Source organism: Xiphophorus couchianus, chromosome 16, assembly GCF_001444195.1.
Source record: "Xiphophorus couchianus chromosome 16, X_couchianus-1.0, whole genome shotgun sequence".
Lineage (NCBI taxonomy): Eukaryota > Metazoa > Chordata > Actinopteri > Cyprinodontiformes > Poeciliidae > Xiphophorus > Xiphophorus couchianus.
The window spans coordinates 9,411,944-9,527,535 of record NC_040243.1 but is presented as its reverse complement, the minus strand read 5'-3'; the positions used below and the strand labels follow the sequence as shown (position 1 = coordinate 9,527,535).

The 115,592-nt window shown below is 38.4% G+C and overlaps 8 protein-coding genes across 15 annotated transcripts; 3 read left to right on the top strand and 5 right to left on the bottom strand.

Moving 5' to 3' along the window:
- Window positions 1-2,998: 2,998 nt before the first annotated feature.
- LOC114160520 (myosin heavy chain, fast skeletal muscle) lies at window positions 2,999-27,306 on the bottom strand. Of its 2 annotated transcripts, none has more exons than XM_028043148.1 (39): window positions 27,103-27,306; window positions 26,861-27,004; window positions 26,607-26,763; window positions 26,504-26,531; window positions 26,302-26,413; window positions 26,059-26,151; window positions 25,908-25,971; window positions 25,651-25,749; window positions 25,462-25,565; window positions 25,239-25,377; window positions 25,039-25,157; window positions 24,789-24,938; window positions 24,075-24,245; window positions 23,525-23,831; window positions 23,251-23,321; window positions 23,091-23,178; window positions 22,892-23,009; window positions 22,683-22,806; window positions 22,000-22,136; window positions 21,640-21,895; window positions 21,182-21,424; window positions 20,885-21,061; window positions 20,641-20,786; window positions 20,461-20,551; window positions 19,981-20,370; window positions 19,767-19,893; window positions 19,571-19,689; window positions 19,285-19,481; window positions 19,019-19,202; window positions 18,710-18,875; window positions 18,412-18,536; window positions 17,998-18,306; window positions 17,717-17,920; window positions 17,504-17,629; window positions 17,251-17,421; window positions 17,014-17,118; window positions 16,838-16,933; window positions 16,566-16,697; window positions 2,999-3,131 (listed from the first exon to the last, which is right to left on the bottom strand). In XM_028043148.1, exons 1-39 carry the CDS (start codon window positions 27,304-27,306, stop codon window positions 3,114-3,116), a joined length of 5,811 nt encoding a protein of 1,936 aa, XP_027898949.1. In that variant the 3' UTR covers window positions 2,999-3,113. The 2 variants fall into 2 exon arrangements, with proteins under 2 accessions (XP_027898949.1, XP_027898948.1); XM_028043147.1 differs by lacking the exon at window positions 2,999-3,131 and adding an exon at window positions 16,329-16,452.
- On the bottom strand, window positions 3,114-12,962 carry LOC114160519 (myosin heavy chain, fast skeletal muscle-like). The gene is made up of 39 exons (XM_028043146.1): window positions 12,759-12,962; window positions 12,517-12,660; window positions 12,265-12,421; window positions 12,130-12,157; window positions 11,923-12,040; window positions 11,743-11,835; window positions 11,597-11,660; window positions 11,395-11,493; window positions 11,203-11,306; window positions 10,982-11,120; window positions 10,774-10,892; window positions 10,549-10,698; window positions 10,297-10,467; window positions 9,883-10,189; window positions 9,500-9,570; window positions 9,331-9,418; window positions 9,105-9,222; window positions 8,896-9,019; window positions 8,672-8,808; window positions 8,318-8,573; window positions 7,858-8,100; window positions 7,593-7,769; window positions 7,356-7,501; window positions 7,184-7,274; window positions 6,704-7,093; window positions 6,490-6,616; window positions 6,294-6,412; window positions 6,008-6,204; window positions 5,741-5,924; window positions 5,497-5,662; window positions 5,171-5,295; window positions 4,749-5,057; window positions 4,469-4,672; window positions 4,255-4,380; window positions 3,996-4,166; window positions 3,805-3,909; window positions 3,578-3,673; window positions 3,328-3,459; window positions 3,114-3,131 (listed from the first exon to the last, which is right to left on the bottom strand). The coding sequence occupies exons 1-39, from the start codon at window positions 12,960-12,962 to the stop codon at window positions 3,114-3,116; spliced, it is 5,817 nt and encodes a 1,938-aa protein (XP_027898947.1).
- Window positions 27,307-30,571: 3,265 nt separating the features above from the next.
- Window positions 30,572-39,222, top strand: xab2 (XPA binding protein 2). 2 transcript variants are annotated; one of them, XM_028043166.1, is made up of 19 exons: window positions 30,572-30,732; window positions 31,027-31,175; window positions 31,269-31,392; window positions 31,512-31,709; window positions 32,106-32,240; window positions 32,346-32,510; window positions 32,684-32,828; window positions 32,909-33,060; window positions 33,166-33,285; window positions 33,390-33,521; window positions 34,824-34,955; window positions 35,063-35,176; window positions 35,282-35,444; window positions 35,561-35,751; window positions 36,261-36,383; window positions 36,471-36,642; window positions 38,167-38,293; window positions 38,394-38,497; window positions 38,606-39,222. In XM_028043166.1, exons 1-19 carry the CDS (start codon window positions 30,697-30,699, stop codon window positions 38,665-38,667), a joined length of 2,544 nt encoding a protein of 847 aa, XP_027898967.1. In that variant the 5' UTR covers window positions 30,572-30,696; the 3' UTR covers window positions 38,668-39,222. The 2 variants fall into 2 exon arrangements, with proteins under 2 accessions (XP_027898967.1, XP_027898968.1); XM_028043167.1 differs by lacking the exons at window positions 38,167-38,293; window positions 38,394-38,497 and having other exon boundaries at window positions 36,471-36,544; window positions 38,620-39,222.
- Window positions 39,223-40,488: 1,266 nt separating this feature from the next.
- On the top strand, window positions 40,489-63,439 carry camsap3 (calmodulin regulated spectrin-associated protein family, member 3). Of its 3 annotated transcripts, none has more exons than XM_028043161.1 (18): window positions 40,489-40,995; window positions 47,465-47,727; window positions 53,678-53,818; window positions 54,014-54,100; window positions 54,652-54,684; window positions 55,386-55,524; window positions 56,510-56,649; window positions 56,735-56,810; window positions 56,917-56,959; window positions 57,083-57,138; window positions 57,344-57,380; window positions 57,462-59,499; window positions 59,596-59,720; window positions 59,950-60,230; window positions 60,337-60,430; window positions 60,703-60,827; window positions 60,920-61,038; window positions 61,137-63,439. In XM_028043161.1, the coding sequence occupies exons 1-18, from the start codon at window positions 40,863-40,865 to the stop codon at window positions 61,434-61,436; spliced, it is 4,230 nt and encodes a 1,409-aa protein (XP_027898962.1). In that variant the 5' UTR covers window positions 40,489-40,862; the 3' UTR covers window positions 61,437-63,439. The 3 variants fall into 3 exon arrangements, with proteins under 3 accessions (XP_027898962.1, XP_027898960.1, XP_027898961.1); XM_028043159.1 differs by having other exon boundaries at window positions 57,308-57,380; XM_028043160.1 differs by lacking the exon at window positions 54,652-54,684 and having other exon boundaries at window positions 57,308-57,380.
- Window positions 63,440-63,624: 185 nt separating this feature from the next.
- nr5a5 (nuclear receptor subfamily 5, group A, member 5) lies at window positions 63,625-67,243 on the bottom strand. 3 transcript variants are annotated; one of them, XM_028043181.1, is made up of 7 exons: window positions 66,921-67,232; window positions 66,378-66,493; window positions 66,121-66,262; window positions 64,641-65,362; window positions 64,412-64,531; window positions 64,170-64,317; window positions 63,625-64,049 (listed from the first exon to the last, which is right to left on the bottom strand). In XM_028043181.1, exons 1-7 carry the CDS (start codon window positions 67,018-67,020, stop codon window positions 63,802-63,804), a joined length of 1,596 nt encoding a protein of 531 aa, XP_027898982.1. In that variant the 5' UTR covers window positions 67,021-67,232; the 3' UTR covers window positions 63,625-63,801. The 3 variants fall into 3 exon arrangements, with proteins under 3 accessions (XP_027898982.1, XP_027898983.1, XP_027898984.1); XM_028043182.1 differs by having other exon boundaries at window positions 66,378-66,488; window positions 66,921-67,229; XM_028043183.1 differs by lacking the exon at window positions 63,625-64,049 and having other exon boundaries at window positions 64,189-64,317; window positions 64,441-64,531; window positions 66,921-67,243.
- Window positions 67,244-68,682: 1,439 nt separating this feature from the next.
- On the bottom strand, window positions 68,683-70,656 carry soul5 (heme-binding protein soul5). Its single transcript, XM_028043200.1, has 7 exons — window positions 70,530-70,656; window positions 70,370-70,429; window positions 70,172-70,253; window positions 69,848-69,968; window positions 69,285-69,421; window positions 69,037-69,200; window positions 68,683-68,943 (listed from the first exon to the last, which is right to left on the bottom strand). Coding segments are annotated over exons 1-7 (657 nt in total). The 5' UTR covers window positions 70,532-70,656; the 3' UTR covers window positions 68,683-68,852.
- A 3,277-nt stretch (window positions 70,657-73,933) lies between these two features.
- On the top strand, window positions 73,934-80,587 carry LOC114160544 (retinol dehydrogenase 8). 2 transcript variants are annotated; one of them, XM_028043198.1, is made up of 8 exons: window positions 73,934-74,088; window positions 75,427-75,505; window positions 76,860-76,984; window positions 77,087-77,248; window positions 77,334-77,513; window positions 77,599-77,692; window positions 77,840-78,023; window positions 78,144-80,587. In XM_028043198.1, exons 3-8 carry the CDS (start codon window positions 76,888-76,890, stop codon window positions 78,351-78,353), a joined length of 927 nt encoding a protein of 308 aa, XP_027898999.1. In that variant the 5' UTR covers window positions 73,934-74,088; window positions 75,427-75,505; window positions 76,860-76,887; the 3' UTR covers window positions 78,354-80,587. The 2 variants fall into 2 exon arrangements, with proteins under 2 accessions (XP_027898999.1, XP_027898998.1); XM_028043197.1 differs by lacking the exon at window positions 73,934-74,088 and having other exon boundaries at window positions 75,037-75,505.
- Window positions 79,993-108,425, bottom strand: notch3 (notch receptor 3). Its single transcript, XM_028043142.1, has 33 exons — window positions 108,158-108,425; window positions 107,267-107,339; window positions 96,797-96,939; window positions 96,388-96,723; window positions 95,626-95,748; window positions 95,308-95,541; window positions 95,067-95,222; window positions 94,786-94,971; window positions 93,031-93,144; window positions 91,950-92,063; window positions 90,274-90,507; window positions 90,036-90,146; window positions 89,748-89,940; window positions 89,069-89,214; window positions 88,627-88,860; window positions 88,366-88,518; window positions 88,020-88,248; window positions 87,738-87,939; window positions 87,456-87,612; window positions 87,188-87,372; window positions 86,905-87,037; window positions 86,534-86,791; window positions 86,336-86,448; window positions 85,700-86,223; window positions 85,282-85,608; window positions 85,043-85,191; window positions 84,716-84,956; window positions 84,508-84,598; window positions 84,241-84,409; window positions 83,806-84,110; window positions 83,537-83,684; window positions 83,344-83,441; window positions 79,993-83,247 (listed from the first exon to the last, which is right to left on the bottom strand). Exons 1-33 carry the CDS (start codon window positions 108,216-108,218, stop codon window positions 81,772-81,774), a joined length of 7,416 nt encoding a protein of 2,471 aa, XP_027898943.1. The 5' UTR covers window positions 108,219-108,425; the 3' UTR covers window positions 79,993-81,771.
- Between the last annotated feature and the right edge of the window lie 7,167 nt (window positions 108,426-115,592).

Here is a 115,592-nt window from a genome sequence, read left to right as displayed (position 1 = left end):
TCAGGCTTTTTTCAGTGCACTTTAGTCTGTATTTTAGTTAATGCATATTAATTATTAGTTAGATTTGACATTCGTCATTTATCTGTCAGTTTAAATGTATGTGTTGATATTTTGTAAAATATAACACTTTGCGCTGTTGTCTTGGCCAGCACACTGTTGTAAAAGATGCATTAAAAAATAATATCAGTGGACAGATACAGCTCCACTGACGCAGAAAACTGCCAGCACAGATGGCTCATCTAAATTGTGAGGAAGAGAGAGGCAGCTTCGCACACGGAGAAGCAGTGTGCCGTACTAATTACTGCCCCTGTGCAACAAGTAGTGTCATGAAACCTTTGATTTAGTAACAGAAAATAGGAAATGTATGTAAAAATAGTAAAAGTGAAAATAAAATACTTTGCAGAACATGTATGATAACTAAATGGCTTGATCTTCTTGAAGGGTCCATAGGTCTCGTTGGCAAGGCGAGGTACCCTCCTTGAATAATGGTAGGGGAAACACTGGTGTTTGTCCCAGCGCATGTCATCATAAGACATTGACTTAGCATTTTCTCTTTGGCACTAGGACAATAGCAGGTGGCTTTGGGATTAAGAATTTAGTTTCTTGTGGGTGTTACCTACATACTCAGTTCTGCAGCTGAACTGACAAATCAAATTACTTACAGATATGACACAATTGAACAAAATCCTAACAGACTCTTAAATAATAAAGGAGTTATTATTTTTTTAAGAGACATTGTTACATCAAAGACATAAATGGCCAAACCCTAATTTTCTTATTGGTGCTATGTTTAAAAAGTTTGGTTTTAAAATGAGCTTGAAGGGTCTCTCTGTAATGTGATGCAAATGAAATGACACCCATTGTTAAATCCTTTTTAGTCACAGAAGTGCAGGTGGTCGTGAATGTGCCCTTCTCAGCAGGTTTCTAAAAATAGCAGTGGGTTCTGTTTTAATGACTGGTTACAGCTGATCCCTATGCAGGGACTGCCTGGTCAAGGGTTAATGGCTCCATTTGCTTTCACTTTTTTGCTGATGAGCACACTAAGTCCACTGGTTGAGTCCATACAGATTATAATGGAACCATCAAGCTCTTTAAAGTCAATAAAAAATTATATAAATTCCTGTGTTTAAAATTTAGACCTCCCTTGAAGAAAACATGTGGACAAGTACAGTAAAATTTAAATAATAAAAAATAGGCCAAAAGAATATTCTCCAGTTGTTGAATCCTATACTGAAATGTGCAATCTTTGTCAAACACTCTTTCCCTTTATGAGATTTTTTTTAATGTACACAAATATTTTCTTTTACTTTGTGATTGTGATATACATTTTCACAAGTTAATAGGATAAAAAAAATTAAAACAAAAACTACTACCTATAAATAAAGTTTAGGACATTCTAAAATTTTTGTTATTTAAGGAATTACCACATATTTTAGCAAAGAATACAAGTCAACTTTGTATGTTACATTTACAATATTTGTTACATTTAAGGTTGTCTTACTATTATTAACATTAGCAATGCAAAGTTACAGGTCTTAAATCTTTGTAAGCTAAGTAGTACATATAGGAATTTTTATCTTAATTACTTTCTTCAAATCAGTTTATGGTTAGCTATTCACAAAAATAGAAACACATCCATCACTAAATCTCTGCCCAGCATGGGAAAGAGGTGATGTGGGGGAGATATCATATTTTATAGGCTGCCTGTCTAATTTATTTGATGACTGCTCACATTTTCAGACGGGGGTATAAGCTAGAGCAGCACAATCCAAAATAGGACAGCATCTGCTAGTGTTGCCTCGTGTGTCAGGATGCAAAACAGATGACAGAGGCATTTTGAGTACTTATAAGGCGGACCATGTGAACGTTGACTGATTTACTCACTCATTCGAGGTGTCTGTTTTAACCACAGCTACATGTTCAGTTTTACTGTGTGGTAGATGAAGGGATACAGTGTAGCAAGTGAATATAAAATATCTTCCTGATACAGTAAGTGTTTGAAGAAACCTTTACATATTTAAAATTTGGATTTGCTCTTGCTTTGATGTAAATTCTTCTTGGAAGAGCATTGCTTCACAATAGATGTAAAACTGCACACATAACTTAATGAAACAGTGTTGAATGTCTTTTCTGCTAAGATGTAGAATGTCAAAGAGAACTAAACTTTTTAAATAAAAAAAAAATTGAGGATGATCCCATTCACATTAAAGAAAAAATGTTCCTTTAAAAAGTTGATATACTCCTTGTTACAGTCCGTGCAGTGTACATAATGAGTACACAGAACTACTTTTAAATGTGTCCCTAAAGATATTCTAGCTCCAGTTTAATCTTGTGCATGGCAGTTTCAGAGTATGTATATATCTTTATCATGTTTATATTCCTCTTGAAATGATAATTTTCTAGCTTGCCAGAAAATCAAGGTTGCCATAATGCATGACTTAAGAAATTCCTTTAGTGTTGTAATGAAACTTGGTTTATGAATGTATTAAAATACTGTAACAGAAAATGCTTCACTTGTCATTTTATTTAAAACACAGATGTCGCTTTGCTTGTGTTATTTTATAATTTTTGACCAAATACAAAGTTATAAAGCTGGCTTTGTGCTTTCTACTTTGTAGTGTGAAGTATAATGCATTTTTCCATCAAGTCTTTTAGCCTCTGGTTTTGCACTGGGGTTTACATAAGAGTATTGTTTGCAATTGTTAAGGTAATTTAGCCAAAAATACCTTTTGAAAATAACCCTTGGTGGACATTGTTTTTACAATTGGTGGGTAAATTGAGACCACTCCAACGTTCTTCAAAGTTTGTGTTCGATCAAAATCTAACTTTTGTCTTTCTCTGGTGATAAAATCATACTTACTTTAGAAAAAAAGAAAGCTAGTTTTAAAAGAACTCTTCTCTGTTTAGTAAACATAATGAGGAAAAATCTGTCCTTTACGGATAAGTGACTAACTCGTTCTAAAGTTATATTTCAAGAAAGTGAAACAAAACCATCGAATGGTATTACATTTTAAAGATATTATTTATTGAAATAGTACAGTATATGATGACATTTTATAGCTAGTTCATATTATATGAACCGCATTGTAATGTTCCAAAATAGAGGGTGTCTCTTATTCAGCGCTGTCAGACTAGAAAAAAAGAAGGAAGAAAATGAATCAGTATAAGATGCAAACATTAAGGTAGACAGGTTTCTCTGAGAAAGCAAGATAAAATATCAAATAAAAATAGTTCTGCAAATATTCATTCAATTACAACGTGTATTATAAAACGATACAGTCAAAGAGCTTGTGCTCATGGTATCATTTGTTTGACATGTGATCTCACCTTTCCAACATCACGGCTCTTGGCTCTGAGCTTGTTGACCTGAGACTCAGCGATGTCAGCACGCTCCTGAGCTTCCTCCATTTCATGCTGGACCTTCCTGAGCCTAGACATGTGGCTGTTGGCTTGTTCCTCCTGAAAGTTTTGAGATACCAATTATTTTAGTTTACACAAAATGCCAAATAAAAACTTGGTAATGTGTTAACTTAAAGTGGGCATTGTTTGGTGGCAGACAATCAGTCATTTCACATACCGCCTCCTCAGCCTGTCTCTTGTAGGCCTTCACTTTGAGCTGCAACTTGTCCACCAAATCCTGAAGTCTTGCAAGATTCTTTTTGTCCTCCTCGGTCTACATAGATGAACAAAAGGTTTGTTAAGACTTATTCTAAATAACACAACAAATAATAGAGAGTGAAATAATAATATTATTTGGTTTTAGAGGTACTTAAGTGCTTAGAAAACACAGAATAGAGTAGTCACCTGGTAAGTCAGCTCCTTAACTCTCCTCTCATATTTGCGGACTCCTTTTACAGCATCGGCTCCACGTCTCTGCTCCCCTTCAACTTCAGTCTCTAGTTCTCGGACCTGTTTAAAGATGTTGAATAAGGAAACAATTTAATATTACTACAAATTATTTACACTGTGAATTTACAGCAAAAAAATGTTTGTACCCTCTGCTCCAGTTTCTGGAGCTGCTTCTTGCCACCCTTCATGGCGAGGTTCTCAGCCTCATCCAGGCGGTGCTGCAGGTCCTTCACTGTAACCTCGAGGTTCTTCTTCATCCTCTCCAGGTGAGCACTGGTGTCCTGCTCCTTCTTCAACTCCTCAGCCATCATGGCAGCCTAAAGAAATGGTTTGTCACCGGTTTTGGGTTAGAACCAGTTAATAAAAAGGGGTTGCAATTAGATTATTTTTGATATTTAGACTGACATCAGTGATAGCCTTTTTGGCCTTCTCTTCAGCATTCCTAGCTTCCTGAACTGCATCATCCACCTCACCCTGAACCTGGACCAGATCACTTTCCAACTTCTTCTTGGTGTTCAGAAGGCTAGTGTTCTGAAAGTTAATCAGAATGTTACATTATAGATGTGGGGATCTCATGACATGGAAAGTCTTGGTTTCTTGTGAATAACTAAAACCCAACCTGAGAGTGCAGCAGACCAACACGCTCACTGGCATCAACCAACTCCTGCTCGGCCACTTTACGTGCTCTCTCTGTTTGCTCCAGAGCGGCTCTCAGCTCCTCAATCTCAGCCACCATCAGACCGTTCCTGCGCTCCACCATGGCCACCTGCTCCTTCATGTCCTCCTGTCCCCTGACAGCATCATCAAGGTGCAGTTGGGCATCCTAACAGCAATAAAAATGTGGATGTTAGAAAGGTTTCATTCGAAGAGTCTTAATTTGTGTTTAATATCAAACTCACCTTGAGTTGTCCCTGGACATTCCTCAATTGTTTCTGGGCCTCGGCAGCCTGCCTGTTGGCGTGGCTCAGCTGGATCTCCATCTCGTTCAGGTCTCCCTCCATCTTCTTCTTGACTCTCAGGGCATCATTCCTGCTCCTGACCTCAGAATCCAGAGTGCTCTGCATGGAGTCAATCACCCTCTGGCTGTTTCTCTTGATCTGCTCCATTTCTTCATCCTTCTCTGCCAGCTTCCTGTCAATCTCGCTCTTGACCTGGTTGAGCTCCAGCTGGACGCGGAGAATCTTAGACTCTTCATGCTCTAGGGTGCCCTTGAAAGGTCAAGCATATAACAAGGTTATATGGCAGAAATATAAAGGTATGAGAGTATGCATATGTAGATGTATTTTATAAATTGCTATTCATTTGAGGAGGAAAATGTTACCTCGGCTTCTTCCAGTGCAGCCTGAATTTCAGACTTCTCAGTCTCCACAGTCTTTTTAGCCTTCTCCAGCTCATGGATGCTCTTACCAGTCTCACCGATCTGTTCAGTCAGATCTGAGATCTCCTCTGCAATGAAAAGTAAATACATAAATGAAGCTATAACATAAATCTGCCAAATATAAACTTGGAAGAAATTTCGGAATTAATCATTCTCTATTAGCTTAATCAATAGAGAATTGATTAAGTTAATGGAGGCTGAAGCAAAAAAGGATGTGTCTCTGTAATTTTGGAGTTGCTCAACTCCTTGAGTAATCAAGTATTACGTACGCTGCAGGTTCTTGTTCTCTCTCTTCATGGTCTCCAGTTGGTCCAGAGCCTCTTCATAGGAGTTCTTCATCTTGAACAGCTCAGTGCTCAGGGAACGGGCCTCCTTTTGGGCTCCTTCCAGCTCAGCCTGGCTCTCTTCATACTTCTGCTTCCATTCTGCCAGGACCTGGAAATATGAGGACTAATTAAGAATATGTTTTTATCTGAATTAATCAGCCTTTTATTTGTTGTAAAATTACTGTACCTTGTCAAAGTTTCTCTGCTTCTTGTCAAGGTTGGCAGCCAGAGAATTAGCTCTCTCCACATCTGTCATGAGGTCCTCCACCTCACCTTGGAGCCTCTGCTTGGTCTTCTCCAAAGAGGCACACTTGGAGTTCACAGCCTCAATGGATTCCTCAGCCTCCTGCAAGCGCTGGGCAAGCTTTTTCCTATAGTGCATAGATGTTTCAATTGGTAGAAATGCATAATAAAAATTACACATAATTAAATTGAGACATTCATTATGACTCACTTGGCCTCCTCCAGCTCCTCAGTGCGCTGGATGGCATCAGTCTCATATTTGGACCTCCACTGAGCCACCTCACTGTTGGCCTTAGACATGCCTCTCTGCAGCTCAGCCTTGGCCTCCTGCTCCTCCTCAAACTGCTCTCTGAGCAGATCACAGTCATGGCGGGCTGATTGAACAGCATGGGCCAGGGCATTCTTGGCCTGGAAAGCACAAAGTTGATAGTAGAATGATTTGTCTAGTTCTGACCTCATAATTTATGACAAAAGGAAATGTAAACAGATTTTCATACCTTCACTTCCTCCTCAATGTGTCTCTTGAGCTCCTCAATCTGCTGAGTGAAAGCCTGCTTGCCTCTTGTCAGCTGAGAAACAAGAGCTTCTTTTTCCTCAAGCTGGCGAGCAAACTCACCTGTAAAAGTCAAAAATATATTATTTCTGAAAATTGTGAATCAATGTAAAACAGTGGTTTAAGGTCAGGTGAATTACCATTCTCTGTCTGGAGTCTTGCTTTCTGTGCATTAATGTCATTCAGCTGGCGGACATTCTCATCATTTTTAGATTTGATTTCACTAAGTTGGTCCTCAAGAGTTCTGCACATTTTCTCCAAGTTGCCCTGAAACCATCACAAATGTATTTAAACTGTGCTTCTGAGCCACAATGCATATTGCTGAGCAATTCAAAACATGAAGTATCCACACACCTTGGATTTGGCAACAGCCTCCATGTTGCTGGACAGGTCATCAATCTCCATCTTGTACTCACTCTTCTCCTTCTCCAACTTCTGCTTGACACGCTGCAGATTGTCGATCTGCTCTCCCAGCTCAGCAACGCTGTCGGCCTGCTTCTTGCGGAGAGCTGCAGCGGTAGATTCATGCTGCAGGGTGGACTCTTCAAGGTCACGACGCAGCTTCTGGAACTCAGCCTCACGCTTCTTGTTCATCTCAATCTGAGCAGCTGTGGCTCCACCAGCCTCCTCAAGCCTCTCGCTGATCTCCTCAAGCTCCCTCGAAAGGTCAGCTCTCTGCTTCTCTACCTTAGCCCTAGCAGCCCTTTCAGCCTCAATCTCCTCTTCCAGCTCCTCAATGCGAGCCTAGAATTCAAATGCATTGAAGTAATCTCTCAAGATCGATTTGGAAGATAAGAAAATCTGCCAAATGTTATTAAGGTTAATGTGTTGTACCTGGAGTTCCTTGATCTTCTTCTGAAGCTGAGCTCCAAGGGACTGTTCATCCTCAATCTTGCTGAGAAGCTGGCTGATTTCAAAGTCCTTCCTGGATTTCAAGAAAAATAAAAGATATAATATTTTGGACACTTCGAGGTACAGTGGCCAAAAAAAGAAAATTTGAAATTACTTCTTGATTTTTTCATCAGATTGCTGCTTGTCATTCTCCAGATCCATGATGGACTCCTGAGCCAATTTCAGATCTCCTTCAAGCTTTCTCTTGGCTCTCTCAAGGTCCATTCGAAGTTTCTTCTCTTGCTCCAATGAGCCCTCAAGCTGTAGAACAGTAGGTAGAAGTTCAGCTATCAGTACAAAGACTAGATAATGCCTAAATTCAAAATATAAAGGCCAATAAGAATTTTTTTACATCATCCACTTGCTGTTCCAGTTTTGTCTTGGCCTTGGTCAGAGTGTTGACTTTGTCTTCCTCTGCCTGGAGATCATCCAGTGTTTGCTGATGGGCCTCTTGGAGGGCTTTCTTCTCCTTGGTCAGCTTGGCAATGGCCTCATCCTGAGTTGCCATCTCCTCTGTCAGGTTTTTCACCTAAAGGTGTTGAAATACCAATTTGTAATTGAAGTATAGGCTTGTAGATTTCACAAATTCTGTGGATTTATGTCTCAGTGATGTGAACCTTGTTTTCAGTGGCATGTTTCTCCTTCTCCACTTTAGCCAAGGTGAGCTCTAAGTCATCAATGTCCTTCTTCAGCTCAGAGCATTCATCCTCCAGCTTCCTCTTCTTGGCAGTCAGCTCAGCATTGATTTCCTCTTCATCCTCCAGTCTCTCACTTGTCTCCTTGAGTTTGGCCTCAAGCTGGATCTTGCTCTTAATCAGCCCTTCACACCTTTCCTCAGAATCTGAGAGATTCTCAACTTCCTATGATTGAGGGGGAAGAAACATGTGTTAATGTTTTTTTTTACATACATATCCATCTAATAAGGACGATTCAAAAACATGTACTTTTTACACAGACCAGGTGTTCACCAAATACATAACACCACTATTATTTTTAGTTTATGAGCATAGGAACTACATGGTTAATTACTCTAGTATGAATATAAATAAATCACATTCAAGAAATCTTCCTACTCACAGCTGCTACTTGGAGCTGCAAGTCATTCTTCTCCTGGAGCATAGAGACCATTTTCTCCTCCAATTCCTTCTTTTTGGCCAAAGCAGTAGCCAAGTCTGTCTTCATCTTTTCGTAGTTCTCCTTCATATTCTGCAACTCCTTCTCAGTCTCAGCACTCTTCAGCAGAGGCTTGATCTTGAAATACAGGGTCATCCATGGCCAGTTCTTCACATTCATGAAGGAACGAATGTTGTATTGGATGGTGTAGATAGACTCTCTGAGATGAAAGCCCAACAATTAACGATAAATGTTTTCTTCACCTTAGAGACATAAGTATGTCAAGCTAATTTCTAGCATAATTAGAAGTAATCCCACCTCCTCTCCATCATCTTCACAAACACCTTCCTCATGACATATCCTCTGCAGAGAGCCTGAGTCATGGTAACAAGTGAAGCCAGTTTCTCATCTCTCATCTCCTCAAGAGAACCCAGAAGACCAGCTTTGAAGAACACCTATAATAGCAAAATGTTTGCAAGTTAAAACACATGGATACAAAGAATTTTTTACCAGCAATGTCATTAATGTTTTTCCCAACATACCTTAGTGTGTCCAAACTTGTACTGAGTGTGGTCCACATCAATGGAGCCCAGCAGCTTCTCTGAAGCCTTCTTGTTGTCAATAAACTGCCCCTCAGGGATAACACTGGCATTCAGCACTTTGTATCTATGAGAGAAGATTTGGATGTTGCCTTTTTCCATCTTCACATCTGAAGACATGTGTTTACATGCAGAAAGATAACAGCAGCCACCTCTGCTTGAAGTCACCATAGAGGATTCTGCTGGGGAAGCCCTTTCTGCAGATTCTGATGCCCTCCAGCACACCATTACACCTCAGCTGGTGGATGACCAAGAAGTTCTCCATAAGACCTGATGGTTGGTAATATATTTAGTGAAAAATAATTCAACAGTCTCCAAACAATATCATGTAAAATTTCTTAATGTCAACTTATTGTCAAATTTCTAAGAGCTTCTTGCCTGGGGTCTTTGACTCATTGGGAATCAGGCAACGCACGAAGTGAGGATGAGTGCTCCTCAGGTTGGTCATCAGTTTGCCCAAATTCTCCTGTAGACCAGCATCATAAAATTAATTCATGGGTAATTTTAGACTTTTAGCTTCTAATAGTTCTTCAAAAAATGCCCATACCCTGAAAAGAGCTGACACAGTCTGGAAAGAACCACCCTTCTTCTTGCCACCCTTCTTGCCACCAGATTCAGCTGAAATTATGACATTAAAAACAGTGATATTAAACATTACTTGTGCTAAGTTCTCTTTACCACAACTGTATGATTGTGGTTACCATACAGTTTTATGTATATCTAGAATGAACATATTCAAGAACATATTCATTCTAGATATGTTTAAAAGTAATTTTAGTGGCACAATTTAGGTATCACTGAACAGAAAAACTAATAAGATGAAGGTTCAAACTGTTCTGGACCGATCTTTGTTTATTCAGGCTGTTTCTCACATAATAGATTAAGCTACTCAATTTAAGGCTATCTGTTTATTTTGCTGGTACTACTTACCCTCAGCTGCACCATGAGCTGCATACAGGAAGCACAGCAACTTGTTTGCAGACTTCTGGTAGAGCTGGACCACAGAATCGTTCAGTGGGTCCTTATTCTTGTCCAGCCAGCCAGTGATGTTGTAGTCCACTGTACCAGCATAGTGAACCAGGGAGAAGTGAGCCTCAGCTTTGCCCTTTCCAGGCTTGGGTTTCTCAAAGGCCCTGTTCTTGCCAAGATGCTGATCAATCAGCTTGTTCTTGAAAGTTGTGTCAGAGGCTTTGGGGAACATGCACTCCTCTTCAAGGATGGAGAAGATGCCCAATGGCTGTGAATAATTACCAATTTAAATTACATCTCAAATTTAAAATGAAGTATTATATACATAAAAAAAATTTATATTACTAGTTTAAGCTGAGTAATACAGCAACTTACCTTCTCAATAAGCTCAATGCAAGCAGCCAAGTCCATACCGAAGTCAATGAACTCCCAATCAATGCCTTCCTTCTTGTACTCCTCTTGTTCCAGGACAAACATGTGGTGGTTGAAAAACTGTTGCAGTTTCTCATTGGTGAAGTTGATGCAGAGCTGCTCCAAGCTGTTGAACTGTAATTATTGAGAGTTGTTTTAACCTTATTGGAAATCAACGCTGTTTCATAAGACATTTTTAAGTTTTTCTTTACTCACATCGAAGATCTCAAAGCCAGCAATGTCCAAGACTCCAATGAAGAAGGCTCTTGACTGTTTTGTGTCTAGCATTTCATTGATACGGATGACCATCCACAAGAACATTTTCTCATAGACAGACTTGCACAGAGCGCTGACAGCGTTGTTGACCTAGAAGAATAATTTGTCAGTTTTATGTAATAAACAAATAAACATCTGCTTAACATCACAACCGGTATAAATTACCTGTGGGACAGTCTGACCTTTGGTGACCATCTCATTTCCGACTTTGACTCTTGGGTAGCACAGAGCCTTTAGCATATCAGCTGAGTTCAGACCCAGAAGGTAGGCGATTTTATCAGCCACTTTTGGAAAGAAACAAAACACATTTAAATCTATTTTATACAATTTTTGTGTCTCTACAGAATAAGATTGGAGATATTTTATAAATTACCCTCAGTGCCATCTGGTTCAGCCTGCTCCTCACGCTGCTTCTGCTTGAACTTCATGTTGCCATGATGCATCACAGCACCAGTGAGCTTGTAGATGTTAAACTTCTCATCAGCATTGAAGCCCAATATGTCAATAGCAGTCTATGTAGAGAAAGAAGTTTTAAGTACACTAAATACATGTTTTAAGAAAATTCTTTTTAAAATCAATTAAATATTCTTTTACATCTGTAGCGATGAACTCCTCCACATCATCGATACTCTTGACAGTGATTTCACCCTGGCTGATCATTGGGAAGTCATAGGGGTTGGTGGTGATCAGCAGAGCATCTGAAACAATAGAAACAAATCATTGTAGCTTCTTTGTATTATAAGTTGCACTTTTCTACATTCAAATTTCAAGTATTTGATTATTTACCAATGAGCTCAGGCTTGTGGGCTGTCATAAGCTGATAGAAAATATGGTAGCTCCTCTCAGCAGACAGCTGGAAGGTGACACGGGACTTCTCCAGCAGATCTAAAAATTACATGAATATAAGTAAGTACTTTGATAAGGAAATCATGGTACAGATTATAAATTAATAATAGATAATACTGATTACATCATATGTTTTACTTACATGTTTCAATATCAGCTGAGGCCAGCTTTGCACTTGTACCAAAGTGGATCCTGATGAATTTACCCTAAGCAAAATTAATATTATGTGTTATACTCTAAAATCAAGCATTAACTATCAGTGAACATTTAAGCATTGTCTTAACTTACAAAACGGGAAGAGTTGTCATTCCTCACAGTCTTGGCATTACCATAAGCCTCTAACAGAGGGTTAGCAGCAACAATTTGGTCCTCAAGGGAGCCCTGCACATTGACAGTTGTGAATATTTTTGCAGTATGCACCTAAGTATACACTGTGGAAACCTGTTTTTTCTTAAAACTTATAATCACCTGGATTTTTCCCGCAGTTTGCGGCGCTTGGTCCTTTTTGCTACCCAATGCTGCAATTGTTGCAAAGTACTGGATGACACGCTTGGTGTTCACAGTCTTGCCAGCACCGGATTCTCCGCTGAGATACCAGAGACACATTATGACTTATCAACTTCATTTTTGTACATTTTGTAAAAGAATGACCAATTGAGTTTGTGCAATACTCACGTAATCAGGACAGACTGGTTCTCACGATCTGCAACGTACACCATTATACTTTAGTTGCTGCATTAAGTTCATGTCAATGTGGATATGTTCTTTCTTTCCATTTCTTTTGGGAAAACACTTTAGTCTTTGATTTACCTGTGAGCATGTACTGATAGGCATTGTCAGAGATGGAGAAGATGTGAGGTGGAGCCTCAATCCTCTTCTTGCCTCTGTATCCTGCTACAACAACAGCATCATACACAGGGAGCCACTTGTAGGGATTCACGACCACACAGAACAACCCTGAGTAGGTCTGTTACAGAAGAAGGGATAATCTATGTTTAGCCATTTAAATGAATACACAGATATGGTTTCTCCTTTTAATTTGAAATGCAGCTGAGAACTCACATAGATCATCCAGGATGCATAACGCTCTTTGAGGTTATACAACACACAAGGCTCGTTGAGGTGGGTCATCATGACCATGTCCTCAATTTTGTCGAACTTTGGAGGATTCCTGGGATGAATATCATCCTCTTTGACTGTTACAGTCTAAAACAAACATGGACTGTCACAAAGTGTCTAAAATTTAACATTCGGGAGGAATTAGAAAAGAACAAAATTTAAAAACTTAACAAAGCTTTACCCACCTTGCCTCCATCTGTCTCAACAGTGGCTTTGCCACCTTCTTTCTTCACAAGTTTACCCTTGAGATACATCTCATCAGGATCCACCACAAAGACAGCTGATTTAGCATCAAATGGAGCGGCCTGAGCCTCAATCCTCTCCCTTTCTGACTTCCGGAGGTAAATGGCTGCCGGGCCATAGGCCTCCATCTCTGCGTCCGTGCTCATGGTGGCACTTTAGTTGAGACTGAAAATGACAATCCAAATGAGTTTATGGTAGTCTTAGCATATTCACATTCATTGGTTATTATTAATTGTTACTTTGTTGAAACATCTACTTCAAGTTTAAATGTGCAATGCTATTTTTCTTCAGTTTCCTGCTTATTATTACCTCAAACCGATTGGAAACAAGAATGATGTCTTTGGTTTCGGCTGACCTGTGAAGATGCTGAAAAGGAAAAGACAAATGATTTTTGTGTTAGTATCCTGTCAGGTTGGTAGACAAATGATGAAAACGCAAATATCAGATATGGCAAAATCTTTTTTCATTTCATTTGTAAAATTCTATGCCCCCTTATATTTAACTTCCTTACAGCTAATTAAATAAAACTTTTCTGAAAGAGAAGAGGTTAATGTTTAACCACAAGATATATATAGGAATCCAATATTTTTAAAGGCCTTAACTGGGATTTTTCTGGGCTACACTAGAGGAGAATAGAATTCTGAGGAAATGTAATTGGGCTGATGTACGTATGTTTAAAGGTAACTTGACCGTTAAATTGTGGGGAAAATGCAACATGACAATCTTTTATAAAATGAAGACTAGAAAATATTGTTATTATGAATGCACTCACCTGTGACAGCAGCCTATCAGTTCAAGCAGAAGTCTGGAGCTCCCTCATTTATAGAGGGTGGGAGTGTCTGGTCAGCAGTTGCCACTCACCCAGTTTGGTCATGATCTCTAATCATCCTGTGGCTTATTTTGTGGTGGATATGTTTACAGAAATTATACGTGCCTTCCTCTTAACTTCAGCTTTAAAACTAGTTATCTGTCTTATCATATACTTAAAATGATTTTATGGGATGACAAAAATTAATGGAAGGGAAAAAAACTAAAATAATTTCAAGAAATAAAATTCAAATAACTGTAAGATAAACCTCCAATATTCAATAAATGGATTTCAGCATACCAAAGTCTTGAGGGATTTCTTGCAGCATGTTGTATAAATATTGTGAGAAAATTATGCAGATGCTCATGCATCAATGACTAAAATTAAGAGCCACAAATGTTTTAATGCAAAATATTGTCCACTACTGCCTCCACATGAGGAAACAGAAGTGCTGACTAAATAAAATAAATCTCTGAGTAGTCCAGAAGAACGTTTATATATATATTATTATTCAGAAAACATATATGAACATTAAAATACATTTTTTTGTACGGTTGTGAACTGCTTTGGATCTGATTTTGGAAAGATATCCAAGTTCGACTGGTATTTAGTATCACATTAACATATGAAATGTTTGGCTGGCTGAAAAACTCTCTTTTTAATTTAAGGAAAAATAGTGCTTTTTTTTTATATACATGTGTAAGTTATTATATTTAAACGTGTTTTATAGATGCAATTGTATGAGCAGGCTTTGCACTAAGTGCAGAGCAACATAATCTGTTACTGGATTAAATATTAATTAAAGCTGTGACGTTAGTGCTACTGCCATTTTAAGTACAAGCTGTCACCAAAATATTTTAAAGACGAATAAAATGTGTGTATGTGGAAGGTAATTCACCTAGAGAAATTTTCTAAAAATATATTCTACCTTAGAGATACAAACAAGATGAAATATCAAATTGAAATAAAATCACTTTATTAATAGGCATGACTTCACATCAATGTTTTTTATGGCTCATTTCAGATATGTACATGGCACTTAGGCTTGGAAATGTTGCCAAAAGGCTTGTAGTATCCAGTTACTGAATACTGGGGCATCTTAAATTCCTGTAATAAATCTATATATGAGGTCTTAACCGTAAAAGTTTAGCTGTTGCCAATTATTGCCCTACAAGGAAATGAAAAGAGATGGCCTTTTGCCCAGGATCTTGCTCAAAATAAGTTCCACCCTAGGGAAAATGAATGTTCTCCAGCTGCCTTATTTAAACAAGACTGGGACCTGCTGAAGAAGCATCATTAAAGGGTTGTAACTTAGGTCCCCAGCTAAAAACTACTTTTGAGCTTCCCTTTCCAACCTCAAAAACAATTCACATATTAATGGAGAACATGGAAATGCTGTACTTCCTCTACAAGTAATTGATAAAACAAATATAATATTGTTTTTTTTTTTTTTAGCTGGATAAAAAAATTCAAAGTCCAACTGGTGATTGTGTTTTCATATCATTTGAGTGACCCGCTATTGAAACTAAATTATACTACTCATGAGTCCATATGGATTTTTGTAGGCTAAAACTTTGGTTAGTGTCTTGTTTAAAACTAGTAACAATTGTGATAATAAAGTTTGATGAATTAGTTTTGTAAATACAATGCTCCCATAAAGTCAGTCTTGAAACAGTCAGTGGTGATCTGAGAACTCATAATAAATCAAATAGATGATGGGACAATTCAAACTGTAGGCAGAAAAGCTCTGGCCAAGATTATAACCTAGGGCAGAGCTAAACACTATTCCACTATGCTCCTCCACTTCTCCAAAGCTTTGTGTGATGGTATCTAAAACTAATCAGACCGCTTATTATTGTTGATTATTGTTTTGCCTCAAGAAGTCAGCTCCTCTGCCCACATTAAGACATTTTGGATGTTGTTTGGGTAAAAAAAAAACAATACACTTATATAGGTTTGTGGTGTGGATTTCTTTTTCTGCTTGCATTACATGGACATGTCTTTCTGTCACCATACACTCCCTTCAGAGGCATACAAAAGCAGTGCGGCATCAAGTATTCCCCCTTCATTAAAGCCCACCAAGGCGAGAAGGTGAAAGTTCATTGAAAGCATGCATGGAGATTTTATTCTGTTCCAAGATTCCAGGCCAAGCCTTGGGTTTTTTCCATGGGGCATAGTCTTGGGTTGGCACCACCATGTTTGTTTCTTGTGACATCTCAAATAGGACATTGCTTGGATGCAGGGAAGGACTGAGCAGTTTGTGTGCACTAAGCAGAATTTGATTCGCCTTATGTATTCATGGGAAGGAAGATAAATAGCATTATATATACATGTTTTGTTTTCCTGTTCTTTATTTTAAGTGAATGCCTTTTGAAGTCCTCCATAATTGTTTTATGACGTCTATTTTGGTCATCTGCTGGAGCATACAAATGTAATTTAGCTCATAAACTGACAATCAAAAGACATCTGTTAAATGTTATAGATGGGTAGCATGCAATAGGCACTTCCATGTCAGACAATACTATATGGTAGGATTGGTGTTATTATTTAGGGAATCTACATTGAAAATCTAAAGCACAAATAAAGAAAATGATTTATTTGGCACTGTGTGCAACACTGCCGCTGCTTAATCTACAAAAGCCTAAATTGCTGAGGGCTACATTTTGATTTGAACAAGACATTCAAAAATAAAGTGACAAGATTATGAAAGCCAATGATAATTATCATCTTTATTATTACAAGAAAGATACCCAAACAACTGGTTCATATTTTATGAACGCCGTTGAAAGGACTTGAGTATATGATGACTCTTACTCTGCTGAATCCGACTGACAAAGGAAAGCACAGAAGACAATTAGTTATTATCAAAGTTCAAAATTAAGATTTCATTTACTGACTGACACAGTATCATCAAGGAATACCATTGTCAAAAAATAACTACCTTTCCAGCATCACGGCTCTTGGCTCTGAGCTTGTTGACCTGAGACTCAGCGATGTCAGCACGCTCCTGAGCTTCCTCCATCTCATGCTGGACCTTCCTGAGCCTAGACATGTGGGTGTTGGCTTGTTCCTCCTGGGAGGAAAAATTGTTAAATTGTTGTATTAAAGTAGATAAGACACTATTATATTTACCTATTGTTTATGAACATTGTAATTTATTTAGTTACTTTTTGGCTAAAATACAAGATATTTAAGATAAAATATCAAACTTACAGCTTCCTCAGCCTGTCTCTTGTAAGACTTGACCTTGAGCTGGAGCTTATCAACCAGGTCCTGAAGTCTGACCAAATTCTTCTTGTCCTCCTCAGTCTAGAAATATCACAGAAATACATACAGTACTAACAATAAGATAGAAAGTTACTGTAGTTTTACTAAAACCTAAAAATTACCTGGTAGGTCAACTCCTTAACTCTCCTTTCATATTTGCGGACTCCTTTAACAGCTTCGGCTCCACGTCTCTGCTCCCCTTCAACCTCAGACTCAAGTTCACGAACCTTTTAAGTGATTATAAAGCATTATCTTTCTAAAAGTATGTGCCTTTAGACTGGGATTTGTAGAAGTTGTATAAGAAATGTATTTTTGTTCATTTTTCAATTAAATCATTTGAATGACATTGGAACTCATACCCTCTGCTCCAGTTTCTGGAGCTGCTTCTTGCCACCCTTCATGGCGAGGTTCTCAGCCTCATCCAGGCGGTGCTGCAGGTCCTTGACTGTAATCTCGAGGTTCTTCTTCATCCTCTCCAGGTGAGCACTGGTGTCCTGCTCCTTCTTCAGCTCCTCAGCCATCATGGCAGCCTGAAAATACGTTGTTCTTTAAGTTTTGGCAAAAGGTTAAACAAATGGTTTAAATTGTGTGGTTTCCGAGATTTAAACTGACATCAGTGATAGCCTTTTTGGCCTTCTCCTCAGCGTTTCTGGCCTCCTGAACAGCATCCTCCACCTCACCCTGAACCTGGACCAGATCAGCTTCCAGCTTCTTCTTGGTGTTCAGAAGGCTGGTGTTCTGAAAATTAATGAGAATAAAAAAAATTGATGTGTTGGTTTAATGACTTTAAAAGCCCTGGTTTCTTGTGAATAACTAAATCCCAACCTGAGAGTGCAGCAGTCCAACACGCTCACTGGCATCAACCAACTCCTGCTCGGCCACTTTACGTGCTCTCTCTGTTTGCTCCAGAGCGGCTCTCAGCTCCTCAATCTCAGCTACCATCAGACCGTTCCTGCGCTCCACCATGGCCACCTGCTCCTTCATGTCTTCCTGTCCTCTGAGGGCATCATCAAGGTGCAGTTGGGCATCCTAACAGCAATAAAAATGTGGCTGTCAGAAATATAAAACGTATTTTATATTAAATCATTTATATATATCAAACTCACCTTGAGTTGTCCCTGGACATTCCTCAGTTGTTTCTGGGCCTCGGCAGCCTGCCTGTTGGCGTGGCTCAGCTGGATCTCCATCTCATTCAGGTCTCCTTCCATCTTCTTCTTGACTCTCAGAGCATCATTCCTGCTCCTGATCTCAGCATCAAGAGTGCTCTGCATTGAGTCAATCACCCTCTGGCTGTTTCTCTTGATCTGCTCCATTTCTTCATCCTTCTCTGCCAGCTTCCTGTCAATTTCACTCTTGACCTGGTTGAGCTCCAGCTGGACGCGGAGAATCTTGGCCTCTTCATGTTCCAGAGTGCCCTTGAGAGGTATGAGCATACAGCAAGGTAGCAAGGTGCCAAAATAAAGTGTCCTGAATATGCATTTTGTATGTATAATGTGGTTTAAATTATTAACTTGTTTTACCTCGGCTTCTTCTAATGCAGCTTGAATTTCAGACTTCTCAGAATCCAGAGTCTTTTTAGCCTTCTCCAACTCATGGATGGTCTTACCAGTCTCACCAATCTGTTCGGTCAAATCTGAGATCTCCTCTGCAATGAAAAGTAAATAAAACGCTGTTCAAGCAAAAACCTACTGAAAAAGAAATAGTTGTTGTTAGTTCTCTTTCAGTTTGATAAGGAATGTTACAGTAGCAAAACTACATGACTTGTATAGCTTCTGTGTTGTTTCTTTCTTTATGATGAATTTTTTTATAATGTCATACGCTGTAGGTTCTTGTTCTCTCTCTTCATGGTCTCCAATTGGTCCAGAGCCTCTTCATAGGAGTTCTTCATCTTGAACATCTCAGTGCTCAGGGAGCGGGCCTCCTTTTGGGCTCCTTCCAGCTCAGCCTGGCTCTCTTCATACTTCTGCTTCCATTCTGCCAAGACCTGCAAATGTAAGGATTAATTCAGCTTTTTTGGGGGAGGGGGCAGAGGGAACAGGGGAGGGGGTGAATAAAGTTAATCTACTTAATTTACTAAGTTAATCTACTTAATTAATCAACCTTTTATTTGTTGTAAAATTACTGTACCTTGTCAAAGTTCCTCTGCTTCTTGTCAAGGTTGGCAGCCAGAGAATTAGCTCTCTCCACATCTGTCATGAGGTCCTCCACCTCACCTTGGAGCCTCTGCTTGGTCTTCTCCAAAGAGGCACACTTGGAGTTCACAGCCTCAATGGATTCCTCAGCCTCCTGCAAGCGCTGGGCAAGCTTTTTCCTATAGTGCATAGATGTTTCAATTGGTAGAAATGCATAATAAAAATTCCCATAATTAAATTGAGACATTCATTATGACTCACTTGGCCTCCTCCAGCTCCTCAGTGCGCTGGATGGCATCAGTCTCATATTTGGACCTCCACTGAGCCACCTCACTGTTCGCCTTAGACATGCCTCTCTGTAGCTCAGCCTTGGCCTCCTGCTCCTCCTCAAACTGCTCTCTGAGCAGATCACAGTCATGGCGGGCTGATTGAACAGCATGGGCCAGGGCATTCTTGGCCTGGAAAGCACAAAGTTGATAGTAGAATGATTTGTCTAGTTCTGACCTCATAATTTATGACAAAAGGAAATGTAACCAGATTTTCATACCTTCACTTCCTCCTCAATGTGTCTCTTGAGCTCCTCAATCTGCTGAGTGAAAGCCTGCTTGCCTCTTGTCAGCTGAGAAACAAGAGCTTCTTTTTCCTCAAGCTGGCGAGCAAACTCACCTGTAAAAGTCAAAAATATATTATTTCTGAAAATTTTGAATCAATGTAAAACAGTGGTTTAAGGTCAGGTGAATTACCATTCTCTGTCTGGAGTCTTGCTTTCTGTGCATTAATATCATTCAGCTGGCGGACATTCTCATCATTTTTAGATTTGATTTCACTAAGTTGGTCCTCAAGAGTTCTGCACATTTTCTCCAAGTTGCCCTGAAACCATCACAAATGTATTTAAACTGTGCTTCTGAGCCACAATGCATATTGCTGAGCAATTCAAAACATGAAGTATCCACACACCTTGGATTTGGCGACAGCCTCCATGTTGCTGGACAGGTCATCAATCTCCATCTTGTACTCACTCTTCTCCTTCTCCAACTTCTGCTTGACACGCTGCAGATTGTCGATCTGCTCTCCCAGCTCAGCAACGCTGTCGGCCTGCTTCTTGCGGAGAGCTGCAGCGGTAGATTCATGCTGCAGGGTGGACTCTTCAAGGTCACGACGCAGCTTCTGGAACTCAGCCTCACGCTTCTTGTTCATCTCAATCTGAGCAGCTGTGGCTCCACCAGCCTCCTCAAGCCTCTCGCTGATCTCCTCAAGCTCCCTGGAGAGGTCAGCTCTCTGCTTCTCTACTTTAGCACGTGCAGACCTCTCAGCCTCAATCTCCTCTTCCAGCTCCTCAATGCGAGCCTAGAATTCAAATGCATTGAAGTAATCATTCAAGATCAATATGGAAAATAAAAAAATCTGCCACATGTTATTAAGGTTATTGTTTTGTACCTGGAGTTCCTTGATCTTCTTCTGAAGCTGAGCTCCAAGGGACTGCTCATCCTCAATCTTGCTGAGAAGCTGGCTGATTTCAAAGTCCTTTCTATATGTCAAGTATTAATGAGTCATTATTTTGAGTTAAACTTTAAAACCTTTTCAGTTGTTCAAAAAAGGAGAGAAAAGATCATTTACTTCTTGATCTTTTCATCAGACTGCTGCTTGTCATTCTCCAGATCCATAATGGATTCCTGAGCCAATTTCAGATCTCCTTCAAGCTTTCTCTTGGCTCTTTCAAGGTCCATACGGAGTTTCTTCTCTTGCTCCAATGAGCCCTCAAGCTGTTGTATAGTCGGTACATTCAATCACAGCAATCAATACAAAGACTGCATCACTAGGTGAATGCCTAAAGAGGAAGACAAATAAACAGTTTTCTTACATCGTCCACTTGTTGTTCCAGCTTTGTCTTGGCCTTGGTCAGAGTGTTGACTTTGTCTTCCTCTGCCTGGAGATCATCCAGTGTTTGCTGATGGGCCTCTTGGAGGGCTTTCTTCTCCTTGGACAGCTTGGCAATGGCCTCATCCTGAGTTGCCATCTCCTCTGTCAGGTTTTTCACCTGACGTGAAAGAGTTATACATTAAATATTTAAGAGATATAAATTCAAATAATACCCTCAAATGTTATTTATTGCTGTCCAGTGTGTGTGAATGTCTGTGCGTTTTTAAGTGATGTGAACCTTGTTTTCAGTGGCATGTTTCTCCTTCTCCACTTTAGCCAAGGTGAGCTCTAAGTCATCAATGTCCTTCTTCAGCTCAGAGCATTCATCCTCCAGCTTCCTCTTCTTGGCAGTCAGCTCAGCATTGATTTCCTCTTCATCCTCCAGTCTCTCACTTGTCTCCTTGAGTTTGGCCTCAAGCTGGATCTTGCTCTTAATCAGCCCTTCACACCTTTCCTCTGCATCTGAGAGATTCTCAACTTCCTATGATTGAGGGGGAAGAAACATATTTTAATTTTTTTACATACTACATATCCATCTAATAAGGACGATTCAAAAACATGTACTTTTTACACAGACCAGGTGTTCACCAAATACATAACACCACTGTTATTTTAGTTTATGAACATAGGAACTACATGGTTAATTACTCTAGTATGAATATAAATAAATCACATTCAAGAAATCTTCCTACTCACAGCTGCTACTTGGAGCTGCAAGTCATTCTTCTCCTGGAGCATAGAGACCATTTTCTCCTCCAATTCCTTCTTTTTGGCCAAAGCAGTAGCCAAGTCTGTCTTCATCTTTTCATAGTTCTCCTTCATATTCTGCAACTCCTTCTCAGTCTCAGCACTCTTCAGCAGAGGCTTGATCTTGAAGTACAGGGTCATCCATGGCCAGTTCTTGACATTCATGAATGAACGGATGTTGTATTGGATGGAATAGATAGCCTCTCTGGTTGAAAAATCAGTTAATCAAAACAACATCAGTTTTACCAAAGAAGGATCTTGTTTTAAAAGGGAAGGGAAATTATTTAGCAGTCAAAATAATGCTCCCACCTTCTCTCCATCATTTTCACAAACTCCTTCCTCATGACATATCCTCTGCAGAGGGCCTGAGTCATGGTAACCAGCTCAGCCAGTTTCTCATCTCTCATCTCCTCAAGAGTACCCAGCAGACCAGCTTTGAAGAACACCTATGACAGCGTAAGTATTGCAAGTCAGAACCCATGGATACAAAGAAGTTGTTGTCTTTTGTCAAATTATTGTCCTCTTTTTCAAGATGAGAGGTGGATCAAAACGCAGACAGGAATATAGAAGTCGTAATCTGGGTTTATTAGATGTCCAATAACACTGTAAAGTCCTACCAAGGTAAGAATCCAGCAGTGAGTGAATGAAAAAGAAGAATGAATATTCAAAGGAGGTTGATTTCTAGATAGAGAATTGATGGCTGATTGCTAACTGACTGCAGGTGTGAGAGCAGAGAAAGCAGGCTGAGAAGAGTGAGAGAACATGGCACAGGGGAGAGGGAGAGCACACAAACAGGGAAACCAGAAAAATGAATCTAACTGAACTAGACATAAGGAATAAACACAAACTAGAATGATTAAGAAAGGAATGAACTAAAGCAAAACAGAAACAATGCTGATCTATTTAAAATAAGAAACTAAGGAGTACAGAATAACTATGAAGCTTGAATCAGAAATCAAAACCCCAAAACAACTGAAGATCCTGACAAATACCTTAGTGTGTCCAAACTTGTACTGAGTGTGGTCCACATCAATGGAGCCCAGCAGCTTCTCTGAAGCCTTCTTATTGTCAATAAACTGTCCCTCAGGGATAACACTGGCATTCAATACTTTGTATCTATGAGAGAAAATGTGGATTTTGCCTTTTTCCATCTTCACATCTGAAAACATTTCTTCATATTCAGAAAGACAACAGCAGCCACCTCTGCTTGAAGTCACCGTAGAGGATTCTGCTGGGGAAGCCCTTTCTGCAGATTCTGATGCCCTCCAGCACACCATTACACCTCAGCTGGTGGATGACCAAGAAGTTCTCCATAAGACCTGGTAATATATTTAGTGAAAAATAATTCAACAGTGTCCACAAATAATATAATGTAAAATATCTTAGACTGAGCTTCTTACCTGGAGTCTTTGACTCATTGGGAATCAGACAACGCACAAAGTGAGGATGAGTGCTCCTCAAGTTGGTCATCAGCTTGCCCAAGTTCTCCTGTGGATCATTGTCATAAAATTAATCTAAAACACATTAGGTTCTTATAGTCTTTCAAAATAGTTTCCATACCCTGAAAAGAGCAGACACAGTTTGGAAGGAACCACCCTTCTTCTTGCCACCCTTCTTGCCACCACCAGCCTCTGTTTGAAAAAAACAAATAGCAGTACAGCACATATTTGATCTGATCAATAAAATTGTAAATGTATGTATGTATGTATGTATGTATGTATGTATGTATGTATGTATGTATGTATGTATGTATGTATGTATGTATGTATGTATGTATGTATGTATGTATGTATGTATGAAGGAGTTTTGTCTGATTAGTTCATGGAAATCATACCATCTGATGAAGCATGAGTTACATAGAGAAGACAAAGCAGTTTGTTTGCAGACTTCTGGTAGAGCTGAACCACAGAATCGTTCAGTGGGTCCTTGTTCTTGTCCAGCCAGCCAGTGATGTTGTAGTCCACTGTACCAGCATAGTGAACCAGGGAGAAATGAGCCTCAGCTTTGCCCTTTCCAGGCTTGGGTTTCTCATAGGCTTTACTCTTGCCAAGATGCTGATCGTTCAGCTTGTTCTTGAAAGTTGTGTCAGACGCTTTGGGGAACATGCACTCCTCTTCAAGGATGGAGAAGATGCCCATTGGCTGTGAACAATTACCATATTAAATGAGAAATTTAACTTTAGTTAAAATTTAATTCAAACTCCTGTAAATATTTGCAAATGAACTTGCAGAATAAATTCAACAAACGTTTTATCACAGCTATTTAACAGAATATGATCAAATTTCAGTTCAAGTTGTTCTGCAAGTTTCTGTCAATCTGTTATGAAAGTTACATGAAAATCAAGTAAGTATTCAAACAAGAATATTTTTAAAACAGCTTCTCACCTTCTCAATAAGCTCAATGCAAGCAGCCAAGTCCATGCCAAAGTCAATGAACTCCCAATCAATGCCTTCCTTCTTGTACTCCTCTTGCTCCAGGACAAACATGTGGTGGTTGAAGAACTGTTGCAGTTTCTCATTGGTGAAGTTGATGCAGAGCTGCTCCAAGCTGTTGAACTGTAATTATTGAGAGTTTTTTTTAAATAATTGGAAATCACACTGTTTCATAAGACATTTTGGTAACACTTTATTTGACGGGTTGTGAATCATGACACTTTTAATACAAAGTTGACATTATTCAAAATGTCTTTTTTATGACAACTTGACATTAACCAAGAAATCATGATCTCACACAAATTTGTTATAAAAGTATTACTGATTACACTTTCAAAATTATGTAGCCTTATGTTATTAAAGCTAAAGTTTAATCAGTAATACTTTTATAACAAATTTATGTCAGATCATGATTCCTTGGTTAAAGTCAAGTTGTCATAACGAAGACATTTTTAATAATATCAACTTTGTATTAAAAGTGTCATGATTTACCGAATGACACTTCGGTAAATCATGTTGAATATTTATAACAGTCATAAATATTCATGAAGACTTACTCATGTTCATGACAGGTGTTATGTCATGTTTATGATGGTGTCATGATAGTCTAATTCACAACCTGTCAAATAACGTGTTACCGACATTTTTTAGTTTTTCTTCACTCACATCAAAGATCTCAAAGCCAGCAATGTCCAAGACTCCAATGAAGAAGGCTCTCGCCTGCTTTGTGTCCAACATCTCATTGATACGGATGACCATCCACAAGAACATTTTCTCATAGACAGACTTGCACAGAGCGCTGACAGCGTTGTTCACCTAGAAGAAGAAATTACATTTATGTAATGAACTGCCCTGCATAGTCCCAACAGTTAAGAAATGTTTTTGGTTGACCAAAAACAACCATTGCAGAATTTACCTGTGGGACGGTCTGACCTTTGGTGACCATCTCATTTCCGACTTTGACTCTTGGGTAGCACAGAGCCTTTAGCATATCAGCTGAGTTCAGACCCAGGAGGTAGGCGATTTTATCAGCCACTTTTAGAAAAAAGACAGATATTTAAATGTAGCCAGCTTGACAGCACAATGAAGCATTTCTAAAAATGTTATAATTTTTACCCTCAGTGCCATCTGGTTCAGCCTGCTCCTCACGCTGCTTCTGCTTGAACTTCATGTTGCCATGATGCATCACAGCACCAGTGAGCTTGTAGATGTTAAACTTCTCATCACCAGTGAAACCCAAGATATCAATTGCAGTCTACAATACATATCACGTTTGTAGTTAAACTTTCAAACATCCCATGAATAGTAAAATTTGTGTTACCCAAACATGTGAACTTACATCTGTTGCAATGAACTCCTCCACATCATTTATGCTCTTGACAGTCACCTCACCCTGACTGATCATATGATAGTCATAGGGATTGGTAGTGATCAATAGAGCCTCTGCAAAGAATTGGAAGAAATAGCTATAACATGCATGGTATGTTTTTTTATTGAAATGTTGTGAGCAAGTGATCTAATATTATACCTAGCAGCTCAGGCTTGTGGCCTGTCATCAGCTGATAGAAGATGTGGTAGCTCCTCTCAGCAGACAGCTGGAAGGTGACACGGGACTTCTCCAGCAGATCTAAATTTGAAAAATTAGTGTAGGAAAATAATATACTGCTAATATGTTTCACCACCCAAGAAGAGTGCATGCCTTTAAATGTTCTCCATACAACATTATACTGCATTTAAATCAAAATCCATTTTCAAGTCAAATAATAATTTGCAAAAATAACTTACATGTTTCAATATCTGCTGAGGCCAGCTTGCCACTGGTTCCGAAATGGATTCTGATGAATTTACCCTAAACATGTAATAATCTGGCTGTTAGGATTCTTCATATGCAACTCCAAAATCATGATACTCTTTCTTCCCTTCCCCTAATACTCACAAAGCGAGAGGAGTTGTCATTCCTCACAGTTTTGGCATTACCATAGGCCTCCAGCAGAGGGTTTGCTGCAATGATTTGATCCTCCAGTGAACCCTGCAAAAATATATTTTTAACATTTGATTTTACATTTCACATATACCTCTTATATGTGAAATGTAAGAGGTATATTTTACATGCCTCATAAATATGTACATTGTTTAAGAGGTCATTCTCTGACCTTTATACACAAAAAGAATTGTATACCTGCATTTTTCCTGAAGCTTGTTCTGCCTTCTTAGATCCAGTCATTGCAACTGTTGCAAAGTACTGGATGACACGCTTGGTGTTTACAGTCTTCCCAGCTCCGGATTCTCCACTAGAGGGAAGGAATAATTGATCATTCAAATTATTCAGCCTCATTGTTACAGTTTTGTAAATATGTATAAACATTTTTTTTGTTACTTACGTGATGAGGATGGACTGGTTCTCACGATCTGAAAGAAACATTTGTAAATATATATGGTTTGCAGTAAATATGCATCACCATCTCTCACTGTTCAACATCTTACCTGTGAGCATGAACTGATAGGCATTGTCAGAGACAGAGAAGATGTGAGGGGGTGCCTCAATCCTCTTCTTGCCTCTGTATCCTGCTACAACAACAGCATCGTACACTGGGAGCCACTTATAGGGGTTCACAACGACACAAAACAAGCCAGAGTAAGTCTGAAAAGACAGATATATTCTTATTTAGTATCCTAGCCTGCTTTTGAGTTGGTATTTTTTAGATTTTTATGGTAATGTATTCTTCCTAAATTCTCACATAGATCATCCAAGACGCAAACCGATCTTTGAGGTTATACAACACACAAGGCTCGTTGAGGTGGGTCATCATGGCCATATCCTCAATTTTGTCAAACTTTGGAGGATTCCTGGGATGAATATCATCCTCTTTGACTGTTACAGTCTAAAACAAACATGGACTGTCACAAAGTGTTTAAAATATAACATTCGGGAGGAATTAGAAAAGAACAAAATTTAAAAACTTAACAAAGCTTTACCCACCTTGCCTCCATCTGTCTCAACAGTGGCTTTGCCACCTTCTTTCTTCACAAGTTTACCCTTGACATACATGTCATCAGGATCCACCACAAAGTAAGCTGTTTTAGCATCAAATGGAGCAGTCTGAGCCTCAATCCTCTCCTTTTCCGGCTTGCGGAGATATATGGCCGCAGGGCCATAGGCCTCCATCTCTGCATCCGTGCTCATTTTGGCAGCTTTTCAGTTCTGTAAGAGTTATAACTTTTGAATTGGTTTAATCTTATTTGTTCTCATAAAATTTGTATGATATTCTGGAACACATTTCTAGAAAATCAAAATCTATTGTTGTATCTATTTTGCTTTTATTATTGCACATATAAATCCTACCTTCCTCCCAGCTGAGTTGATGTTTAATGACGTCTAAAGATGCTATTAAAAGAAAGATTTACATAATTAATCTCAAAATACTTTTCTGAAATATTTTAATTTTAAAGTCTCCTAGATTAATTAAGGAATTGTTAAATTTCAAATAACTCAAATCAGCAATACAAAAGAATCATTTGATATCACAGAAGTAACAGAAAGAGACACATGAAATTCATCACTTAAACCCAAGCAAGTGTAAGTTAATGTAAACAACAAAGGACTGACCTGTAAGGGATGCCCATCAGTTCTCAGCGGAGTCTGGGGCTGCTGCTTTTATACAGGCTGAAAATGCCTTGGTCAGCAGCAGTCTGCTTCTCCATTTGGTCAAGCATCCTTGTCATCTTAAGACCCATCGTGTGACATTTCAGGATCAGTCTGCTATTTTTTGATGTAACATTTACTAGCTATTAAGCTAAGAGCTTTTTCAAACAAAGAACTTGATTACTTTATTACTAAATCAAAATAATTCAGAACCATGTGTTAAAAACATATGAGACTGAAAACTTGTTAATTGGAATAAAAAGAAAATGCAACAACAAAACAATTAACACTGCATTTGAAACTGTTTTAATTCTATAATATGCATCAATAATTAAAGTAATGAATGATTAAAGTTCTCAATTGCTAAATTAAGGAACTCGTCAGTTGACCGCTCTTTCTTAAAACCGTATGCGCTGCCTTTAGTAAAATCTCAGTAAATGTCACAAGTATCAAGTCTGAAAGTATAGCCACATTTCAAATATTTGCAATAAAAAATAATGATTTTTTTTTCTCTTATGACACACTAGCGGTGCAGAAATGCATCAGTTAATTTTGAGAGTATGTTATTTAGTATGAGTCTTTTTCAATCACATCTTTCTCATATAAGCATGTCTTTTGATCATAAAACATAAGTCTGACAGTAACCTTTAAAGTATGTCCCAAAATAGATGCCATGACATACATGTGCTCTTATAAATAATTTATACAAATACATTTTAATTGTAACTCTCTAAAATATGAGTAAGTTTAAAGAACTGATAACTTTGTAGTGAGAAGCTGTGCCTTCTTAGCCCTGCAAATAAACAAGCCTGTTGCCAAGAACAGAAATTCATTTGGGGAAGCTCCCAAGTGGTGCTGGTATACGGTTGCAGGACACTGGCACAGGTCATATTCCTCTAATAAAACTGAATGTAAGGCCCTTTCCATAAAGTTCAAGCGGTGTTACACCTTGCCTTAAAAGGAAGGGAAGAACATTTGCCAACCAGGGTGAGAGAAGATCTATAATAAGTATCACTTGAATATCCAAGATCTTTGTCCTCATGCTTCACTTGATTCAAAGGATGTTGTTGCTGTTGTAGACAGTTGGTGACCTTGCAAAACTATTCAACTTTGATTTTGATCCTTCACTAGCCAATGCTTGAGAAATATTCATTACACAAGCAACTGGCTAATACTTTTTAAAATGGATTACATGGCATAATACATCTCTGATATTTATTAGTCTTTATAACAGTTTCTATTTTTAGGCAGTAAGAAAAGAATTTGTGTTTTATTTATTTGACTTAATAGTTGATTACACTTGTCATATAATTTTTAAATTTATCTTGTTTTGCACAATATTTCTTTGTATCCAGGAGCAGAACAAATGAGTTTTATTTGTTAGATTTTTTTTATAAGGTTAAGCTTATATATGATGGTTCAGAAGAGTGGACTCCAAATGGCACAAAGTTTACATCAAGTTTTTCAGGTTTCATTAGAGTCAGTATCAACAGGAATACTGAACATTTTATGTGACTCCCTTTTCTTAAGAGGTTGTTTGGTACAAATGCTCTTTATTCAGTATTAGTTGGACAGAAAGTAAATCTGAGAGAAAAAAGTAGACTTGCAGTAAATGGTCCCATGGCTAGTATTAAAACCAGGGACAGCTGCAACAAGGATCGCAGCCTCACTATGTGCTGCTTCTGCTCTACCACTCACCCACATGAAGGCCCCACAAAAGTCTTAATATAAATTTAAGTATTTATTTGCCTTTCAGCATCTACAAAGAACTGTGCAAGTGGACATATTGTCTGTCCTACAACTCTGCAAGAATAAAGTGGGTATACAATTTGATTCTTAACCCCTTAACTGTCACTCTCGAAACATTTACATGTTATCTATTGGGTCCATGAGGACAACAGGATCCTCATGACAGTTAAGAGATGTCGCCTTTGTTAGGAGGAAAAGTGTATTAAAATCAATAACTATTTTATACTTATATATTGCAAGTGAAAATATAGCAACTTTCAGACATTTATACACCCATTTTAAATTGCCATTTAAAAAAAAAAATATTTTGTTAAATCATTTCAAAACCTTTTATACATGTAATGTTTGTGGAAAAGTGTTCCTATTTTTTCCTACTTTAACAGCGCAGTGGAGGAATTTTGGCCCACTCATATTTGGGGAATTGTTGTAACACAGCCACATTGGATATTTTTTTAAGCAAGTTCTATAAAAGAAGATTCATTGCTTAAAAGGTGCATATCGTAACATAACATGTGTTTTTTTTTCTCAGTTCAGTTGTATAGGATGAAGGCAACAGTATATCTGTAAAAAATAATAATTTATCATATTAAATTTTTTTAAGTAACAAAATTTGGGGATTTTTGCAGGAGTGTGTAGAGTTTCCAGTGCCACTGTAAATAAAAAGTAAAAATACCATGTTCAATAATTGCTTAACAGCAGCTGAGAAATTGTAATAAAAATTTTAAACAATTAAGAAAATTGATTAAATGGTTGATCCTGAAGAAATATGTCAATATGAAAAGATGTTGGTTGTCTTAATTATATCTTACAGGATAAGAAAAACATGAACAATTTTGTCAAAGGAAAGAAACAGAAATAACATAGGTTTACCGTTGACTGGAACAAAAACTGACACAAAGATATATATTTTAAGATTTCAGTGGTATTATCTTGCTGATAATACTGGTGTCCTTTCCTTTAAACACCAGCTGGTGGCAGTAATAAACCCTGTTGTTCGTTGACCGCAGAAAAACTACAAACTTCCCCCAGGTTTGTAGTTCTTTTTGAATGCGCTTGCGTGCTTTGTAGCGGCACCACCGGAAGTTACATGGAGGGCTACACGCTTTGAGTTTGCAAGCTAGTTTAGCTTTTCAAAAGTTAGCACTGAGTTTTAACTCCAGAGTTGATACTGTCTTGAAAGAAATGCCTTCCCTAAATGGAAAAGCTGACGTTATATTTGTAAGTAATACAAATGAAAATACTATATAATGTATATCGCTATATCTAACATTAGTTGTTGCTAGCTAGCGTAAACCTAGCCTGGCTGGGTACATAAAATTGAAAGAGACAGTTGTATTTTGTGTGTTTTCAAGAAGTTATACTTCATTATCACTTTATATTGCTATCAAGACATCGTAGCAATATTAACCGTAGCACTTTATTTTGCTGTAATGAAATAAATTCAAACGTCACTCTTTCGTAGATTTTAGCTTACATCGTCTTTCGTGTTTGCTGTTTGTATTACTTTTTCAGGAGGATGATGATCTTCCTTATGAAGAGGAGATCATCAGGAATCCATACTCAGTCAAGTGTTGGATGCGCTACATTGAATTCAAACAGAATGGAGCCAAATCCACCCTGAACATGATATATGAACGGGCTCTGAAGGAATTGCCTGGAAGGTAACTTTTACTGAAAGATAAAATTGCACATTTTTGGTAAATGTGCAAATCTCTCTTTTTTTAAAAAATCAAAATTTCCCATCATTTTTACAGCTATAAATTGTGGTACAATTATCTGAGAGAAAGGAGGAAACAAGTCAAAGGAAAATGCATTACAGATCCAACATATGAAGAGGTCAATAACTGCCACGAAAGAGCACTTGTGTTTATGCACAAGGTAGTATTTACTCAAAATCCAGCAGTATAACAGTAAATGAAATAATGCATACATTGAAAACATTGTGTGCTCTTGGGTGTTTTTTTAAACTAACCAATATTTGTTTTCCATAAATGTAGATGCCCAGGATATGGATTGATTACTGTCAGTTCGTGGTGTCACAGTGTAAGATCACGAGAAGTCGGAGAATGTTTGACCGGGCTCTAAGAGCACTACCTGTAACCCAGCACCCACGAATCTGGCCTTTGTATCTGCGTTTCGTTCACAACCTGCCCCTGCCTGAAACAGCCCTGCGGGTATATCGAAGGTACCTTAAGGTGAGATCATGGTGCACAAAGCATTTCTGTACAGCACCTGTCATGTAAGAAGTCATGCTGTAATTGCATGTAGGGAAATTTTCTGTAATTTTACTGTACAGGCTGTATTTTTGCTTGTGTGGTAACATTTTACGTAAATTCCTGAAAGCTCTTTCCTAAGTAAAAGTATTTGATTGTTTTTTGTTTTGAGAATAGCTGTGTTATGTGTTTCAATCAACAAAATATATAGTTTTGATTCTGATTAAGAGAAGTTTAGCAGCACATCTTCTAACATTCTTCTGGTATTTGCATATTGCAACATCGTTTTAAAGGTAACAAAGATTATGCTCTAGAAATTTAAGTACAGTATTTCTCTACATTTTCCAAAGTATTCTGTCTTCTCTTTATACATTGTAGCTATCTCCAGAGAACGCAGAAGAGTACATAGACTACTTGCGGTCTGTTGGTCGCTTGGATGAAGCAGCTGTGCGATTAGCAGCAATTGTAAACGATGAAAGCTTTGTGTCCAAAGAGGGCAAGTCCAACTATCAGGTAAAATGTTATTTTAGGTCTAGCACCTTCAAGTATGTCCGTATTATTCTGATCATAATAGCATATGAATCCTTATTCTGCGTGTATTTTTACTTTTTTGTTTAGCTGTGGCACGAGCTGTGCGACCTGATCTCTCAGAATCCTGATAAAGTGACCTCTTTAAATGTTGGAGCCATCATACGAGGTGGCCTCACACGCTTTACAGACCAACTTGGAAAACTTTGGTGCTCTTTGGCTGATTATTACATCAGGAGTGGTCACTTTGAGAAAGTACGTTTCACTGAATTGCTTACATTTTTATGTATAAGTCAGTTTTAATTTATTATTTTAAACTTTTGCTCTCTATATGTGAATTATATGTGATTATATGTATATATGTGATTTTTTTTGGGTTGTTGAAAGGGGATGCATGATGTGTCATAATGGTTTCTTTGTTTTTTCAGGCACGGGATGTGTATGAGGAAGCCATACTTACTGTAGTAACTGTGAGGGATTTCACTCAAGTGTTTGATAGCTATGCTCAGTTTGAGGAGAGTATGATTGCTGCAAAGATGGAGACCACTGCTGAGATGGGACAAGAGGAGGAAGGTTTGTATGAGTTAGCATTAAGGCACCTTTCTTCCACAGTACCACTTATAAGTGGCAGTTTTTTTCCTCTCTCCAACCAGATGACATAGACCTGGAGCTTCGTCTGGCCCGCTTTGAGCAGCTAATTGCCCGGCGGCCACTTCTGCTCAACAGTGTATTGTTGAGGCAGAATCCCCATAATGTGCACGAGTGGCACAAGCGAGTAAAACTTTATGAAGGAAATCCACGACAGGTAAGTTTAAGGGCCTGTATATATTTTATTAAAAATATTTCTATATCTCTAAGTATCTATCACACAGTACTGATAAATGGATCAAATATAATATGTCCACTCCAGATCATCAATACATACACTGAGGCAGTACAGACAGTGGATCCAATGAAGGCCACTGGAAAACCTCATTCTCTCTGGGTTTCTTTTGCTAAATTCTATGAGGAAAATGAACAGCTGGATGACGTAAGTTACCAAAGTCTTCCCTTTGGAGCTGCATGGATTCTTTGAACTTAGGATGGATGATAGTTTTTCCTTTTAATTTATATGTCTCATATTTCCTGACTCAGGCCAGGACAATCTTTGAGAAGGCTACTAAAGTAAACTACAAACAAGTGGATGACCTTGCTGCAGTTTGGTGTGAATATGGAGAGATGGAACTTCGGCATGAGAATTATGATCAGGCACTACGCATACTGAGGGTAAAATTCTTCTAGTAGATATTTTTGTTGATTACAGATGCTGTATCAACATGATTTGTTATTTTTTTCTTCCTTTATTGCTGTTTGCTATTTTTTATCGGATGAGACAAGGAAAATACTAACACACCAAACAGCAAAGCGTTTGAAAAGCTATTTTCAAAAAAAAAAAACTTCAACGATAAGGTCCTACCAACATAAACTATTCTTTGGAAGTTATATCTGATTTTTATCATTTCAGCATATTATTAGCACATCATCCAATAAGTCTAATCTATTGTTTCAGTTCATAACACTCCAGTTATAAGTTTAGAAGAATATCCAGATTTACTATGTTATTTATTAAATCTTAGTGTGTGAAAGTTGTTTTTTCCAGCTCAGACCAACAATTTCTGCTGAGTCAGAGCTTTGCATCATTTCCACTTCATATGTATTCATTGGATAACAGTGGATAGCTAAGGCTGCCTTGTAATAGAAAACACTTCAACCAAGCCTGACTTAGGAAATCTGCCTTGACCCACTGGGGATTGATTAGATGAAAGGGAGAGGAACAAAAACACAAAAGCACCAAACAAGAGAGGAACAGTAAAGAATCTGGAGTGCAGAGAAACTGACATGTTGAATTTGTTTTTTTTAAAAATGATACATTTATCTTAATGTATCATTTTCTGTTCAAAGTGTGTCATAAAATACTATCCTTTATCAAAAGCTACAGAAAGACTGTTCAAATGATAACTGTTCACACTTACAAACAGGCTATTTGACAAACTTCCTTATCCTGCCTCCCAGATGTCTACTAATATGCTATGAAAATATATTTGGTCTCAAAACAAAGGACTAACCAATGCAGCATGATGCATTACAAGTAACAAGCACATTGCTTTTCTATAAACTAGGTGTTTAGGGACATCTATTGACAAATTCAGGAACTGCAACAATACAAACATATTGCAAATGAAGCATATGTTTGTGCTCTGTAACAAATGAAAGAAAAATTACAAAAGCATGTAATATTTTTAGTTGTTCTGAAAGCATTAAGAATGTAATGATATTTCATTGTGTTTGGTTTGCTTCATTGTATTCAAGGACTCACTGGTGACACAACATTCACATGAAAACAGATTGTTTAGAAGTCATTAAAAAGAAACTTATTGAACATGAATTTGTGAAAGATGAACATTTAAGGCAAATACTTCAAATGCATCACTGTAAAGCAAATGAAACTACTGTATTTTTCATTGCCATGTGACTTATTACTATTGTAGCTATAACACTAAGTTTATGTTTTTATGATTTTTGTATTAGAAAGCTACAGCAATCCCATCTAAGAAAGCAGAGTACTTTGATTCATCTGAGCCAGTCCAGAACAGAGTGTACAAGTCTCTGAAGGTCTGGTCTATGCTGGCAGACCTCGAGGAGAGTCTCGGGACTTTTCAGGTATGTATATAAATTTGTAGATGATGACAAAGCACATAATCAGATCTATATTTTTCTATTTCCGTTATTAATTTCTATTATCTCATTATTCTGGTTTTGATCATTAGTCTACAAAAGCAGTGTATGACCGCATTATTGATCTACGCATTGCCACTCCTCAAATTGTCATCAACTATGCCATGTTCCTTGAAGAACACAACTACTTTGAGGAAAGCTTTAAAGTAAGAACATTTGAACCAATTCAGGAAAGTGTATTTTGTCACTCATAGTTGTATTTATATTTGATCAGTTTAAAAATGTTTTCATCGTTTCCTTCCTTTCAAAAGGCATATGAACGAGGGATCGCTCTCTTCAAGTGGCCAAACGTTTATGACATCTGGAACACTTACCTTACCAAGTTCATTGACCGTTATGGCGGCAAAAAATTGGAGCGAGCCAGAGATTTATTTGAACAAGCCCTGGATGGCTGCCCTGCCAAGTTTGCCAAGAGTAAACAGCGTTTATAGCACAGCACAAACATTTTTCAGTATTACATTTTATGTTCTTATTCTATCTTGTAAATTGCTCTAAAACATTGTTGTTGTTTTCTTTTTATTTGTTTTTAGCCATTTATCTGTTGTATGCCAAACTGGAAGAGGAGTATGGATTGGCACGGCATGCCATGGCTGTCTATGAAAGAGCAACACAAGCAGTGGAAACTGAAGAGAGACACCATATGTTTAACATCTACATCAAGAGAGCAGCTGAAATTTATGGTGTTACGTACACCAGAGCTATTTACCAGAAGGCTATTGAGGTGAAGTTTTAGTTACATAAAACAATACTTGGAAGTGTTTCTTCTCATTCTTCTGCAGGTTATGCCTCATAGAGTTCCAAAGAAAGTTGTTTTTTCACAAAATCAGTCAAATAAAGATAGCTGAATTTCTGTTTTTCTTAGTACCTAAAAACATTCCTCAGCTAAACCAACAATGATTCTAAACCATTTTAGAATTATATGAAATAAAGAACATCACAATAGTCGCACATAAAGAGTAATGCGTTCAAGACTTGTAATTCTAATTGCAATATTTATTGTATGAATAGTAGTTTAAATTATTACATCTCAGTTATCAAGCTTCATACCCACAAAGAACTTGTATATTTATAGTTGACGAACTATTGTGCTGAGCTTGCCTAGAATGATAAAACACGTCTAAGATTGCAACATTTGTTTAATTTACAAAGCATATTTTTATCTTCTAAAAGTGTTGTTTTATAAATGCTGAATTGGCTGACATCTGAGGATTACCTTTTATACTCCACCAGGTTCTGCCTGATGAGCATGCGAGGGATATGTGTATGCGATTTGCTGACATGGAGTGTAAACTTGGGGAGATTGACCGTGCCAGAGCAATCTACTCCTACTGCTCTCAGATCTGTGACCCAAGGGTGAGAGAAACCACCTTATCTAAATGTTCTCTTAGTAAAGTGTTCAAAAATATGGTAAGTCATTTGGATATATTTATCGTCTTTTAGGTGACAGCAAATTTCTGGCAGACCTGGAAGGAATTTGAGATTCGCCATGGAAATGAGGATACAATTAGAGAGATGTTGAGAATCAAGCGCAGTGTCCAGGCTACATACAACACCCAGGTCAACTTTATGTCCTCGCAAATGCTGAAGGCTTCAACAAGCTCTACAGGCACTAGTAAGACACCATATTTGACAGTTGGGCCCATAGTTGTTTGTTTCCCTTGGTTTTAGTATCTGCTTAATTCCTTACTCATGAAGGTCTCTTATGCTATTACCGCAGTCTAAAGACTTGTCTTTCTGTTTTGTTTATTCCTATTGTAAGATTATTAGTTAGTTTATTTTATTGTAAGATTATTAGTTAGTTTATTCTGTTGTAAGATTATTAGTTACAGCTATAAAAACAGCTATAGAATTTGAATATTTTATAAATAAAACGGTGAAGGCCATGCAGAGACAAGCTAAGGACAATAGTTGCTATCAGAATTAGAAATATACGTTATATAACATAGTCGCATTTGATAAAAGCATTTGATTCATATCTTGACTTAATCTTTCAAAGTTGGAAAAGTATGCTATGGTATTTCTGTATTCAATTATTTTTTAAGCTATTCAGCTGGGAAAATCAAGTTTGAGTCTTCAGATATTTAACATTAACAAAAGTAAATAGTTTAAATAAAGCTGAAAAATGCAAGCACTTCTCAAGGGTTAATGTGAGGCAGATTATGTTTCTCCACTAAAATAAGGTAAGCACTTCCGTAATCCCCAGCGGATTAATTTACATACCAATAAATCTAAGGCTACACCCCAAATTATTCAAATACCTGATAGACATAATTTTACATTTATTTTATTTCAGCCTAAAAGGTTATTTCTGGCAGAAATTTAGACAATTTTGATTGATCTATTTTACTTTACAAAAATAGTTTCCAGAAATGAAGTAAACCTTTTTTCTTTAATTAAACCTCCATTATGGGCAAAACTGCAATCAAACCGTTTTTTGTTTTTTTTATAGTTCCTGAAAACATTTTGTATGTTTATACTTTATATTTACTATTTACCTTTGGTGATGAGTTCCAAGTATTTGAGGTTGGAATCACCCTGATCTTTCGCGCCTCATATGATTCTCCATCAAATTGAAGTAGGGGAACCTTGCTGAGTCACACCAAAATGTTAATATTACTGTCCAATATTGTTAATATTACTGATCCCAAATTTTTTTTTCTTTTTTCATGTACAACTCTTTTTTTTTTTGTTTCCTCCCCTCCAGGGGGTCTTTTGTGGGCTCTAGTGTCCCTTATATGAAAATAGGCTGACAGGAAAGGGGGAATGAGAGGGGGGAAGACATGCGGCAAATGTTGCCGGGTCCTAAAATCGAACCCGCGATGGCCGCATCAAGGACTCAAGGCCTCCAAATGTGGTTTGCGCTAACCCCTACCCCACCACAGCACGCCCCTTCATGCACAACTTAAACATATTTATGATCACAAAAGCAAAAATAAAGCATATTGGGTCAGAAGAAAATCCACACATTTTCTGTCCACTGGAGTGTTTTGTCACTTGATGATCTGTGTAAACTATATGGGATATTCAGAGAAATCAGTTTAGGAAATTTTAACTTTAAATTTACAGGATGTTAAGGAATTTAGGAGAAACATGAATAATTTATATGTTTGTCTCAATATTTTCTATTTGGTGTCAGTTTCAGATCTTGCTCCTGGCCAGATGGGAATTGATGATATGAAAATGTTGGAGCAGAAAGCTCAGCAACTTGCTGCAGAAGCTGAGCAGGACAAACCCAAACCCAAGGAGAAAATTCTGTTTGTCAGGTTTGTGGTTCAAACTTTGATTGACTAAGATATTAATTCACAGATTTTATGAAAGCCATCACTTTCAATGCATCACCATTTTCCTTATCTCTCCATACAGGAGTGATACTTCTCGTAGTGAGTTGGCTGAGCTTTCCAAACAAGCCAATCCTGATGAGATAAATATTGACGAGGATGAAGATGATGATGACCAAGAACCCGATGGTTAGTGTAAAACAAATTAAAACTGTGGTGTGAGGGGGGTGAATTGCTTGCTTAAGCATTTCTGTGAGTCATTAAAAATGCAATTTTCTCTATTTTTTGCCTTTACAGAGGTGCAGCTTGAGCAGAAGAGCGTTCCAACAGCTGTCTTTGGAGGTCTTAAAGAGGACTGAAAAAATGACTCATTAAATTTTGCAAAAATCCAAGCTTATGTAATATTTCAGTGGCTACATATTTTAGATTACAGTGAATGTTTAGATGTATCATTAGTTTGATAGAATGATACAGACATCCTAAAGAATTAGCAGGAGAACTTTCCCTTTAAAGTTTTGTTTTTTAGGTGAGATTTTGACCACATGATGTCAGTAACTCTTAAAGCCCAGCATGTTTATTTTATCGGGCATTTTTTAAATGATATGTTTTGTTTTAGTTGTATACTTATTCACACTTATTTTTCTGAAATAAATAAATTTAATACATTTTTTCTACCAGAACAAAATTTAAATATGTTTTAATTGAAAGCTATGTACCAGAACACACAGGGGAGGAACACGGTTTCATCAGCTTTGAATGTTACAACTGATAATGTAAAGAATATCCAAAAAGTTGAAAACTTGTAGATTAATTCTAACTTTGTCGTAATTCAGTTTGAGGTGTGGTTGCTTTTGTACATCAAACTGTTTGTTGTTGAATGGTGGAATTACATAAAATTTCAAATAATCAGTAAATGTTATGTAATAGAGTTTGATTTCTATTTTATTCAAATTTTATAATTCATTTTCTTATTCATATAGATAGTAGATAGTAATGTTATAAAACTGGATAAAGAGGTAAGTACTTAAATCTGACATAAATTAGCAAGCAAACTTGCTCAATATCTCAGCTTTAGACACCCCATCATCAGACACAAACTGGCATATTACAAAGTACTTACTTGAACTAATTGTTTCAACAAATTAAAAATAGCTGCGAAGTAATCTTCTTACGAAGTTACCACAGCAGGGCCTGTAGACCATTTTTGAGCATCATGTGATGACATGCTCTTGGGTGTGCTGTTTACCAAGGTTGTAGGTGTTGCAGGAACACTGTCTGGAAAAGTAAACTGAAGCACTCAAGCTTTTAGGTTTCATTACCTCACAAAAAAGCGCATCACATTTTTATTGATTTTCTCAATAGCAATGTATAAATTTCAGATTGCTATGTTGTGTTATTGTACACAAATTTGGAGCTGTTTAAACTTGGATTTAAAAGAAGATGCTAGATTAATTTTGTTTCATTGCATATTTTAAGATATAGTTTATGAAATGTTATAAATTCTTTAAGATTATATTTCTGTGTTGCTGTCAAATATAATTTGAAAACTTTAGGTAATAGAGAAAAATACCATGCAAAAATTTTTAGGATTACGAATTATTAAAACAAATAAAATCTTTACAGTTGTGAGATGTCCATTGGCTTCGATATTATAATAAGCCATTTAATTTATGGACTTATCCATTCACAGTAGAGCGGATTTTTTTTTTTTTTTTTTTTTTACCAAGTGAATAATGGTAGAATTAGACTTCTTATCATTGAATACAATATTGTAAATAATCTCCAGGAACACCCCTCCATAATAATATGTTTGCTATGTTCAGTTTTGTGTAGGAGTGCATTTTAACTACTTCAGTATGACTTCCTATACTTTTCAGTGTGATTTCCACACTTAGGCTTTTTTTTTTACTTTTGGAGTTTATAAAGTTTTGAAATGTAATAACAGAAGAGCAGATTTCGAATGATCTGCACTTTAAGTTAACTTCCAACAGCTTTAAGGCAATAAAATGCTATCCCTTCAGGGGTTCATCTACATACCAGATGCACCTGTAGCAAAACTACCACCACACCTCTACCTGCTGTTTCCTTTCACAAGGAGGGCCCGCCCTCGTTGCGCATCCTTAATTCCTATTGGCCAGTTGGGTGAGCGAGCGATGCCAGTGTGGAGCACCTGGTAGTCACTCATCGCCTGGACTAAAGTGGAGCTGTGTACAGTGAAGTGACAACACAGCAATGCGGACGAAGAGAGGCTGAAACGATTGGGAATAGTCCGGCTTTCTGTAACATCTCGGGTGTTTCTGAGCTTCCTCTGATTGTAAAGTATAACGAAGCGGATATTTCGTCTTCAGGAAGACGTAGAAGAGGACATTAGCTGTCTGAAAAGCCAAACCGGGGCGGATATTTCCCGAGGAAAACCTGAAACCACATCCGTATTCCCAGCCCTGCGGTCGTGTGGAATACTCAACTAAAATAATGGTTGCCTGAGTATTTTTATACACTCTTGCATATATTTTTTTGCCAGCATCGCTTGCAATTTTTTTTTTACAGTGCCGCTATGGTGGACTCCCCCACTAAGAGGAAGACTTTTGTGGTCCCAGACATAAAGCCATTGGATTTGTATGACTGCAGTAAATCAAAAATATGCGCAAGTGTAGGATGGCTGCTGGCGAAGTCCTACGGGAGTTCAGGTAGGTTTTTGTTCGGGCCTGCTGGCTTAAAACCCTGTTTTACTCGGGACCCCCATTCTTTTGTTGTCTGGTAATGTGTTTACATTATTTTAGTGAAACGCACATGCACGGAAAGCAACTGCAGTGCTTGTATTGTTCGGCGATTTTAGCACAAAGAGCCGCATGTGAAAAGAGGACGCTGGCACTGTATGCATTTCTTTGGGACTGTGACACATGTCATTTATTGTCTCTTTGGGTATGTATGTCACAGAAACGGGCCTCCTCTTGTAGGCCTCCCTTATCAAGCTAACCACTCTGTCCTAATACCAGCCCTGAGGTCTGAAATGACAGGCTACACAGACACGGTACACAAGGCATTTGTGTTCTCAAATATGTTCTTTCATCTGTGATAACAGCAGCTTAAACCAGGCAGACTGAACTGTGGAACCAATAATGTGGATAAATGAATTCCCATGTTAAATTATATTCTGCATTCCTCTATGGCAGCTTTTAATTTATTAGACATTCTGCAGTCAGCAAAACTCTTGATTGACAAACCACCCAGCCACTGTGATGGAGGAAACTTCCAACTTAAAATAAGTAGTATTTTACATACAGCTCAGATATGTGTTTGGGTTGCTTAAACTCTTGTCAGCTTTGACCCTGACATGTTGACGTGTGGCTTTGTTTTAGAACACCAGCTAGGAAAACATTAAAACTCACACAGAGGAAAGGAGACACCCAAGTAGTCATGTGTGCCTTTTCATTCTAGTTGACTTAAAATTTTTTACAAAACGACTCTCTCATCAGTGAAATGATATGTAATCGACTTTAAGGTAATTTAATCATATGTACTGAAAGGTTTAGAGAAGATTACACATCTTACTCATTTTGCCAATAAAGTTGTTTTGCATGTGTGAGCTATTTTGTTACACAATGCTACACTGATCCTGTGTTTAAGACTCCAGGCTGTTGCCACCTTTGTGTACTCAGTTTAGCACCTCAGCCACACCCTTTGGTCAAAGTCATGCCAAGCCACGGGGATATAACAACAAAACACTGTGATCATGTTTAGTTTATGTCTTAATCAACTCAATAGCCTTGCTGATAGAGTCATGCAAATTCAGGATACCATCATCAAGTCCTTTCCCAGAAATTCAGCTGGTTAGGACAGATAGCCCAGGAGGAGCCAGGATAGGTCGTCTTAGCTTTTCAAGGGCAGTTAGCTTATTTAAAACAATAGACAACATTTTAACACATTTTAATAGCAGTTTTCAAATACCTTTCTAAGACATGTCCCAGAAATGTATGAAAAGCTTTGTCATCGAATGTAAAACCTCCTCAAAAATAAATCTCTATTTAGTCATAATAATCTGCTTAAGAGGCTGAATTAAAATATTTATGTTGGCATAAAAAAAAAAGATATTAAGGCTTAGGGACCAGGACAGCAAGTAGGTTAAACATAATCATTATTCAGTTAAGCAAAGGAGCATTCAATGAAATAATTGAAAGGCTAAAAATACTGAACTAGAATTTTAATTTCTCTTTTACCTTTTGGCAATGACATCTAGATATGTTGCATGTATTCTTAGAGGACTGTGACATTGTTTCAAAAATGAACTTAGATATTTAAATGGGTAACAAGACATGATCCACCTGGAATGTCACAATGAATAAATAATTAACCAATCATCTGAGGGTGACTCAAACTAGTGCTCCATTAAGTTGGAATGAAACTCAAGATTTACCTGTTTAGGCTAGGAGGAAGTCTGTTTTTCAATAAGCAACACTTGCATGCTTTCAGTTTGTTTAAGCCACGTGTTTATGTTATGTCTATTTTAATGCTGTTATATAATAAAACAGGGTGTATTAAAAAAATATGTTACCAGACAATGTTGGTATTATAGTCTAGGATGGGAGTATTCAACTCCAGTACTAAAAGGCCAAAGGCCAATGTCCTGCAACTTTTAAGCAGGAATCAATTGTCTCAATTAAGCATACAGTATACAGTCAAGCTCTACATTGTCCTGCTATCATCCTGATTATGTGACTCAGGTTTGAAGAAGCAGAAACGCATCTAAAAGTTGCAGGACACCAGCAATCTAGGGCTAGAGTTGAATATGCCTGGTCTAGAATGTTTGCTTGTTGTTAGTGTTCAGTCAGAAAGTTTAAATAGTGTACAAGGTGATTTTCTTTAAGACCAAGCCTCAAGCCTCACTGTTGCTGAATTTTACTGTAAATTTCAGGGACTTCAGGTCAATTTACCCATTTGCCACTTCATACAGCCATTTTGTGTCTTTGTATTCTCCATTTCAAATCTATAAACAAATCATTTTGTGCCCATGGGCTTAAACCATTTTGTTTTAGTGTAATGTGTATTTTATTTACGTACTTTCACGAATTACAGACAAACATGTTTGTACAAATTCTCAGATTTGAAAATATTATTCGAAGATAAGTTAATACCTGAAAATTTACCCCTTATTGTATGAACCACTGCAAGAACTTGATGCACTAAAGGGCATCAAGATCTAATTTAGAGTTTGTTTCTATCATCTCTTCATATTGCATACTTGCCCTCTCCTCTATTGTTGTCCTGTTTACTTCTGAGACGTAATCACTTTCACCCTTTAGGATGTAGCTCAGTGTACACTGGTCCTTTAATGCAATCAAGCTTTGTGTGCTGCAGTAGAGCAGTGCCTGTGTTAATGTTACAGGATACAAAGGGCTTTCAGGGCTAGCATGTTTATAGTAAGTGGATCTTTGAGGCCATGTGAAGATGAGACGCTTCATATGTTGTGTTTTGTCTCTCAATCGGATTGTGGTCTAGAGATCAATATTTGCTTGCTTTCAACACTATTTTAGCCACACAAAGAAAATATATTGTTTCATTTATTTTTTTCATCTTAATGTAAATTAAACTGAAGAATCTTTGCTTGCAAACCTGTTCCACTGCACACCGGTAATGATGATGATCAATGTGTGGGTTGAATTTAAATGTTCTGAAATATAGTTGATAAAAAATTGCTATGGTGGTCTCTGTTATTCTGAGTTTGAGTGGATACATGGAGTGTGGGCTGCTAACATTGCTTTTCTGACTAGAGCTAAGTTTTGGGGCAACGGAACAGTACCTGCTTTGTTCTAAAAATAAAACCCGGTAATCATATGTGTTTGATCCTTTCAGCCACATGATGAGGACATCTGAAACAACAAGCAGTATTACACTGAATGTCAGTGAATTATGTACTAAATAACAGAGGTTTTAAAAGTTTTCAGGCATTTGACCATCAGACCTTCTTTAAATGTGTTATTCTTAAATTGTCAGGATGCTGGTGGTTTGTTCTAAACACCAGCAAAGGTTCTTTCATTCTGAGGAAAATTGTTACTTTGAACATTTGAGTGCCAATGTTTTACACAGAAGCCTGTTCTGCTGTGTGTTATGACCACTTTGAGAGATGTGTTAATGTTCTATGACCCCGCCGGTATGCTAGCTCAATCAGTCAATGAAAAGGGACACGTTTCCTGTTATCCAACTGTCCAGGTCAGTTTAGATACCAGCTAGCACAGCGGACCTGACTGCAGCTTTGCTTGTAAATTGTCAGTTCCTCCAGACTTTTCAAAACTTTTTACAGTTTTACATAAATAACTGTTTTGCATATCTGCTCAGTTACCTTTTCTGCTAGCATGAATAGGAAAAGGTCAAAGTGAGCTGCTTCTGTTGTCAGGATTTACCATATTTGATCCACTGATGGACAGTCGCTTCCCTATTTTTACCTGGAGTAATCTGCCAGTGGTACACACTGAGTCAATAAACTTTGCAAACTTTTGCCTTCTCACTCAAGCTAATAGATAAAGCACTGACACATGACCTGTAAAAGCGAGAGGTTCTTGCACCAGCCTAGGCAAACAAATATAATTTTTTTTAAGTAAAAATGTTTTTAAACAATTGTATGTATTTCAATATCAGCAAATTATGTTGTTTTGCTATTTTATGATAAGTTGCATTCATATCATAACCTCCCATTTGTTTCACTGTCATTAGGATTTAAATGGCAAAGATTTGACTTTATAGTGAGTTCTTTATGCATCTGCTACTTGAAATGTGCCACTGGCTTTAAATTTGATATGTGATGGACCAAGTCATTGTTCATGGTAAGTCACATAGGGAAATTATTCTCAGATCAGTCTTTATCATCTCGCTGAGTTGTGGTATTTGCATCCGCTTTGCCTTCTAGGGGAGATCTTACCACATTTTTATGTATGTATACATTGACTACTTTAGCTGCTGATAGGTATTTATAACTTTAATGTGAGCGCTGTTGGAGTTTTAGCTTTTGAGACTTTAATATTGAAAAAAAAGTGACGTTCAGTTTTAAACTTAAATGTCCAAATGTTTTCTGTGCTTTCATTACTGATGTTTCCATTTCTAAAGGACCTTGTACTGTGTACTGTACAGACTCATTGTACTGTGAGACACTTATTTACAGACACCATTGTTAATGTTTTAATTAAAAACTGCTTTATTTGTGGGTGTGTCGAGTACAGTTTTAACACATTATTTCTAGTGTAATGTTGGTAATCTAGGTCTTAAATACTCAGTGACCAGCCTAAAGATGTGCTTAGTTTTTTTCCTTATTCATATTTGCAGGAGAAAGGTGTGTCATAACTCTTGATGCATTAGGTGAATGTTGGAACTGGGAAGTTATAACCATTAGTTTGTTGCGTATGCTTAGACAGCAAATTCTTTTTAAGGCGTATTACTTGTAAGTTTTCTTTGTTTTTTTTTTTTCAGGAGAGCTAGTCACTTAAAACTTACCAGGTTTTTTGTATCTTTGTGTTTAATTTTGAACCATACATTTAAAATCCAATTATAAATTAGTCTACAACCACAGAGACAAAGTCATTTAATGTTCAGACTTTTTTCTATCTGTGAATGTTGCTTTGTTTTTTCAGTCTGTATTGTTTCAAATACATGCGTTGTAACAACGCTGTGACTGAAAGATGGATCTTTATTAGCGACCATGTGGTTGATGAGCAGACAGGGGAATTTTAAAAACTACACAACTAGACCTGCTGTCTAGAACTCTCAGGTTATCTGTTTGTACTTTTTTTTTTGAAAAAGTAAATTTTTTGATTTCCTCATTCTCAGATACATTGAACACTTCATCGTATTATATCCTGAGAGTAGATTCTTAAAGTTGCAACAGATCCTGAAAAGCTCATCAAAAATCAGGCTTCTCTGAAAACAGTTCGATTTACTGCCTCTTGGTATTTTGACCTGAGCAAGTCGGGCACCTTCAATTAATCTCTGAAAATTGTCAGCTAGTTTCAGAAAAGTACATGTGCTCAATAAGAATGGCAAAGAAAAAAAAGTCGTAATTTGGGAGTGGCAACTTCTTGAGTTTATTGTGATGTTTGTTTTTTTACTTACTTCTGTAATTATAACTGGGTGGTATAAACAGCTGGCTTAATCTGCCCCTCTATGTGCCTGAAGGCAACTTTTAAAACTAGCTAACTGTTTTGCTTTGGTTTCTACCTGAAGTTATTAAAAATGGTAAGGGTGATCATTTTTAACACATTTTTTGGGCTTAAAAATATGCCAAGCAAATAATTTTTCTTGACTGTTTTACTTTATGTGAGTATGGAAATAATGTGCAGTTCTACTTGAGCAGCAAATTACAATTCAATAAACAAGGATCAAGAATAACTTGTTCATATAAGGCACACATTTTTTTCTATGTTTAAACCCATTCTACTTTCCGTATCACTTGACATCCAGGAAGTGTTTTTGTTTCCTAGGAGCCATTTATGTCCTCCCTTGGGAATTTTTCTGTCTGTTTCTGCAAAAGTGTTTTGCCATTGTGATCTGAGCCATCTGATATGTGAAGCTGTTTGGTTGTCGACAAATCTTCTGTTTACTTCAGAAGTGTGTCGGTCATGGCTAACCTTGAGTCTTTGGATTGTATGTAAGAACCCACTGTTATACAAATATATTTTTATTATTTTATATTTGCTTCCAGAGCCTTATTTCAAAATGTGGTTTGCACATTTCTGGCTGAATTAAATGTTCCCCTCTGCCACTTGTTAAGTTGTAGTTTTGCTCAGTAAGTGTAGTAGCTCATTTCCAAACTCCTCAGGTTTGTTATTTTTGTGCTGAGGGCTATGCTTGCTTTGTTTACAGGTGTGGATGAACAGTGCATCACCTCTTAGACATCTGTTTAATCTTCCTGAAGGTGTTTCCTGGTTAAACAGGATTCTAGCTTAGCCCTTTTTAATTTAATATTTTAAGTAGTTCCTCCATAACTTTACCTGCACATATCCATGTGACTTTAATATCTTAATAACACCCATTTAATTTGGGTTATTTATAGTTACTCTTGAGTTATTTGTCTGTTATATGACCTTTACCTGCAATACAAATGACTGTTACCAAACCATGGTTTAAAAATGCTAATTAATCTAATTGTGATCTGTTTTTGTCCATTAATAGAAAATGTCCCTGCAGAGCTGCGTGACCCCTTCTACTGTGACCAGTATGAACAGGAGCATCTTAAACCTCCAGTCACACGCCTGCTGCAGTCCTCAGAGTTGTACTGTCGGACCTACAGCATCGTAATGGGGAGTACTGGATCGGAGGCACAGCCCAAAGACAACGTCGCCCTGCTGCAGATCCTCACCCAGAGAGGCGTAGTCGCCAAAGATCAAGGATCCTCAGTGACTGAGACAGACCTGCGACATAAACCCATCAAAATGGTAATATCTGCCAAACCTTTTGTGGAGCATTTTTACACTTTTGCAGAATAGGATTAAAATAAAGACTTTAAACTCACCTGATTTTGAATTATTTTTAAAATGTAAAAAACAGATAATTGCACAGGCATCTGCATCGCCTCCTTATTCAGTAAACTGCCTCCAAAATCCAGCGCTAGGCAAACGTGTAACAAGAACAGTTTTTGCTAAAATTGAGAACAGTAATGTAATGAACAGCATTGTGTGCATGATTTGCTTATTATTTTTTGTGCCTTATGTTTCTCTACTGAAGCCAGTTCTGTTGTTCAGAAAAAAATAGAAGAGGTCAGGTTCACTTTGCTGTTATTGGGCCATGTTTATGCTTTGATTCTGGGGATTAAAGGACTTCAAAAAGACCCTTACTCACTGAGCCCTTCCCCCAGTGCCATGCACGTCCCTAACTGATCTCAAAAGATGAGTGTTTCCAGCTGCAAGGACGAGGGCATGACTACTTTACTTTCAGGGTGTGAGATGGAGTCCATGTACAATAGAAGGTCCAGATCAGAACAATGGCTAGAGAGTTCTAGTGAAACTTTAGCTGCTGTGTTGAGAGAATACATTGAGCTGGCTCAATGAGTTTAAATCAAGAGAAACAGGTTTGTCCTCTTAACTGCTGACAAAGCCTCTCTGTATGTCTTTCACTCTTCTTGTGACATTATATGGCTCACAACTCTTTAGCCTGAAAATTAATTTATTATATATAGAAAATATAATTTTTGTATATGATTTGCATTAGCTAGATGACATTTAAAGCGGTTTACAGTGCAGTTTATATAAACCATACCATTTACACTGATCAAAAGCCCACAAAATGTGTGCACACACACTTTTTTTTGAAAACGAGGCCCTCCTCAGGGATTTGTAGGGAACATTGTTGTACAGGGACTCATGTTTGCTCCACTGCAGCCGATTGCTTGGTACCACAGCTTGTACTGTACACCTGATGACAGCAATCTTTTTCATTCTCCTTTTCAGTCATTGGTTGCATTTCAGTGAAGTAAAAATGAAATCTTGTTCTCTGAATCCAGCAGAGATGGGTTAATACCATGCCAGTAAGAGCTTACACAAATCAAAAGACAGGAATGCACAATCAGTGGACCGACAGTGTTGTTGGTTACAGTGCTGTACTGCTAGCTTCCATAGGCAGCACTTTGGATTTTGTTCTACTGTGCAAAGACTGTTTCTTAGGCATAAGAGCCAAATTTCAGGCTTGGAGCAACATGCCCTATCATCAATTGCAGCAGTTCTTGCAGAAAACTGGTTAGTACTTAACTTTTTTCTTTACTCTTTTTTTTTCATTATTATTATTTTGATTTATTTGCTCTCTAAATCTGAATCCACATTCTAGTAGAGATGAGTGGTAAACTTTTTTACAGCTGGAAAAAGCTTTTTCAACCAAAAAACATATAAAATCTTCAGTGTGTTTTTGTTATTTACCCTTTCACATGTTTTTCTGATTATTTACATCCAGCATATTTTCATCATACTTGCACAATAACAAGCACATTGGAGCATCAAGAGTTTTCTTAAACCTCTTAAAAGCTTTGGCATTTTCTTCTAATTTCATGTATGACACTGAAAAACCTGAAATAGCTGACACTAAAGAAAAGCTAAAAGATTTGTAAATGTAAATACACAGGTATCTGTCGTTCTTGGTTGTCATTTTGTGCACCTCAGATTTTTCCACTTTAGACAATGGCTGTTCTCCGCTTTATCACTTAGGCATAAAGCTTTTCTCTGACTGTCTCTGCCACTGCTACAGTCGCTATTTGGTACTGTAGTGTATTATCCCTAGTTATGGACCGCTTTTGGAGTTTGTCTGCCAGTGACTGGCAGTGCAGCTTTTATGGCAAGCAGAGAAAGTGGGTCATGCTGCAGTATTACAAGGTTGGAGCATCAGTGTGGTTCCTTGCCAGTAAAACAGCTTTTGCAGCAGTAGCAATCTGCTGCAGGTTGGCTCTTTGTTAAAGCTTCACATTTCTCTAGATGGAATTCGCAGCTTTGCCTGTTTACTACTGCTGCAGCCAAGTAATTTGCTTTTACATTGCAGATTTCATTTGGAAAGGTCAAGGTTGTTGCGTTAACGTTGTTTACTGATTTTTGGAAAATTGGGTTATATTTAAATCCAAACATAAATCCATCAAATAAAGTTGATGTTATTTTGTCTCTTCTTATATCTACATCGGGCTGGAGCTTTGGTAATCTGAAAAACTGTAATAAAAACAGAGGCATAACTCCCCTGTTAAAGTATACACTGTTTCTAATAAAGAATGGTAAGATGGATCCTACTTTTTTATGTTTTATTTTGATTTTGCTTCCTTTAATATTTTGTAAAATGTCCTTAATCAAGTAAAGATGTTGATGTAGTTGTAATCAAAGTCTTCTATATTTTAGTCGATGAGGATCTATCAGTTTTTGGGTTATTCTGCTTGCATCTGCTCGGCCCCCATTACTCCTCAGATTGAGGATAAAGATCTCTGAAGATTAGGCATAATCTTCTATATAGACTGAACGTCGTCTTTCATGATTGGTCAACATCCTAGAGATGACCACTGACCCCCCGTTCCCTAGTTTCACATGTTAAGTGAATAATTGCAGTGCTTTTTGAACAAAAAATGTACCACAACCAGGTCTCATTGACTCCTTTACTTCAGTAACTCTGAGCCATGTGAGTTATGCTTGTTAAGATTGTGAAATGAGAGGTGTGACTTGAAAACCATCTGCCTTGTTGTCTAGCTGGCTTCTCCCGCCATGCCAGCTCTGCTTTTTATGTTCACCTTTAGTGAGGGTTTGTCAGGATGGGTGGGTGCAACACAAACTATTTAGTCACACCTTGAAGCAGTTTTACAATATCTAGTATTGACATTGATTAAATAAAGTTGATCATAATGTAGCTAGATTTCATTCTTGTCCTGTATTGCGTTTGTTTTATCAGAGACGCTGTCTTAGGGAATAGTGCTGTGTTGGCAGGTTTCTGGTTAAGTGAACATCAGTCAAGAACTTAGCTGAAACCGAAGTGGCAGAGTATCAGAAACGGTAACAATCACCTTACACCATTTATTCTGCTTTGGTCTGTTGCTGTTTAGAAAATAATTGTTTTTATTAATTAATCTTTGAAATGTGCTGCATTTATTTTTGTGTATGTTTATTTTGAGCTGATTTCCCATGATTAAGTGCAAGGTTCATGTACATATGGGTATTAACCTCTTTTCCAAAATCCCTGGCTGGGCCCCAGGCCTGCTTGATCCCCCTGTTTGTCTCCCCATCAAACAGGAACAAGGCAGGGACGGGGGATGGGGTTAAGTCATATTTCAGACGTAATCCCTTCAACATGACTTTGTCTAATGATCAACATAATGCCTTTTTCTTACCTTATTTAACAAATATCCTGTAAAAGTAGTTTTTGTAATCATGTTTTAGATGTTTAATGTTAAAGGGATTTGTTGTATATTTTTGCTCTCTACAAATATATTGCAGAGATGCAGGATGTTTTAGAGAACCAGGGTTAAGCCAGCACAAATCAGTACTGCAGTCAGGCTTGTTCTCAGATGCATTATGGGCCAGCTGGCTGGTTGTTATGGTGATCTGGCAGGCTCAGAGCTGTGTGCTGGAGTGGCTTCTCTCTCTACTCATTAGGGAACCTTGTGATTTAGCTTAGCAAACTCCCCTGGGCCTGCAGTGGCAAATCTGCAAGTGGCTGTAGCTCATTCTTCCTGTTCTGTTTAACTTTTTAAAATATTTTAAATCATCATTTGAAAATCACATTACCCAACAAAAGCAGAGTTGGCCACATGGTGGTGGTTGTTGTGTGTCTTGTCTCTATGCTGCTGTAACTGCGAAATAATTTCCCTGCTGGGGTGAATAAAGTAATTCTATTCTATTGTATTCTATTCTATTCAGGCACACATTTGTGGCTTTATTTTTTTTGTTACCTTTTGAGTGTTGAGCTGTGGTAGAAATCTAAGCTAATTGTAGAAATGTGTTACAATTAGAAATGACTTTGTGTTTTATAGATTTTAATTATATTTTTATACGTTACGGTATTTTTTTTTTCTAGAATATTTCCCTTTTTAGTGGAGTTCCAAACGTTTTGAGCTACGTCTCCCAAATAGGCAGATCTGGGAATCTCACAGGCAGAACATTTTTGAAACATGCAAGACTCTGTACTTGCATGTTGCATATTTGTATCTGTTTAGTAGTGGGCATTGTAGGAATCTTTAATATTTGCATATTTTTCACTGTACGTTAAAGATTGTAGAAAAAAAATATACGACAAATTACAACTGCTGCTGTTGTGCTTACAGCTTCTGAAGAGGACAGTAATACACCTGACAGTAATTCTGATTATGACAGCTTGTTTATCATTTCATTCATGCACTGTGCAGTAAGTAATATAGATTACATTTAACAGAAACTATCGACTCTATTAACAGATCATTTCGCAAAACACAAGAAGTGTTTTATCTTTTATTAACACTGGTTAATAAAATCATATGCACAATCCTCAAATCTAATAGGAAGCAAAGAGCTGGTCGTTTGTAAAGTCACTATTTGTATTTACCAAAAAGGCAAGCTATGTCTCATAACCATGAAAGTTACAGCTTCTTAGTTTGTCAACAGTATTTGGAGGGCAAACCACCTAGGGCCCCAGTCCTTGCTCTCAATATCCTAATATTATCTGACAAATGTTTCCTAGCATAGCCTGCTCTGCCAGGGGTCTTCCCAGGTCAGCACTTTACCGCTGGGTTCAGTAGGCAGACATGTATGCCAGGCTGATTGTCAGCTAAACTGCTACTACTCTGTATCTGGGCAAAAGGGAAAGGATGTCTGGCAACTGTATTTGTTAGTAATTAAAGGAACTAGGCAATGATTTTCTCAGGTTAAGCTCAAAAGTGTTGATCAACTGAGTAGCCTATTGATGGGAATGAGTTGATTTTGCTCAGTCTTTTCTCTTGTAAGTAATTAATAAAAGCAGAAAAACATATGTTTGAGGATGAGGGACAAGCTGTTAAAAGAATAACCTTATGTACAAATAATTGTAATCTTTTTAACTGTTTTGTCCTTCTGTGAGGACTGGTAATTAGATCTGGTTTAAATGTAAATTACTTGTCTCTGGGAAATTATTGATGTAAACAAAAGAAATCATTATTAAACTTGAATAAACTAAGAAAAAATAGGTTTAGATATGTTTGAATTGTAATGCTGTAGTGCAAACAGAGCACCACTACTAATAAGTTAACAGGTTTAAAGAATTAACATTCTCACTTTAACTGAGCTGATAAGGTTGGTACTACATTTAATGAGCTCTGTAATGGTCTCCTGTGCATGAGGAAATACCCAAAGGATATAGTTGTAAATATGAATGTTTCCATTTATATTCTGAACTCACTTTCAACACATTATTTAGTCTTAAACCTAATAAGATACATCTCTTCTCTCATGCAGTTTTTCTTTTCCATTTGTGTTTTCTTATTGTTGCATAACAACCTTTTTTCATCTGGCATATCCTGCATGTGTGTTTTTTACATGAGTCATATGGAAATATTTCACTGTGTAAAAGGTAACGCAAAAAAGGGAAAATAGATGAAGAGTGACGGCTCTAGGACCTGTGTTATCATATTACAAGTCTGCTGTCTATTTAATGATTTAATGGATGTACAAACACAGGTCCAAAGTTCACCCACATCTACTGTTTGTGTTTGCCTGCTGAAAAAGTTTGAGGCGTTTTTTTTCCTGGTCAACCAGTGGGTTATAGTGACCTCTAGAGGATACTGCTAGTAAACAGTGACAGGCCTGCAGCAGGCAGAAATGATAAAAACAACTGTTCAACAATATTGTACTCACTAATTAGTTGATGTCACCTCAGGTCTGGAGTTGAATTCCTTTTCTTTTTCTTCTGGGATTTTTTTTGCAGAGTGCCCATCTTGCAGTGATGGATGCCTTGATGGCGGTGGGAGCCATGGGAACTGTGACTGCAGTGAAGATGTGTGGCTCTGCTGAATTACTGGATGGAGCTGCTCGTTGGGAGGATGCTCTGCTTCGCTGGGTTAACGTGGTAAGGAGTAAACAAAGCATGTTTTAAACTCAGATTTTTATTATTTTTGAACGCATTGATTTATTTTTATCCCCCTCTTGCTGGAGACATATTATGTAATTCACATTTACTTGTGATGTATGATTTTATTGTATGTTTTACTACAAATATCTATGGTTAGTATGGATTTGAACAGTTCTGATGATCTGCTCTTAGTTAAACCAGAAGCTGCGAGATCGTACTGAAGGAGCTCAGACTGACTCGTCTCAAGCAACAACAGAACCCCAACCTGTTGAGCCTTCTGTGAGTATTGCTGATATCCAGAACAACTCGGCACATGAACCTCTGAATCTTTTCAGAATTATTTAAATGGGTTATATTTAAAATAGGAAGAAGACATTTGTCATAAGAAGCAAAAATCTTTTGATCCGTATAGTTAATTTTCTGTCATTTTTGTAAACTAAGTGGCTTTTTTCAGGCGCAGTTAATCTTAAGAAGTCAAAGTGAGTTTTAATAATGACCAATAATTGGTGCATTGCTACAAAAACTAGTTTATGCCTAACTGTTTTTTGTAGACAGATGAACAAATACTGTTTGTAAAAATTCAGGATCAGTAATATCTCTTGTAAAATAAAAGCAACAAGGGAGAAAGACACAAAATAGGATAAAAGTGGACTTCTGCAAACTTTACAACAACCTCAGACATAAAGCACTTGAAAAAGCAAATTTCTTTTGCAATTTCAAGAAACTGTCCGGTTTGTCTTTTTCCTCCACTATAGTCTTAATACCTGTCCTTGTGCTCCTGTTCTCTATTCTCCTCCTTTTTTTTGTTACTCTCTCCTTTGCTCTGACAGTGTCCTACACGCTGGTATTGGAAACTTGTTCCTGTAAGTTCCCTCCTCTTTTCTGCATCCCTATCCGTCCATCCTTCCAGTGTCCTCATCAAATTTCTCAAAATTCTGATCAGGTCTGTTCTTTTAATGCCCATGAGCTGGTTTGAGTTTGGATTTTTGCATCAAATCTTTGTTTGCACTGAACAGCACTTGATTAAAAGTATAACAGCAATGTAGTTTCAGGACAGGTCCAGAAGGCATTATTTGTGAAGACATGAGTAGTGCATGAATCATTGTTTTAAAAAAGGTGGACTTTGCCATGTGTATGCTGGTTTCTTAGGTGCTGTGTGTTTGCACGGGTTTTATCATAGAGGAGTTTAGGCAGGTGTTTCCTGCCTTGTTTTGTATTCTGCAAAACAAGGGAGAATACAAAACTAGTTATACCTGAAATGTTTTCTCCCGTTTTTCTCTTTCTTCAGGCTCTCTTGACCCCCTTTCTCACTTTTTATCTCTGAAATAGTTTTCGTCTTTGCCTCAATAACAAGCTCAACCACTCTCACCTCCTTTTGCATGTCCTTAGCTTTACTTTTTATTTGTCCTCTTTGTCTGATTCAAAAGTAATTCCTAACCTGTCGCAAGCAACAGGTGGGACAAGAGTGCGCACGTGCGTCCTTAAGGAAATGACTAATACATCAGATTAAAATATTAGTAAAGTCATATCAATTAATTTGTTGTTTTTTTGTCTGTTATAATAGCTCCGCTACAGGAAGGATAAAATTCAGTCCAAAGTGAAACCAATCTTTCCAGAGGTGAATGAAGTTAAAGATCTCTCCAGTGGTTGTGCTGTTGCTGCTGTCATACATTACTATTGCCCTGGACTACTAAGGCTTGAAGGTACTGACATTTTTTTTTTTAATTCTGTGCTTTAACAGAGTGCCTTTTAGCAGGATATAAATCATAGCTCAACAATTGGATGATGGTAGCAGCTTATACAGCAAGAACAACACAATACTAAGTTTAGTATTGTATACTAAACAATACAATCTCAATTTGTCAATTGAGATTGACAAAAGTGTTTTTGATTTTAATATAATTCAACTTTTGTTTTTATCTCTAGCAAAAAAGGCATGATCCAATATTTTTTTTGTCAACTGTTTAATTAAATATATAAATTTGGACAAAAAAACAATATCTTTAACTTAAAAAATGTTCCTAATAACAAATAAAAACCTATAAATATTAAAATAATTTGTTAAATGTATTTGAAAAACTAAGAAGAGATAAGACTGGACTTCCAATAATGAAAAATTAATCTTGAGTGTCATGTTTAGCAAAAAACAAAACTAAGACTTGTTCTTGATACTTAACAATTGTAATGATTATTTCACATGAAATTTAAACTCAGTATAAATATCTGGAATAATTAGATATTTAGAGGCATTTTGAAAACTATTTCTAATTATTATTTCTTTTGGTACGGGTCCTCCTTGGTCTGTTAACAGAGAATGCAAATCACCAACCATTTACCTGATAAATGCCTCTAAGGTTGTTCACACATCTTTTCACATGGGAACACTGAAGTTGGCATATTGCCTGTAGTTAAAAATTTAAACAGGTAAAACAGCTCTTTAAATAACTATATTGGAATCCACAAGTAGTGTGCTAACCTCAGTTCGCAATTCAGTTTATATCTAAAGCACCAGGTCACAACAAATGTTGTCTCAAGGCACTTTACAAAAAAGTCAATTCAGTCCAATCAACAGTAAGATCCCAAGTCAATTACATCATTCCAAATTGATCCTAGTTACTTATTACTTGAGTTAATATAATGACAACAGGCCATGTCTGTCAGTTTAACACTTTTACTCCTGTCTGTAAGATGTTTGTATGAAGGACTCCATGTCGGTATCAGACAGCCTGTACAACCTGCAGTTCATCAGAGAATTTTGTGACAGCTGTTTGAAGGGCTGCTGTCACTTGGCACTTGAAGATATGCTATACACACCACAAGAGCTTCAGGTAACCACTCTGTCATTATTTGACTTGTACATTAAAATTACATGATGGTTCTCTAATATCTGACTTGATGTGTTTCATCCTGTAGCTCAATTTTCTGAGTTTCCTGTCTGAACTGCTTTACTGGTTCGAAGTACAAAGGCCAGAATTTGTTCAGCCAATAGGTGAGTGTCGCAGGTTTGCGTTCTTTTGTAAATGTTGAGCATTACACTGAAGATGAAATCCTAATGGATCTAACATGGACCCAAATGGGTTCTCCCTTTTCATCAGATGAATCCACACCAGTGACACAAAGTAACACCAGTGGTAACAGGTATAGAAATGTTTTGATTTTTGTTTTTGTATGAATAAATACATTTAATAAATATTTATTTTGCATCTAGATTTTGTCCAACAGTTATTGAGAGCTAAAACTATATATTTTTCCACTTTATAGTACTTCTCCTTCCATCTTCAAGAAACCCTTTCTCCCCATTTCTTCTTCTGCATCAGGTATTAAGTCAGTCAGTTTGATTCCCCTCAGTCATTGTTTTTGTTTCAGTTTTGTGGTGTTGTTTCCTTATTTCTATATATATTTTATGTATATTTTGTTTGGTTATTGTGTGCATCCCTGTGATGTTTGCATGCCTTTACATGTTTGTCTGTGTCCCATTGTACTCAGGACCTTTGACTCAGTCTACCTCAATGTCTCATATAGAAGGAGTTGGAAAGACATGGAGCAAGAAACCTCTCAGGTAGTGCTAGTACACAGAGTATATTAACTGTTACATCCACCAGTTTGGTTTTACTTGAACTTGCTTTCCTCTTTCTCTTAGTCGGCCCTTGTCAGCAGTATCCTTCAGCATCCCTTTTGGCCTTGACAGTGATGTTGATATAGTGATGGGCAACCCTGTAATAACCCGCTCTATGAGCTCAGATCAACTCAACCCAGCAGGCCAAAACATTAATCAGCCCTACACTACTCCTGAAGACATTAGCCATTTGGTTGGTAAGGCCCCTGGACCAAACGGTCCTCAGAGAGCATCATGGGCCACACAGACTCCCGTTATTCCAAGGCTGGCTGAGGAGAACGGACTTGAGACAAATGAAACTGGAGAGCTGCCCACCATTGAAGAGGCTCTCCAAATAATTCACAATGAAGGCAAGATGGAACCTAGATTACATCCTGATGGTGCTCCTGATGGCTTCTACCTCCACTCACCTGATGATTCTGCAAGTTCTAGATATGATGGCAACATGACTCCCATAAGCTGCTCTGCCCCTACGCACTCAGGAATGATGTACCAGCCTAAAGAGTCCACCAGGGAGCCAGCTCGCACCAGAAACACCTCAGGATGTTCACGGGATGATGACTCAGTCTTGAGAGATGGCAGTTTAGATTCAGATGCCTTAGAGGACCTGCCAAAGGCCCAGTCGACTCCAAACACACCAGCAGTCCATGCAAACTCTTCCATTGGCTATGCTAAGAATTCACCTGACAGTGGGGTGAGGATGACCAGCTTTGCAGAACGCAAAAAGAAACAGAGCCTGGATTCTCCTAAAGGTAGCGACCCATCTTCTCCTCAGATGACCTCTTGGGCACAAAAGTCTGAAGAAAGCCCGAGCAAGAGCCCACAACTAAATAATGAGATGACTGAACTGGGAGTTCGGCTTGAAGAAAAAAGAAAAGCCATTGAAGCCCAGAAAAAACGTATTGAGGCCATTTTTGCAAAGCATCGTCAAAGACTGGGGAAGAGTGCTTTTCTACAGTTGAAAAAAGAGCAGAATGATGTTGACTCTGAGGAGAAAGGAGAAGAAGATCTTTCACGTTTGACTTTGGAGGAAAGACTTGCTCGAATGGAAGAGGAAGGGGAGGAACAAGATCAACAGCGCCTCTTTGTGGAGGATGATATAAGTGGTAGAGGAGGACATGTGCTCATCAAAGAGGCCAGTCAGACACCTGGTGAAAAAACGGTAGCCCCTTTAGGGGATTATAACAATGCTGTGTCCAAGTTAACTGCAGCATTGTCCTCCCTGCAAACTGACATGCAGCGACTGAGTGAACAGCAGAATCAACTTATCAAGAAGAAACCTGCAGCATCCACGAACAAATCCTGGGTTATTCCAGCCGACCCTAATCCTTCCAACTCAGCTCCTGCTTCACGCATCTCACGAGAATCCACCCGAGGTTTTAATTTAGCGTCCTCTTCTCCCTCACCATCACGCAAAATGGCAAACCCTTCTGCTCCTCCTAAATCTCCTAAAGTTCATCGAAGAGCTCAGTCTGTACCCCCTAAAAGTCCAAAACACAGTCGCCAAATGGACCCAAAATTCCCAAAAGATTCAAGGGTTCTCAACCCACCTCAGAATGTGGACCGTATCCCCCATCTTCGTCGAGTAAATCATTTGCAGTCCCAGGTTCGGACTTCATCCACCTTCTCTATAGGTGACTCTGATAGCCTGGATGAGCTACGTTCATTTGGGCCGACTCCTGTCCCCACACCTTCGTTGACTCCTATACCAACTCCACCTCCTCATCCTGCAGCAGATGACGCCCTATCAGAAGTAGGCTCCAATGATGGACAGAGTATTTTTTGCATGGACATGGAGGCAGGACGCTCACACAGTCCCCTGGTAAAGAAGGAAGGGCTTGCTAGTGCAGGATGCAGCTCTGGTGCCCCTTCAGAGTGCTCCTTCGAGAGTGAAGCCCCAGCTGGAATGTCCAATGGCAAACGTAGCAGTTTAATTGAGATCCCACTCTCTGCCTTGGGACCAGAGGGGGAAGAGGATGACGAAGTGCCTGATACATTATCAGATTCAATGAGTGATCGAATGGAGCCAGAATCGAAGGCAGGAGTTGGTTTCTTTTTCAAGGTTGGTACTACATTTCATTATTTTGGTATCTGGTAAACCTTGGTTTAGGTCAGTGTGTTAATGACTATTCATGTCTACTTGGTTTTGTCTTTGTAGGATGACAGGGATCGAACAGAGGATGAGATGGCACAGCGAAGAGCAGCTCTTCTTGAGAAGCAGCAAAGGAGAACTGAAGAGCTGAAGAGACGCAAACTTGAGCAAGAGAAGGAAAAAGAATCAAAGTAAGACTTTTCTTCTTTTTTCCATTTATGCAGCTGGTGGCATTGCTAAATATGAACAGTAATAGTGCATACAATACAACAGTTTTAGCACAATAAACACTCCCTAATGACTCCTGTACAATCATATATGTTTAGATTATAGTTTTTAAGTCATATTTGCATTTGTTATATCTGCATTCCTAGTATTATACATTTTGACATTGTGCTCTCTGTCGCCCTCTGCTCTTAGCAAGCCCCAGTGGATGATCATTGAAGGCTGGGGCAAGAATGAAGAAACATCCCAGACCCCAGGCACCCCTCCGGCATCACGTACCCCACCAGCAGAAGTCACTCCCCAGCGCAGAGGAGACTTCACCAGGCAGGAGTATGAGAGACGACAGCAACTCAAGATTATGGAAGATCTGGACAAAGTGCTGAGGAAGAAACCTACAACAGTCCGTGATGTGAAGAAACAGAGACCTAAGACAGTTTTCAGAGATGACTCAGTTTTGTCCAATAGTCCCGTCAAGGGTAAAGGCTTCCGACACCACCACCAAATTTCTAAGTTTTAGAAACTTTATCTCTTCTTTTGCTTGTTGTTTTTTTTTTATAACATGGTGTTGTTGTTTTCTTGTAGGAAACAGGCTGAACAAAGGGAACTTCCACTCAATGATGAACCTGTCCTCTATGGCTAATGACTCTGGAGGGCTGACTGTCAGGAAATCTCCAAGGTAACACACAGAGATAATAGTTTAAATTTATTTATGTAGGGGCTTTAAATGTTGGCGCTGTTTGCCCTGGACAGGTCACAGAACATTGCATTAACCGTCAGAGAAAGAGGACCTGGATAATGGATTTTTACAATGAACTAGTTGTTTAATTATTTGTTTGTGTTTATCTGCCTCTAGTTACAGTTGCTGTGGCAGTCGTTATCAGTGCTATCAGGTGCAAAGGTGATGGTGACGATTAATGTCTGTAACCCACTTTGGGTTTTTTTTCCTAGCCGATCACACTCTCCCTCTCGGTCACGGCTAATGTCACCAGGGCGAAGGAGTGCCCAGAATGGGGAAAAAGACTGGGAAAATGGATCCACCATTTCCTCCCCAGCTTCCATTCCAGAATATACAGGTCAGTGATTCATTCATGGCTAAAGTTTGTTTTTAAAAATGTGAGTATTGTTTTATTAGAGCAGCATATCATGTGTGAAAACTGTTTTTCAGGACCAAAGCTATACAAGGAACCGAGCTTTAAGTCCAACAAGTTCATCATCCATAATGCTATCACTCGCTGCTGCCTGGCTGGCAAGGTTAATGAACCACAAAAAAACAAGATCGTCGAGGTAAACAATGCTGCTACGTTACGGTCTCACTAAGAGGCCCACACTAACATGGCTCTTGCTTACAAACTCTGCTTGTCTGTTGGTGTTTGTCTTTTCAGGAAATGGAAAAAAGCGCAGCCAACCATTTCCTAATCCTCTTCCGAGATGCCAGCTGCCAATTCAGAGCAGTTTACACCATGAACCCTGAAACCGAGGACATGGACCGGCTGACTGGCATTGGCCCACGTAACATCAAACCTGAGATGGTGGAGTCCATTTACAAGTATAGCTCTGACCGTAAACAGTTCACTGTCATCCCGTCCAAAACCATGTCAATGAGTGTTGATGCCTTCACCATTCCTAACCACTTTTGGCAGAAGCGCCCAGGAACACCTAAAAAGTTGAATACCCCAAATTAAAGACTCGCCTATGGTTGGGAAAGATGCTATTTTCAGGAAATATAAGTTGACTTATTCTTCCTTTTTGGTTCCCTGGCTAGTGTGGAGTGTCAGATCGTTCTGTTGGGGGGAAAAATGGAACGACTGCTCAGGTATTTTTCCCGTTATCAGCTTGGACCCTGAGAACCGAACTAGTGACTTGCCAAGAGAATGAGTCAATCCCTCTTTAAATCGGCCACTCGAGCTAAAAGAGTTTATCTCCAGAGCTTCTGACATGTTCTGAATGATCCACTCAGATTGTAAAATGTAATGGGCCAAATTTAATTTGGACAAAAAAAACAACAGTTTTCCTTTTTCTCCTCATGCCTTGCCTTACCTTGCCATGTCCGAGTCTTGTTTTATGACTCGAAAAGGGAGGGGAGGGGAGAATTACACTGCCTTTGCCCGCACAACAGTATTTTGGGTACAAGCAGCTCCCACCCCTCAATGTTTTGGTTTGGTTTCCTTTCGCTGCCTTTTCTTCTTCCAGGGCTCCGTTTCCCTCCAGTATACTGAGACACATGGCTCAGCTCTCTACTCTGATTGGAAACGAAGGCTGAAATGTATAGGCAGTTAACGCTGCTCTCATATGAATGTAGGGCACACGCTAGCCGCTCCTAGTCAGGACCAGAAAATACCGTAGATATACCAGAGGCTACTTTCACTGCAGATTGCTTTACACATTCGAAACTGCCTGTGCCCCATATTTTCTGCACTCCACTCCTTCAGCTGTAGACATCTGGATGTTTTTTTTAATACTTTTTGACATGTGTTTTGCTAGCAACTGATTGAGTCTTTGAGAGCTAAAAGAAGAATGAAATTTCCTGTGATTTTTCTGTTTATTGGTTGTTTTCATGGAAATAATGGTTTGAGCTTGTCTTGCGAGCTCCGGGGGGGACAAAGATGAAGGAGAGCTTCGTCATGTTTATCAATACTTGGATAAAGCTCTGTATGACAATGATAATCAATCTTGATTTAATATATACTGAATGCTGAATACTTTCTTTTTTTGATGATGATTTGTAAAAATTAAGTTGACCTTTGTGAGCTACAAATAAGCTAGCCTGCTGCTTAAGCATTAATGAGATGTATGTTTGAGATGACAGTGAGTGAATGAGAACGAATTTGAATTGTTCAATAGCTGAAGTTCCTGATACTGTTTTAGGATAAATAAATTGTGTAGGTCACTGAGCTTGTTTCCTAATGCATTATTCCCTGTTTATATGTCCGGGCATATAAACAGTAGGTTTCTTAACGAAGGATCATTCTGGACTGTAACAGCCCTCGTCTACCCCACAGTCTCTTGAGACTCCTTCATGTACAACTGGTGAATGTAAAATGCCAAAAGCTTTTTTTTTTTTTTTTCTTTTCTCAGTGCTAGTTAAAAAAATGACTCCAGAATTTCTTGATTAATTCAATACTGGCAGAAAATCTTGAAAATTAGCTCTTTCTTTGCAGTCTTGCTGCATTATTACAGTTGCCACAATGCAGCTACCTTCTTCACAGAATGCCTCCGTGTAATGTGTTGTTTGAAGGGGACTCCTATGGATGCAATGTTGAAACCATAAATAAGAAATAAACTGTTGATTAAGTAAGTATGTGTGTGGGGGATTACGTGTAGATTTAATAAATGTTTGTATTTATGTGCTTGTAAAGCTTCATATGTGGTAGTGAAGACTATACTTTGATTCTGTGCAATTCTCCCTAAAACTCATCATCCAGAGGTATATTTATTTCCATTTGAATTATTTGACAAATTTATTTTTTAGTTTGAGGTTCTCTGTCCTTTTCTCTCCATTTCTTTTCTGTTTCTTTTTTTTTTAAATGAAGGTTATACTGTATGTCAAATTGCCATTTCAGAAAAGATGTCATAAGTTTGTTTTTTTTCTTCTGTTTTCTTATTTGCCAGTACATTTTGTATGTTCATTTCATTAAGTGACTCCTTGACAACTGGACCAGAAAAATAAAATCCTTTTTAAATCATCCACATTGATTTTTTTTATTTATATTTTTTTTCATTATTTGATAATCATCTTTTTTTCCCCCTCATATGTTTGTTTTAGAATTTGCATGTGGACTAGATACCTTCTTTGAAAAGATATACCGGAGAGTGAGAGTGACTAGCAGATTTTTATTTTATATTTACAAAAGTTATTAGACACAAAATTGCTTGACTTTACTGAATGTATTTTATTGCTTTTGTTGAACAGTTTTGCTTTTCCTGTTTACATGAAATAAGATGACACCTGGGTCCTAGTTTAACACTGATAAAGAAACCTCATAGCATGACCCATCTTCATCTTAGAACATCTTTGAAGGTGATAATTTTTCAAACTTCAACACCCTCCTAGTTGTGCTTAGCGTGCAGCATCTCCGCAAGTAGAGAGTTGCAGGGTAAATCTCCAAGAAGGTGACGCTGGTACAAATAGTGCTCAACTTGCAAGCTAATGCTGCGCACTTCTGGGAGCCGAAGAAGCAACTGCCCAAACTTGTCCGAGTGTCCCGGGTGGCTCTGCTGGGTATGTTCCATCAGAGCTCTGTTCACCCTCTCCTGAGTTTGCTCTACTTGTCTGCGGTTCTGGACTGATTTCACATCTGATGCGTTTAAAAAAAAGCACAAAAAATGGGTTGAACACTAATAGCAACTGCATTAATGGCAGATCAAAAATAAGGTAGATACTTGACTTTAACAACTATTGAATTAAGAACACTAACCTGGGTTGAACAGGACAAGGTATTTAAGACAAACAAACTCGTGTCTGTCAAACTGGAGTGCCTTAAGTTTGAAAACAAGGTCTTGGGTTCTTGATACTAAACTACTTAAATTCGTTCCAGCCTGGGACATAATGGTTGACACTTCAATCTGCATCACAATGAATCACAGTTAGTAATAAGTGTGTGAATGATGAAATTAAACATACCTCTATATCTGTACAGATAAGTGTCTAATACTTAACCTGTTGACCTGTGACCAGATAAATACAACCTTCTTTTCCATGAGTGACTTGTCTGCAGAGGTGGTCTAGGACCAGCAGCTCACTCCAACAGCTTTGCAGCAGCGACATCTGATCATCCACCTATCAGAAGCACCAAGGTGTGCAAAGTAAAAGACTAAAACCCTTGAACTCTAGAAACTGCGTAGATCTTATCCTGCTGCTGACTGGTAGTGTAGCAGAATTTCCTTACCTTGAGCTCTTTAAAGAGATTGCTGTTTCTGGCCCACTCCACAAGTCCAAACAGAGTCTGGTCAGCTATTTTGCACATGATGCTGAATGTATTTAGGCAGTCATGCTTCCCTCGATTGGCCTGCTCTCTTTGCAGACTAGCCAAGACTTTGGTGCATAGCTGACCCTCATCTTGTTCACCCTCCAGGAGCTGGATAAGGAAGTTGGGAGAAGGAGTGGTTGGTGGAGGTGTTGTCTGAGTACCAGCCTGGGAAATAGCAGGTGCTGAGTTTGGTGTGGAGCAGGGGGAAGATGTTGGTGTGCGTGTTGGTGTGAATGTGTGGACTGAAAAGTGTGTGGGAGCGGGATTGTAGCTGAAGCTGGGTTCCCCTTTATCCTGCGAGTATTCAGGGAAACTACAACAAAGTCCACGGAAAGGCATGGATGAAGGTGATAGCCCTCTATGATTGTTCATGGTACAGTCCAGAGGCATGGGTTGACAACTTCGCTCCATCCCAGACGGATACATAATGTGGGATAGATGAAAAGCAGCTGAAGACGATGCATTGCTTGTTGGGCCACTTGTTTGATGGTCATTTGGAGATTGGGGACCAGGCGTTTGCCTTGTTTCCATTTTAATCCTGTAGGGATCTGTGTTTGCCTTTTGCTGTTTCATCTGCCTGTCGCGTCTGTACAGAGGCCCAAACTTATTCCTGCCACCTCTCATACGATCTGCTCTTACAGCTGAAGGCAAAAAGAAGTCATAATTAAAAGGGTTTGATACCAACACTTGTAACATCTTTGGCAAAAATAAATAAATAAATAAATAAATAAATAAATAAATAACATTACTTGGGGCCCAAGTGGAATAACATATAATATTTGAACCACATTTACAAATTTCCTGTATTGAAATTTTGCCAATTTAGCCAAATCTAGAATTAGTTTCATAAGGAAGAGATGGACATTTGCTCTGCCATGAAAATAGGATTTCCTCCTTTCAAGAAGCTTTTTCTTTTTCTGTTTTTTTAGTCACACTTAAGGGTTTCAGATATATCATAATATTGAGTTAATACAAAGGACTAATTTCTAATGATAATTTGAATTATTAAGAGAGAATAAGGTATCTAGAACAGCAGATCAGCCCAATAGATGTTGCTCAGTTTTTTTTTCTTTTGTGGAATCACGATTACCACCTTTAAGAAAAATTAATTTATAATTCAATAATAGAGGCAACCATATTTATTTTTTGCAAAGAAAAACAAATATGTATTGGTTTTGGAAGGCAATTTTCCATTGATAGATAAAATCCTAATTTGAAAACTGCTAATTGATATACCTTTTAATTATAATAAATTTTTCAGTATAATTTTTCAGTGTAATTAACATGAAACATTTAAGTGTAACAAAATCCCTGCAGAAGATGTCTAATGATGCTTTTTCACAGCAGTGAATGTGACAAAGAAGCAGAATTACATCAAAAGTGTTGAGAGATTATATACCTTCTTTTCTCATGCCTACAGCCAGACACTTCTGGAAGCGGCAGAAAGGACAACGTTTTCTTTGGGACAGGTTCATTGGGCAGCGTTGTTGCTCTGAACAGGTATAATGCTTGTTATTCTGCACTGAGCGTTTGAAGAAGCCCTGTGTGAGAAAAAAATGCTGCTAGTATGTTGATTCTGTCTGAGGGGGCAAAACCTAAATGAATCTGGGTCTCCATAATCACAGAAGGACCACATATCAACAACTTATTCCATACCTTGCAACTCTCACAGGTAAGCAGTCCATAGTGGTATCCTGACACCTTGTCACCACAAACCGGACAGCTCTCCTCTGACTCTGACCGACTGTCTGCCTCAGTCTTTTGTTCCTGAGCTACCAAAAGATAGTAGATATATCAAAATGTGTGATTAAATTTTTGACACATACTTATGGGTAAGGAAATGTATTAAGATCAATACCGCTCACATAAAATGGGGTTTATTGCTCAGCTATTGAGCAGACAAAGGATATTACAGGACCATCCCTCCACTGCAGAAAGTATCTTATCACTCATCTAGAGTTGTTCGACTTTGATAACATGCATGACCCTTACATAATTTCTACCTACACCATGTGTAGTGAATGAAAACTGTCCCACATAAATTTCTGAATCTAAAGTCGTTTAAAGTTATTCTTTTTTCCCCTGCAAGGAGTCATTGCCTTGCCAACAGCACATGTACATTTTACAAAAAGTATTATCATGAAAAATGTTTTAACAAATTTTTAAAAAGTTTCACTTTGCAATCCATGCCGTACTCACATGTTGATGAACCCTCCTGGGTTAACAAATCCTCTGGATGGCTACCAGAGAAATGGGCAGGAGGCTGGGGCTGTTGTGTGTAATAACCAGGTATGTCCATCTTCTTGGGACATGAATGCTACAGTCAGCTTAGTTTGATCTTCATTGTTGCAATGACCAAGAGACAAGACAGTCACAGCAGGAGAGCCAGAGAAAAGCCAGGCGGTGGTCAGGCCCAACAGCTCTGATGGACTGACAACTGTTGGAGGCCCACATTTGGACTTTGGTCCATAGTGGGTGTCATAAAACCTCTCCTGACTGGCACTCCTAACCAGTCAGTATATCAGGAAGCAAGCTAGCCCGCCAACCCCTTCATGGGGGACAGATAGCCACCTGCTGGAATCTTACTGAAGTGAAATCACTTCTGGATCACTGAACCAATCTGAATCCCAGCAGATAATCTTAAGATATTAAGATTATCTTAATAAGAGTCCATTAAAGAGCAAACAGGACCACTGCTAAACTACAGACATGCAGATTTGACTTTAGATTCTCCTGTATTCTTATTTTAAGGTTTGCTAATTGTGAAAAGCACGCCTGCTTTCCAAAACATACTTTAACGTTTATCCTGTTTAAAAACGATGATTAAATTACTAAATCTCCAAATTGTGCTGAATATTAACATTTTAATAATACTGCAAAAAGATTGCTCAATATGTGGGTTCAGTTTTCTTCTTGCTTGCTTGATTCTCAGCTTCTTCCTTTTCTATAATTGCTATTGGGTTTCAGGGTGAAAGTGGAATTATTTCTAAATATCACCAACAATGATGATAAATGTGGTTATGTATTACCATTCACAATATCATTGTAGAATAGCTCACTTACAGATGAATACATAATTTTCCACCTTTCTGTTTTTTGTTATTCAAAACAGTCAACATTAGTTTAGCTGTTGCATAGCTATCAATTTCTGCAAAAAAAAAAAAAAAACAACAAACAAACAAAAAACAAACCTGGTAATAATTGTCTATTGCACTACCAGCTGTATGTTTTTTATTTCTATTGAACATGAAACACTTAAATTTAGTGAAAATAATGACAACTGCTTCAATCTGCTGTAATGCAATTGAAAGTATTTATGGAAAACTGCATAGTTATAATTATTTATTTGAGGTAAGTAAATAAAAGATATATACTTTGTCCTGCATAGTAGTAATATTGCAAAAATAAAGCTATGGTCTCTAGTACTGCAGTTAATTCATAAACTGAGGTTTGTAAAATTAATCCATTGCTTTTTACGGCTAGCTAAAATTGAACAAGTCTCCAATTTGCAAATAATACATGCATTATTACAATACAGTGTACAACAGGTTATGCAATAAAACCTGTATGTATTATCTTAGCCTTCCAGACAGTGGTGATAAGATACAGCTAAAAAACAATTAACACAAACTGACCCAGTCACACAGTGACGTCTAAGTCAAGCCATAACCGCAGCTAAGGTGTATGGTTACCATGGATACTTTCAAATATTATACAACATTGCATGCTAAGTTCTTTATTTGCTCATTTTAAACTACATATTTAGCTTGATGTAATATAAACATAGCTTTCATAAAATTGGTCAAGTTTTTATGAAATCAAAACTTGACCAATTTTTGTATCAGTTCTTTCAAGATTTAGTTACCATTAGTGCCATCTACTGGTGCAGATGTGCAAAGCTTTAGTTTACATAAATGTACAAAGATCTATTATTCACATATAGATAAATAAAAATACAGAATGATTGCTGCAAAAACTACTTTATTTTTCAACAACAAAAAATTGAAAGCAAACACACAAAAACATAACAAAACCCTTATAATCATGGCTTTGTAGTCTGTGTGTTCAAACAGGGTTTATGTTCAATTTTAAGCAAAGTTCAGCTACAGCACATGCATTGTGTTCAGTAAACTATGCAAATGGTTGAAGAACTGGATCACACACTGGATCCCCCTCAACAACGTACCACACCTCACAGTGTCTCTTTTTCTTGGGCTTTGGACTACAAGAACATGAAAACACACAGAGATATTAGAATATGACTTCAACATACTGGGGTTGTTTTAAGCATTTGTGCCAGTTATCATTTTATCACCTGTCATATCCAGCTGCGAAGTGGGATCCTTTCCTGTACTGTACTTTGGCAGAGTCAAGAGCTTTCGACAGTTTCTTGGAGTACTTACTGTCAGACAAGGTGTTCATGTAGGAGTCATAGTCGATTACATAGACATTCATAGCAGGCGTTTCTTGGATGTAAACCTGCAAATTAGCAAAAGTGTTTTATTTGCAGAAAGCAAAAGCAGATCTCAGAGAAAAAGATTCAAGTTTTATAACAATGTTTACATCATCATTAGTAGGTTTTGGTGGATCCATCTGATATTCTGCTGGCAGCAAGAAACTCATTGTGAAGACATCCATCCTCAAAATGCTCTTTTCAGGTATTCCCATCAGAACTGGAGCGGTCATAGGGATGTTTTGGCCTGCAAGGGAACAGAAATATTGCAAACAGAATTTGTGCACCAAAAAGAAAATATGTACACACTGTCGATACACATGGCAATTGGATAAATAAAATTCCACATTTAGATGAAGACCATTTTAATAAAGAGCAAAACATAGGACCACAGTATTTCAGTATTACTAATCAAGACATTTACCTTATTTTTGTTTTTTAAATTGGCAGTCAAGTTTTGAATGAAAGACAGTGAAGAATTGAGACCAAATTTTTTCTACAGGCTATTAAAGTCTGTTCTTTAGTTTATAATAAACAGTATTGCCTTTGTGTTTGTGCTTATAGGTCACACTGTGTGGAATTTTAGTTACAAAATGTATTTTTTCCCCACAGAAATAGCTGTAAAAAAACAAAGTGAGTGAAAAAAAATGGTAGCATCAAATCACATACTAACTTGCTTCATTTTCACCGGTGATGTACTTGTACAACTTCCAAAACGCTGGTACCATCATAAATTCCATAGAGAAGGTGGTGTAATTAGTTGTAACCCATTTCACAGAGTCATAATGCCGCACCTGAAAATTATTATTATTATTATTATTATTAATGCAATTATTTCATGTCATTCTCAGGAACATTCTCCCTCGAATACTGATGGAGATAGGCGCTAGCCCCTGCACAACCCTTCAAGAATTAACAGATTTAGACAAGAAATAGGCACCTCCAAGCAAATATAAACCATTTTTATTTTCATTTATTTGTTCTTGTAGATACTCGCCTCATATACGGAGTTCTTGCAAATCAAGTCAAACAGCAGGCACTGCTCTGTCTCATTGCAGAACTCCAGCTGGGAGGAGTCTCTGTAAAGTCAAAACATACATAATATTCTCTTGTATGCATTCACAAGAAAATGTTAAAGTAACATCTACTCATACCACATGCTGAGTAAAAGTGTCAGTAAGTCAATTTTTCATACCCAACTCTGGCCTCAGCATTTAGAACCAGCAGAAGACCCAGAAGACCTGAAAAACAAATCCTGACACACAAATGTAGAGCGTTTGTTTCATTGTTATAAAATTGAACTTCAATGCATTTCTGTTCACCAAGAATGTAAGTTAAAATGAACGTCTACTTACATTGCTGCTCACTGTCGAGTTCTCAGCACCTCAAAGAGTAATCTCCCCTCACTGACCCAAAGCAAGCATTTATTCCCTTCTGGTTATGAAAGGAAAACAGGCTCCTCCCTGAACTCCTAATACAGTCCAGACAACAGAGGCAGGACATGTGAGAAAATCTCCACAGAAGCAAAAGAATGTGGGAATACTTGCTGTCTCACTTATATAACCTCACCTTTTGTAATATATTTATGTCACACCAACTGATGTAATAATAACGGATAGATTTTGTATAATTTAATTACAACTCCCATATTGTTGAAGAAAGTGTTTTGCTTCACTTCAGACAACATGACACAAAGGTCAGCAACTGTAACCTTGACTGTAACATCATGTGTATACATGCAGTGATGTAGGTGGACGGGTTACTGAACCAGAAACAATAATTCTCTCTTTCGACTAACACGAAAATTGACTTTTTCTGTTCTGATTTGTTTTGTTGTGAAATAAATAAATGAATAAAATAGATTCCAACATAAAAGCAATACCCTGAGCAGTAGCCCTCAACTGTTGATCACTGATGGAAAAGCAGATGTTTTTTTTTTTTTAAACCAGAAATTTGATCTTTATATGTTTTTTTTTTTGTTTGTGTTTCTTGTTCCTCAGCTGAGACATAAAGGAGTGGACACAGCTTGTTGGATTGACACTTTAAGATAAATAAATATCTATCATCTGTTTTCAGAGTGAGTTAGAACATTGTGTCTGATTGTCTTGTTCACACACAGTTTTATACATCAATGAACTGTATAGGAACAATGTAAAAAAATACCTTGGATTCAGTTAGCAAGCAGACAAAAACTTTCCTGAGAGAGAAATAATGGGACCACCAAGGGAATTAGTGGCATTGACTAAATCTTTTCTTAAAGCCCTCACGATACCTGTTTTGTCCTCAGGTGAGACCTGATCTGGGCTGGGAGACAGAATGTTCAGTCACACCCTCTGCATTCAACTCAATTCTATAGAAAGATACTTTATCAATCCCAGACAGAAATGAAATGTTGTTGTAACGCTAGACAGTTTTCTTCAGAGTTACTGTAGATGCTGATGGCTGTGAGCATGGGTCTCCTGTAGTGGTCAGTATTGCAGCAACCATTTGAAAGCTCTGATTGAAGACACTCTGTTGTTCCATGAGGGCAGTAGTTGTTAGGGCTTGCTTTAGCTTCTTCTGTGAGGTGTTGTAGTATTTTTCCCGAGCTGATGTTTGGGTTTTTTTGAGGATTCCTCTCGTAGTCCAACTGTTGGGTCAGTTGGGCTTCTCTAAAATGCTTTTAGATGTAACCATGTATAGGCATGGTTGTATGTTTCTCTTGTCTCTGAGTTTTCCTGTGATCAAATCAAAATGAACAAGGTACATAATTACTCAACAAAATGACAATATATATAACTTCCAGTCCTTTTATTGTCTTAACACATGTTTTTCAAGTTTCATAACATTGACAAAAATCTACTCAGTCAGCAGAATTGGTTGTGTTAGGAATGTGCAGTTTTTCAATCATAAAAAGTGTGGGTGCTTCGAAGGAATGCACATGACCACACTAACTTTTCTCTAAAAAAAATTCTAACCTCTTAAAAAAAGAACAATTTAAATTAAATGATTATCAGGCTTTATTGGGGAGAAAGTTTTAAGCTAGAGCAACAGAAATATTTTTTCTTTGATTCAAAATGATTTCAGGAGCAGAAAATAATTTGAAGACTTTGACACAGACACAAAGCTGTTAAGCGGACAATTCAGATATGCTGCTTTGTCTAACAGAATGCTCTGCCATTAATAATGTAAAATAGCTAGAAAAAACCCAGAGTTTCATTTGCATAATGGTGTGAGCATGTAGGGTTATATAACCTGCCAAACAGATGTGAACGATTTTTCTTTTGTCGCTGAGAAAAAGGATTGAAGCAAAATGAAACCCTCCCACTGTTGCAAAACAAAATTAATGTTTTTTTTATTTTCCTTACAAGAACAAGATGTGTCCTTATGTAACAAGTGAAAGAAGAATCAGTAATGTCATGTAACATATTTCGTTAAGGTTTGGTGGTTTTGAAAGTTACTGGATTGTTTTGGCCTTATGGGAGCAGTGAAACTGACTCACTATTATCATTTTCCTCTGTATGAGTTTCAGGATGAGAGCTTTATTTTACCTTAACACGTCTGTGTGATTGAAATTATTTATTTCAGTTTCATCTGTAAAATACACATGCATTTTTATATTTGCTAAACTAATTTTTCTTTGGGCTTTGAATAATTTTTTCGGGTCAAGAGTTGTTATTATGAAATAATTTTGATTGAAACAAAGAAGTGGGAGCTATCAAATTAGAAATTATTGTAGATTTTGGTCCAGTCACTACAGAGGCATAAAAAGCTGATTATACATTATTTATTCACCTTAACTACTCCAAAGCCAGTTAACTTCTCGTTATGGTAAGGACTGTCAGTAACTGGTAGCTCCTCTTTGCCAACAATAAAATTATTTATTTAATAGGACGCAATAAGCTGAACAATTCTCAAAACAACGGGAAGGCACAAGGAACGCAGTGAAGCTCTCAGAAGAATTGTAGATTTGAACAAAAAATTGGAAAACAGCATGATCAGTTCAAACAATTGTATGCAAGGACTAGATACTAATTCTTTTCATCACTCTGCAAAGATATGACAAATGACCCAAGCTATCATTCTCAGATTAAAGGAAATTGGTTACAGTATTTAGGAACATCACAGGAAGAACCAAAAAAGACTGACATGCCACAAAAGTGAAACTGATGGTGCTGCCGTTAGTACAGCTAGCTTTACATTTTCATGGATTGATGGGGTGTGGATGAACCAAAAAGCCCCTGTTGCAAAAGAAATCTCTCTGAACTACAGTTTTTGCTACTCGTATTTACAAACCCATGCCATCTAGAAAAAAAAATATTGAGCTCTTTGACTCCTTAAATATGTTTGAGGAGTCAAAGTGAGATGTTCTGACCTCAAAACGATGTGGATTCTGACAACCATGCTGGTGGTGGGATCATGCTAAAGAGTATCCTTTAGCATTTCACAGTAACATTCTCCTTGCTTCTGATAGTAAATCTGTTCCATCTTTTGTGGAAAAAATATGAAGAAATTGAAAAAAAAGCAAATGTTCAGTATAGAATATATCTGTTAGACAATATGGTAAAAATACTTAAGTAATTTAAGGTGATCTTGAGGGCTAGTACAAAACAATAACACTTTAAATCAAATATTGCTTAGTAAATGTTACTTTGCACTCTTAAGTTCTCCCTGTGCATGCTTGGGTTCTCTCCGGCTTCCTCCCACAGTCCTTAAACATGACTGTCAGGTTTATTGGTCTCTCTAAATTCTCCCTAGGTGTGAGCATGTGAGTGCATGGTTGTTTGTCTGTCTCTGTGTTGCCCTGCGACAGACTGACGACCTGTCCAGGGTGTACCTCGCCTCTTGACCGAAGCGTTCTCTGAAGATAGGCACCAGCGCCCCACAAGGGTGTTAGAAAATGGATAGATGGAGTTCTTTCAGGGAAATCTTCTGGTGAGTGACAATATTTTTGTTGAAAAGAAAGAGAAGATTCATAACTATGGTATCAATTAAAAGTGCTAAATATCCTCTACAGAGAACAACCTAAGCAGCTTGTGTTTATCATGCTTGGAACTTTTTGGCACGGTTCTTGTTCAAATCCATTTTGATAAGAACTGCCAGCCAGCCTTCATTTTAGAAGCGTTATTCAGAGACAAACAGCTGAAAATCTAAAGGGAAATCATTTCACACGTGGGTAACAGTACGCTCTTATCCTTCCATCTTGTTACAGCAGAGAGGGTGTTGCACTACTTGAAACGTAATATTAGATTGAAAAGACACAGCGGTGCAGTCTAATTTGTTTCACTTATGGTTTAACTTTTTTATACAGAGTACTATAATGTTTCATACAAACTGAGCTATGATTGCAGTATTTGCATTTTCATCTTTATTTAATAACGATTAGGCCTTGATATTAAATGTAGTAACAGGTAAACGTTTCAATGTACTTCATACGCTGTATATTAAGTACTTATTACAGTATTTACAAATATTACTTTTGAAAATTGGTTTACAAAATTATTTTTTTTAATCCTGACATATAGTTAGCCGCTTGATGATATGATGCATATTACTCGTTTGGACTCCCGTTTTTTTTGTTGTTTTTAAAAAAAACTATTTTAGGTGCCAAATTGGATTTCTGTTATAGACACAGCTCCAAATTTCACATATTTGCTCTAAATCATTTGTATTCTCGCTCTGTAAAAATAATCTACCTCAAGATGCAATAAATGATTTGTGTTTTAGGAAAACGTACTACCATTAACTGGCAGTGTGGGAACCATAAAAGCTCACTCTTTCTGAGCCAAAAGATTATTATGTTTCATTCACGCTGATTGTTGAACAGAATATTAGAATGACGAGTCTGCCCTCCAGTGGCCAAAACAAAAACTGCGAGACTTAGTTAAATCTAGAGCGGTCTTTTATTTATTGTTTTTTTTCTTATAAAATACATTGTTAGACATTTATAAATATTTTGGGCACACAGATATTTTTTTCTTCAGAAATTAACTAGGTAAAAAGTGCATGTCATGTGTAGGATTAGACTTTAAATAAGATTCCACAAAATGTTAAAGGATATAAAAAAAAGAAATATATAAAGACGCAGTGAGTAATTCAGAGTAGAAAATACCCAAGAACAAAAAACATCAGCAGTAACTTAAATGGTCCTACAGTTTCTTTGTGTACTTGTCTCCCAAAAACTACAATTCCCATAATACATGAGCCGCTTGAGTAATCCCTGAGACTTTAGCTGCCTGTCCCGACGTTTGAGACTTCGTTTTGTTTGTTCAGTGTTTTTGCAGCAATTCATCGATGCACTGTTGACAAACTGTTTTCCACATCAGTAAGGACCAAACAGCTCGCTCCGCAGGTGGGTACCGCGTGCCAAACAAACACATCTGCCTCAGTATTTTGTAAAGGTTTAGCAGATAGTGACCTTGGAGTAACTGAAAATTATGCATAGATCACTGAGTGGCAGGTCTTGAATATTGTGCTTCTCCAAATGTCAGAAAGAAGTAGGTTTTCTACTTCTTTTACTATAGATTCAGTTTAAAACCTACACAGCATGACTAAAATAGTTGTTTTTTAAAATTCTATTGTTAACTGTTATGTAGATGACTGCAGCAGGTTCAGATGAGTGAAATCAAAAATCTAGAGACGTACAAACGATCATTACGGAAGAGGATTGGGGCCCCTGCAAAAAAATAATAAATAAAAACAGTTCTGACTTTAATCTCAGAATTCTGAGAAAAAAAGTCTGAATTCTGACTTTAATCTCAGAATTAATTTGACTTTAATCCTTGGCCAAAGACTTTAATCTCAGAATTCCGAGATTAAAGTCAGAACTGTCTTATTTTTTCCCAGTGGCCCTATTCCTCTTCCGTAGATCATTGCTCAGAATCCTTGGATAAAATCTGAACTGGAATATTCTTCAATTGTAGAAGATTTTAAACGTCTTGTGGTAAAACCTTTCTCAGATAAATTTGGATTGTGATAGGAATAATAAAAACTGTACCATTAGAACGTCTTTAAAGTCAAAAAGAAAATCCAATATGTATGTACTTCACAACAGCTTTTAAACTGGGCCAAGTCCAAGGTGTCTATGATTTAAAAAAATGTATTGTCGTATTTCAAGAACAGCTATTTATTTTACAATAAACTATGTTTTAAACTGTCGTTATGCAGTGTACTATATTCCTTTGTAGGTATGACTTATTTCTATCCTGTACCATATTTAATCCTATTATAACTAAAAATACAGCTTTTCCCTTTTGAAGAAAAACATTTAAGGATTTCTTCTCAAGGTAATTATGTACATAATAACCATGCTGACCATAATAACCATGTTTTATGGACATTTTGTAACTACTGTGATTTCAAATTGGATGATAGTTCTTTAGTTTTTACTTTAAAAAGTACTGTTGCTATTTGAATGAGTTTGCTTTTCTTTTGTTTGTTTACCTCAGTGCACTTTCTGGTCTTTTTCTTTTAACATGAAAGGGGTTATTCTCTAGACCTGTAGCATTCTTATAGCCTTATTATTATGCAACTACACTTAAAATGTACTATGCAAACATGGCAGTAGCAGACTCTGACTCACTTTGAGCACAGAGAAAACACCATTAGATTTAAGTAGATGTGGTTTATCACACCTTGAAACACAAGAAAGCCATAACAGTGTAGAAAATATATTTGAGCTTTTTTTTTTACTATTATTATTATAGTCCACTAGTAAGTCTTGAGGTCGACACTATGGGGACCAGGAGAGTGCTGGTTACTGGTTGCTCCTCTGGTATTGGCTTGGCTGTGGCAGTACGCTTGGCCAAGGATGAGGCCAAACGGTTCAAAGGTAAGCTGTTGATGTTCTTTGCTGCACCTAAAAAAAAAATCTGTATCCAGTAGATAATAAGTAATCAAAGTGAGTGATATCCTGTTTGTTTGTCTGAGCCAGTAGTTGCCACAATGAGGGATCTTGAGAAACGTGGCCCTTTGGAAAAAGCAGCAGGTGATTTATTAAATAAAACCCTGGTGATCCAAAAGTTGGATGCCTGCTGTGAAGAATCCATCAAAGAGTGCATCAACAGCATCCCTAACCGACAAGTGGATGTCCTCGGTCTGTTTCCTTTCCATATTAATATTCAAAGTAAATTTCACTTAACAAGCAAACATTATTAAAAGAGAATATTGCATTGTTGTAGTGAACAATGCAGGCTTTGGCATGATTGGACCACTGGAGTGCCAAAGTATTACCTCAATGAAAGAGCTCTTTGAAGTCAACTTCTTTGGCCTGGTGCGATTGGTGAAAGAGGTGCTGCCAGACATGAAGCAAAGGCAGAGTGGCCATATTGTGGTGATGAGCAGTGTTATGGGAATACAAGGTGGGTTTTATTTTAATGAACTGAATTTCAGACAAATTGAATAACTGTGAAAGACTTTTGATGTTCTCCTAATGTTTCAACACAGGACTTCTGTTCAATGACGTCTACTCTGCATCCAAGTTTGCTGTGGAAGGATTTTGTGAAAGTCTGGCAGTGCAAGCAATGAAATTCAACATCAAGTGATTACATGTCCTGAACAATACAACATCTTTAAAAATGCAGTTAGTCCACAAGTAAAACTTTAGTTATCTAAAAGTCTACATTGGTAAGAATTTAGAGCTCAACAAATGCACCGCTTTTAGATTTACGTACTTTTCTTTTCCTAGGACTACACTGGTGGAACCTGGTCCTGTGATGACAGAGTTTGAAAGAAAAGTGTATGAGGACGCAGAAATCATAGATCTGTCTGAGACAGATGAGGAAACGGCCAGGATCTTTCGTGACATTTATCTTCCATACTCTAGAAAGATCTTCACAACATTAGGCCAGACTCCACAGGATGTGGCTGAGGCAAGTAGTGACAATGTTCCTCTTAAATCTGAGAATTAAAGGTACATTTCCTTTTCTGTTAAAATACATAACCAGAAGACTCCTTCTGATGTAAAGTTTTGTTCTTTTCTCACTGTTTAGCAAACACAAAAAGTGATTACAGCCAAGGAGCCTCCTCTACGGCACCAGACCAACCGACTCTACATGCCCATGACTGCACTAAAGCATGCAGATCCCACTGGCAGACTTCCTCTGGAAGCTTTCTATAAAATGATCTTTAAACATGACACTGTTTTTAATGCCACATTGGGGATTCTGCGCATGATGAATCGGAGGAAGGGGAACAAATAATCATTTAATGGAAGTAGTTGATTAGGGTTACTGCAGTTATTCTTTTTTTATGTTTAACATTCAAATTCTGAATTTCTGACAATTTGTAAAAAATAGATCTTTTATTAGCTTTGTTACCCTATAAAAGAGGATTTAATGATTTTTCTTTTTTTGAACATATACAGTAGACTGGATGTATATGTTCAAATATACATATAACTTTAACTTCATTTGTTTGATTTTGGTCATTAGAAACTCGGGTGTTTTTTCCCTTAACCCTTCAAAGCCTGATAGAAGAAATTGTTCTATACTTTTAAAAACTGTACTGTCTATTATATGCTTTTGTCAAATAGTATCAATTTAAGTATTCCTATTTTATGTTATTGCATTGATAAATGATATCTTTAAAATTGGTCATTATTTTAAAGACATAAATGTTAAGTTCTTATCAAAGTTGATTAAATTCTTTCAGTATATATTGCCATTTTATTTTAGTATTTATAGTAAAAACTAATTTAATCACAATTGATTCAGATGTTGTTTTTTCTACGGAACATTTATTGATGCTTAATTTAAACCCTGGTTTATGACTATTTAAAAAAAAAAAACACACTCTAAAATTAAGTTTTTTTACATTTAATTTCTGTACCATTAAAATATTACTTCTGAGGTAGATAAAAGTGGTGCAAAAGGGCACAAGATCAGCCTAGAATTAAGAAAAAAGTTGTTTTTTAAAAAAAAATTAAAAGTAAAATATTTACAAAAGAAAAGAAAAGGTTAATATATTAGAAACATATTTATCTCGATATATATGTGGAGCATCATGGAGTTAAATTCTAGAAAAAGTTATTTCTGGGACATAAAGAATAATTTCGCTTGAAATAAAATATCCACGCAGTTATATTCTTACATTATATCAGATCAGTTTACTGTGATAAAATTTGTATTTCTCTCAGATGACTTGAGGATTGTTTAGATCATTTCTAAAATGGATGTCAGCACATTTTCAATCTGAGCCTAAATCTTGATGAGAGTTTCCATTGTGTGTTTTCTCAGTTGTTTTTTTTTTTTTTACATAAAAAATATTAATGCACAGTATATTTCACAGACTGTTAAACGGAGGAAAGTTTTACAATGTTAGCAATGTGTTACATTTGAAAGAAAAGTTGATCCCTTCAAAATTATCATTGATACCTCTGTATTGTAACAGATCTGAACTTGTCATTCAGAACAGCTGCTCTGTATATTAGTGTGATATAAACACACTGCTAAAAACAATTAAGAATAATAATAACAATATCCTGAAAAGTAGTTCCCTGTAGTTTTTATTACAAATATATTTAACAAGTTTGATAAAAAAAAAAAAGGAAAAACTGCTGAGAAATGTTGACAGTGACTTTAAACTACTTTTGAACAATTGTAGGAATAAATTTAGGTTATATCAACATGTGCTGTTGTAACAAGATTGCTAAAAAATATTCATTAGAGTCTCAGTTTCAAATAATGCTAAATGAAATACACTTTATTTCTGTCTTTTTAGTACATAACAATCACTTTAGGAAAATAAGACTTCTTAAGCAACGATCTACCCAAAACAAACATATTTACAATCTGCAACTGAAATGGTGAATGCACAAAACACTTAGTGTGACCTGGCAGGAAAGTTTTAAGACCAGAAAATTAGAAAAAATAGGCAAACCAAAAATTTTCACCTGCAAATAAGATCCAAACTGGACTGTGAAAATCAACACTTTCCCAGGTCTGAGAGACCAGTACCTGGTTCTATAATGAACAAGATAAAATAGGAAAACAAAAATAAACTCAGCTGATAACTCAACTAGAGGCAGTGTTCAGGCAATGTAACTGTAAAAACAATAACTAGAAGTGGTGAGCTAATTCATCTCTGCTCAAAAGCATGAAATGAAAATGCCAAAGTGTCTTTCTTAAAATGTTATGATACAAAAAGCCTGAAATGTGCACAAAATGTTATAGAGAGGCAACCGCCCCCATTCTACATGGCCAGGTTATATGAAAAACAAAATACTTGTTTAGCCATAATACAAGTGGTTAGCTAAATGACTGAATTTCATCTTAGAATTACGCAACATAAACACTACACAGTAGTGTTGTTTTCCCCTCATTCTTATTTCACTAGCTCACAACTTCATGAGCCCTGGACGTGGTATCTACTGTAGATGCAAGGGAATCATTCCTCTGCATGCCATAAAACACCTCCCTGAGGAGTGACAGGGCATCAGCAGTCACAGTCCAGCAGCCCCACCCTCACACTGGTCACCACTCCCAACTTGATCTCAGCTGCAACAGTCCATTTAGTCCATTTCAGGTTATGGGGTCAACAATTCCAAAAGGTTTTGTTGTCTGGTTTGGTTACCTTTTAGTGTCACCTTAAGGCGGTAGTCCAAACACAAAAAGCCAGAAACAGCGGAGGAATGTTTGAAACAAAGAGTGATATAAAATAGCAGCGGATATAAGCATAGCTTAATACATCTGAAGTGATGTTTGACAAAGAAAAAAGTATTTATGCTTTTCCACAAATATACAGAGTATAAAACAATAAAAAATATAATGTAAGGGCAGTGAAAAGCTGATTTTTAAAGGCCAACACATTTTCTTTGAAACATAAATAAAACGAATGCTAAAGGTAATAGACTCGGCAGTAAGACCATCAACAAATACTCTAGTGTCAATGAATAGTTATATAAAATAAATGCATCACACTTAATATTGTCTCTGATTTTTTTAAAAGATTATATGTAAAATTCACAGCGATTAAATGCCCTTTATATTATAAATATCCAATGATGCCAAATGTATTTGACAAAGACTTGCCCTTTGAGGCTGGTCAGTTGAAGTGCTTTAAAGACACTCATCTACATTCTTGTTCATAACACTCATATATAAATTTGTTATTTACCACAACCTAAACATAACTACGGCAGAGTAATTTTTGAAATGCAGTTGCTAGAACCATTTTAACATTATGGTGGCAGTTTATATGAGAGGCTCGAACAGAAATAAAACTGAAGAGCAGTTCAGATAGATAAAAACAATAAATAAAAATAAACAAATTCCCTTCAACAATTCACTTTTTCTCTGTTCTACTTTTTAAATGTTTGTTAGTTTTCTGGAGAGTTTCCCTAAGTCTTTGAAATTAAAGACTTGGTTTTCTTCATATACTTTTTTTAAAGAATCAAAAATAGTCCATCTGTGACAGAATTACTTCATTAAATTGTCTGTAGTTTTTTCAGACAACACACATTTCCCTTTACTTATTTATTCCTCTGCCGTATTCACTAGCAGACGGTCCTCTTATACATATTGCCAGCTCAACTCCAAAGAAAATCTTGGAAACATGCTGACAGATAAAACACAAACAAACCCAAGAGCCAGTCTTTTTCAGGTTGAGTCCGAATTACCTTCATGCAAACACCTGCATCTTGCCATTGGCCTCTGGGATTTGAGTAATTTGGGTCTGGTTGGGGACAGCGACAGCTGGGCTTGGTGTGGAATCTGACCAATCAGAGACACAGTGGGGAGAGGGACTGGACCAGTGCTCTGGAGACTCTGGAGAGGGTGTCAGATAGGGGTGCTCACTGGGCAAATTGTGGAAACGCTTGGGTGTGGCATCTAATGCGGATGAAAAACTGTGTTGGGAAGGAGGTGTTGGATAATCCTCGTTCCCTGCAGCGCTACTACTTGGCTGGGAGGACAGGACCTGAGCTGGCTGGGCTGCTGCTGCTGCTCCTTGGGTGGGCTGAACAGGAGGCTGAGAGGACTGCTGAGGCAGCTGCTGCTGATGCTGCTGGAAGAATGATGGTGGAGGCTGTGAGGTTTGGGGGGTAGGTGGAGTGGACCTTCCCATAGGACCCATGCTTGGCTGGTTGGTGATGTTGTGATTAATGAGCTGCTGTTGCTCTGCAATGGAAGGCAGCTTCACTGGGCTGATGGTCGGCGCTGAGGTAACCGGTGTGGGCTGCAGCATTGGACTGCGGTAGAGCTGCTGTTGGTGCATCAGCATGTTCTGCTGCTGCATGGCTGGACTCTGGACATGCATGCCTGCTTGACTACTCTGCACAATATTCACAACCTGCTGACCACACTGAGAGGATGGAGGCATGCGATTGTGCCAGTCAAATGGCACACTGACAGGACTGACCATGCCCATGTTGACCCCCAGCTGGCCAGAACTCAGCACATAGCCATGGCTGACATCTGAGGCCATAGAGACACGGCCCTGCATGGACATTGCTCCCGCTCCAATGTCATTAATTTGTGCAAGAGATACCGCAAATGGGCCACCTCCTTCCAACATGCTACTGTGAACCATTGGGGTGTTTGGAACAGACATGGAGGAATGGAAAAGACCTGGTGACTGCATGGCAACAGGTGACGTTGGATTGGTGATGTAGCCAGCATTGCTAGCTCCCCCGTGCGGTGAGTCTAGGGAGTCCACTGGGGACAGAGTAACAGAGCTATCCAATAAGGCACTCTGCATGTCCAGAGTTAGCTTCTTATTGCGAGCCTTTACTGACTCCTTGAGACTTGCAGCGTGCTGGCTTCCAAGGCTGGAACCTTTGGCCCCAGGCCGGCGGTTCTTCTTGCTCTGTGGGGTGTGCTTCAGACTAGGGAGGAAGGCACTGGGAGGGCACATGAGAGGAGATAGAGTGTGGCCTCCTGCGAGTTGGTGTCCAGCTGCTCCATGACTCTGGGGACTCCTTACTGTGTTGTATTCATCAAGAAGTTGTACAATATCGTGGTGCATACGCTCTAGAGCAATGTCTCTCGGCAGCCTGTCCATGTGGTCTGTAATTTCTCTATTTGCAAAGTGAGCAAGTAGCACCTTCACTGCCTCACAACTTCCTTCACGGGCTGCAAGGAACAGAGGGGTCTCCTCCTGAAAAACAGACAGAAAGCTCATAAAAATTAACAAGCTGTCAAATACTAACATATGCATTATGTATGGCTTCCATGCCTATGTTTTTAAAATTACCTTCAGATCTTGCATATCTTTGTTGGCGCCATTTTTCAGCAGAGCAATAGTTGCATCTACATTGTTTACAGCTGCAGCCCAATGCAAAGCAGATTTACCTAAAAGAGACGTCAACCATTACGATAAAATGTTTTGGTTTTGCTGAAGTATTATCATGAGTTTAAACCAAATGATTTGGAGATCTGAGACTTACCCAATTCATCGACTGCATTAACATCTGCATGGCATGTAATGAGTTCCTCAACCATGCCTTCCACTGCCAGTCGTGCTGCCAGGATTAGAGCAGTAGAGCCATCGTACATACGGGAGTCCAGATCAGTGGCGCGATTTCGAATCAAAATCTAAATGAGTGGAAAGAATGGGAAAAAACCTTTATAGTTATAAAATACATTTTGGGAAAAAGTAAAAGATTTTTGTACTGCTAATGTAATTAACAAACACAATGTCCTAATAACTGATTACCTGGAAGACACCCTGTGCATCTGCAGCCACAGCAGCATGTAGCGGTGTTCGTCCCGTGTTGTCTTGAGCATTGGCGTCTGCTCCGGCATCCAGCAGGCGCTTTGCAGCATCAGCACGTGCGTAGCGAGCAGCCAAGTGGAGTGCTGTCTCACCGGTACGGTCTGTTTGAGCAGCGAGCGATGCACCCTGGTAGATTAAGTCAGAGATAATGTTGGCAGAGCACTCTTCACTCTCCTCCTCCTCTGTCACCTCAGGTTCTAGGCCGCCTCCACAGAATGATGCCAGCATCAGAGGTGTAAAACCATCTAGGATGTGGACAAGTGAAAAAGAAAATAGTTAGTCATTTCAAATGACCACCACAATGATTTGTGAAGAAAGATTAAAATGTATTGTCAAAAGACAGCTTTCACCCTAAAATGAAACTTCTACACCAACCTGGGCCTCGGACATTAACGTCCATGCAGTCACTTTCAAATTCTCCTTGAGGTGGTGTGAGGGCTATCGTGGGTGGTACACGGATGTCTGCAGCTACGAGATGGTGCTGGGTCCACTGTCTGCAGTCCACTGCATCTTCGCTGTCTGAGAGCATGCTCGGCTCCTCAACCTGAATTTATATAGAAATTTGGTAATACAAATTCTCGCACTAGTGTCAATTTAAAAAGATGCACAATATTTACAGTAAGAAAAATTTGTGTGACAAACCTTGAGTCGTTTGGCTTCTGGGCAATCTGAGTCCATCCACTGATCACTGTGATCACCGAGGAGAGATTCCTCAACTGTTTTTGGCATGTGTCTGATTACAAATCAAAAAATGCAACAGCATAAGTTCCAGGAAAACCACTGAAGCTCAAAAGTGATTCCTATGGTAATAACTCCAAAGTGTTTTAAGTTCTATTTACAAATAACTTACTTCAGTCCAAGAGCATCTTGACCCACAGGTTCCCTGCGGTTTTTGTTACTGCTGGGTTCCTTCTTAAGAAAGAAGCCTTCGGGGAACCAAAGGGTGCTGTGTTCACGCTTCCGACGAGTTATCAACATGCCAATCACAAGGATGACCAAAATAAAAATAAACACTAAACATGGAACCATCCATCGGGTAAGTAGATACCACCATTCCGTTGGTGAAATGGGATCAACGGGGATCTTTTCTTCTGTTGTGGAACAAGAAAGCTTGGATTTGCATATGCCTCATTAGAGTGATTCATCAATCTTGTGTTAACTCAGAATTCACACTTGCCTCTGACTTCTCGAAGAGGATAAGGGAAGTCGAGCATTTCTGTTGCAGATAGAGCTCCAAGATAGTCTGCCGCACTTTTAGCTGTTGGGAAACAGTCCTCTGAATCCCGAATGCACAAACGGTTGTCTATCTCCAGATAGACTATGGACCTACAAAAAAAGACATAGGAAAAGGTGTTTTGTGTACAGAGCAATCCCCAGGTAATGATTTATCTTTTATATTTACAGTGTCTTTCTAACCCAACAACTTCATGTTGATGTCCAAGTTCTCGTTTGAGGCGTGCCTCTCGACGGGTGTAGGGAAGAATCATTGCGTCTCCATTTTTGTCCAATCTGAAGCGTACTGAAGTGTGCAGGATAGCACTCAATTTCTGCAAAAAAGCTTTGCCAGTAAGGAGTAGCTTGTCTGGAGGCAGAAGGACGACCAACACCAAAACACCATTGGCAAGATCCTCTGGAACCGTCTCTGCACAATCTAAGCCATCCCAACCACACTCTTCTGTGTTGCAGCCCTGGTCACACTGACCATCAGCATAATGGGCGTTGCAGTAACTTGCATATATTGGACTGAAGAAAACAAAAGCACATGGATCATCTTAACTATTTTATGTTACTGTTAAATGAAAGGAATCAACCTTATCAATCAAATCAAACTCACTTGCAAATTTTCTCTTTGCTTCTGCAGTCAAAGTTGTCATACAGACACTCAGGGTTGTTACAGAATTCATCACACTGGCTATTGTTGAAGGCACGCCAGCAGCGGGGGTCTGCGCAATGAGCCCAGGGATTCGCTGCCAGGGAGCAGTCACCACCATCCCAACGACAAGGAAGTGTATTACATTCCTTGTCACAAACACCATCATTGGCTTTGCCTTGACAGTCTGCCCTAGGGCAGGAGAGAGATGGAAGCTCAGATTTGCTTTGTTCGCACCGTTTTCCCATAAATCCACTTAGACACTGGCAGTGGAAAAATGGGGAGCTGGTTTCTTCAGTGCACAGGCCTCCATTCTGGCATGGCTTGGAAGAGCACCCATCATTACTGTGATGCTGACATTGGGGCCCGCCAAAGCCTGACAAGCATACGCAGCGTGTTCCCCTCTTGGTAAGGGCACAGCTTCCCCCATTGTAGCAAGACAGCTCCTGACAGGACATGCTCCTTTCACAGTTTGGACCAGCATAACCCTAGAGATAAACATTGTTAAAGCAGTTTGTGCTTACAACCTTTTGATATTGTCATTGGCAAACTATAATGTAAAATTAGATGTTTGAATACTCAAAACTATCTTAAACTTACAAGTTGACATGTACAGGTGTATCCCAGAGGGGCACTGCTAGTTACTGAACAGGCACCCCCGTTATGACAAGGCTGAGATTCACACACACTGAACCTGCTCTGACACCTTCGTCCTAAAAAACAATGTCAGTGGTTACGTTTTGGCTTACACAAACAAAATGCACTGTTACAGACCATCAAGAATGAAGATTGTCTAACCTGTAAACCCAGGCTTGCAGACACACAGGTAATCATTGGACAACTGGATGCAGTCAAGACTGTTGGTGGAACTACAAGGGTTCGAGAGACACTCATTTATGTCTCCCTCACATCTGTCTCCTGTGAAACCCGGTGGACAATTGCAGCGATGACCACCAACTCTGTCTACACAGGTTCCGTTATTGAGGCACTTGGGTGGAGCACCTCGTAGCCTCAGTGGTGGTGCACAGTCATCCTCATTAATCTCACAGAGAACACCTACAAAACAGAAGATTATCACACACTAATGAATATAGGTACTATCTATTTGACACAGAAAGTAAACTCTTTAGTGATATGCATAAGTTTCTGTTGCTTTTGTTGTTGCTTACCCAGGGTGCCAGGGGGACAGGAGCAGATATAATGTCCAACTAAATCAATACAAGTGCCCCCATTCTGGCAAGGATGAGACTGGCACTCATTGATTTCAATCTCGCAGGTCTGTCCAGTATAGCCAGGCATGCACTGTAATGATATGATAAGCGCATTATATTTGTATTTTTGTAGGTTGAAAAAATAAAAGGGAACATTTTAATCCCCTGCTAAAGTTATCTTTGGTAAGTTTTGACACTGAAGAATTGACTTGTTTCAGAATAGATAAGGGATTTGACTTACATCACACTGGTACCCGCCAACATATGACCTGCAGGTGGCACCATTGCGACAAGGTTTGTCTTCACATTGGTCCACTTGTATTTCACAATAACTCCCAGTGTAGTCAGCAGGGCATTTACAAATGTGTGTATTGCCAGAGTTGACGCAGTGACCACCATGGTGGCAAAGCTCATCTGTTTGGATTCCTAATTTGAAAGATATTTGTAAATATTTGAGTTGCAGCTCAGAGTGCAAACTCAGAGATAAAGAGCATAAAAAAGTCAAATACCCCTCTTGCGAGCCGCTGTTTCACAAGACATGTTTGGGATGTCACAGTAACGTCCAGACCAACCATTAGGACAATCACAACTGAAAGACGCATCCTTTTGGCGGCAACGTCCTCCATTCTGGCACAGAGACAAGCGTCGGCACCAGTCAACTGGTGTCTGAAAAGCCAAGAAACAGAAATCAGAAACAAAAGAAGCAAATCTGAAATATTGAGCATACAGAATAAATATTTTATGTCTCAAGCTCCTAACATTACATTTCAAATGTACTTAAGTGCTTATACCTGGCACCTGCTGCCTTCAAAGCCCTTTGGACAGGAACAGCGGAAGGACTCCAGGGCATCTTGACAGGTGCCTCCGTTTAGACATGGCTGAGAGTCACACTCGTTTACTTCATACTGGCAGTGGGAGCCAGTGAAGCCAGAGCGACAGGTGCAAGCATAGCCATTGATTTTGTCCGTGCAAGTCCCTCCATTAAAGCAAGAGCTGTAGAAATGTGAAAACAAGTTAAATTTATACTTTTTATTAGGAAATTTAGCTCAGGTTTACCTTAAGCACACACTTACCTTTCAGTGCAATCCGGAATGTTGGTTTCACAGTGGATGCCAGTAAAGCCAGGTGGGCAGCTACATGTGTAAGAGTTGACATAGTCTGTACAGGTGCCTCCATTTTTACAGGGGAAACTTTGACATTCATTGATCTCCAGGGCACATCTAGGGCCTGTGAAGCCAGGCAAGCAACTACAGTGAAAGGAGTTCACACCATCTGTACATGAACCTCCACTTAAGCAAGGGTCTGAAAGGACAAAGGGAGAAAATTACCTTGATCAGAACAGTAAACATAATAGTATTATGACAGACAGTTGCTGACAGATATAATATTTGTACACAATATATTTAAAATGTCACTTACTGGGAAAACAGTCATTGATATCTGTTTCACAAGTCAGCCCTGTAAATCCTGCTCTACAGGAACACACAAAGCCTCCCAGCGTGTTTGTGCAGGTCCCACGGTTTTTGCAGGGATTCGACATGCATTCATTCATATCTATGTTACACAACTGACCTGTAGAGTGCAAGAAATCAACACAATGAGATATGCTTTGTAAGCCTAAAAATGGATTATCTCTCAATAAATTGTAAGTACTGGTGCAACTGAATCAGGTTTTCTAACCTTGCCACCCTGGCTGGCAGTTACACTGATAACCCAAGTAGTCTGGGGTGTGGGTGCAGACTGCATGGTTGGCGCAAGGGTTAGGGAAGCAAGGTGTGAGGACCTCAGTACAAGTAGGTCCACTATAGGGGAGCTCACAGAGACATGTGAAACTTGCAACACCATCCACACAAGTTCCCTTATTTAGACAGGGGCTGGAAGCACATTCATTGTTGTTCACCTGGCAGAGGTTACCTGTAAACAGAAGCAGCAAAAAAGGTAACACTTACAGTTTATAATAACACTTATTATATACTGTAGACTGGAAGTGTATAGCAACACTTACATCGAGCCACAGTCTATAACTTGTGGCTAGATGCAGAGGCACATTTTATTCACCACTAGGGGGAGTCATACAACTGTAACTTGAGGTTTGTTTTTGTGTAACTTGTCCAGTGCTCACCTCTGAACCCTTGGCGACACTTGCAGGTAAAACCATTAAGTTTATCTATGCAAGTTCCAGCATTTTGACAAGGACTTGGTAAACAGTCATTCCTGTCCAGGTCACAGTTCTTCCCAACCCATCCAGGTTCACAGTCACAACGGTATCTGAAAACACAGTAGTACAATCAGAAAGCCACAGATACAAGTTTCTAAAAAAATGAACAGATGAAGACTATGGACCTGTACTCTAAAGCAAGATCAGGGATCTTTTTTGATAGAACTGTTCCAGAGCAAGTTAGGTTTCATAAAAGGACCAACACATGCATAGGGTCAAGTGAAAAAATGTATTTCAATTCCTCTTTTCCTGCAAGCCTTCTGTTTGGCTTTTCTAGAAACTCTGTTGTGTTTATCCTTTAAATGTTAACATTCCTATATTGTTTTGCTGTAATGTTGGCACATTTGATCACAAATATGTAGCTCCACCTCAGTGACTGTGATTGGGAATCTGATTATTCTGCCATAAATGTATTTTATTCATTTTTAGAAAACATTGGTTTACTTACTAAGTTGATAAGCATTTTCATATCTAGCTCATTAGGCTCATCAAAACATACTCCAGATATTCCAAACCTGCTTTGTTGTACATGATCTTAATGTATAGTGTGGTAAGCATCTTTTGCTGTTAAAACTCTTCATACCCGTTTATGTCCTCTCTGCAGGAGCCATGGACACATGGGCTGCTGCCACACTCATCCACCTGGGAGTAACAGTAAGGGGGTTTAAAGCCTTCAGGACACTGGCAGTGAAATCCATTTTCTTCATCAATGCATGTTCCCCCATTTCTACAGGGGCTAGATGCACACTCATCTATTTCCACATTACATTTAGGACCTAGAATGAGAGACATTAGACACATTTCAGTATTTCCAGTTTGAAATCATTATTTGTTCCATGAAACTTGTAGTTTTAATTCCAGAGAGACTTGCCTGTAAAGCCAGGTTTGCAAACACAATCATAGCGGTTGATGCCATCTTTGCAGATGCCATAATCACAAGGGTTACTGGCACAATCATCAAAGTTTATCTCACAGTTTGTACCTGAGTTAAGAAAAAGGTATCATATTATTCTGTAAAATGAATAAACCTTTTAACAATTAAAGAATATAAAATTCACCACATTTCAATAACATCAATTGTGTATGGAGTGTATAGAGTTGTCTCCTACCTGAAGTTCCATGCTGGCACTGACAGATGTACTTATTGACCCTGTCCACACACTTGCCCCCATTCTGACAAGGATTGCTGTGGCACTCATTAAGTTGGTTTTCACAGCGATAGCCTGTATATCCAGGATCACAATTACAAGTGTAGCTAGCAATGCCATCTATGCAAGTACCATGGTGGCATGGGTCAGGTTGACAGTTGTTGACATTAATTTCACAGAGTCTCCCTTCATAACCTAAAAAGGAAAAATGCATACGATTAGTGTCAGGTAAATGTCAGGTTTAAACACCTATTGAGACAGATTTAACAAACACAAGAAAGACAAGAGAGTTAGATTCTTTTGTACTCGCGAGAACAGCCAGAGATGTTTCCAGTCACACATCCCTTCCGTTCTGAAAACATATGTGTCCGTTCTCCCTTTTTATTGCTATTAGGATCCCTGTTACAGAGAGCGTCTCAAAGGGGTGGGGAAAACACTTCAGTCACATAATTGCAACGCAAATGCTAGTCACTAACAAAACACATGGTATCTACACACTAGATTATTCTGTTCCAGACACAGGATAACACAGAGCAAGTTGTATGTCTTCATGGCGACAGTTTTATAACTATCTAACAGGTCAAGGATGCAGAGGTTTCTGCTGAGCGATAACCATGTTGAAAACAGTTTCTCTGCTCTTCCTCAGAGAGGCCTTCTGAGAAAGGAATCAAAGTAATTCAACAACACAGAAACAGTCTTTATGCTAAGATGAAACAAATAAAGGCATATAAGACAAGAACATTATAAAGGGACATGAAACAACAAATATTTGATAATAATATATACAATTTACCTAACAATTAGGTTTCTTGTCTCTAACAGCAAGTCACCTTGCTGCTTTCTCCCACAGCTCATTGTCTTTTTTTTAGTTTCTCCTTTGCTGTGTTTAATTTATTGCTTTTTTAACAATAAAACCATAAAACCTTCTGATGTTTGCACTATGATGACTATGGTTTCTATTTTACCATGCATTTGTCTGCACACCAAACTGTTGGTTTGTGCTCTGTTTGTAGTGAAATGTTAAGATGGTCGAATGTAATAAAAAGGGCCTTCCAGTCCTCTGCCTTTGTTCTCAGTGGTGCAGGGAACAATAGACAGCACCATGTCAAACAGGGCCACTTCACTCAACAGAAGGGGCCCATAAACACAGAGAATACCAAGCAGCTGGCCACTGAAACAATGAAGCAGGCTCCTCCATTGGCATAGTTACAAACAAACATGTTAAATTTCTAGACACAGTCAGCAAGCTTAAACAAACAAATTTTACGACAAACTGTATGTCATTGTGAGTTATGTGCGTTGGTAACACAAAGGGGTTGATGTCAAACTGCAACAGAAGGTGTTGTGTGGGGTTTTAAGAAATGAACAGATGTCAGGGTGATGACCAAGGCTCTTTTCTAGGCAAACTGCTGGTCCTCTGTGACCTCATGATCCTGACACCCAATGAGAGGAAAAAGGAGGATCAGGGGCCACTTGGCCAGCAGACGCCCAAAGAAATAATTCACCCCCAAACAATGAATACTTATTAAACACCAAATAACTGTTTAAAGATCATCTGCTCCACCGTCTGAGGAGACGCTGGTTTGTGCAGTGCTAACACCTGTCTACTGACCACAATTATGTGTAAAGGCCCTTACCTTCAGCGCACCGGCACTCAAATCCATTGGGCCGGTCATAGCATTTTGCTCCATTCTGGCAGGGAGTGCTAGCACACTCATCTATGTCAATTTGACACATGGTGCCAGTAAACCCTGGGACATGCAAACACAAAGGTTAAAGGTCAGACAGACGGTCCAGTGAAAGGGTCCAAGCATAGGTCAGAGGGCAGCCGCAGAGGCCTGTAGTTCGGTTAGTCATGTCTGGCTAAGGTAGCTTTAAAGACTTCTTTCTTTGTTAGAGAGTGGTGATATTTTCAGTGCAATCAACATTTATCTGACCATTACTAGGTGGTGATTAGGTTTTAAAAAGATTCCAACAATTAGAACAATTAATTAAGCATTCAAATCAATTTTGCTATAATGCTATTGACATTTCCATTAAGTTACTATACATATTGTGTGAACAATCCACATTCAAATATAATAACACAAAAAGAGTTTCCACGCTTAGAGAGTTGAACAAGCTTTAAGTCTTTGAGCACAGTGCCAAGTGATACATTGGCAACACACTGTTCAGTTGATTAACAGTGTCAAAATGGTTGCTGTGTTTGGTTCTTGGGCTACCGAAGGGGTGTTTAGAGGAGACGGTGGGATTGTTTTTCTTTTTCTTTTTGGGACCCCCACACCTCCTCCTCTACTTCTTGCTTTAGGTCCACCATCTCAATAGCTAGATAGGGGATGGAGGGGGGGGACGTCTGTCCCAGATGTAAATTGCGGACCTGGAAAAGAATCTCATTAGCAGAACTGCTGTCCCCCCTCAGCAGCACTACCAGGGCAGGATGAGGGAGAGCTGTCCCTTCCACATTCCACAGAGGAGGGAAGCAGGGGTCACAATGGTGCCTTTGTTCTGGCAGGAGGATCGACAGTCTTTAGGGCCGGCCTTTTTATGAGTGGTGGCTCTGTATACCAACAGGCAGAAATAGTGTGTAGCCCATTGGTACTTTGGTTTTACATATATTTAAATTGAGTTTTTCACTGCTTAATTAGAATTAAAACTGTAAACAGACTCCATGGACCCAAAGAGAAGCAGCTGATATTAGAGTAATTCAGTGAAGCCTACCTGGCTGACAGGTGCAAGTGAAGCCGTTGACCATGTCCTTACAGATGCCATCATTCACACATGGGTTGCTCTCACAGTCATCAATGTCAATTTCACAGAAAGTCCCTGTATAACCTGGAATATAGAAGTAAAATCTTAATTGCTTACTTTTCTTATTGTTGCTGAAAATTCATAATTAATGTAAGACTAAGTCTGTTCAAGAAAGCATGGACTGCATATTGATGTGAATCCGGAGGAAGATCTAGAAAGAACTCATTAGACGGCCCAAAAGATTCCAAGACCATGTCCAGTGGTGCCACTTCATTGACCTGGAATCACCACACCCAGCTGTCCACAAAAATGTCACCTCCCTGGGTCAATGTCCCATTCACCAAATACATGTTATACATTCTACATTGGCAAACTATGGAGAGCTAGTCCTTTGAGATGAAACAGAATGTGAATGAGAGTGCTGCCCCTGGGGAGAGGCTAGCGTGGAATCAGAAATAATCAGAAGCTCCACATGAGCTTTGCCAGGCTGACGATGAGAACGGTGATGAGGAAGGTCCTGTCTCTGGAAATGGAGGGGGAGAAGGGTGGGCTCTGGGAAAAAACCTCTTTCCCTCACCGTGTCTATGAGGGGTGCAAAGTGGAGCACAGAGGGGCCCTATTGTTCCACTCCATTCCCACCACTCTACCTCTCATTAGTATTCACAGCACACTCCTCCCCCTAACTGTTTGCCCTCTCTCACATCCAGTCCTATAGACCAACCTCCCAGCTCTAATTTGTATAGTACCAAAGACTCCAGGACATACGTGTAAGATTGTGTGTGTTATTTTGACTATGTTTTAGGGTCAAAATAAAACTGCATACAAACTAATACCCACCTGGAGTACAGTGTGGTATTGAAGCAACTGACCTCCTAATGTCTTATGAACTGTGTTACATAACAGCCTACAGTTGAAGTCTTTATGGCAGAACAACAGATAATGTTTAAGGTCAAGTTTAAAAACATTGTTCTCCTGTACTGGGATAATGTTAACCTTATGGTTTACTAATTGTCAATCCAACATTTTATTCTGAAGGCAACTAAGGCTATAATGGTAGGAGTTCATACTTTTACTGGTGGGTTGCCTGGTTCAAACCCTCACTTGGCCTGTCTCAGTTATTGTGTCCTTGGGCATAGGCACCAGCCTTGCCTGCTGATGGTGGTCAGAAGGCCAGGTGGTGCTAGTATATGGCAGCCTCACTTCTGTCACACTGCCCAGGGCAGTTGTGGCAACAATGTAGCTTACCACCATTGATGTTTGATGAGTGAATGTAGTTTGAAGTGCTTTCATGTCCAGCGAACATTATAGAGCGCTGTACAAGTACAGGCCATTTACCATTTGGTCAGATGATTTAGATCCAAGCCCAGGCATCAAGAACTACCACATTGAAATTTTTAGATGCATTCTTCTATAACACACCTGAATCAAATGAATGGCTCATTATCTCTGCAGAGATGAATGACTGCTGAGTGAGACTATTCAGCATTTTGACTGAATGTGTTGGATTGGGAGTGCATCAAAAAGTTGCTGAATGGTAGCTCTCCAAGAATGGACTTGGCCAATCATGGTTTAGATTTACTAACAAAATAATGTCTTTTTAAGAGCTTTGTTTTATAAGTTATCAAAATGTAAAATTGTATAAGTATGGAACTGTACTTTTATCAGTCAAGAAAAATATACATGTAAAATAACCCTCTTATTGAAGGTAAAGTTTAGTATGAATACCTGGCATGCATATGCAAGTGAACTCTCCAATGCGGTCCAAGCAGGTGGCATCATTGCGACAGGGCATGGAAAGGCATTCATTGATGTCAATTTCACAACGTGGGCCAGTATATCCACGACCACACTGACACTGAAAGGAGCCTTCTGTGTTTACACATTTTCCAAAATGCTCACAAGGGTTTGCACCTGTCATCAGAAGGCAGATGATCAATAACCTTATATATATTTGGTATAGTCACAGATTGAAACCTTTAAACATAAAAGGTTAGGAGGAACCTTACCAATGGAACACTCATCCATATCCTGATTGCAGGCACCACCAACAAAACCAGCAGGACAGGTGCAAATAGCACGACCATTAAGGGGATTGGTGTCACACACGGCCCCCTCATTGCAAGGGTTGCTGACACATGCATCATCCAGATGACAAAGCAGACCTGTGAAACAAACAAGAACATACTCACTTATTTAGCTCATAGATAAGAGACAGACGCAGGAACAACAATAAGCCAGACAACATACCTGTCTTCCCAACTGGACACTCGCAGAAGAAAGATGCTACACGGTCATGGCATGTGGCACCATTGAAGCAAATAGCTATTGCACAGTCATCGATGTTCTCACTACAGTCATCTCCAGTCCAACCATTGACACAGACGCATGTATGACCACCGATAGTGTTGAAGCAAGTGCCTCCATTATGGCATGCATTAGGTTGCATGAGGCACTCATTGACATCTTCAGCACAGTATTGTCCTAAAGTGGAAAATCAACACATTCGTTCAAATACAATCATTGTGTTTTAAACAATACATTCAAAGTATATGTCATAAAATGTACCCGTCCATTCTGGTGGACACTGGCAGTTGTATGTATTGACTCCATCCACACATAGTCCCCCATTCATGCACTTGTGACCTGGGCAGTCGTCCACATTGTTCTCACAGTTGTGTCCCTGAAATCCTAAAAACAATTAACAGAAAACCGAATCAGTATAAAAAGACACAGCCACACACTCTAGCTGATCAAATATATGGTGTCATCTAATAACAATACCAAGCAATTCTACTCCTAAGCACAAGTTACATTTCCCACACAGTAGAAGACGTGGGGAAATGTGGGTAGTAAAAGTTCAGAAGGTGAGTGAATGTTTACATCTATATTTGACTTTTCCCACACAATGCAGGAGTGATTCCTGACTGCTTCAGAGGTCTGACCTACCCTCCATGTTTGCTTGTTTTATAATCTCTCACAGTTTCAATGACTTCCTCCCTGGCAAGAGACATTTCCTGTCAGGTCCCCAGTGGGAAACCAGAAAGCTCATAAAGTAAATTCCTTCTGTGGTGAAAACAGTTGACTGGAGAAGAGAGCAGACATGCAGCCTCTTCAACTTTCCCACTGCCCATCTACCACCAGAAGCTATTATTAATGGGCAGGAAGCAGATCTGAGACACAGGATAGAATCCCATGAAACAACTCTACTAGCTACATTATATTACAGAGAAATTTATTTCATTCTAACATCGTGCAAAGAACCTGGAAAACAATGAGAAACAGATATAGAATTAGTGTGTTGGTTCTATAGAAAGACAGCTGATGTACCTGGTAGGCAAGCACACTCATAGGAATGGTCACTTGTCTGGCGACAGGTGCCCCCATTGAGACACTGAGATGGGGCACAGGGTAAGGTAGACACCTCACACGTACGACCACTGTACCCTAGTGGACACTGGCAGCGGAAGGACCCAACCGAGTTAAGACACAGGCCACCATTGAGACAAGCACCAGGTTTGCGACACTCATCAATGTCACTGCGGCAATTCTTTCCTTGATACCCGGGTGGGCAAGAACAGTTGTAATGGTTATTCCAATTGACACAGCGAGCCCCGTTAGCACATGGACTTGTGGCACAAGCATCAATGAGGGAGCAGTCTTGGCCTGAGTGTCATAGAAATTCATTCAGTTAAAAATCGGAAATTTCTTAAACCAAGTTATTTTAATGAAGACTTACCTCTGAAACCTCTTTGGCACACACATTTGTACTGTGGAATATCATTGACCACATCACTCTTGCAAGCTGCTCCATTCAGACATGGGGATCGATGACAGGGATCCAGGTGTTGACAGAAAGGGCCAATGAATCCGGGACGACATCTGAACAAATACATTGGAATTAATTGTATCTCAATTTCCAATGTGCCGATCATCGGATAATTCTGACTCTATAACACCTTGGAGAGGTTGGATACTTGCTTTGCACATTCAGCAATGAATCTGAACCCTGGAATGATTTGTGATTTGGTGTTTACTGCATAAGTACACACCATGTGATGCATTATTCTAGCAATGACCACATAAACCAAATTTAAACTTTTAAAAACTAAAAACAGCATTTCTATGGGTATCCATCGATTCATCAAGATTCAAGATAAATCCGTTACTTTAAGATGCAGAGCATAATTGTCTCAACGTCATCCAACATTCTTCCACTGTGTCATTTTTTCCGGATCACAGTTTGTACATTTTCCCAGACAGGAGGAAAGCACACACGCACACACACATCCTGAAACAACAGTCTAGAAACCTAACAAATGTCAACAAACTGTGTCTTAAGAAAAAATAGAACTATAATTACTTTTGATGAAAAAAAATAAAACAGCTGTGGTGTAGGAATGAAATGTCTGAGTTCTGTTTTATTGTAGGTGAGAAAGGTATCTCTGACAGGTGGGTGAATCAGACAAACATATCTTTAAATCATTGAACACCTCTTAAGGTTAGAATTATAATTTGTATTGTCATTGTGCAAGAAAGGAGAATGAAATTTAAGAAATAGTGTTTTTATCTATTATTTGTGTGTTATTACAGAACAGGGCTTTGATCACTGCCAAAACATGGGTAGCAAATGTTTTTCCATACAAAACCTGCATAGATACAGTTGAAGAGCTGTCGCTAAGTAAACATTGTCATCAAATTTGCCAATTTCAGTAAGACATTGGAAAATCTCATCTGAAATGCCAGATTTTGTAGAGTCTATGGTAGAGTTAAACAAAATATTGAATTGCAATCTTCATTGCAATATCATCCTTCCATCCACTTTTTTGGTTAATTGTACCTAAGCTCCTCATTGCAGTTTTTAGCAGAACTATCACAATTACATATCCTGACATTGGAAACATTACTTTATAGTCATTTACAATATTTTGACATCAGATAAAGTTTGCTAAGCTGGTAACAATGTACCCACAGTTAGAACTGGCTAAGGCCAACCCCTGGCTTTTAAGGCTATTTGATTATAGTAGCTGGGCAATGACAGCCAGGTTCCGGCCCTCTGTAGATTTTTTAAATTTAAATCAACTCTTTAGATCAATGCCATTTTTGCTGACCTTTCTTATTAGCCAGGGATGTACATAATCAGAAAAAATATGTAAATACAATAATATTTCTGAAATGAACAATGACAATACAGATTACAATAATCTCTCTTTTTTATTATTTATTTACTTCCCTTAACGTTACACATTGTCCCACTACTTTCTGTGTGCTTTAGCATTTCAACTGCTAGATCAGGTGCGAATATTAGACTTAGAATGCACTTCAAATATATAATACAACCAAATATTACATAATTAGGGATTGGAATATTGCTCACTCTGATAGATGCAATGATGATTACAATTGAATATATTGTACAGCAACACAATAAGTGTTGGCACACTGCTAACTGTTCATTACTAACTGTAAGTTGAACATTTTATCTTGAAAGTTTACATGTAATAACTGAAGTGCTATTATCTCCTCTAAGTCGATGAACAGATCCAAATCTACATCTTTCTAAAACTGCTTTCTGTCTGAGAAAATTAACAGAGATTTCTGGTTTAGTTCAGGTTAAGTCTATAATAAGTTTAGATTTTTCTTGGCTTTACATAAAACTTAAAATGGGAGAGCAGCAGCGATGAATGAAAATTAGGACGTTCACACATCTACATAAAATATAATAAACCTGCAAATATGAAAATATACAATATGTTCTTAACAAATGTACTATTTATGTAGTAACAAAAAATCTGGGACCAATAAATTATTTAGAGAGACATTCCACAATAATTTGCCAAAGGCAAGCAATAAAGAGCTGATAATTAGTTGGGTTGTTAACATGAAGCTGCACTCAAGTACTCGTGCTGAGAAAATGTGTCTGCACAGATACTAAAGCATCTTGTCCCTCCTGCAAATCCTCTCTGAACACCAGCTTGGCTTTTCCTTCCACAGCTCCCTCCTCTTACGCGCTGAGAGGTCAGATGTCAGAGGTCCTCTGTCTTATTGTGATGATAATGTCACTTGGGCAGCAGAGTGTGATGTGGTTCTGCTAGGCAGGAGAAATTGCCTTTTATAAGATGCAATTGATGGTAAGAAAGACTTAGAGGTGAAGAGAATAGTCTGGTCCAACAGGAATGTCATGTCATATTTCCTGTAATCCCTGGTTCCTTGTTCTGAAAACATGGCACTCACTCCTAGTGCACAATTGCTGTTGCCCTAGCAACCAACACAGACGAACAAGTGAGCCTGATAGCCAACCAATCTCCACCTCCCCCACCGTTCGTCCCCATGGCTATTTGTCATGGCTTGGCTGGGTTTATTTTGAGGCAAATTAACTATGTCTGCAATCTGAAGTTTTACAAAACCTGCAACACAAATGTGGCACAAAGAGAACCTTGAAAGTATCAAAGAGGAAAATTGATTATAAGGCTGCAAAATACAGCAAAGACTTTGACCTTTTTTTAAGCAGTCTCTGTACTATAATGAGTTGGATGTTAAGTTTTGAGCACCAATGGCAACTCAACAACTCACCTTCAAATGTAACTTGAATGTCAATGCCTAGTGATGTCAAGTCAAAAATATTACATCGGATGGAAAATAGATCTGGCATTATGTGAGAATCAAGTTCACTGGAATTTATTTCTGTCTGCATTAGCTGACATGATTGCATGAACGTGTGCATGTAAGTCCACAAGAATGCCTGATGAATTATTTGTCCTCCTTTACAAATCCAGCCACAACACATATTCTTTTGTCTAGACCTGACTCAATGCCAACATGCTACTCCCATAACACACAAATCAAAATGTTATCAGAGTAGAGAATGCGAAGACACGCAAGTTTCCTCGTATTTCTGTTCATACCACTATAAAAAATCAGCTTATCAAGCTCCCGGTAACCTTGTGGATTCCATGGCTCATGAGAACAACAGTCCAGGATCTAGGCTTTTCTCGTTCTACTTATTTGTGCCAGATTTTTGCAACAGGTGCAGGAGAGCTATTGTGCAACAGGCTTCTTAGTCATACGTTTAACTTGCCAACATTTGACCTTTGAGGAAGCAAATACAGCAGATGAGACGGAGGTCTGTGAGTGCAGCCTGGTGATGGCCAGAATGGGTAATCTTCCCGTGTCAACACATGTGATTGCTCTTGCCAGCTGCAGTCCTGCCATCTGTCCACATCTGTCAGAGCACCTCTGGGTGTCTGGTATTTACATCTTTGGCCAAACTTTAAGCCAAAACAACTGGTCTGTTTTGCCCATGGGACTAAAGCAGTAGCCAAGACTCCTAGCTGGAAAACTCAAGAAATGTGGTCTTTCTTCACCGATACATGCATTAGCTGTTCTACAGTTTTGACGTTTGTAAGACTCGAGGACAAAATCGCACTGCAATAGTAAAACCATGCAACACTCAGTACACATTCAAGCACAAAGAAGGAAACTTACAAGGCTCAGCCCTTGAGGAGCACGAATGCTTTAAAGAGATGATGAGAGATAAAAAAAGGACACATATTACATTTAAGTATGGCATTGAAAGTGTTTGCAGTGATGTTTTGAATTTTCTGTCAATCATAGAAACCCTGAAAGGCTTTGATTTATGCGAGTGAGTTTTATCACCTATATGTAGGTACCACAATGCTAATTTTCCTGCTTTCTGGTTCACTTGAGCAGAGTAACCTGAGCTCATCCTCTTCCACACAATAGTAGCTATTCTCCCAGAGGTCAAACGGTGGCTCACCTGTGAACAAAGAGGCTGTAATCTTTTACATACTTCAAACACACAGTCATGCTTCACAAGACAACAAGTACATAAAGAAAAAGAGAAGGAACAAAACAATATTTTGTCTTGGAGCAATGTTTCAAGTTGTCCATTATATGAGAGGAAGTGATAAATGTTTTGTAAATTACTTTACAATTGTAAAAAAAAGATATTGTAACATCAGACACTTTTTCACAATGCAGCCTTCTTTCCCACCACTCTTACCTCAAGCAAGCAGTGACCAGTTATTCTCCTTTATAAGAGAACATACTGATACCACACTGCCAACAAGAGCTCATGGTTACCCCCTCCCTCCAGCAGTCTCTTCGGCTCAGCTCCTCTCAGCTTGGTTCTCCCTTCTTCAGCAAAGAGGCAGATTGGGGGTTGGGAATGTTTTGTGGCCCAAATAAAAGAGCTAAAGTAGTCAGAACCCTTTTGTATGAAAGTGTTGGGGGGTGATAGCTGTGCAAGGGGGGTGCAGTGACCCAAACAGCTAGTCTTTAAAGGCCTCGGCCGTAGCCTGGCAACAGTAACCCATGGTAAGACAGGTCCCGAATGAGAAAAAGGGGGTGATGAGAGGAAGGGTTTCATAAGGACAGTTGGCTCTGCTCAGAAGATTTGTCCATGTCCAAATGCAGGTAGCTCTCTCTGGAAAACTTTAGTGTTGTAATCATCCATAATCATATCCACAAGCATGTGTGTTTGTGTTTCACAGAATAGATAACTAGATTTGTTTAAACACTTGTGTTTACATGCACACTGAAGAGGTCTCCAGAGGCCTTCCAGCTTGTCAAATGGATGAGAGTGTAGCGTGTGTGACTTTAAGAACATTTTCCTAATGAAAAATTAAATCTGAGAAAAGCCAAAAGCTAAAGACAATCATTTCCCAAAATAGCTAAAGAGCAGTCAAGTCAACATGTACAGGAGTGACAATTAGGGGCCTAGTCAAAAGGCAGACAGATTGGAGATCACTATAGATCTATCCCTGAAAGAAAAGTGAAACAATGTTTTGCTGTGTGCTCAACCTAAAGATCCAGACACATGTTCACAATTTCATTACTTCACCATCTGTAAAAATGTGAAGCCAATGTCAATTTGGAAGAGTCCACCGTCACATTTTTCAAATAGTAATGCTTTTGCCCATAACCACATTGAATGAATCCTAGAGTCGAGGTCTTGCAAAGCATTCTGAACTAAACTCAACCACAAAACCCCACCCAACCACCTAAACCGAAACAGATTTTTGTTCAACTTTGAAACTTGAAGGACCCCATGCCAGCTTTTTAAAATTGTGTTAGTTTCTAAAATATAAGTGCAAGTAAACCTCTCAATTATATTCTTTCGCTACACAAAAAAATTCTGTACATTCAAACATCTGATAAGCAACACTCCACACGTCAATCTGTTGACAGAAACTGTCCCAGTCATTGAATGAGGCCAGCACAGCCTCTCACGTGCTTATAGTCTTGAAAGAAATGAAGTTTGTTTACGGGGCACTGGCAAAGGTTCTTTATGATAAGCTAAGGAAACCAGCCAGAGAATGTTTACTATCTCGAGAGCTGTCACCCAAAGAAGCACTGGAGATGTTACAGAAGTGTGTGTGTCAGTCATATGTGACACCTTTTGTAAAAATGGAACAAATGAGAATAGAGCTGCAAAGTTTTCTTGTTTTCAGTGTTCCAAAAACATAGAAAAAAACATCCAAATTAAAAATATATATATAGACTGGGTTAATGCTGCCTTGTTAGGTTAGGTTGTTTATAGAATGTCTGCTTATTTGAACAGTGAATGCCTTTTCCTGAATCATTTAGAGTTGGATCCATCCCTAAAGGGAGGGGAAGACTTTTGCTGGCAGAGCTCTCTAATTCTAATCAGACGTGTCTAAAGTTCTTTACAGAAGTTTACAGAAGTTATTGTCTTTCAGAATGGAACAAAAACACAGAGGATCAGACTTCAAAGGCAAGCTCATCCCTACATAAGCAAGAAGGCCAGACACATGTTGACACCATAGGGAATATTACACAGATTCCAACATGATGTTCCTAAAACAATTCAAAGTTATTCAAAACATTAATTTTGTGACAAGCCTTGCTTTCAAGAGATTATATAAGGTTCATCTCTGTGTTTTCTGATTTACTTTCAAAAAAAGGAATATAAAAAATGAGCAGAGTGTAGTCAAAAGGTAAGAAAAGGTAGAGATGAAACAAACTGAGGCAAAATTGGAAAATAAAGCCTTCGGTACACTCAGTAGCTGCTTAAGCTTCTGAGATAAGACAGGATATGTGTAGCAGGGAGGTCAGAAGGCACCACTTCCTTTGACAGGGCCTGGGAACCAGAGCCCCCCGTCTCCAAACACGACCCAGAGTAAAGTCACGTTAAGAGGTTAGGACAGAACTCATCTCCTGAAGGATGATGCCATTTGAATCTACTCAGTCTGCAATAAATCAGTTTTCCTGGGTAATGACATGACAATGTATCCATCTGCCTGTTGGGGCTCCATGAGTGATGGAAACGTTATGTTGCTTTACAAAATTGTAGAGTAACTAATTGCAAATCAAACAAGTTACTCCAAACATCTAATTTTCAAAAAACCCCAGGCTAACGGTATTGTTAAAGGCATTCCTGAAGGGGCAAACAGGGTGAAAGGAGGGGAGACAGAGACAATAACCTGAAAGCACCAGAGGGAGAGGAGGAATCTTCCTCACTAAACATTCCTTTCTAATCCACCATAAAGATGGCAAAGAAAACACTAGCCCTGAGGTGCCGTGAACTAAGCCAACAATATAGTCTGTCCCTTTGCTATGGTCTTTCTCTAAATACATGCCTTGGCATGTACGTATAATTCTACTGAATAATACAAAATGCATTTCTAGCCTTTATGTAACAAAAAAGCAGTTTTTCTGTTTATTTGTCCAAAGATACAATCTTCCTAAAAGATGCTATGCTTTTCTTCAATCTCTGTAAGCATCTTTTTGTTTCCAGAACTAATCAGAGTAAGCAAACAGTTTGGGATGTTTTAGATGGGTGGTATTAAGGGTGGCACACTGTGCCATTTTCATAAAAATACTGTATATGTAAAAAAAAGACTTAAAAGAAATTTGACTTTGCAATTTGAAATCAACCTATATCTCTAAGTGAAGCCTTTACTCTTTCTGACACTCTTGCTTCAGCCCATCATCACAGCAATGCTCCTCCATGATGCCTCTAACAGTCATTCTTAGGAGCATTGGACTGAGAAGTAGCTAGTATGATAAGCTCAGCAGATGCAAAGTTTCATCAGGTGTTTGCTAATTGCACCTCCCCTTTTTCTCCACCGTGGGGGAGGTGCTCTGTGAGGCGGAAACTCAACTGGGTACTGCAGCTCAAAGACGGACCCTTGGGTAATTAGGCGGCGCATTGTATGAACAAGCCCTTAGGTATCTCCGAATGGCTGCCACAACAAATTCAAGGATTTCTCAAACATGCACGTAAGAATCAAAGCAATACTCATGATGATATCATGACATGATTTAAAGCTAAAAAATGTTGATTTTACATGATACTCCCCTCTTTAAAAGAAAAACGGCACTCAAAACTGTCTAGCCAGTCTATTCCTTATCAAAAGCCCTCTTTCATCATGCTTTAAAAGGCCGGGAGTTGCTATGGGGTCATGACTAAACACCCACTATTTATTTGCCGCCTCTGCTACTGAGGCCAAAGATAAGGAATTTGTAAAATAAAGAGGACTACTGTATCCATGTGTCTAAAACAGCAGAGCAGGTCCAAATTTATTTCTAGTCAGCTTTGTAGATTTGGGAAGAAATAGCTGTTTGCCATCTGTAATCTGATTCTGGACTAAAAGCCTTAAGAGGAGAAGCATGAGTTTGGACAACATGCAGTTAGAGAAAAGGAGACCTGGTAGCTGTTGCACTGTGAGAGAGGCAACATGTGCAATGAAGTCTGTGGGCTACCAGCTTCATTCCTCCACAAGCTTGTCTCTCACAGTATGGGGGCGACTGACTGCTCAATGGCAGCACCTGGTCCTGTGCTTTCTCTTTGTTAAGATCTGACTTCACTGGATTACCATCACAACATCCACCAGCTGTCCTATATGCAGCCCCTCCCGCCCACTACCTCCTCCATCCCACTCAGCCTCCCTCAAGCCATTCCCTACCCCCAGTTCAATCCCTCCAGCTGGATCCTCTGTGAATGACACCCTCTCGATCGGCCTAATTATTACTCCTCTGGCAATACCACAGTGGCCCTCTTCACACAGCATTCTCAGCAAGGTTGAGGGCCAATGGCTCTTCAGTTGGACTCCCTGACTGCTCACCTTGAAGGCCATGCTATCCATGACACCATCAGCCATTCACTGTCAAGTTCAACAATCTAAGACACTGAAGGATCAAAGAATGAGAATACATGAGGCTCGGGGGAGGAGGTTATGCATATGATGGAAAAAAAGTGAGTCATGGAAAGCAGATCAGGATAACTGGTATCTTAGTTTTTGAATGTTGAGCAAAGAAGTTCACTTGAACTTTATGTCAGCTTTATGCACAATATAGGATTAGCATGGGTTCTATTGTTTCTTCACAAATTTGGCTTTAGGTGGACACTCCAAACTGTTATGTCTGTTTAAACTTGCAAACTCTTTTGTGGTTTTAAGCTGCAGAATGACTCAATACATTGTTCCCCATTGGTATTGGACTGCAACGCCATAATACCACCAACAACTATACAGTGTGTTGGAAAATAAAAAGATGTGTCCATCCATATTTGTCTACAGTCTTTTGTAAATGCCACCATAACCAAAAAGACAGGTCAAAAGGCTTCTTATTTCAAACAAGAGAAGTTATTTAAAGTATTTTCTGTCAGCTAAATATGATATCGTCCTAACTGGGAAAGCAACAATAGCACCTGCCATACCCACACCCAGTAATTTCTGTTACTAGTAAAGCCATTTCCTGCAATGGAAATGAAATACTACAATACCTTCAAAACAAGACCTATTGTCTCAACCAAACAATATGTGAGGTTTGAAGCTCAGTTGTACTTTCTGGATTGTTTCAGCTGTAATTTTATTAGCAAATAAAATTCTAAATCTGCTTTGTTTTCATTTCACTTCATGTTCTTCTCATTTTTGCTCTGGCCTTTCTTCTCTCCTTCCCTTCCACCCTGTGCTGCGGTGCCAAGTTACAGCCAGGTATCTGGGGGAATAAAGGATCTTTTCTGCTGTTCTGGGTCTCCTGTTTCTGCAGGGTCTCATGGGAACGGGTGGGGTGCAATCACCACTCATAGGACTGGTCTGACCACTCTCATGTGTCCGTGATGTGCTCCACTGCTCTCCACAGTTAGGGGGCTCTTCTAGAGTCTGATATTTGATGTCCCACTCCATAAGAAATACTTTGCCATTCAAACTAGGATATATTTTTTCTTAGCACGCAACAATTTCTTACAGTGACTTTATTCCTTTGAAATATGTGCAAGTACATTAGAACAAAAGACAATAAATCTGTATGGATAAAATTATACATTTACAAAATGATACTAAAGCGTTTTGACTAAAGGTAATGATTGATAAATTGTGGGTAATGGTTACTTGTTCACATGCAGCCAGGTTACACATTGGCCAGCATGCAATGATGACTACAGACAGGATAAAGACTTTACAGATCTATAAACCACAATAACATACATTCCTGCAACAAGTGCATTTGTGGTTTCAGAACAACTTCGACCTCTCCAACTTAATAAACTGAAAATACCAGTTGAAAAAATGCATTCATTGTTTCAAAGGGAAGCAGCAGGAAACCCAGGGATTTTTTATTTTTTTACCACTGTATCGCCTTCATATGAAACACTCAATGCTTCCTAAACTAAGGAGGAAAAAAAGAAGGGCCAATGACCCCCAGGCAAAACACTGTAGGCTATTTAACTTGACTATTGCAAGGGACTCCCACACACCCCCACTCTTACCAACTGGAGAAACAAAAAGCCTTATCATTGTCAGAAGATCCAAGGGCTCAACGGAGCATGGAGCAGGAAACTAAGACAATTCACCAGAAAGTTCAAAAAGCTTTCAAACAAACTAAATAGAACCACACATTAAAAATTACATCTTCGTAGAAGAAATAAAGTAAAGTTTAAAAGGATTCAGTAAGCCATTTAACAGGTGTAAAGGATGAAACCTTTTTAAGGCTTGGTGTTGCTAATCAGTGATTGCCTAATCAATTCATTGGACCTTGCAGACAGACAAAAGGCTATGACAAGATTTTAATATGATATGAAAGGATTTTAAAACAAAAAAGCACTTTCTGAATTTTTGAAAGAACCATCTGACAAAAAATAAATCCATTCTTACAAACAACCAACACACTTGAAAGCTTGTCATCTTTATCATCTGTATGTCTGTGTCTGTTATGTTTTACTTACATGCATCGAGAGGGTGAATCTATGCATGTCGCTCCATTTTGACAGGGCCTGTTTTTATCCACACAGCGGAACCCTGTAGAATTTTAGGAAATTTGTTAGAAAACCACACAGCTAATAAATCTTCAAGCCATCCAGCTCAGCTTTTAAGAAGTCCCCTTTCCTGACTAGGATCTGAATAATGAAATAAACAAAAAATATTTCGATTTTTTAATATCACAGCTATAGAAAAAAAAATCGAGCCAACAATTCAGACTGATAGATTCACATGTAGTGATTTCCGACTGCAGGCTGGGGCACTCCCGCATGTTTGCTTTTGACTTTGTCCCAAGCAGATAAACTTTACTATTTCCTTGATGGCGGTACAAACTTACAACCGGTAGAATTCATAAAAGGGCTTTCCTTAGATATATAATTATTCATATTTACCAGACTTTACCCAGGCCCACAAAAACTATTTACGATGTCTCTTAAACCCACCTCCCCTACAATTAGGGTTTAGAAGCGCAGCATGGATAATACATGACCTAATGTCTTAATTTATTACAAAATGAAACTACTTTTCTTTAAGGCTTGAATCTGCTTTATTTCCCAGGAAGTAAAATTATTGTTCATTAAAAAGATGATGCTATTATCTGTTGCGCTTCTGTTTATTCCAAGAAGTACAAGAGAAGTTAGGCAAGTTTTAATACAACATACTACTAAGATAATTAACAAAAATAAATAATAAAAAACTAGTACAATCTTCTCGTAAATGTGCTTGGTCAAGGATAGTGCAATTACCCTATAATGGGGGCACCGGACAATGGGTTCGCTGTCCTGACATGCCCAGGCTACCTGTGGATTTAAACACACTTACATTTTGTGGGCTGCTATGAAAGATTTTTTACTCACCTTCACCAATATGAAAGCACAATAAAAGCGAGAAAATAATCCATTGCATATTCCCTTCCATTTCTGTGGAAAAGTTTCCAACGTTTTGAAGAGCGCTTTTATTAGAAATACATCCTCTGTTTAATTTACAGGACAAAAGTAAGTCTCCAAAAATTTCGTTAAGTCAGCCGGGAAGCGAAGCGATAAGTCCCAATCCCGTAATATCCTCCGCAGCACGGCCACGGGTGCTGTGATTCTCCTCTCACCTCCAGAAACTTTTGAAAAGTTTTTCTTTCCCAATGATTTCCAGCGTCTGGTATCACTCCGCCTCCTCCTCATCTTCCGCCACCTCCTCCTTCTTCACCTCTCTCTCTCTCTCTCTTTCTCTCGCTCTCACTCTCTCCTTCCCCCACCTCCCCACCCTCTCTCATATCGACACAGGCACACAAACATTCATGCATCCAAGTATGACAATAGCTAACTTCTAAAATAAAACAAAAAAGAGAGAAAATCAGCTAAACGCAAGAATTACAAGATGACTAATTACAAACCTCCAAAGCAAATAAAAAACAAGTCATATGGTTGTTGTATTCATCACAAAAACACAGTCATGAATCGCTGAAAGGTTTAAGTAGTACACTTTTTGAGAGATTCTCCAGAGATATAAAAAAAATGCTAAATTATAACATGGAAACACTACATTTCTTTCTAATGCTGTGCTAAATGTGGAAAAAACTCCCACACTGTTGTTTCTATTACATTGGGGCAGACTGGACTGTGTCCAACACTCTGTAAGCTTGTTTGTTTGTGTGTTTAGAGCTGATTAATTGCTGATAAGGGACTGAATTGTGTTTACATGGTAGCAGACACACAGTCTGCAGGCAGCTCTGTTGTCCCCATACCTAGTGTACTGAATCTGAGTCCTAATTTCTTAGTTCATCTCAATCTCAATTCAACCAGCAGCCTCCAATGAACTCATTTTCTGCAGGCGACACATAGTGCCTCAGTTGTTCTGCTGCACGGCGCAGAGCCTTTTGCTTTCAGAGACAATAGGCTTGATTTGAATCATAAAAGCAGTGCTGCATTATGACACAGTTTTGCTCTGCAGGGGAGGGTTGCACGCTAATATTCAAGTGCACTGCCTCTACGCCACCGTCTCCCCCTTTCTATTACTCTGTTCCTGGACCTGGCCTTGCATAAATTACAGGGAGGAGTTGGGCTATGAATGCAGCAGGCCGGTTTGGAGACAGCTTCGTTAGTGCATGTGACGTCACCTACATGGGCTTGTTAGGCCTTGGAGACATCTGCTTCCTTTGGCACTCACAATGTGAAAAAGATTTAACAGAAAATGTTTTTGATAGCTGAATTTAACTTTTCGTGCTAATTATTTTGTCCTGTCGTTTTACTATTACTTGAATAATAATACTGCAACAGAGAAGATCATTATGATGACTCGAGTTGATGCAGTTATTACTCAGATTAGGAGTTTAAAGCTGAGTAGCAGCAAGTGCAAACAAGTTTTATAGAGAAGAGCGTAATTCTCTGTTACTGTTGCAAGTAGGTGTAAGAGGATGTGTGTGTTTTTGTTACTTTTGTTTTAATCTGGTTGTGAAAATACCTTTCACCCTGAGGGTTAGTTACTAACTCAAAACTCTGGCAAATGTCTGCAGTATTTTGACTGGCTTCCAGTTGGAGGACATCCCAGGGAGAGTGAGCTCATTGCACTTGAGGCCAGCCAGTTGAATTTTTAAAAATCTTGCTATTTATGCACAAACACTGCAAATGTGTCATATGTCTACAACCCCCCCGCCACCCCAAAAAAACAAAAAAACAATTGGTACACATCTCAAGGATTGCTTGAGCATTCACAAAATAAAGACCTAGTAGGTGATCAAAAACAAAGCAAAAGAAAAACAAACAAACAAGGAGCCAAAGTGGAAACTCCACTTGGCATTGGCATTCTCCAATTTCTCTTTTGCGCAATTCTATATCCGAAACTTCCCTTCCAGAAATATGATCACTGTCATTGTTCAAAGAATGAAAGAGAACCTAACACATGATCATGTTGATACTTCAGGACATCCACTAGTTTCTTTGCATGAACTATTTACTTTTCCTACTAGCCCTATAGTTTATATGCACAGGATTTAGTAAAAACCTGATTATGTAAGGAATTTGTCTTTTTATTTAGTACGTGTCACACCCTTGGACAAACACACATAAATTGAACAATCACGTTTGTGATTTGTTTGTACTGGAGAGAACCTGTGAGAGTGAGAGTCTTGGTGACAAAGTTCTCACACAGAACTCCAGGGAAATCTCCGGTCACAAAAACAAAACAGAGACAGGCCAGAATTTATAACCCTCTTCTCTGTTGAAAACAGAGCTGTGCTTCCCTTTGATCAATGCTAGTACTGTCCTTGGATGATAAACACAAAAAGGAAACGGCTATTCTAAATTTAACTCAGACATTTATTAGCAAAAAGCCTTTAATGTATCACCTCTTCATTGTAGTACTTCTCTGCATTTCTGGTTCCAGCTGTACCATACCCTACTGCGAGGCACGGAGATAATGTAAATGCTGCTACTCAAGATTGTAAATGAATGACTAAGGTTTGTGGTGTTAGGAATAAAAGTGGACCAATGCCCATTAAGGGAAGACCACCCATTGGTGAAAAGGAAAATTGTATGTATGTGCTGTCATGGCAACTCTCAACCCAGTATGGCCTTTTCGACAGCGGCCAAGTGTGTCTACATACATTAGGTACTTAGAACAACTCAAGAGGTCATATGGTCAAAAATCAATTAGCATTACATATAGTTATGTTTTACGCTGTCTCAAAAAAATATTTAAAAGTTTCTATATCTCCCTTTTTTGTTATAAGTACTGAAAATAAAGATTACCACCATCACCAAAAAACAAAACAAAACAAACAGAAAAAATAGATTAACAGAAGTAGTATATTAATATTAATCCAACATATTAATCATTGGGTGTAATACACATGAACTATAGCTTTTTCAAGAAGTGGCCATTACCCTCCCTTTGGGGTTGGTGGCCTTTAGAGCTAAAGTCTTCCAAGTGATATGGGCAGTAACTGACCATGTGTGTGGACACAGTGGACGTGATGACTTTACCACCCAGACCAGACTGATTTATGTGGGAAAAACCTGAGGAGCACCCACAGAGCGTGTGGAGAGGATTAGAGGGCCCTCTGCAAAATGGGTCACGGCCAATCACCAGCCAAGACCCCCTACAGACAGACGTTGGGGCCAATTGAAGACCAGAATCCTGATAAGTTGTATGCTTTAAAGTTTGTAGTATATTTTCAAATTTTAAAATGGTATGCCTTTTTATTTTAACATTTTTCCATTTACCTTTGTTTTATTTATTCATTTATTTTAATATATTAACATATATATGGATATAATGAAAAGCAAAAAGTAATTTACTATCACCTGAAATAACATAAAATAAATATTTTAAGAGAGAAATGGAGGATATAGCTCAAAACTGATTTTAAAATGTATGTCAGGACAATTTTAAAAACCATCTGGTTTTTTTTTTTACGTTTTCTTACATGTGATGTCTTGACATTGCAGGCATACCATATCGAGGAGCTGGTTTCCTACATGTGTGAGGGCACTTTTAGTCTACAAAAAAGAAATTTGAAGAAGGCATCCTAATTGCTTCACTGAAATTATGTATTTCATTTCAGAAACAGAATTTTGTAGCAATCTGACAAATGAATGTAAACTAAAAAAATACAGATTTTAAAACAACTTCAAGACAAAGAGCAGTAAAATTCAAGACATTACTTTTAAAATACAGTGAAATTATTACATTGTGTTTTTCCTTTGATTAATTTTACAATTTTAATAAAAAAATCTAAATATTGTTTCTAGCTGTGTAAATTGACAAATCGGTGGGAAAGTTAATCTATAATTAATATGTAAGTTTCCATCTACTACTATGTTCACAAATTCAAAGTAAACATAAATAAAGTAAACAAAACAAATTACAATATAGAAAAAGAACCTTGCTGTCACTGTTATTAATAAATTGTACTGCTTATGTTTCCAGCTCTGACACCCTCAGATTTATGAAAAAATGAGGACAGACTCTTGATGTTGTCTGCATGTTTGAGAAAAACCCAGCATCCCCTATTGAAGCTCACACCCAACTGCATCCCGGAGCGATAAGATTAGAACTCTTTGGTTCTGCTCTGTTAAAGACAAGTGACCATTTTCACAGTGGAAAAAAACACCTCTGCTTTTCCCAAGATTTTTGAGAGTTGTTTGTGCAGCCACCTTCCCACTGCTGTAAGTTTTTCCACACAGAAGCACAGAACAAAGAAGAAGGTCATTGTACCAGTTGGCAGTTGTGTATTTGTACAGTTTGTCATCTAAACCATTAAGCATTGCTTTTCTTTCTTAATGTTGTCTATTTTAAACTATTTCTGGACCTGGGTGGCTTTGTTGCATTGAACATGACATTTTTCTTGCTTATACTTAACCTGTTATTCCACAACTGAATAATTTGTCATGAGGCACTCTGAAAAAAACATTTCTGCAGCTTTGTTTGTATTCATACATTGTGTATCTTCAGTTACTATGAGTCTTTGGTTTCGTTTTTTTCCTTCCACCCACTCTCTGACATACACACAGGGTAACTTAGAGACTGGACTTTTTTTTTTTGGCCAAAAGTAAACATACAGGAATGATGGATCTTTCTTTGGATTGTGGGAAGAAGTGTTTGACTTTCACACAAGGTCTCTAAACGGCTATTAAATTGTGAATGTGTGCATAGGTCTTGGTACCTCTAAAAACTGGGACAGACAGTAGAAAGAAAATATTTTTCACAGGACTCTTTTTTTTTTTTAAAACTACCGTACTTGTTTCACGCTAAATTGGTGTCTGTCAAAGGCATTTCAACATTTTGCAAGTTTATCTTGACATCTCTAAACTAAACACAGCCGTACACCCCCAAAAAACAGAACTATTTTTTGGTGGACAGTGGATTCAGAGAAAAGTTGCACGCATGTGTTTCCAAACATGTGAGAGGCTGCAATCAATATCACTGTAAAGGAATGCAAATCGGAAAGAGCTGGAGGCTCAGCAGCTGGGGGAATTGAGAGCATTATGACTCTGCTTCCGTGTGAAATAGCTGCTTAAGACCACTATAAACAGCTGCTGGGCAGCACCCCCCCACTTCCACCCTCTATACAATGTTCCAGGTCCTCTCACCCTCTATGAAGCTGTAAATCTTAAATAAGAACAGAGGTGTTGGCGACTTGCTGAAAGGGATCCAGGGAGAATCCCTGGGTTGAGAGCTAAAGGTCAGGTCTGTGTTAGCAGGCCCCAGCACCGAGTCTTTAGTTTGATATCTACTGCTGGCCTGATGCACACACTTCAGGCCACGGCACTGTCCATCCTAGCTCAACCATGCATCTTGGCCTCTGTTGTAAACATTAATTGATTTTTCCCCCCCAAAATAAGGAACCAGAATCCTATATGTAACAAGTGGACTTATCTTAAAAAATGCAGGTCACATGTCAGAAAATCATGTTTGAATCTGATCTGTGTGATCTGTCTAACGAAAAATAACTTGAATTTGTTTGCACGTTTATGACAGTAACAGCCTTTAAAAGTCCTCCGGGTGGCATATGCTGCACTAAAAATGTCAAATAAAAGACATGTTGAGAAAAATGAGTGAATTATAACTGGGTCTGATCCCACATTTGCCTCTGAAAACCAGAAGAGAAAGACATGGAGGGGTCCCCTGCACTCTGTTCATCCTCTTTCCCTCCTGAGTCAATTGTTGGTGAAGCATGGTGTCAACCCTACGCCATCAATCACCCCTTTTCAGTGGAGGGCAGACAAGGCAGGGACCCGCCCCCCAGGACAGGGGGGTGGAAGTTCTCATGCCCTCCCCGCTTCCTGAAGCCCTCCGCCCCTACAGACAGAACTCCGACAGCTGGTCTGGCCATTAGGGATAGGCCAAGACCTGAGGGCCCCCGCACAGCAGCAACAGCTGCCAGCCTACTGCACCCCTCTATCACCCCCACCAACTCCGCTCTATAAAATTTGTATTTTGTAGAACCAATTTATTTTATTTCTTTTACATTTCTGCACAAACATTGCTACGTATCATAGCTATTTCTTTTTCTTTTTCTAGAGAGAGAGAGTTGATGAAAAAGTTGTGGTTAAAATTTTGTTACACATTACTCATCCACACCCTCAATTAACAATTTTTACAAGTGTCTCCGTCAGTGGGCAGCTGTTCTTCTGTTGTTTTGATGTCAGATTTTCAGTCTCTTCTCTTTTGAGCAAATTAGCTTCCAGAAGAAAAATACTAATTCATCATTCAGGACAATTTAACAGAATAAATAGATAATGAGAAAAAAAGAGCATATTAATAACATATTTATTGTAAATTTTTTAAATGTTCATCAAGGAAGGTCAAGCTGAGTCCTGCTCTAGGTGAAAAGAAAAAAAAAATCAGCAATATTATTGGAAATTTGTAATATTATAAAGTGCACTTAAGGGGATCCATTTTTCCCCATCATGAAATCAGCAAGTTTGTTCTTGAGTGACTTTTCAGCCATAATTTTACGTCACAGTTAATTCAGAGTGATTTGTTTTGCAAGCTTCCTCAGCAAAGCTCTGCTTTTTAACAATGAAATCACTGCAAGGTAATGTTTACCTGGCTGAGACTACATTTACAATACAAATATGTCTTTACGTGCCTATCTGTGTGTGTGTGTGTGTCTGTAATTCGGAGCGGGCTTTTATTTGATGATTGCTGTTTGCAAAACGTGTTGATTGAGATAAATGCATGAGTGTACCTAGTCTTCTCGTTAAATGTACGTGTTCTATTGAATGAGAGAAAGACAAGAGACAAGAGCGTTAGAGGAGATTACGACACACTCCCTCAGGATCCTTGTTATTCATGCACTACTGGCGGCTCAGAGGTTCCCACACTTATACTCTAAGGTGAGTAGGCTGCACCCACAGCCCCACCTGTCCCACTTCATGTTTCAGCAGAGCCCTCCTGATCCAAGATTGTCATTAGGCAAAGAGCAGGGAAGAAAAACACACTCAATGTGGCCGGTGTTAAATCAAAACGAGTCAGTACAAAACAATGCAAGTTTACCACAAAGAAATTTGCAATTTTGAAGCAACCAAGAATGGGTTGATTAACAGGTACCTGCTCTTGCACCTTCTGTCGAGTTTAATTTAAACTATTTTCATCCCATTTTATCACCAATTAATTTGTTTTCACGCAATTTAAATTTGTGATGTTATCAAATATTGGTTGAGCCAATGTTTTTTACAAGTTTAACCATACAAGTCTTAAAGGCCTGTTTTGATAACACTTTGGCTGTATAGAAAGTCATCAGTTATTTTTACTTTTTACTACATTCAACAAGCCATCCTACTTTGTCAGCCAAGC

Coding starts and splice junctions, on each gene's coding strand:
- nr5a5 (XM_028043181.1), bottom strand. CDS start 67,020: ATGGACATACCTGGTTATTACACACAACAGCCCCAGCCTCCTGCCCAT. Junction 66,263..66,377: donor TTACCTGTGAGAGTTGCAAG/GTATGGAATAAG, acceptor TTTCTCACACAG/GGCTTCTTCAAACGCTCAGT. Junction 64,532..64,640: donor ATCTCTTTAAAGAGCTCAAG/GTAAGGAAATTC, acceptor TGCTTCTGATAG/GTGGATGATCAGATGTCGCT.
- soul5 (XM_028043200.1), bottom strand. Junction 70,254..70,369: donor AATGCTGAGGCCAGAGTTGG/GTATGAAAAATT, acceptor TTGACTTTACAG/AGACTCCTCCCAGCTGGAGT. Junction 69,422..69,847: donor CACCGGTGAAAATGAAGCAA/GTTAGTATGTGA, acceptor GTTCCCTTGCAG/GCCAAAACATCCCTATGACC.
- xab2 (XM_028043166.1), top strand. CDS start 30,697: ATGCCTTCCCTAAATGGAAAAGCTGACGTTATATTT. Junction 31,393..31,511: donor CACTTGTGTTTATGCACAAG/GTAGTATTTACT, acceptor CCATAAATGTAG/ATGCCCAGGATATGGATTGA. Junction 33,286..33,389: donor AAAATGAACAGCTGGATGAC/GTAAGTTACCAA, acceptor TTCCTGACTCAG/GCCAGGACAATCTTTGAGAA.
- LOC114160520 (XM_028043148.1), bottom strand. CDS start 27,306: ATGAGCACGGATGCAGAGATGGAGGCCTATGGCCCTGCGGCCATATAT. Junction 19,203..19,284: donor GAGGAGCTGGAGGAGGCCAA/GTGAGTCATAAT, acceptor TATGCACTATAG/GAAAAAGCTTGCCCAGCGCT. Junction 18,876..19,018: donor AGCAGAGGAACTTTGACAAG/GTACAGTAATTT, acceptor TTACATTTGCAG/GTCTTGGCAGAATGGAAGCA.
- notch3 (XM_028043142.1), bottom strand. CDS start 108,218: ATGGAAGGGAATATGCAATGGATTATTTTCTCGCTTTTATTGTGCTTT. Junction 93,145..94,785: donor CACTTGCATATGCATGCCAG/GTATTCATACTA, acceptor TCTATATTCCAG/GTTATACAGGGACTTTCTGT. Junction 86,792..86,904: donor CTGTCCCCCTGGCACCCTGG/GTAAGCAACAAC, acceptor TCTGTTTTGTAG/GTGTTCTCTGTGAGATTAAT.
- LOC114160519 (XM_028043146.1), bottom strand. CDS start 12,962: ATGAGCACGGACGCAGAGATGGAGGCCTATGGCCCGGCAGCCATTTAC. Junction 9,571..9,882: donor AGCTCATGGTGCAGCTGAGG/GTAAGTAGTACC, acceptor TCATAATTTCAG/CTGAATCTGGTGGCAAGAAG. Junction 5,663..5,740: donor AGCAGAGAAACTTTGACAAG/GTACAGTAATTT, acceptor TCATATTTCCAG/GTCCTGGCAGAATGGAAGCA.
- camsap3 (XM_028043159.1), top strand. CDS start 40,863: ATGGTGGACTCCCCCACTAAGAGGAAGACTTTTGTGGTCCCAGACATA. Junction 60,431..60,702: donor ACTGTCAGGAAATCTCCAAG/GTAACACACAGA, acceptor TTTTTTTCCTAG/CCGATCACACTCTCCCTCTC. Junction 60,828..60,919: donor TTCCATTCCAGAATATACAG/GTCAGTGATTCA, acceptor ACTGTTTTTCAG/GACCAAAGCTATACAAGGAA.
- LOC114160544 (XM_028043198.1), top strand. CDS start 76,888: ATGGGGACCAGGAGAGTGCTGGTTACTGGTTGCTCCTCTGGTATTGGC. Junction 76,985..77,086: donor TGAGGCCAAACGGTTCAAAG/GTAAGCTGTTGA, acceptor TGTCTGAGCCAG/TAGTTGCCACAATGAGGGAT. Junction 77,693..77,839: donor GCAATGAAATTCAACATCAA/GTGATTACATGT, acceptor TTCTTTTCCTAG/GACTACACTGGTGGAACCTG.